The sequence below is a fragment of the Schistocerca americana genome, chromosome 4 (assembly GCF_021461395.2).
Source record: "Schistocerca americana isolate TAMUIC-IGC-003095 chromosome 4, iqSchAmer2.1, whole genome shotgun sequence".
In the NCBI taxonomy this organism is placed as follows: domain Eukaryota; kingdom Metazoa; phylum Arthropoda; class Insecta; order Orthoptera; family Acrididae; genus Schistocerca; species Schistocerca americana.
The window spans coordinates 27,612,003-27,756,181 of NC_060122.1; the positions used below are offsets into that span (position 1 = coordinate 27,612,003).

General features: G+C 44.1%; 1 protein-coding gene across 1 annotated transcript; it reads left to right on the plus strand.

Annotated features, from left to right (window-relative positions):
* Nucleotides 1–8,582: 8,582 nt before the first annotated feature.
* Nucleotides 8,583–116,417, plus strand: LOC124612555 (odorant receptor 43a-like). The gene is made up of 7 exons (XM_047140829.1): nt 8,583–8,702; nt 15,892–16,140; nt 24,608–25,251; nt 32,626–32,725; nt 62,871–62,972; nt 88,276–88,431; nt 116,361–116,417. Exons 1-7 carry the CDS (start codon nt 8,583–8,585, stop codon nt 116,415–116,417), a joined length of 1,428 nt encoding a protein of 475 aa, XP_046996785.1.
* Nucleotides 116,418–144,179: the final 27,762 nt, after the last annotated feature.

Genomic DNA, 144,179 nt, shown 5'->3' on the forward strand with positions numbered 1-144,179 from the left:
TGCGTATTGTAGTCTTTGGATGCTGTTGTTTACATTGAGCATTTGGTGGTTATTGCACGATTTGTGTTGTATTTCTATTGCGTAACTGGAACTTATCAAATACGCCTCGATTTAGTACAGAGTTTACAAGAGGAAGAAGCCTCCTCCGCGGTACACTAGTGGAACTGTGACAATTTCTCCGACCTTGGGAAATGACTCTGAAAATAGTGAGGTTATTCATGAAGTGAAATCTACTCCTGTCTCTAACACAAGCAAGAAGTTGCATGGATCAACTGAAAAATACTGCAGTTTATTGGAGAAGTGTAGTGAGGATAATGTGAACGAAATAATTAACATTTCATTGCTCTCAAAGTTGATTGAGAGTTCAGTACTGTGTAAGGAATGTTGCAAATTGAGTATGTCAGTAAATGTCAAGCGACACATAGGACTTGCAGCAGAAATCTGTCTCCATTGTACTAGTTGTCATTACAGTGTTTCATTTTGGAACTCAGAATATGTCGAAATAGGCCAAGATGAAACTGATAGTGAGAAAAGCAAGTACTATGGTGTAAATACTAGATGTGTTTATGCTCTAAGGACAGTCGGTAAGGGATACTCTGCTGGTCAAATGTTTTGTGGTGTAATGAATCTACCACCACCACCAACGAAATTCTCAAAATATAACTCGGTTGTTGGATCCTGTGTTGAAAATATTGCCCAAGAATCCATGAAAGAAGCAGTGGAGGAGGCTGTGGCGGTGAATGAAGAAATTTTAGATGTTCAGAATCCTCGGGACCTGACTGTCGCACTAGATGGTACGTGGCAGAAGCGCGGGCACACTTCACATAATGGGGTAATAACGGCAACAAGTGCTGATACTACAAAAGTTTTAGGTGTTGTAATTAAATCCAAGCACTTTAGGTGTCCTAGCAGAGTGAAGGATGAGCATGCACAAATCTGTCGAAGGAATTACAATGGGTCTAGTGGGGCCATGGAAGTTTCCGGTATGAAAGACATTTTCAGTCGCTCTCTTCTGTGGTAAAAGGTCAGTTATCTACAGTTCCTGGGTGATAGTGATTCGAAGTCTTTTGCTGCTGTGTCTGAGCTGAAACCTTGTGGAAATGATGTTACCATTACTAAATAGTGCATAGGTCACGTTCAGAAACGTATGGGAACAAGGCTGCGTCGACTGAAGACCACAATAAAGGCCAAGTACTTAGTGATGGAAAACCTTTCGGTGGAGCTAAAAGATTGACAGACGAGGTAATAAACAGATTGCAGAGAGACTATGGACTGGCAATAAGACAAAATACTCACAGTGTTGATGCAATGGAAAAGGCTGTAATGGCACTTTGCTACAACACCTTATCGACTGACGAGGAACCACTACATGGACAATGCCACACTATTCCTGGTGCAAGTGCAACAAATATCAGGGATCTGAACGTGTATACAAGCATCATCACAGTCTACCAGAAACTGTCATGAAGGCTATAAAACCAATTTTCAGAGATCTTTCTGCAACCGAACTTTTGAAGAAATGTCTCTATGGACGTACACAAAATCAAAATGAGAGTGTAAATAATGTAATTTGGACCAGAATCCCAAAAAATGTGTTTGTGGAAATTCATACTCTTCATTTTGGAGTATATGATGCCATTTCTACGCACTACAAAGGTAACATTGTAAAGTGCAATGTCCTGCAGAAGTTGGATGTGATGCCCGGAAAGTACAGGGCTATTACAAATAATTGAAGCGATTTCATAAATTCACTGTAGCTCCATTGATTGACATATGGTCACGACACACTACAGATACGTAGAAAAACTCATAAAGTTTTGTTCGGCTGAAGCCGCACTTCAGGTTTCTGCCGCCAGAGCGCTCGAGAGCGCAGTGAGACAAAATGGCGAAGGAGCCGAGAAAGCGTATGTCGTGCTTGAAATGCACTCACATCAGTCAGTCATAACAGTGCAACGACACTTCAGGACGAAGTTCAACAAAGATCCACCAACTGCTAACCCCATTCGGCGATGGTATGCGCAGTTTAAAGCTTCTGGATGCCTCTGTAAGGGGAAATCAACGGGTCAGCCTGCAGTGAGCGAAGAAACGGTTGAACGCGTGCAAGCAAGTTTCACGCGTAGCCGGCGGAAGTCGACGTATAAAGCAAGCAGGGAGCTATTTTCATCTTTCAACAGGATGGTGCTCCACCGCATTTCCATCATGATGTTCGGCATTTCTTAAACAGGAGATTGGAAAACCGATGGATCGGTCGTGGTGGATATCATGATCAGCAATTCATGTCATGGCCTCCACACTCTCCCGACTTAACCCCATACGATTTCTTTCTGTGGGGTTATGTGAAAGATTCAATGTTTAAACCTCCTCTACCAAGAAACATGCGAGAACTGCGAGCTCGCATCAACGATGCTTTCGAACTCATTGGTGGGGACATGCTGCGCCGAGTGTGGGAGGAACTTGATTATCGGTTTGATGTCTGCGAATAACTAAAGGGGCACATGTCGAACATTAGTGAATGCCTAAAAGAACTTTTTGAGTTTTTGTATGTGTGTGCAAAGCATTGTGAAAATATCTCAAATAATAAAGTTATTGTAGAGCTGTGAAATCGCTTCAATCATTTGTAATAACCCTGTACATGGTGAGTGCAATGATGTCGATAGACAATGAGAGGAAACAGAAGTGTGAGAGGCAATCCAGACAAAGAATGTAAGGTGTGAAAAGAAGGCTAGATGGGGAGATATCTAGTGACAGTGAAAACCCCTCTTATGGTGCTGGACTCCACTAACATGATAGTGAAACTTTGAAATTCGTTTTCCACAAGTTCACTTTTTTCTCATATAAGGAACATTTTCTGCTAAACTATTGCAGATAAAGACTTAAAATTTTCAAGGAATGTAAACAGTGCCAATATACACCTCGTATCATAGCCTTTTTGTGATACATAATTGATAACAGATTTTATTTCAAAGATACTATGCCAAAAAATGTGTCAAATATTTTCAGTAACAAAATAATTAATATCTTCCCAAGAAACACCAATAAATTAAAATCCACATGGTACATGGTATTAAATATATTATACTGTAAACGTTTCATCATTCTGGTGTTAATAGTTCATAAGAAAATGTTCCTTACATTTAACACTGGAGGTATAGGAGGTTCCGGGTCCCCTTCACAGTTGGCAAATGCTGGGTGGAGATCAGAGGAAACGATTTAAGGATGTAATCAAGGCTAACAGACCTCAGCCATCGACCTTCATGCTGGAGATCCCAAGCCCACTGCGGGACGCTTTTACGAGGGCAGTTCAATAAGTAATGCAACACATTTTTTTTTCTGAAACAGGGGTTGTTTTATTCAGCATTGAAATACACCAGGTTATTCCCCAATCTTTTAGCTACACAGCACTATTTTTCAACGTAATCTCCATTCAATGCTACGGCCTTACGGCACCATGAAATGAGGGCCTGTATGCCTGCACGGTACCATTCCACTGGTCGATGTCGGAGCCAACGTCTTACTGCATCAATAACTTCTTCATCATCCGCGTAGTGCCTCCCACGGATTGCGTCCTTCATTGGGCCAAACATATGGAAATCCGACGGTGCGAGATCGGGGCTGTAGGGTGCATGAGGAAGAACAGTCCACTGAAGTTTTGTGAGCTCCTCTCGGGTGCGAAGACTTGTATGAGGTCTTGCGTTGTCATGAAGAAGGAGAAGTTCGTTCAGATTTTTGTGACTACGAACACGCTGAAGTCGTTTCTTCAATTTCTGAAGAGTAGCACAATACACTTCAGAGTTGATCGTTTGACCATGGGGAAGGACATCGAACAGAATAACCCCTTCAGCGTCCCAGAAGACTGTAACCATGACTTTACCGGCTGAGGGTATGGCTTTAAACTTTTTCTTGGTAGGGGAGTGGGTGTGGCGCCACTCCATTGATTGCCGTTTTGTTTCAGGTTCGAAGAGATGAACCCATGTTTCATCTCCTGTAACAATCTTTGACAAGAAATTGTCACCCGCAGCCACATGACGAGCAAGCAATTCCGCACAGATGGTTCTCCTTTGCTCTTTATGGTGTTCGGTTAGACAACGAGGGACTCAGTGGGAACAAACCTTGGAATATCCCAACTGGTGAACAATTGTGACAGCACTACCAACAGAGATGTCAAGTTGAGCACTGAGTTGTTTGATGGTGATCCGTCGATCATCTCGAACGAGTGTGTTCGCACGCTCCGCCATTGCAGGAGTCACAGCTGTGCACGGCCGGCCCGCACGCGGGAGATCAGACAGTCTTGCTTGACCTTGCGGCGATGATGACACACGCTTTGCCCAACGACTCACCGTGCTTTTGTCCACTGCCAGATCACCGTAGACATTCTGCAAGCGCCTATGAATATCTGAGATGGCCTGGTTTTCCGCAAAAAGAAACTCGATCACTGCCCGTTGTTTGCAACGCACATCCGTTACAGACGCCATTTTAACAGCTCCGTACAGCTCTGCCACCTGTCGGAAGTCAATGAAACTATACGAGACGAAGCGGGAATGTTTGAAAATATTCCACAAGAAATTTCCGGTTTTTTCAACCAAAATTGGCCGAGAAAAAAAAAGTTGCATTACTTATTGAACTGCCCTCGTATATTGAAGAACACAACCGACATACAGCAACTGATAACAGGCGATATAGGGAAAGGGGACTGATGAGACGAAGTGGGTCACCACTGCAGCCAGCCATGCACGCCTCTCAGTCGCCTCCCGGCGCACACATCGTTGGAACACTTGCCTACTGGACTACGGTTGTTTGCTATGACTTTCTGTAAAAACTACAGGAATATTGTCAGATGCTTACAAGATTTCCAAGTGACTGGCTAAAAAATGGTTCAAATGGTTCTGAGCACTATGGGACTTAACATCTGTGGTCATCAGTCCCCTAGAACTTAGAACTACTTAAACCTAACTAACCTATGGACATCACACACATCCATGCCCGAGGCAGGATTCGAACCTGCGACCATAGCGGTCACGCGGTTCCAGACTGAAGCGCCTAGAACCGCACGGCCACACCGGCCGGCTTTCCAAGTGGCCCAAACACTGGCAACTTGCTTCGAATGTGTGGAAATGTAACATTCTAGACTTCAAAAAAAACACAGGAACACAATATCCTGTGGTGAGAATATACATGAGGCACAAATTGAAAAAGTCAACTGAAAAATTAACTGATTACGGCGATTTGTAGGAATATGAAACGCAATGTTCAAATAGGCGTTGTTGTACCCTTTGGTTCATTCATGAGATACCAGGAAACTGCAGTTAGTCTACAGAGGGGATAGGCTCTGTGATACATTTTGGTTCATTGACGGGATGCTGAGAAACTGACCTGGTTATAAAAGTTTGTAGGGAAATGGCTGTGGTACAATTTGGTTCATTGATGGAATGCTGGGAATCGGCAGTTACTTTACAAAGGGGATGTACACTACTAAGCAGCGAAAAGCACACGGTCGTTGTTGGAGGCTGCTACCTAACAACCGTGTAATTTTCGCTGTTTAATAGTGTACATCGCCTTTGTAAACAAACTGCCGATTCCCAGCATTCCATCAATGAACCAAACTGTACCACAGAGCCTATGTGAGCATTCCGTTCCATTTCCCTACAAAGTTTTATAACCACGTCAGTTTCCCAGCATCCCGTTAATGAACCAAAATGTTTCACAGAGGCTATCCCCTCTGTAGACTAACTGTACTTTCCTGGTATCTCATGAATGAACCAAACTTTTATATATATATATATATATATATATATATATATATATATATGTTAAAGTCAGAATCTATTTGTGTGTCTTGAGGCAACGTAATAAACCACGGCGCGTGAATTTATCGAACCATTATTCATCCCGTATTTGAGAATGGGAGTAATTAGCGACTTTCATCAAACTCTACACATGATTTCAAACTGTTCAGAAACTTTTTCTCGGTGATACAAAATAGTGAAAGGAAAAAAGTTTTCCGCTCACTACGTTTTCGATGTTTGTCCAGTGAAGCTTCAGCATCAGGCATAACGTTATAATTTGTTATTTCTTTACCACTATCTCTAATCACAAATCATTTTCCAAATAGAGAAACTTTGAGTGGTGGTTTTAATGTTTCAGGTGTTTTACATAATCTTCAGCCACTTGAGTAAAACACACAGAACGTAGACACAAGCGTGTGAAACTGTCAGACAACTCCTTCTTTGGGGTGTCGTTCAGGTGGCTGGAATGTCGGATGTGTCGCCTAAGCGTTGACCCCTCATATGAGTTTCTGCATTTCTTTCGTTTTGTGGTAGGTTCGTCTTGATAACATCAAATCTGATGAACAGTAACGATTTTTCCCAGAAAACGACTGTCCGCGTTTTGCGTTTCAGTCAAGTCGTTGTTTTCGTCCAGGAGACGAGATGCGCGGGATAAACTTTACACATGCTTCTCCCTTCTTCAAAGCAATCTGGGAAATGTCTCGAACACTCCATTCAGAGACGTTATTCCATCGACGGTGAAACAAGAGCGCTGACACGGTACAGTCGCTCGTCCACTGCGTAACACTGGCCGGCCACGGCTGAACGGCGAGCGCACGTGCGGTGTTCGCACTTGTTGGTTCCAGTTGCCACTGTGGTAGCTGCGGCGGCGTCGCTTCTACGCCACTAATAAAACCTGTCTTGCAATTTTTTGGACGGATAGTGCTTGAGCCTGCATGTGAAACATTTGGTTGTATGACATGCAGTTCAGAAAGACGATAGGAACCTTTTTTCTAACCAGACGTTTCATGCTGTTTTAGACGATTATTTAAAAAGTCGGGAAGGTGGTTTACTGATTTCTTACAAAATGTTAGGACTTGGAAGAGTAGTTGAACGGAATGGACAGTGTCTTGAAAGGAGGGTGTAAAATGAACGTCAACAAAAGCAAAACGAGGATAATGGAATGTAGTCGAATTAAGTCTGGTGATGCTGAGGTAATTAGATTAGGAAATGAGACTCTTAAAGTAGTAAAGGAGTTCTGCTATTTGGGGAGCAAATTAACTGATGATGTTCGAAGTAGAGAGGATATAAAATGTAGACTGACAATGGCAAGGAAAGCATTTCTGAAGAAGAGAAATTTGTTAACATCGAGTATAGATTTAAGTGTCAGGAAGTCGTTTCTGAAAGTATTTGTATGGAGTGTAGCCATGTATGGAAGTGAAACGTGAACGATAAATAGTTTGGACAAGAAGAGAATAGAAGATTTCGAAATGTGGTGCTACAGAAGAATGCTGAAGATTAGATGGGTAGATCACATAACTAATGACGAGGTATTGAATAGAATTGGGGAGAAGAGGAGTTTGTGGCACAACTTGACTAGAAGAAGGGATCGGTTGGTAGGACATGTTCTGAGACATCGAGGGAGCACCAATTTAGTACAGGAGGGCAGCGTGGAGGGTAAAAATCGTAGAGGGAGACCAAGAGATGAATACACTAAGCAGATTCAGAAGGATGTAGGCTGCTGTAGGTACTGGGAGATGAAGAATCTTGCACGGGATAGAGTAGCATGGAGAGCTGCATCAAACCAGTCTCAGGACTGAAGGTCACAACAACAACAACTACAAAATGTTCGTGCGGCTTTTCCTGGAGTGCTGGTCTGGTGTGTGGCACCCATACCGAGAACAACTGACAGGGTATGTCGAACGCATGCAAAGAAAAACTTCAGATACGATCCCGCGTTTGGTCGAGCTGTGTTAGAGTTTCGCCGTCACGTGAAGTGCTGGGCGTTAGAGGGCAGGCGCTGTCACTCGAAATCCTATCTACGAACTTTCAAGGACCAGCATTAAGTGAGTGATCCGAGAGTGCACTACAACCCCTTACGTAGCGTTCTGGTGGGGGTTGCGAAGGCAACACGGGACGAGTTACAGGGTTCCCCGAGGCGTTTAATCAGTCATCCTTTCTGCGTACCTTGCGAGAATTGATCGGAAGAAGCCACAATATCTTGTAATTGATACTATAGGAAGTACCCCCCATTATGCACTTCACAGTGGCCTGTGCACACCTTAGACGTAGATGTAAAAGGTCGCCAGTTGTCTTTGTGCCTAGTCTCTGCTCCGAAATTTTTCGTCCGGACTGTTTCGTCTGCTCTGTGGAAATTACAGTCGAGATTGCATTTCATATCGTCAGCCAAAGAAATGCTGTTTAAACAATTTGTATTTTCTGAGATGTCAAATACTACATTCCCTTGAATGAATTAAAGATCACACCAAGTGTCCGCCAACTAGAGGTCATTACTTATTCTTCCAGAATATAAGTCGTTTATGTAATGACTCACAGTTTCTGATTGTCTTCGATGCTCAATATTTAATTCTGTTGACATTCGACCGCCGTAACTTTTCTGTGTGACGGAGCTGACTAGCTTCCAAAACTATTTAATTAGCTCCGAGACATTTTTAGTGTCTCACAAATGTTTAAATATTCAGTTCACCGCTGGAGATGGCAGTGAATAATTGAAAACTGAAGTGGGAAGGAGGGGGGCAGGTCGAGCGCTCAGAGAAGAGCCTGAGTCGGCACTGTACGGAGGCCCAGTGACGTCACAGCATGGAGGCTCCCCTGGCCAGCGCTGGAGGGCGCCAACGGACAGCGGCCGGCGCCGAGCTCACCGGCACGCAGGTAGCTGTGATGAAACCTATGGAGGTGCGATGGCGTGAAGTTACATCGGTAAAGGAACGGCCACAATAACTCTGCTCAAACATATACTTCTGCCGATTGAACCGTAAAATTACCACTGGTTCACCAAAGGTTATTAATCACAATTAATACACAGTATGTAAAGTGGAAGTAGGTGCCAAGGAATAACTGGTGAAATTACACACAATTTTCAGTAACACTCTTTATTCAAATTTGATGCAAGACTTTGTGATATTTTAAAAGAAACAACAATCATTTAACGAATAAGTCACAATTTACGATAGGGAAGGACTTTTATATTATTAAATTATTATAAAAAATTTCACGCCAGTAAAAGGCAAGTACAGGCAAGCAATTTAACGTATACAACGCGGCGCTGTATAATATTTCAAGCTCAGCTAAATTACAGGTGAATTTCACTCCATTTATAAATGAATACAATTTGAATATATGACTTCACTTTTGGGCAGACAAATTTCCCGTTTGGTTACAACCTCACAGGCTCATTAAATGGTGCAGAATCTAACTTATCTGCAGCATATAAAGACAATCCTGTTTACAAAAGTTCTCAAAATAGAAAAACCAAAACGCATGAGTCATACACACGGGGAGAGGACACTCACAGTTAATAACATTAACATTTCCAAAATATATATAAAAAATTATAAATTTCTGCCAGTTAACTTACGGCAAACACACACGCTTACAAGTTAGGACTTGCGAACTTTTACAACATTCTCCTTTCAAGGCAACAATTCCTTCCCGTAATGAAATGGCAAACTTTTGCATGGCAAGAAAACACACTAATAACCTACTACCTGTATAAAACACATAAGCATGTTGAGTAACAGCCTTAAAAGGTATTTAATTGGAAAAAACACACAAACGTTTTTGCTGACTAGAAACAATATTAAAAAATCCACTACGGGGTACATTAACAAACTTGCTTGATATGAAACTTCCTGGCAGATTAAAACTGTGTGCCCGACCGAGACTCGAACTCGGGACCTTTGCCTTTCGCGGGCAAGTGCTCTACCAACTGAGCTACCGAAGCACGACTCACGCCCGGTACTCACAGCTTTACTTCTGCCAGTATCTCGTCTCCTACCTTCCAAACTTTACAGAAGCTCTCCTGCTTCTGTAAAGTTTGGAAGGTAGGAGACGAGATACTGGCAGAAGTAAAGCTGTGAGTACCGGGCGTGAGTCGTGCTTCGGTAGCTCAGATGGTAGAGCACTTGCCGGCGAAAGGCAAAGTTCCCGAGTTCGAGTCTCGGTCGGGCACACTGTTTTAATCTGCCAGGAAGTGTCATATCAGGGCACACTCCGCTGCAGAGTGAAAATCTCATTCTGGAAACTTGCTTGATTATAGCCAAATATACATAAACACAAATTTACGTAAGTTACAGCTTCCAGATGAGCAGGAATTCGTTATGCAATTGACTAGTTCTTACCACGAGGCAAAAGGAATTTTTCTTCTTTCTTAGAGTACCTTTTACACGTGAGTCTTGTAATACTAGTTATGGCAGGAGAGAATGCATCAGGTCTCAGTGCCTTGCATTTTAAACAATACAGCCATTGATGCCTTAGACTTTCACAGGCATGGCAGAGGCTAACAGTCGAATAATCCGTAGGTAAGCTGGGAGGGGAAAGAAGCAATCCGAACCACAGATTTACTCTGACTCCCCCCCCCCCCTTTCGTCCTCAAAACGGGACAAACGGACCACCCTTTCTAATATTAGCACCTTCCCGCGGGTGGGCAGACGAGAATGAATGGCGGGAACCCCCCAAAATATACAGCTGGTATAATTAACAAGAATAAGTAAATTGAATTCAATTAAACTTCATAAAAGTCTGTTAACAATCAATAACTTTTGGTGCGTTACGACTCCCAGGACTGAACCGACGGAGCATCTCCAAATGCTTTGCCGAGCCGTCCGCTGCCAGCCGTTTCAACCGACGCAGGATGGCGCGCCGATTTCCAGAACCTCCCCGCCGATCGACAGCATACGACCGAACTGCAAATTAGGCCCCTTGCAGACCCACGCTCGGGAAAACTCCTTTCGCATCGAGCAGTTAGCGCCCCATACCACGGAGCCGCTGCTCGCGTCGCTTACGCTGATGCCGCGGTCTGCGTGCTGTCCCTCTTGCGACAACGGCGCCACCGCCAGAAAATGGAGGGCGACTGCTTCACGCTACGCGCTGCGGCGCGCTTTTCAAAGCCAACTTTACTTACGGCTCAGCGATGTAAAGCGAAATTTGGGTGAACCTTTATTTAATGAGAAACTTGGACATATGACAGTATCCTACGTTCCGTTCCCTCAGGAAACTTTACATAGAAAAAAAGTGAGGAAGTTTATTTGTTCGTAGTATTTGGAGTGGCAACGAAACAATACAGAGATAAAACCCAGGAGGCAAAATTCTATCTACAACGACGAGGATGAACTGTATCATAAATTTCTTGATACAATTGTAGGTATGCGAAGAAGCAAATTTCTTACATCACTCGACTTGGCAGATTTTATTGGGAGCACAGTGTTTGCTGTGCTAGGCTGGTAGATAGGCAAGCACAGGTAGTCCTCGTTCAGCTACTCGGGAAATATGTTCCATCGTATCGTCAATGAAGTCTGTGGAATATTTAAATGATTTTTACCGTCTCGAGTAATGCTTTCCTTAGACGTTCGTAGCCACAGCCAAGTCTGTTTATAGAAGATCTGCCAGCAAGATTTGAAGTCAAAGACATATGATGTTCGCGCTTCCTTGAATAAAAATCTGTTAGTTTTGCTGTTGGCAACAGTGCGGTACCTGATTTATACCAGAGATTCGACTACGTAAGCGCCGCTCGGTGTTCCGACTGGCTGCCCGCTGCCTTCTGCCTGCGAGTCAGCACGAAGGGCGATCGGCACTGAGGTGTCAAACGTCACGGAAGACCCGCCAGTGTCGTGTCGGACCTCCTCCTAACCGGTGTAATGGAGCAGCTCGACGTGGCGTGGAACACACCCACACCGATGTGCAGCCAAAACCAGCGTGCGCAGTGCCTTGTCGACAACTTGGGTGCATGACTTTGTGGGATATGCGCCACACTCGAACGCTACCACCAGCTCTTACCAACTGTAATCTGGACTTACCTGACCAGGCCAGTGTTTTCCGGTCGTCTAGCGTCCAATCGATACGGTCGCGAGCCCAGGAGAGGCGCTGCGGCCGATGTCGAGCTGTTAGCAGAGGCAGCCACGTAGATCGTCTGCTGCCGTAGCCCGTTAACGCCGAATTTCGCCGCACTGTCGTAACGGATACGTTAGTCGTACGACCCACATTGATTTCCGTGGTACAGCACTGACAACTCCAAGCGAGCGCCGCTGCTTTCAGTCTTTGAATGAAAGTCGTTGCCATTCCGTTGTCCCTAGTGACATGTAATGTCTGACATGTAATGTCTGAAATGTCTCGGCACAGTCTTGACAATGTGGATCTCGGAATATTGAAATGAAATGTCCCATGCGTCTGGCTCCAACTACCACTCCGTGCTCAAAGTCCCGTCGTCCGACCGTAATCAAGTCGGAATCATCTTCACACGAATCACCTGAGTACAAGTGACAGCTGCACCAATGCACTGCCCCTTGGTACCTTGTGTACGCTATACTACCGCCATCTGCATGTGTGCGTATCCCTATGCCACGAGTTTTGTCACCTCATTGTATGGTAGCGGGACATGTGGTCAGCGTCCCGCCAACCCCTCCAGCCGTTGTCGCCAGTGGATGAATCCTGATGCCACCGCTGCTCAGTGACAAGGGGTGACCTCCCAAACTCAGGACAAGTTCAGGAGGTGCCAGCAACCGAGCGCGGGTGTTACCGCGCTGTACCCAACGACACTAACCAGTCAGCTGTTGTTACAAGACGGAAGTCGCTGCCGCAAGGAAGGGAAGAACGGTCACTGACGCGCAGTTCGTGTACAGCTCGCTCTTGGAAGTGCCACGCTAGATCTCGGTGTTTGTAGTTTTTTGTATTTATGGTACGTGCAGAACTCAAATAAGAGTCACACAAATCAAGTGATACAACTGTCAAAAATGCTTGAGAAACTCGACTTCGAAGTTTTCCTAACGTCTTTAATACCCCAAAGTAAGATTTTTTTTTTTTCAACAGGCAGCGCGGATGTGTATGAGAGTCATTGCCCAGTGTGGGCTGCTTGGATTCGATTTTTGGCAATAGTACATTTTTAACCAAAGGTGCGTGTTCTACAGTAATTCCATGAAGAGTAAAATATCTAAAAATGAAAAAAGAAATAGTCGATCTTCATTAACTGTCTTTCGCAAAAGTGCTGTGATTAAGAATTTGTATTCGAAATTAAGACTGGATATTTGTCTGTGACATGTAATTAGAAATGAGAATACGTGCATATTTCATAAACATCAGATTCATATATGTGTTAAATAGCATAGATTTGATGACTGTTATACACTCCTGGAAATTGAAATAAGAACACCGTGAATTCATTGTCCCAGGAAGGGGAAACTTTATTGACACATTCCTGGGGTCAGATACATCACATGATCACACTGACAGAACCACAGGCACATAGACACAGGCAACAGAGCATGCACAACGTCGGCACTAGTACAGTGTATATCCACCTTTCGCAGCAATGCAGGCTGCAATTCTCCCATGGAGGCGATCGTAGCGATGCTGGATGTAGTCCTGTGGAACGGCTTGCCATGCCATTTCCACCTGGCGCCTCAGTTGGACCAGCATTCGTGCTGGACGTGCAGACCGCGTGAGACGACGCTTCTTCCAGTCCCAAACATGCTCAATGGGGGACAGATCCGGAGATCTTGCTGGCCAGGGTAGTTGACTTACACCTTCTAGAGCACGTTGGGTGGCACGGGATACATGCGGACGTGCATTGTCCTGTTGGAACAGCAAGTTCGCTTGCCGGTCTAGGAATAGTAGAACGATGGGTTCGATGACGGTTTGGATGTACCGTGCACTATTCAGTGTCCCCTCGACGATCACCAGTGGTGTACGGCCAGTGTAGGAGATCGCTCCCCACACCATGATGCCGGGTGTTGGCCCTGTGTGCCTCGGTCGTATGCAGTCCTGATTGTGGCGCTCACCTGCACGGCGCCAAACACGCATACGACCATCATTGGCACCAAGGCAGAAGCGACTCTCATCGCTGAAGACGACACGTCTCCATTCGTCCCTCCATTCACGCCTGTCGCGACACCACTGGAGGCGGGCTGCACGATGTTGGGGCGTGAGCGGAAGACGGCCTAACGGTGTGCGGGACCGTAGCCCAGCTTCATGGAGACGGTTGCGAATGGTCCTCGCCGATACCCCAGGAGCAACAGTGTCCCTAATTTGCTGGGAAGTGGCGGTGCGGTCCCCTACGGCACTGCGTAGGATCCTACGGTCTTGGCGTGCATCCGTGCGTCGCTGCGGTCCGGTCCCAGGTCGACGGGCACGTGCACCTTCCGCCGACCACTGGCGACAACATCGATGTACTGTGGAGACCTCACGCCCCACGTGTTGAGCAATTCGGCGGTACGTCCACCCGGCCTCCCGCATGCCCACTATACGCCCTCGCTCAAAGTCCGTCAACTGCACATACGGTTCACGTCCACGCTGTCGCGGCATGCTACCAGTGTTAAAGACTGCGATGGAGCTCCGTATGCCACGGCAAACTGGCTGACACTGACGGCGGCGGTGCACAAATGCTGCGCAGCCAGCGCCATTCGACGGCCAACACCGCGGTTCCTGGTGTGTCCGCTGTGCCGTGCGTGTGATCATTGCTTGTACAGCCCTCTCGCAGTGTCCGGAGCAAGTATGGTGGGTCTGACACACCGGTGTCAATGTGTTCTTTTTTCCATTTCCAGGAGTGTATTTAAATGAGTTAGGTATTCGAACCGAACTAAAAGAAAACGAAAAAAGGACCAAAATAAGACTGGAACCGGTGGTCCAGCGATTAGGTCTCAAGCACAACCGACTGCTTTCCATCTGTATCCATTTTACGCTTTCGAAATTTGCGTCGGCCAGGAATCGAGCCAAATCTGCGCCACATGGTCGGTGAGCCTGTCGAGAAACTGATTGTGTGGTACTGAGAACGTTCGGGAAACTTCAAAATGATATTTTCCAGAATTTTGGAGAGGTACATCAGACTACTTTGAGCTGTTGATGTTGCAGCTCTAAAGGAAGTAGCGCAAATGTAAGAAGCAATCAAAAAGTATGCGTTTGAGGTCGTTCTGCTGCGTATATACGACGTAGCACGACTCCGATGCGGGGATATATAAACACCGACATGTAGGCAAGGAGTTAGTGTGGCATTCGTGTCTTTCCGACGTGCGTGCGGAAAATGTGGAAACGTCAACTAGAGCAACGTTATCATCAATTGTGTCCATATAGCTACAACGTGCTTTTATTCTGTTCTCGGATGTAGAAGCGGAAACGCCGGTAGACATCTAGCAGAGAATGAATGATGTGTATGGGGCAGCACGTCTGCTGGGAGCCACCGTTGTGGAATGGCACCGGTGGGTGCTGTTGCTTCATAGTAACGCACATCCCTGTACTGCAAAAGTAACGCAGAAGTCTCGCCAACTCAAGAGGCAGACACTCGGTAAGCCGCCCTGTATAGTCCTGATCTCTCCCCGGGCGATTATCACGCCTTCGGTCCCTGTCGGACTGCGATGTGCAGCAGGCAGTCGCCTACCACGACACCGTGTTTTACCAGAACGCTGTCTTCACCTGGTGCGTCGGTGACATTATTGCCTTAATATTCACGGCGATTTTGCGTGATTGGTATACCGATTGTCGATAACACGGTTTTCGAACGGAAAACTTATGATCTTCCATTGTACTAAAACGTACATAAATCTGGTTGCTGTGTTGTCTCCTTGTTAGTGAAAGACGCATTTATCGGTCTCTTTTTGGACTTTACATCATTTGCTTCCATTGAAAAGCGATAGCCTCTGTGAATTCACAATAACGCACGACAGACAGCTAAATCCTCTCGCCCGTTGCCTGCAGAGTGAGAAACAGACTCAAGGGAGGAAGCAGACAAGCGAAGCAACTGTCAGCTGTGTTGAGATTGGCACCCGCTGTAACGTTACCGTGCCTAGAGCGACGGAGGGCGGAGGTGCAGTCGCAGCCTCTGTGAGGGTAGCCTCTCCGACTACCTCACCCCTCGCTTGGAGGTTCAGTAGCGACGGCAGACTCATTTACTGCTCTCACACAGTACACGGTGACGCGCCAGCCCGACGTGAACGAGGGCAGGCAGGGTGGGCATCGAACGCACGCTCCTCTGTGGCTGTCAGGACCCCGGCGGCGTCTGCAAACAGTTCGGCAAGGCACAGCGCGGGGCGTCCCTGCAGTGTGTGTCGGTCAGCGCTGGAGTGCGCCTCCAGCCGGCCTCCAGGCGGCAGCGTCCAGCTGTGGAAACAGTGCCGTCCGGCCTCGAGCTCCGGACCCCAGCAACTGGCTGACGGCAAGTGGCACGGCAGTCGTCGAGTGAGTCTGGGGCTAGTTCGACCCCCGGCTCTATCGGCACCCATACCATAAGCTTTAACCATGGTGCTTCTCTGAACCCTTTTGCGGCAGCCTGATCTACAGCAGTGGCTGACTCCATCTCTTTTGTCAGCTGTGTGATGTGCAGACACCCTCCCCAGAGGTCGACGTGCCACAAGATTGAAATGGCATTCCAGCTGGTTTCCGAAGTGCAGGTCGTACTGATGTTCAGGTACTGGATGCAGCTGCTTGCTGCAGTTTGTTACGCTTATTTACCCATCAGGCAGTAACCTTAAGGGGCTGGCTGGTGGCCATTACAACATAGAAAGGGTATCATTCACATACTGAGATCTTTTCTGCGTAGCGATACAAAACATGTCCATTTATTCCGTATTTTATCAGCATGGACCCGACGTCTCTTCGTCCTAGTTCATTAGGTTAACCCGAAGGTGTATTATTCTCGCAATAATTCATCTAGTTGTTGTTGTCCAAAGACTGGTTTGATGCATACCTCCATGCTACTCTATCCTCTGAGAGCCTCTTAATCCCCGAAAAAGTACTGCAACCTAGATCTTTTTGAGTCTCCTTACTGCATTCATATATTGGTCTCCCTCTACGATTTTTATCCGCCACATTTCTCTCCAAAACTAAATTGGTGATTCCTTGATGTCACAGAATGTTCCGAATCAACTGATCTCTTCTTTTAGTCCAGTTGTGCACAAGTTTCTTTTCTCTCCAATTCTGTTCAGTACTCCCTTATCAGTCACTGGATTAACCCATCTAATCTTAAGCATTCTTCTGAAACACCACATTTCAAAAGATTCTCTTCGCTTCTTGTCTAAATTGTTAATAGTCCATGTTTTACTTCCATACATGACTACACTCCACACACATGCCTTGAGAGAATACCTCTGAACACTTAAATTTATATTCGATGTTCTAAAATTACTCTTCTTGAGAAACGCTTTTGTTGGCCAGTCTACTTTTTATAGCCTCTCTACTTCGACAGTCATCAGTCATTTTACTGCCCAAATAGCAAAACTCATGTGCTACTTTTAGTGTCTCGTTTCCTAATCTAATTCTCTTAGCATAGCTCGATTTAATTCGACTACATTTCGTTACCATTGTTTTGCTTTTGTTGAAGTTCGTCTTATATCATCAATTCAAGACACTGTCGATTTTGTTCAGCTGTTCTTTAGTCAAGTCATTCGCTGTTTCTCACAGAATTACAGTGTCTCGAAATTTTTCTTTGGTTTCATTTACTGCTTGCTCAATGTACAGATTCAATAACAACGGCCATAGCCTACAACCCTTCCTCATTCCCTTCTCAGGCACTGCTTCCTTATCATGCCTTTATAACTAGCGTCTACTTTCTGTGTAAGTAGTGAATACTGTTTCACTCCTCGTATTTTACCGATGCTATGTTCAGAATTTTAAACAGTGTATTCCAGTCAACACTGGCAAAAGCTTTCTCTAAATGTACGAATCCTATAAACGTAGGTTTGTCTTTCCTTAACCCTTCTTTTAAGATAAATTTTAGGATCATTATTGCTTCCTGTGTTCCAACATTTCTCCAGAACAGAAACCAACCTTCCCCGGGATCAAGTTCAACATTTTTTTTCCATTCTTCTGTAAAAATTACGTGTCAGTACCTTTACCCCCACGACTTATTAAACTGATAGTTCGGTAATATTCTCGCCTGTCTGCATTTCCTTCCTCCGGAATTGCAATTATTACATTATTCTTGCGGTCTTGGGTATTTCGAGTGTCTCAAAAATTTTGCACACCAGATGGAGTAGTTCTGTCATGGCTGGCATTGCCAAGGGTCTCAGTATTCTGACGGAATTTCTTCTACTCCAGGGACCTTGTTTCGAGTTAGGTCTTTCAGTGCTCTGTCAAATTATTTTTGCAGTATCATGTCTCCTGTCTCATTCTCATGTACGTCATCTTCCTTTCCATAATACTGCCTTGAAGTTCAATCTCTTGTACAGCCTCACTATACACCGTGATTCAGCTGCCCTTATCTATACGGGTTTTATCCAACATGCAAAATTTTCATGTTCTCTGTCTCGCTGCGTGCTAACTCTCGTTCCTACAGAAAAAATGAACAGGACCTTTTTGTAGGAAATTTAATGTAGTCAGATTTTGTACTGGAATACGTTTCCTCTATGGGCCTTAGTTTTAGAATTATTCAAGAAAGACGTACAAAGTGACCTTCGAACGCTTTATTCTCGAATAACTCGAAATCCGTGGTCTCCAGCGAAAACGTATCCCACTTTAAAATTTACCTTCATTAAATTTCCTACAAAAAGGACCTGTAAATTTTTTTGTAGGACTAACAGTTTATGCGTAGTGAGCGACAGAATACGAAAATCTTGCGCACGATTTTTGAAGGCGTTGTGCGTTCCATAAGACCCATAGGTAGAGGCTACAGTAATGACCCTTTATACTCCTTCCGCCTTTCAGCTTTCCCTTCTTTGTTTGGTACTGGATTTTCATCTGAGCTCTTTATATTCAATAGCTCATTTATCCCCAAAATTGTGACTATAGACCGACTGAAGCGCACACACTTTTTTGCGATGTACAAATGCTATACCGTACTCTGTTCATCGTAAGAATAAACCTGATGTAAACATTACGCCATGTATTCTCCCGCATTTTCTTGAATGTCATTGAATTTCGATTCACGTGGAGCGGAAGCCAAGCTTTGACCAGTAGACCAGTACAGTCAAGTACGATCATAAGGAAACGTTTTGTGCTGTGTTACAGGCACGTGGAGAGGGCGATAATGCGGGACAGCAGGTTTACTGTCGCATTAACTTGGACAGCACTGCCCAACCAGTGGTCCAACTAACCTGCAATGATGTGAGCAGTTGCATTTCAGACGTAAAAAGAGATGAGCAAAGAAACAAGGTTCGAATGCCATTTAATTTTTAAAGAAAATGGAATAATATTCGGAGAAACTGCAGCACTACCGCGCGCTGCTTTGGTAACCAGACGGAAAGCATGAAGTGCACTCGTTCTCACCTGACTTAGTATTCTATTTACAAACAAGACTGCTGAAAATTTCTAAGTATAACTTAGGGTAATTCTTCTCAGAGAGCTGTGTGTAATGCGAAATCATACTGCAGGGATTTCACCGTACTGTAGAATACTGAAGCCACTTAAGTTGTTAATTACAGGCAGTCGTACGGTAATCTCTTAGCTCATTCCTTATCCGAATCCGAGAACTACATTTCAGCTCTGAAACTGTCACCTGCTACATTGATAACGAACCTTTCAACAACAGAATCAACGAAGCCAACTGGACACCGCATTTTCTCTTCTTCTTTTATGAAGAGCCATTGTATTGTATATCCCGCCAGTGTTCGGCAGTGACATGAGAAAAAACTGCGTTCGTTAGTTCCAGTACGTCTGACAGCTTAACAGTGTAGTTACTTCTCGGCGCAAATCCCGCACCTTGGCTCCAGATCAGATCTGTTGGGTTCATATTGTAATGGTGCAGTAGCAAATGTAAAATTGCAACATTTGTATGATGTGCTCGATGCTGTGAAAATGTTTCTCACGTTTCTACGATACTTATCTACGTCTATGGTATAAAACGATGGACATAGTCCAAATAAAGAGGATTTGGTTTCCATTTTCGCCTTAAAAATTAAATTGTTATTATTTCATAATGTAAGTAACTTTTATGAACAGTCTTTCATAAAACGTCGATAATTAAGAATTTGTATTTGAAATGAAAACGGGAAATCGCGTGCAATATGTAATTAGAAACAAGATGTTGTGCATTATTGATGAAAATGATGATGAATTTTATAATTATGAGATGTAGGTATTTGAACCTCCCCTCATGACCCATGGACCTTGCCGTTGGTGGGGAGGCTTGCGTGCCTCAGCGATACAGATAGCCGTACCGTAGGTGCAACCACAACGGAGGGGTATCTGTTGAGAGGCCAGACAAACGTGTGGTTCCTGAAGAGGGGCGGCAGCCTTTTCAGTAGTTGCACGGGCAACAGTCTGGATGATTGACTGATCTGGCCTTGTAACACTAACCAAAACGGCCTTGCTGTGCTGGTACTGTGAACGGCTGAAATCCAGGGGAAACTACAGCCGTAATTTTTCCCGAGGGCATGCAGCTTTACTGTGTGGTTAAATGATGATGGCGTCCTCTTGGGTAAAATCTTCCGGAGCTAAAATAGTCCCCCATACGGGTCTCCGGGCGGGGACTACTCAAGAGGACGTCGTTATCAGGAGAAAGAAAACTGGCATTCTACGGATCGGAGCGTGGAATGTCAGATCCCTTAATCGGGCAGGTAGGTTAGAAAATTTAAAAAGGGAAATGGATAGGTTAAAGTTAGATATAGTGGGAATTAGTTAAGTTCAGTGGCAGGAGGAACAAGACTTCTGGTCGGGTGAATACAGGCTTATAAATACAAAATCAAATAGAGGTAATGCAGGATTAGGTTTAATAATGAATAAAAAAAATAGGAGTGCGGGTAAGCTACTACAAACAGCATAGTGAACGTATTATAGTGGCCAAGATAGACACGAAGCTCATGCCTACTACAGTAGTACAAGTTTATATGCCAACTAGCTCTGCTGATGAAGAAATTGAAGAAATGTATGATGAAATAAAAGAAATTATCCAGATAGCGAAGGGAGACGAAAATTTAATAGTCATGGGTGACTGGAATTTGGTAGTAGGAAAAGGGAAAGAAGGAAACGTAGTAGGTGAATATGGATTGGGGGTAAGAAATGAAAGAGGACGCCGCCTGGTAGAATTTTGCACAGAGCACAACTTAATCATAGCTGACACTTGGATCAAGAATCATAAAAGAAGGTTGTATACATGGAAGAAGCCTGGAGATACCGACAGGTTTCAGATAGATTATATAATGGTAAGACAGAGATTTAGGAACCAGGTTTTAAATTGTAAGACATTTCCAGGGGCAGACGTGGACTCTGACCACAATCTACTGGTTATGAACTGTAGATTAAAACTGAAGAAACTGCAAAAACGGGGGAATTTAAGGAGATGGGACCTGGATAAACTGACAGAACCAGAGGTTGTACAGAGTTTCAGGGAGAGCATAAGGGAATAATTGACAGGAATGGGGGAAAGAAATACAGTAGAAGAAGAATGGATAGCTCTGAGGGATGAAGTATTGAAGGCAGCAGAGGATCAAGTAGGTAAAAAGACGAGGGTAACAGAAGAAATATTGAATTTAATTGATGAAAGGAGAAAATATAAAAATGCAGTAAATGAAACAGGCAAAAAGGAATACAAAAGTCTCATAAATGAGATCGACAGGAAGTGCAAAATGACTAAGCAGGGATGGCTAGAGGACAAATGTAAGGATGTAGAGGCTTATCTCACTAGGGGTAAGATAGATACAGCCTACAGGAAAATTAAAGAGACCTTTGTTGAAAAGAGAGCCACTGGTATGAATATCAAGAGCTCAGATGGAAAACCAGTTCTAAGCAAAGAGGGGAAAGCAGAAAGGTGGAAGGAGTATATAGATGGTCTATACAAGGGCGATGTACTTGAGGACAATATTATGGAAATGGAAGAGGATGTAGATGAAGATGAAATGGGAGATACGATACTGCGTGAAGAGTTTGACAGAGCACTGAAAGACCTAAGTCGAAACAAGTCCCCGGGAGTAGACAACATTCCATTAGAACTACTGACGGCCTTGGGAGAGCCAGTCCTGACAAAACTCTACCATCTGTTAAGCAAGATGTACGAGACAGGCGAAATACCCTCAGACTTCAAGAAGAATATAATAATTCCAATCCCAAAGACAGAAGGTGTTGACAGATGCGAAAATTACCGAACTATCAGTTTAATAAGCCACAGCTACAAAATACTAACGCGAATTATTTACAGACGAATGGAAAAACAGGTAGAAGCCGACTTGGGGAAGATCAGTTTTGATTCCGTAGAAATGTTGGAACACGTGAGGCAATACTGACCTTACGACTAATCTTAGAAGAAAGATTAAGGAAAGGCAAACCCACGTTTCTAGCATTTGTAGACTTAGAGAAAGCTTTTGACAATGTTGACTGGAATTCTCTCTTTCAAATTCTAAAGGTGGCAGGGGTAAAATACAGGGAGCGAAAGGCTATTTACAATTTGTACAGAAACCAGATGGCAGTTATAAGAGTCGAGGGGCATGAAAGGGAAGCAGTGGTTGGGAGGGGAGTGAGACAGGGTTGTAGCCTGTCCCCGATGTTATTCAATCTGTATATTGAGCAAGCAGTAAAGGAAACAAAAGAAAAATTTGGAGTAGGTATTAAAATCCAGGGAGAAGAAATAAAGACTTTGAGGTTCGCCATTGACATTGTAATTCTGTCAGAGACAGCAAAGGACTTGGAAGAGCAGTTGAACGGAATGGACAGTGTCTTGAAAGGAGGGTATAAGATAAACATCAACAAAAGCAAAACGAGAATAATGTAATGTAGTCGAATTAAGTCGGGTGACGCTGAGGGAATTAGATTAGAAAATGAGACACTTAAAGTAGTAAAGGAGTTTTGCTATTTGGGGAGCAAAATAACTGATGATGGTCGAAGTAGAGAGGATATAAACTGTAGACTGGCAATGGCAAGGAAAGCGTATCTGAAGAAGAAAAATTTGTTAACATCGAGTATAGATTTAAGTGTCAGGAAGTCGTTTCTGAAAGTATTTGTATGGAGTGTAGCCATTTATGGAAGTGAAACATGGACAATAAATAGTGTCGACAAGAAGAGAATAGAAGCTTTCGAAATGTGGTGCTACAGAGGAATGTTGAAGATTAGGTGGGTAGATCACGTAACTAATGAGGAGGTATTGAATAGGATTGGGGAGAAGTTTGTGGCACAACTTGACTAGAAGAAGAGATCGGTTGGTAGGACATATTCTGAGACATCAAGGGATCAGAAATTTAGCATTGGAGGGCAGCGTGGAGGGTAAAAATCGTACAGGGAGACCAAGAGATGAATACACTAAGCAGATTCAGAAGGATGTAGGTTGCAGTAGGTACTGGGAGATGAAGGAGCTTGCACAGGATTGAGTAGCATGGAGAGCTGCATCAAACCAGTCGCAGTACTGAAAACCACAACAACAACAAGGTATTTGAAATTGAACGAGGAAAAAAAAAAATGTGGGGAGATTTGAAGCAACGGACTACACAGTCGACGGACGATGACGATTAGTGACTCAACTGTATGTAATACAGATGCTGGGAAAACATCAAAGACGATTATGTACGTTAGTTTATGCAAAACATTAAGAACAGACTATTTCTCGGCACTTTTCGACCATGTTCCACACGCGTGTTTCACTACGGAACAGGAAGCAACCTCGGCCACTTTCATAGTGCGCATTAACAGCGCGGCGATCACAGCACAACGCTACAGAATCTGTGACTGTACACGAGTTTTGAAATAAAAACTACGCAGTTAAAGCGTGAGTAAGAAAAACATTTGAACAGTTCTCGGGTATCCGACCGGGTAGTGTCGTAATTTCTCCACAATATTTCTACAGACGTACACGCTGCCATCTTCAGGTGGTTCCTGACGAATGCTGTGCTGTTCCCCTCGGCGCCCTATATGTACTAGCCGTTACCCCCTCCACCGTTCCTCTCCTGCTGTCTTTGGTGCGGCCGGCGCTGTGGCTACTGGAGGTGGTGGGGGAAGCGGCGTCTGGGTCTGAACTGGGGTCTGCAGTGTCCCTGCCGCTGTCTTTATTGATTAGATCGTCCTGTAGTCGGATTTGGATGGCCTCCTTAGTAACGCAGTGCCAGAAGTAGGAGGATTGACAGAGTATTTTTGTGGGCTATGAAAAAAAAAATACTCTGTCAATCCTCCTACTTCTGGCACTGCGTTACTAAGGAGGCCATCGAAATCCGACTACAGGACGATCTAATCAATAAAGACAGCGGCAGGGACACTGCAGACCCCAGTTCAGACCCAGACGCCGCTTCCCCCACCACCTCCAGTAGCCACAGCGCCGGCCGCACCAAAGACACCAGGAGAGGAACAGTGGAGGGAGTAACGGGTAGTATATATAGGGAGCCGAGAGGAACAGCACAGCATTCGTCAGGAACCACCTGAAGATGGCAGCGTGTACGTCTGCCGAAATATTGTGGGGAAATTACAACACTACCGGGTCGGATACCCGAGAACTGTTCAAATTGGAAATACGCCGGGAAAACTTCAGATCGCATAAGAAAAACGTTAATAACCGTCTTAAAGTTTCATTCAATGTAACCTAATAGTAACATATCTGAAACATAAGTAGGACCTTCTTTCCAGAGCGTAACAACACCAGTGTATGTGTGCTATGTCTTCTGACCAATCGTAGCGTTTGTGTTTGTTTGCATCAGGTTTATTCTTACGATGAACGGAGTATACCAGCACGCTACTACGTGGAGTACGTGGCGTGTTTATCCGTGTCTTTTTAGTCCCTTCGGTCACAGAAGCCACGGTCGGGGGCGGACGTGGAAGACGGCGGCGAGCGCGCGCTGGCGGGTCACGTGCGCTACCTGCGGGTGGCCGGGCTGTGGCCGCGCGGCCGGGGGCCCGCCTACGCGCTGTACGCGGCGCTCGTGCAGCTGAGCGCCGTCGCGTACGTCGCCGTCGGCGTCGCCAGCGTGCGCAGCGCCCGAGGCGACGTGGACGCCATATCGCACACGCTCATGCACACGCTCGAGGTGGTCTCCGGGCTGCTGAAGGCGGGGCTGTTCTTCCGCAAGAGGCGCTCGTTCTACCGGCTGGTGCGGGACCTGGAAGGGATGGCGTCGGCCGACTGGGACGTGGCGGAGCTGCGGTGGGCGCGGCGGCGCGCGCGCCGCATGACGGCGTGGCTGAGCGCCTACATCTACGCGCTGATCCTGCTGTGGCTGCCGGCGCCGCTGCTGGCGGCCGGCGACCAGAGGCTGCTGCCCGTGGTGCAGCTGCACGGCGTCGACTGGGCGCGCCGGCCCGCCGCCTACGGCGCGCTCTACGCGCTGCAGTGCGCCGTGCTGCTCACGCAGGTGCCCGTCGTCATCGGCCTCGACTGCTTCTTCGTGGCGGCCATGCTGCACGCCGGCGCTCTGCTGCAGCTGCTGGGCCGCCGCGTCTCCGGCCTGCGGCTCTGCGGCGGCGGCGGCGGCGACGACGGCGGTGACGAAGACCCGGCTGGTGACGAGCGGCTCAAGAGGCAGCGAGTGCTGTACGCAGAGCTGTGCGCCTGTATCAGGAGCCACCAGAAAATCACAAAGTAGGTCCTACAAAAATGTCTGTTCCCACTTTATGGAACAGAATGAGACTGGAAAGGGCAGAACAGCAAAAACATACACTACTGGCCATTAATATTGCTACACCACGAAGACAACGTGCCACAGGCGCGAAATTTAACCGACAGGAAGAAGATGCTGTGATATGTAAATCATTAGCTTTTCAGAGCATTCACACAAGCTTGGCGCCGGTGGCGACACCTACAACGTCCTAACATGAGGAAAGTTTCCAACCGATATCTCATACACAAACAGCAGTTCACCGGCGTTGCCGGCGAAACGTTGTTGTGATGCCTCGTGTAAGCAGGAGAAATGCGTACAATCACGTTTCCGACTTTGATAAAGGTCGGATTGTAGCCTTTCGTGATTGCGGTTTATCGTATCGCGACATTGCTGCTCGCATTGGTCGAGATCCAAAGACTGTTAGCAGAATACGGAATCGGTGGGTTCAGGAGGGTAATACGGAACGCCGTGCTGGATCCCAACGGCCTCGTATCACTAGCAGTCGAGATGACAGGCATCTTATCCGCATGGCTATAACGGATCGTGCAGCCTCGTCTCAATTCCTGGGTCAACAGATGGGGAGGTTTGCAAGACAACAACCATTTGCACGAACAGTTCGACGACGTTTGCAGCAGCATGGACTATCAGCTCGGAGACCATGGCTACGGTTACCCTTGACGCTGCATCATAGACACGAGTGCCTGCGATGGTGTACTCAACGACGAACCTGGGTGCACGAATGGCAAAACGTCATTTTTTCGGATGAATCCAGGTTCTGATTACAGCATCATGATGGTCCATCCGCGTTTGGCGACATCGAGGTGAACCCACGTTGCAAGCGTGTACTCGTCATTGCCATAATGGCGTATCACCCTGCGTGATAGTATGTGGTGCCATTGGTTACACGTCTCGGTCACCTCTGGTTAGCATTGACGGCACTTTGAACAGTGGACGTTACATTTCAGATGTGTTACGACCCGTGGCTCTACCCTTCATTCGATCCCTGCGAAACCCTACATTTCAGCAGGATAATGCACGACCGCGTTTTGCAGGTCCTGTACGGGCCTTTCTGGATACAGAAAATGTTCGACTGCTGCCCTGGCCACCACATTCTCCAGATCTCTCACCAATTGGAGACGTGCGGTCAATGGCGGCCGAACAACTGGCTCGTCACACTAAGCCACTCACTACTCTTGATTAACTGTGGTATCGTCTTGAAGCTACATGGGTAGCTGTACCTGTACACGGTACACGCCATCCAAGCTCTGTTTGACTCAATGCCCAGGCGTATGAAGGCCGTTATTACGGTCAGAGGTGGTTGCTCTGGGTACTGATTTCTCACGATCTATGCACTCAAATTGCGTGAAAATGTAATCACATGTCAGTTCTAGTATAATATATTTGTCCAATGATTACCCGTTTATCATCTTGGTGTAGCAATTTTAATGACCAGTAGTGTATCACAAAAACTCAGGCGACGGACGAGAAGGAACGGGCCAGAACAGAACGTCACTGTCAAGATTCCCCGCAAAGGAAATTGTGTCATTGACGTTGGAAGTGGAGATTGTCCCATCGTCTGCGAACCTCAGACCTTGACCTGTTCGTGCTGTAGAGGGCGATTTTGGTCTATTACGTCTTCGTAATCGTTACTTAATTACTTCCGTTGTTCTCACGACACGTCCCAAATGTTCCGTGACTATCTGAATAAATTTTCCATGATCGTTCTTCATACAAAGAAATTATTATATTTTCTAATATCTCGACAAAGGAAACGCACATACTCTGTGCAAATAACAATATAAATTCAGGTTACCTTCCATTACGAACGTGCGTGCACTCAGCGACCGTGATCTGATTTATAAATGATACAGCACAGCAATCATTCGTCCTTTTTTTTTCAGGTTTTATTTGGCCAATACAGGTTTCGGTTAGTGCGTAGCCATTATCAATGCACTATTTTCTAGTCTCAATGCATGTCACTTCCCTGTTGTTCGGGCGTCGGTCACAGTTCTTTTGAGCATTCAAAGAACTGTGACTGACGCCCAAGCAATAGGGAAGTGCCATGCCTTGAGACTAGAAAATAGTGCATTGATAATGGCTACGCACTAACCGAAATCTGGATTTACCAAATAAAACCTGCAAAAAACAACGACTGATTGCTGTGCTCTGTCATTCATAAAACAATATAAATTGATGAAACAATTTTCATGAAATAATCGTTTTAGAGATTATATCACACTGAAGAGGAAAATGCAGTTTTTTGAGGTCATCTTATGGCGAGAAAAACACTGTATATAAACTGACCTTCGCCTTCATAACGCAGTGGTCAGACGACAAATGCTGATGCAGGCGTCCAGCTTTCGAGTCCCGGTGCTACCAGGGGTGTGTGGGAGACCTGGACCGGGCCTCACTCAGCCTAGTGGTGCCGACGGAGGAGCTGCCTGAGTGACTGGTAGCTAGCAGTGCCCACCCCATGCCCCTCCACACAGCGTCTGATGATGAATTACTCTGATCAAGAATGACACGATGGTCGGCCGACTATCACGTGATCTTCAGGGCTTGATCATGAGGTTCCCTTTCCTTTTTCCTTTACATAAACTAAAGTTGCCTGGTAGCTTCTGTTTGTATGTGCAGGTTACTCTCAGAATCTCAGAAACTAGTGTAAGGATTTTGATCCAGTTTTGACAGATAGATTCATTCACGAGGGATATTCGTGAACATAATTTATTAATATTTCATTCAAAGTGGCTCAACTATGACGATGGAAGCCTGCGGCCCCTCCGAAAACTATGCCATTCCATCTAGCGGTACAATCGCCGCAAATTTAGACAGCGACGAAGCTTGAGCACAATCCGTCTGGTGTATGCCAGCAACCGAAATGTCGCGGTATCGAATCCAGTTCGGATCACAAAGTTCCATCACTGAATTTAAACTTAGGAATCACCTCTCAATGATGCAAAGATTCACCAGAAACGAAAAGTGTTTCAAATTCCACTTTAAGCTGTAGGTCGCCTCTTACCTGTCCTATAACTGGTCAAGGACTTGCAGATCGCTGAGGTGACGTCCAAAATTGAAGGACGCGCTAACACATTGAAATTGGAAATTTGTGGTAGGTTGTACGGGACCAAACTCTTCAGGTCATCGGTCCCTAAGCCTACACACTACTTAATCTAACATAAAATAACTTAGGCTAAGGACAACACACACACACCCATGCGCGAGGGAGGACTCGAACCTCCAACGGGGGGAGCCGCGCGGACCATGGCAAGGCGCCTCAGACCGCGCTGCAACACACTGAGATACATTAATTAATTATTTTCAGAAGCTATGCATATGTTCTCCGTCTATTCTTTTCTTAATTAATGTTTTCTTCGTACATATCAAGGGAAATTCGAAGAACTAGTGTAGCAATTTTGATGACATTTCCACTAATACATACGTGATGGACCCTTTGATGCAAAGCTCGTATTGTTGGAGGTTTGGGGATGGGATGGGCGCTGCAGGAGGCCAGCAAGTGGCGTATCTAGCTCAAATCGTCTTCATCATATGGAAGTTATGATATTCAGTGGCCTAACGACGTTCTCTGACTGTTAATCGCAACTGTACGCTGTGCCCCGTAAAGAAAACTACTCCCAATCCAGACAAGCCGTCTGGCCGTAGACACTTAGTACTTCCCTCGAGAAACTGGGGCTGCTTGCTCGTAATGCACAAGGTTAAAAGTCTCTAAATGTGATGTACTTGTACACACTGCTGTATTTTCTCTAGCAAATATACGTCGACGTTTTAAAATATTTGGATGACACTGCTCATATTGTTTCACTTCTCAGCAGTTTGCCATACAAAAATTTGTCAAGGATATTCGGCTTCAGTTTCGTTTCATTGCTGGTTTCTTGATTCTGGTATTATACGAGACCTGTTCGGAAAGTAAGGAACGATAGGTCGCAAAATGGAAACCACAGTGAAAAACTGTTTTATTTGCAACGGTTAGCTACACCTTCCAGCTACTTCTCTACACAGTCGCCGCTCAGACGTAGATATCAGTCGTAGCGTTATACCAACTTTTCAATTCCCTCGTTATACAAGACAGCCGCCACTGCTGTATTGCGGGTGATCAAACACTTCCCATCGAAAACTCTGCAGGAGGATCTTCATTGCCCCTGCAGAGTGCGGCCGAGAATTCTCGTGTACAACAAACCGCATGACGCTTATGTTATGTGGATTTCATAGCTTCTGGAGAAATCTTTCGCCAGGCCCTCCTACTTGCCGACAGACGCTAATTTCTAGCCATCTTTACGCTCTCACTGTGAGCCCAGAACTGAAAAGAGCGACATGATGCGATCGACGGGCGTACTAGACACAGGGCCCAACGCATATGTGCAAAGGTTTATCAGATTTTCACTGTAATTTCCATTTCACGACCGATCGCTCCTTACTTTCCGAATAACCCTCGTATTCCGTCATTTTGTATGATCGACTGTATTCCGTGACGCCACCTTACGGTACGAGGTAAGTGTAGTGATGTCATGTCAACGTTCGACTTAATTTGAAAGAATTATAATCTGCACTTTCATTTCAGGTGCATTACATTCTTTCCATTAAAGTCTCTTCTCTTTCTATCTGCGAATGAAACATCACACGCTTTATCAGTCACTCTCGTGATGAATAAGTCTTAATTAAAGACGTAAAAGACGCCAAACACCTAACGTAGTTACACAATGTTTCAAAAATAAACAGCGCCACAAATCGCAACAAACAGTAGCGTAGAAAATTCTATAGAGAAATCGTAGTCGTAGTTTGTGCTTCCGTAATATGTGAAGTCCACAGCAAATTCTGTTGTCACATTTTAACGAAAGAAATAGGGAAGAAAGTCAGCTAGAAAATGCGGGTCCTACGTGAAAGCAAACAGACAGAAATCTTCCATCCAGTGTCTTGTGGAGGAAATAGAACACCCATTACAAATATTAAATTCTGGATTTAAAGCTACGTTAACGCACAAGGATTCTGCTGCCAAATTTGCGTATGAGTCATATGTAAGAGCCTCCAATGGTACTGAAAATTCTCAAAGCAAAGAAGAAGTCACTCCTCGACGAACTTCCCGCTAGATTTTCACGAATACAGCATATCAGTGCACGGAGCACACCTGTTTTTTAGACGAATAAAATATGGTATACGGAGTAAAATTAAATACTGTTCCAAATTTCCAGTACTGGATCTTGTAGCAATCTCTGTTCCTGGAACATTTCACATTGTATACGAACTTTATTGTTCATCCTGTTCGGAATTAAGACGGAGCCAGTCGTACAGGTTCTGTCTCTTTCTCTAATTTCAAATTTATTGAACCATCACTTCGCAAACTTTCTTAATATTCACTGAGTATTATTTTCTTTTTTGATTAATTAAACCGCGTGTCTTTATCGCCCATTAAATATAACATTTAGTGATTAACGAATTAATTGATGTAACTACACTATTTTTGAGCCCGTCATCCCGTAAACTGATTCCGTGCAGTTCCCTATACTGGTCCATGCTGTACAAGCCTCTTTATTTCTGAATAACTGCTGCACCCTTGCTTACTGGATTTTCTTCTCTATAATTTTTACCCCCGCACTTCCTTCCATAAACAATTAACCATTCCTTGATGTCTCAGAAAGTGTACTGACAACTGACCCGTTCTTTGTCAGACTGTGCATACATTTCTCTTTTCCCCAGTTTGGTTCAGTACCTCCTCGTTATTTACTGGACCTACACATTCAATATTCAGCGTGCTTCTGTAGCACCGCTTTTTGAAAAGCTTCTTACCTCTTTTTGTCTGAACTGCTCATCGCCCATTTCTCATTTTCGAACAAGAGTACACTCCGGACAAGTACTCTCAGAAAATTCTTCCTCTTAGGTTTGTTTATAAACAAATCTTCTGCTACTAGTCACGATTTTTCTTTATTTTACTTTTCGCACGACGCGTTTCGGGAGATGATTCCCATTTTCAAGTGTGGTTTTTGTGTGTATTTAGCCATTTCTATTGATTTTGTCAATGTGTGAGAATGTGTTTCATTTCGTTGACTTTTACTGCAATCGTATATACGAAACATGTGATTTTTTAGTTGGGTATCGATTCTTTTGGTGTAGTGGCGAAAAGAATCGATACCCAACTAAAATTCGCGTGTTTCTTATATATCGCAGTAAAAGTCAACGAAATGAAGCAGACTCTCACACATTGACAACATCAGTAGAAATGGCTTAATACACACAAAAAACCCACTTGAAAATGGGAATCATCTCCCGAAACGCGTCGTGCGAAAGGTAAAATAATGAAAGATCGTGACTGGTAGCGGATGATTTATTTATAAACAAACCTATTGTTTTCACAGTCGCAGGCTTTCGGAAACCATTTATAAAGGATCAAATCAGATTTTTCCACATATTCAAACTTATATTCGATGTTCAGCAATTTCTTTTTGAGAAAAGATTTGCTGCTTTTGATAGTCTGAATTTTGTATCGTCTCTACTTTAGCCATCGTCAGCTACCCATCTGTCCAAATATCAGGGCTCGTCTACTACTTGTAATATCTCATTTGATAATTAATTCTGTAAGCATCGCATATTTAATTGAGCTACATTCTATTGCCCTTTTCACACGTTTGTTGATATTCATCAAATAACTTCTCTTCAAGACACAACCCAGTCCGTTAAGCTTATCTGATAAGTTGGAATGTAACAACTCTGTTAATGTAATAATTGTGTTAATCCTGGATTTTCCGTTGTTTGACTTAATTTAACAATTTGTATGCCATCTGTAACAAATGTAATATTATTTTCAAAGTTCTTTATTTATTTTTTCTCCCTGAATCATAGTTCCCTTTCCAGTTCTCTCCACACTTTTCCTTTACTATTTCCACAAAGTACATACTGAGTAACATCGGGCACAAGATACAGCAATGTCTCACCCCTGTTCTCAACCACTGCTTATTTTCGTGTTCTTGCTGTCCACTAAATATTATTTTCTTTCTTTAAGTAATTAAATCACTTGTCTTTGGCACCCAGTAACGCAGCATTTTGTGAACGATAAATTAATTTATGTAGCTTACTGTCGCCATAATTGATTTCCTTACCATTTCAGTCAATAGAAGGGAACTGGTGACCACCTCGGTTAAATATTTAACTGGTTTGTGAGAGGGCTGTGTGCTGTGTGTTGTTTGCGGCAGGTTCCTGCGCGACCTGGAGGCTGCGGTCAGCGCCATGCTGCTGGTCCAGCTGTCCGTCATTATGGTCGGGCTCTGCATGACTCTCTACCAGCAGACGCAGGTGAGCGAGGTCTGCCCAGTCACTCTTCGAAACAGCTTCACTACTTTTAGCCGACAAAGCCAATCGGAGGCTTGGCCGTAATAGGAACTATGAGGGCTCTCGAAGAAAGGGTGGTCATTATTTTTATACAGTAATAATTCCTCGCCCTAGGATTAGATCCTGTGATATTCTGTTAGTTTAATGTTTAACAATCAAACACTATTAGTTGTGTTAGAGTTCCTGATTCCAACCTGCGAGAGGGGCAATCTGAGAAGGAAAAAACGCCAAGATGGGAGGAGGGGAAAAAAGCACACTTGCAAAATATCGGCCCCAGCAATCGATCCAGCGGAAATTTGGGCCATAATTCTGATAGTACTCAATCGTGACCTTCTGAAAGTACAGCCTACAAACTTTTGCGTGCACCTGTTTCTTGTCACTCGCTCCTCTCTCTCGAGGATTTTTAGATTATGATGTCCTTTTATATAATGAATTACCCGTTCAGTACCCTCGTGTAGTGAATCTCCTCATTTTCTCCTTATGACGTCGGCGTGTATACCTGAACTACTGCTGTTGGCATTGATTTACTGTCGATTCTGCCTAATCCCTGAGCGCGAAATACTGCACAGTGGAGTGAGTTAGACGTGTGTGGGAAACGGAGTGAGTACGAGGTTTGTGAAATACTGTTTTGACATTGTTAAGATGTTTTGTTAATTCTGGCAAAGGCGCGGTTTCTCATCTGCTTCCAGATATATTTTTGCTTCGAACAATTTAATGTCGCGATTCACAAATTCAGTGTAAAAGAATGAAACGAATGCGTGTGCTACTAAAGAAGTAATGTAGCGCTTTCTGACTATTAACATCGCTGTCGATTTTGGGCAGATACGTTCCCGCGGCTCATCCCTCACCTTCAACGTCCTGGAAGCAGGAGGCTGCGATGCAGATTGGGGAGGATGACGGTTCAAACCCGTCTTCGGCCATCCCGATTTAGGTTCTCCGTGATTTCCCTAAATCGTTCCCGGTAAATGCCGGGATGGTTCCTTTGAAAGGGCACGGCCGGTTTCCTTCCCCGTCCTCCCGTAATCCGAGCTCGTGCTCCGCCCCTAATCAACTCGTCGTTGTTGAACACTGATCTGCCCCTCCGCAGGGTACTCGGCGCTCGGCTAGGCGGGGGGGGGGGGGGGGGGGGGGGGCGCGAGTGACGAACAGAGCATCCAGCGCGCACGCGCAGGTCTAGAAGCTGCTGGGCTTTCTGAAGGTTACAGCTGCGTGCTATCACAATCGTGGCCCAAGTTATCTCGAGGGATCGGTTGCTGGGTCTGATATCCTGCAAGTGCACCTTTCTGCTCTTTGCAACAAGAGGCCCCGTTCCAGACATGTCCAGTACCAGATACTGCGACGGTGGAGGTGATGCGCGACCGACAACATGCGGCTTTCAAATTCTGCTTTCGTCTCAATAAATCTTCAGCGGAGACCTATACCTTACCTTGTTACAGTAGGCCTACTTTGTTCCTTCCTGCAGCACAGCTCGAAGATGGTTTAAATCCTTTAAACAGAAGCGACAATGAATTTCAAATGAAGGCGCCCCAGTCCTCTTACAAAAGAGGACATCTACACCACTGCCCTCATTATCACAGGGGATCGAGGAATAACCTTACGAACAGTTTCTGAAATATTGGTGTGCCAGCCACCAGTTGGTGACATAAAATTTACAAAATGATTCAAATGGTTCTGAGCACTATGGGACTTAACATCTGAGGTCATGAGTCTCCTAGAACTTAGAACTACTTAAACCTAACTAACCTAAGGACATCACACACATCCATGCCCGAGGCAGGATTCGAACCTGCAACCGTAGCGGTCACGCGGTGCCAGACTGAACCGCCTAGAACCGCTCGGCCACACCAGCCAGCTTAAAATTTACATAGAATACGACACGTGTTTGTGGGCGTTGGATTTCAAGACTGCTCGTTCCCCAACAAAAGGCTATTCGCGTGCAGGTCTGCACGCAGTTGACGTTGATGTTAGACGCAGATCTGGAATTTCCTTCAGAAGTAATAGTTGCTGGCGAAATTACGCTAAGCCACGCGATTATTACAACCAGATAAATGTGCGGTGGCTGAGCATTGCCTTACAGAGGGACACAGGATGCTATACAATGAGACGCAAGTAGTTGCAAATGCTTCTCGGTACTGGAATTGTGTTTTAAAAGAATCTGTTGAAATCAGACTGGCAGATAATATCATTAATCGTGATAATGGGTACGCACTAAGTAAAACGTGGAGTCCTGTTACATCAGACATGAAGAAACAACGGCATCTGAATCGGCCGGCTATGAATAATCATTTGTAACGATATACCGTTTCCAACAGTATTCACAACCGGAGGCGCTGCAAGAATTTGATATACTAATACGGCGAGAGTGTCTACATAGTCACATGTTCGTATTCTTGCTTGATCGCAGTAACGGGAAGCACACCATTACACGTAAAACGCCCCACACCGTAGCACCACCACCTCCCTACTTCGCTGCGGGCACTACGCATGTTGGCAGGCAGCATTTTGCAGCCATCCGCCACACCCAAACCCTTCAGTCGAATTGCCACAGTGCATGGGGGCTTAATTATATAGAATGCAAATAATTTTTTATTTTTAGTAGCTGACTGTCCGGTTACGCAGTCTCGTAACCGGTTGGCCCTGACTAGTATTAGTACGCAATCTGACTGCATAGAATAACAACAAAGAATGAAAGGAAATTTCCGTTACCACAATTAATTAATTAAGTCCCCAGCAACTACAAAAGCTACGAAACAAAAACTACGGAACAACAAAGCACAAGTGTAACTGTTCTGTGTGTGGAAGTGTGATTCAACGTACACATCTGGCACGGTTCTTCCTCAATAAGACATTTTAAATACCATTTACAATGAATTAATTAAATAAAACTGAAATACTATAATTGCACATAGAAACCCGAATTACAGTCTAATACATGAACACAAGCCAGATGCTTTGTTGACTGAACCTGTGACCAAGAGGCATTGTTAGTTAGGAAATTTAAAAAAAAAGAATAAAATAATGTTTTTTACCTTCATATATATTGACTAAAAATACACTCTGATCATTACAACATCTCCATTCGAACAACATCTGCTGTCTAGCCCATCAAAACAACTGCACACGACATGGCCTCAACTAGTACAGCTATCGACATCCTCTCAGCAAAAGCACTAACCACCACAACTTCTGAACAAGCACTGCCAGTGAAGGCGGCGGAATAAAACTCTTTGGCGCGATCTCTGGCGCTGTGACTCAGTGTAGCCACCTTTCATATGCCCCTCCCCCACGGGCTAGAATTTGATGGTATTTTTGCCAGCATTGGTGGTGAAAATACCGCCAAATTCGTCCAAAAAAATACAGACAAAAATAAAAGATAATATTAATAAGTAAATATCACATCACTAAATAAATTTTGGCTTTGCACTGACCCTTCAATAACCTAATATAAAATTCAGTAGGGAATACAAATGCTTTCATACATGTGACTTTACATAATAGTTTACACAAGTATCATTCAATCAATGGCACCAGCAACGACGAATAGGTGTAGGTAAGAGTCTCATAACATTTTATAAACAGTAAATACACAAAAAATCAGTTTATACAAATATTCACATAAAGTCTTTTCAATAGTTCAATAAACAAGTAGCACTCCTCAGAGTAGTTGACAGTTCCAACAGTAGCACCCAGCAATGGTCAACAGTTGCAAATAGCAGTCTCATAACATTTCATCAGCAGTAATTAAACAGCTCCAACAGTGGCACCCAGCAATGTTGAACAGGTGCAGACAGCAACAAGTGTCATTATTTCAGTAGAAGCAGCTCCAACAGTGGCACCCAGCAATGTTGAACAGGTGCAGACACCAACAAGTGACATTATGTCAGTAGAAGCAGTTCCATCAGTGGCACCCAGCAATGTTGAACAGGTGCAGACACCAACAAGTGACATTATGTCAGTAGAAGCAGTTCCATCAGTGGCACCCAGCAATATTGAACAGGTGCAGACACCAACAAGTGACATTATGTCAGTAGAAGCAGCTCCATCAGTGACACCCATCAATGTTGAACAAGTGCAGGTAACAGTCCATAATATTCACTATCACTAATCAGACAGTTCATCAGAGTTCATTAGCAGAAATTAAACATTTTCAAGTGGCACCCATCAATGTTAAACAGGTGCAAGCACGAACAACAGTTTGAATGCACACACAATTGCTTTTACAAAATTATTATCAATGCTCTTACACTAAACATACAAATTGTAATAAACACACAAATGATATCAGATAATTGTCATATTAACTATTACAATACACAAATAACAGTAAACCTATAATATTTATGGGTGTCAGTGCAAGCCACAACAAATAAGTAAAATAATATTTAGGAGATAGGTCGGTACCAATTATTTGGGATTAGGAAAGGAAAACACACAAAAAACACACACTCATCTTTCATCCACATTAAGTACTACTGTGTAATTGAATAGTGTTAACTGTGTAAATGCAATTCTGTCAAAATTTGATGTTCAACATGTGTATCAAGTAGTAGTGGCACAGTGTATAACAGTCAATAATAGTTAGTCAACGTCATAGTCATCATGTCAAGAGCAATGTTTGCCAAGCCAAATCAAAATGTACGGTTGCTGAACAACTGTCAGTGTGCCAAGATATGCAAATGCTTCCTCTCTCCAAATAAAAAAAATATATACTGCTTAGTGATTTAACAAAGTGTGTGTGTAGACGATCTTCCTTCCACTTGAGTGTTCTAGTCTGCCATCTTCATCCTCCTTGTTCCATATAAACCAACAAAAAAATATGCTCCTCACTTACTTTACCTCTTATTCACCAAAACTCCAATAGTCATCAGCATCACATAAACTTAATACTTCAATAATACCTCTTACATCGATACATATAAACCTTATCATCAATATCATTTACCTTACCTCTTGTCCACCAAACTCCAACAATCATCAACTTCACACAATCTCAATACCTCAATAATGCCTCTTCAATACGTCGACACATATAAATCTTACCGCCAATATCATTTCACTTCCATAACAACTCTTTCCTCTAGTCAGTCTCCACGAACAAGTACAGGTAAAATCCTAGTGCAAACTTCAATTCATCATCCCATACAATCCGAAGACACAGTGTCCACACACAACCTTTGTGTAATCCATCTGACCCAAATCTTCTACTCATTGTGAATTATAAAATACATTTTGGTTACCTTGTCCATCATTAAATAAAAGAAATGCATACATGACCTCTAACAGCCTTTAGTTTGAATAACTCTCAGTAAGTAAGTACAAGTACAGAGTGTGAATGATCGTAATATTTCACAGTGTGTACACCACTTCAAGAATCATGGCAAAACAGAAGCAAACATGTGGAGTATTTCTTGTGCCAAGTGTCACTTGCTATTTCAATTGCTCACGAAGAACGCAGTGTAATAACTGTCAATGGTCTAAACCTAGTGTTGGTATGTCATGTCGTTAGCTTCCTTCCTATTAGCATAAATTTATACAGCTTCCATAAAACATCCAGCTCATGTGACTTCAATGAAGTTTCTTGTACCAACGTCGTTCGTAGAATTATAGCAGTTCATTTTCTTATCTTAAAAATATAAGGCACTGAGCGTAAGCAAAACATGCAATAGCGAGTAAATATACCAGTAGAGAACGGAATGTCAACAAGTGGAAGCAGCACAATCCCTATAACGAGGCTCTGCCAAGCGAACAATCTATAATTAATACCATAGTGTGACCTAAACTCCATGTTCGTACACCGTATATAAGCATTTCTATATACCAAATTAAAGAAATGTGTTAATATGCAATCCATACGCAAAGCAGCAAGTATATATCTTACATAATAAATAGGTCATTAGCTTCATATCAGCATAAGCAAATAAATATTCATATATAATCTTAATAAACATGAAGGCGCAAGCAGATAAATCACAAAGTATAACCTACATACATAACCATATGAGCACAACTAATGAGGTGACAATCATAATTTAAATAAATAGGCACAGCAGGCACATAATAAAAAAACTGTGTCATCAGTAAAAAAGCAGTGCAGCCAAGCGGTGCATAATATACCCAAGTAACAACCCTGTTCATTAATAAAACATTGTCAAAATCAGCAAATGTACGCAGGCACGTCGCTTCACAAGTAAATTCAGAGAACATAAAATTTAGCACAAAGTATAAATCACGTAATCGCGAGCAGCAAATTACGTATAAAGTACATACCTAAGTACAAATATGTTACCTGAAAAATAAACTCAATTAATAGTTACCTTTTTAGTTTATTAGTTTCTTCTTCGAAATTACATTCTTCCTGAAATTTTCTCCATAGCAAGTCCTCTTAACGTCGGACACACACAGAATTTACCTGAAGTTCTTAAATATTTTATACAACCGTATCCTGAAAAATACTGAACGTTAATAACATAATTCATCAAGTCACTATAGCTTTATACTGAATTGAATCAGAGAAAATAGACTGTGTATTTGTTTACGGCTGTCAGTGCATTCGCACTGAGCGCTCGATCAGCTGTAGGTACGCGTGACGTAGGAAGTAATTGTTTGCGGTCAACGACTGCCTTCTGCGGCGCGCAGACTTGACCGTTGCTTTGAGTATGTGCCGCCGCCGGAACACGGCGCGGTATCCTTGTACTCTCCGTGTGTTTGCCTGTAACTGTTAGTTTCTCAAAAGTATGTCATTGCACAAAAATTTTAACGTTCGATATATGATGTATTCCCTTAGAGCACCGAGATTTAAGAGTTTCTACTTCGACAGTGTTATCATGAATAATTTTGCGAACTCTATATGGACCGTTATAAAGCAGAAAAAATTTGCGACACAAGCCTTTTCCTTTGTGAGACAAACGATGAGACTTAATTAACACCTTTTGACCAACTGACAAGGTTTTTAAACGACCAGGACGTTTAGCTGATTTCTCTCTTCTAGCAGCCGCATATGCAATATTTTGCAGAGCCAGGTTCACAACTTCAGAATGCTGCAGTTTCCGTGTAGGTGGAAAAGGAACGATTTCAGAAATGCGATTTGTCGGTGCTTAATTTTTTAGTATCAATATAGGCGGTAAAGAAGTTGAATCATTTGGGAGTTCATTCAGAATGTTTTGAAAAATATGAAGGTACTGATCCCAAGTTCTGTGATTCTGATGACAATAAAGTCGACACAATTTATTGATTTCCTTCATCCATCTCTCTGAAGCGTTAGATTGAGGGTGAAAAAGTGAAATGAAAATTGGTTTAATCTTACGACGCCGTAGAGTACGAAGCCAAATTTTAGAGCGAAACTGTGATCCATTATCTGATATAACCTTATCAACATGTACCACTTCTTTAAGAAAATGTTTGATGAAAGCGTTAGATACTGAACGAGCTGTTGCTTTGCGTAAAGGTGTAAAACACACATATTTTGATGTCAATTCCACTGCTACCAAAATATACGCAAAACCATTAGTAGAACGAACCACTGGACCGAACAAATCGACTGCAGCCATCTCCTTTAATTTCGCTGGAATGATAGGAAACAACGGTGCTCTGTGAGAAATAGTTGGCGGCTTAGCCTTTTGACATAATTTGCATTTGGCAAGAACAGATCGAATACGTTTTTCCATATTACTGAAGTAGCAATTTTCTCGCAATTTATGAAAGCATTTTCTGGGACCAAAGTGTGCATAACTGAAATGTGTATACCAAATCAATTTATTAACCCACTCATCAGGAATACAAACTAAGCAAACAGAGTTGACGAAAGATTTTCGTTTAGAAAGAATATCATTGCGAACTAAATAATACTGTCTAATTGCTACGCTTTCCTTTCTCCTCCACTTCTCCTTAATGTCCTTCCAGATTGGATCCTTGTTTTGCTCCTTAGCGATTAAATAAAATTCCTGCAGATACAGCGCCCATCGAGACAATCTTCCATGAGTTAATTTTGTTGAGATAAGAAATTCCAGAGCTCGATGATCGGTGTACACCTTAGTATGTGTCCCATACAAAAATGTCCGAAATTTTGTGAAAGCCCAAACAACAGCCAAGGTTTCAAGTTCCGTAACCGAATAATTCTTTTCTGATTTAGAGAGAACACGACTTCCAAATTCAATATTTTTCTGTACTACAACGCCGTTTTCTTCTATCTCTTGAAATAAGTGTGCACCTAGGCCTTTGTATGATGAGTCCGTCGCCAAACAAAAATCTTTAGATAAATCCGGGTGTGAAAGAAGTGGAGCAGCAACTAAAGCATCACGAAGTTGTTCAAATTCTGACTGAGCTTCCTCATCCCAACACCAATTAGAATTCTTTCCGGATAGTTCGCATAAACGAGGTGTGGCCAAATTGTCCAATCTAAGAAAGCGTCTAAGAAAATTACGGACACTAAGGAAACTACGAACGTCACGTTTTGTAGTAGGAACAGCATAATTACGAATAGCGTCTAGTTTCTCTGGATCAGGAAGAATACCTTCTGTAGAAATAATATGACCAAGAAATTTCACCTGAGAACGACCAAATTCAGATTTTTCCAAGTTCACTGTAATGCCAACTCTTGCAAAAATACGTAATAATGAATCCAAAATTTTGTTATGCTCACTCCAAGAACGTTTAGCAATAAAAATATCGTCAACATATGAAGTAATATTGTCACGAAGATAAACAGGTAAAGTTTTATTTAAACTACGAATGAATGCTGCAGAAGATATACTAAGTCCAAACGGTAATTTCCGAAATCACATTTGGGTAAAATAGTCATATCTGGTTATTCTTTACCGACTCTCTAGATAGATTGATAGTGGAAGAGTTGTTTTGATAGATACAAAGAATAGTAAAAGAGTAGGCAGCGGTGCAGAAAACTAAAAGGGAAATAGCACCACTACAGCTCGGGGCCCTGTGCACGCTACGGCACATATTCACTTAGTGTAACGAATCCCTTGAGGACCTAAATAGCCGCACATAAATTTCAATTTGTGACTTAGAGGCCAATACGGTGGAAGTGCGTACATAAATTGATCTAACCATGAACATGGAAGTATGTCATTCTCATAATTGCGAAAGATCTTAAATTTCCGAACAGTTAAAGAGCGTTTATAGTCAAAGTTTTCGCCTCGTGGCGACAAAGACCTACCGCGTCTGTCCCAGTCCGAATGTCGATTATTGTCAAGTTCGAGCACCTGGCGCTCTCTTCTTGCATCTCGTAAATGAAACAAATTATCTTAAAAACCCGCTGCTATCTGTGATTCTAAATTTCTTCTAGTGTCTTTTCCTACGATTTCGCCTTCAATTTGTTTGACTTGCTTTCGTAATGCCTCAAATTCCCTTTTAACGCGTCCATTAAATTTTCCCTGATTTTCAACGTGTTTATTTATGTTCTGGTACTCTTCGGTTTCTGCAAATGGCAATGGAGCTGTATCATCTGAATCTCTGTCCCCATGTAAACTAAGATTTGTCAATTTATCTGAAATCTCCTCAACTCTTTCCGATAAGTCACCTATTTTTTCTTTCTGTTTATTTACGTCATCCGTAAGTGTCGCGACTCGGGTTTCAGTATTGACACAGTTAGTAGTTAACTGTTCATATTGTTGTGTTAGATTATTTATTCTGTCATTTGGTACGGATTCCTCGATTCTCTCAAATATTTCTTCCTTATCGTGTGCACGTTGTACATTTAACTCTGAAAATTTTTGTACTATCACGCGATCTCTTTCTTCCTGTTCTCTATCCTGTTCCTTTTGTCTAATTTCTATTGTAATTAATCTATTATTGTGAGAATTCAAAATCGGTTGTACTTCTTCTCTAATTTCTTTCTTTAATTCATCATTCATATTTTTGCAACATGTCCCTATTTGTGAGTCTAGCAGTGTTTCCATTGTTTCCATCTCTGTTTTAATTGTTCCTATTTGTGAGTCTAACCGTGTTGCCACTGTTTTTAATTCAGATCCTAACTGTGATCCCAGTGAGTCTAACCGTGTTTCCATTGTTTCCATCTCTGTTTTAATTGTTCCTATTTGTGAGTCTAACCGTGTTTCCATTGTTCCCATACCAGTTTTAATTGTTCCTATTTGTGATCCCAAATTTAATATTGCACTCATCAACTGCTCCATATTAATTGATTCGAAATCTTTTCGCCCCTAACATTTCCCGTAAAACTAACTTCCTTCGGCATAGCCGTAAAGCTATCTGTGTTCGATACTATTCCAGAATCTTCTGTCGTTAATCTCGTATTCTGAAAATTTTTTGATTGTGAAAAATTTTGAACTGGTTCCGGACTATTTTCCCTGCTTATTAAATTATTTTCTACTTCATTATTCATCATACTGTTCTCCTGTGTTGGCGAGTTCGCCATGTTAACATTTTCGTCATTCTCCCTATCCATCATTTTTGCCTTTTTCAGCGATCGCGTAATCATTTACAAAACATACAAAACTCGTCTCTATACGAAAATTACACACAATGACACTTTATCTCCAACAATACCATTCACACAAAATGCTTCCCGAGAAACACGATTAAAGAACAATTGAAATCTTCATAATTTGCACAAAATTGTGAAACCCGTATACAAGACATCAAAAATTAAATTCTGCAAAAATACCCTTAGAAGAAAGACAAGACAACTACAAATGTTCATTACCAAATCTACACAAGCAATATAGACTACAATTACTAAACTACAAATTACTTCAACAATACTACTGTCTGCTATTTTTGCTATCAAAAGAATTCCAAGGGACGATCCGAAGCAGCGGTCGTCACGTGCATGGGGGCTTAATTATATAGAATGCAAATAATTTTTTTATTTTTAGTAGCTGACTGTCCGGTTACGCAGTCTCGTAACCGGTTGGCCCTAACTTGTATGAGTACGCAATCTGACTGCATAGAATAACAACAAAGAATGAAAGGAAATTTCCGTTACCACAATTAACTAATTAAGTCCCCAGCAACTACAAAAGCTACGAAACAAAAACTACGGAACAACAAAGCACAAGTGTAACTGTTCTGTGTGTGGAAGTGTGATTCAACGTACACATCTGGCACGGTTCTTCCTCAATAAGACATTTTAAATACCATTTACACTGAATTAATTAAATAAAACTGAAATACTATAATTGCACATAGAAACCCGAATTACAGTCTAATACATGAACACAAGCCAGATGCTTTGTTGACTGAACCTGTGACCAAGAGGCATTGTTAGTTAGGAAATTTAAAAAAAAGAATAAAATAATGTTTTTTACCTTCATATATGTATTGACTAAAAATACACTCTGATCATTACAACATCTCCATTCGAACAACATCTGCTGTCTAGCCCATCAAAATAACTGCACACGACATGGCCTCAACTAGTACAGCTATCGACATCCTCTCAGCAAAAGCACTAACCACCACAACTTCTGAACAAGCACTGCCAGTGGAGGCGGCGGAATACAACTCTTTGGCACGATCTCTGGCGCTGTGACTCAGTGTAGCCACCTTTCAACAGGTTACAGCGTCACTCATCACTCCAAATCACTCGCTTACCGCCATCCGCTGTCCAGTGACATATTGCCCTTCACCATCTCGAGCATTACGTGACACTGATTGCACAAGTATGTGGCTTATGAGAGCTGCTCGATCACTGTGCTCCGTTCTTTTTAACTCCCTACGCACAGTTGTTCTGCTATCTCGACTGCTGGTGGCACTTTCAAACTCGAGAGTGATTCCTTCCGTCCACCGAATGCGGTTTTTTACAGCCTACTTTCCGCAACGCTCGATGATGAGATCTACACGTCTCGGTTTAGCTGTGGTTGTACTTTCGGGATAATACTTCACAATCACACCTCTGACATTCGATTTGGGCAGGCTTAGAAGTACTGAAATGCCCTTGGTGGGTTTGTTGCTCAGATGGCAGATCCAATTACGAGACCACTTTCGAAGTCACTGAGGTGTCTTCATCGACCCTTCCTGCTGTTAGCGACTCACAGCTGGAAACACAGCATTCCTCCCCTTTTCCTCCTCTGGTGACACGGAGCGGTCAGCTCCGCTCTGCAGAGCAGTGCGGCATAGACAGTGTAGCTGCAGCCGGGACCAGTGTGCACTGCTGCCTCGCACTGTGATCGCGTTAAATATCTTCGCAGGTAGGCGAAGTTTGTTGAGAACGAGGAGGAGAAAAGATTGGCAGCGCTGAGATAAAAGGCGATGGGATGTTCGAAGAAAGTGAGGTCGAGAAACTCAGGCGCGTGCGAGGAAGGGGGAGTGCCGGGCTGAATGAGGTTCGAGCGTCCGCCCCCGAGAGAAAGAAGGCGAGTAAACGAATGTTTCCATCACAATATAGATAAATGTGATATTCTGTTCCATTTTCTGCAAATATCTTCACGTACAGTTTTAGTATCTGCGGCCACCGCAGAATAAGTCGAAGGCGTTCTGTTAAGGCGGCCAGTGTAACTGGCAGGCCCTCAGAATTCCAAGTCCGGCCCTATGCGCCATCTGACAACACTGCAGGATGGCGATGTGCATGGAGAAACTGCTGTCACTCTTCGCAGGCCGATCGAAGGCTGTATCTGCTCGTCGTCTGGCGGTAAGCGTCACGCAGTGGGGACAGAAAGCTGAGAGGTCGACACCTCGTGAAAATTTTTTTTTTTTTAATTCGCATTTCGGATGTGTGCTAAAGTTCTGGCTGATAGTACATCAAACGTAAATCGCTTCTCTTTCTAGCACACCAGTAACAGCAAAAAATTCCGGGAACAGTTTCCTCAATCAGCTCGTGGCTGCGCCAAGATAGCAAGATCGCAGCTCACGGTCGAGAATTCCTCGGTGTCCAGCGGCTACTGGCCGTATGCCACCCGCCGCCTTAGCGCCAGGCGCGGCGCTGTGAGTGTGTTACGAACGGTCGTCTTCTTATTTGCAGTTCTAGGATTTATGTTGCAGTTACTCTTCCAGCTACATACTGCATTTTGCATGCTTGAAACTTACGAACGTCGCTCAAGAGTTGTAAAATAGAGTCGCAAGTAGAAAAAGATGTAACATTTCAGACATTCTATTCTCTATTGGTCGGTACCGTTGGGCCTACACAGCTCAGAACTTTTGTTTTACGTGGGATGAGTGCTTTTGAGGAAGCACGTCGGAAAAGGGTTTTCTTGTTTCAGGAAAGATCGTCCTCGCATGAATGTTTTTCCATATTCAGGAAGACTCGAAACGACTTATGTGGTGAACTTCGACCATTTAAACGTAGTGCGATTTTTGCATTCAATAGGCCAGGTTCAGAAGTCGAGAGTAGTAGTAGTGCATTCTCTAATCCAAAGCAACAAAAAGCCAAATGGATGACTTCAACGTCACCTCTTCGGTAATCGAAAATTCAAATGTCATATTGTTACTGGTGTTGTGTTCTCATACCTTTATGCTGTAATGAAATGAAATGGCGTGTGGCTAGAGGCCCCTGTCGGGTAGACCAGTCGCCAGGTGCAAGACCACCATTTCGGCGACTTGCGCATCGATGACGATAAAATGATGATGAAGACAACAGAACACGCGGTCCACCAGCTGACAAAATCTCCGACCCACCCGAGATTCGACCTCAGGACCCCTCACATGGCACTCTCCTATCAAGCTGACCACTTTCTTTTTGTCTTTTTTCTTTACAGTTCAGATTTTCTCTATAAGCCTGTGATGGTACTCACGGCGCTTTTTTCTCCTTTTTTTCTTTTCTTTTTTTTAAATCGAAGGAACCGCCGCAGGACTAGGACAACGGGATCGACACCCGATGCCTGGCCATCCATCCCGTCGCCATGCCCGCGCAATGTCTTCTAGGATCAAAGGTTCAGGGTGGGGATTTAGCGGATTTGTCTATGTTTATTTTTTTTTATCTCGTCTGTTGGTAGGGGTTCACCCCTATCCCGTCCGTACTGGATCAGTATGCTCCAGGATTCTTCTTCAGGTACAGTGTCTCGTACCCAGAAAGCCGCATTGAGCACGAGGGTCCTCGAATAATGCACCTAAATCATTAGTGAAGTGGGTCCTGTACATCGGGGGCGGCCCATAGCTACATGCGTCGTCATCAGTAGAGACCAAAAGTCGAGTGTGCCTTTGGGAGCATCGCGAAATATGTAGTAAAGGGCCAAGCCCTTGAGCTAGTTAACGGCGTTCAATCTGGTAGGTGGAAAGAATACGCCGTCAGGGCGCAATGTATCACCTGGGGAGGAAGTCACCGGCCATCGCCGCAAAAGTAATGCCAGCACGCGCTGTGTGAGTAGCCAGCACTCGCTGGTCGCGGCACAACTCAGGCGGTCTGCATCCGAGTCAACGACTGAGCCTGGCGGACACAAGGGCGATCTTAGGTTTAATTAGTTCTAAGTTCTAGGCGACTGATGACCTCAGAAGTTAAGTCGCATAGTGCTCAGAGCCATTTTTGAGTAGCGAACTTCCCGCTCACAACCACAATGAACGCACCGTCGTAGGTAGAAAAGGAGTGTGTACCGCTCGCCACACCGTGTTCCAGGCAACTTCAGGATGTCAGTGGGCGACCGTATTTACAGGTTGCTGCTGTTGATAGAGGCGATAATAGTCTTTCGCGCGAGGCATTCTTGTTACCAGAAGGGCTGATCGTAAGTAGCTGACGTCGATCAAGAACTCTCTAATGTGGGCGAGTATGGGTGTAATGTGTCCTGCAGAAACCGGTGGATGGGGGGGATGGTGCCACTTCAGCTATCAGGTTGCCCGTCAGATTGGCGTGGGCAGAGGTCCACGTGCGACGCATAGTATTGAGATGGAGCGATCGCGCACGGTTATATACATGAATTAAACCGATACCGCCAGCCCGCTGCGGCAGTGTCATGTTGGCGTATCGGAGTTTAAAAACAAGGTCGGCGCTCACGGCCATATGCTGCTTGAAATCTGTCTGCCATCGTGACCGTCAAGGGAAGGACATGTGGAAAGCAAGCTCAGTTTCGAGACAAGATAGGTGTTGACATAACATGTTCGTAGGAGCATGTCCATTCGACGCAATTTGTTGTCACTTATCAAATGGTTCAAATGGCTCTGAGCACTATGCGACTTAACTTCTGAGGTCATCAGTCGCCTACAACTTAGAACTAATTAAACCTAACTACGCTAAGGACATCACACACATCCATGCCCGAGGCAGGATTCGAACCTGTGACCGTAGCTGTCACTTATCAGAGCACGTGCCTGGTGTAGCAGCCAGTCGTACGTAGCTGCCGCCGTGCATTTCATCCTCTGATCTGGCCAGGCACACCACATCATCGGCGAATGCACCACGACGAAAGGTCGCACCCCGAATGAAAATGCCTGCTAATCGCCGTCGTAGGCCATACAAAGCTGGTTCAAGCGCTGCAACAAATAATATGTCCGACAAGGGGCATCCTTGTCGCACTGCGCACTGACATCCAACAACAATGTGACCAGACTGGTAACGGTTTACCATCAGACAGGAACGCGCTCCGTGGATCAGTCGAAGGACCACCCCTGCAGACTGTGAAGAGAGGCCCATGCATTACAAAACTGCGCATAGGAAGCTGTGGTCGACGCAAGCAATTACGTCGCGGTATGCTCCTAACGCAATATGAATGTCGCTGACACCACCTAAACATGTCTGATCGTGGTGGATGGCTTTCCCGACAGCGGTGTAGAGAAGCGCGGAGGATGCGGGCGAAGAGCTTGTAGTCGTTGTTGAGGAGTGTGAGTGGGCGAAAGTCCTGCCACCTACAACTACTGAGATCAAGTTGCCTTCTGTGAATTCCGTGGGGACAGTGAAATCAAGGTGCACCAGTTCTTGAAACATTTGGAGCCACTTGTCGCCCATAAGACCATAAAAAGTGCGGTAGAATTCCAGGGGTAAATCGTCCGGTCCTGGCGATTTGTTCGGTGCTCTACGTGCCAAGGCCGATGTCACCTCGTAGATGTGATGGGCAAAAGCAGAGTGTCGTCGGGTGCATCAGCTCTTCATAATCACGTACGTTTCGCGGATCTTCCATGTACAAGGTCCCATAGTGTCGGGCGGACGTGTGAGCTGTGTCCGTTTGCGTCACTGCGCGGCCGCCCGCCTCCGTGTTTATAGCCGTGATAAGCTGACGTTTGCGGTGGCGCCTCTCGCGCACAATGTGATAGACTGATGCCGTTTCGTTGGGGCTGCAGTCTTGCACTCTCACACCTTTTAGCTGCTCTGTCCTGACGGGTACTATAGGGGCTATGATGCGTTGTACGGACATCTGCCGTTCGGGAGACGGCGGTTGCATCGCCAGCTCACGTAACGCTGTGTAGTAAAACTCCGATGTCTTACTTTGCCAGCTCGAACTGTTACGCGCACAGGCCATGATGGTCTTTCGGAGTGCAGGTTTGTCACATCCCAGCCACCACAGCAACGTGGAAGCGTACGTTGACAGGCGCCTGAGACAATGGCGGCACGTGTAAGTAACTGCTAGTCGACACGCTTCCTCGCGAAGGAGGTTGACGTTTAGCGTCTATGGGCCTCTGCTGCGTATGGTAAGCTGTCGAGGTAAGATGATAGTGCAGATACACGCGAGATGACCCGTGAAGGCCGTCGGCCACCATGGTTCGCTGTGGGGAGTCTACGTGAGACGTACGAACATATCCGGTCCAGTCGACTGGCAGAGTTGCCCGTAAAGTGAGTATATCCGCGCTGGTTTCCATAATATAAGTGTCGTGGAGCGCGAGGTAACGTACCAGTGGGTGTAGAGCCGAGATGGGACGTAGTGCGGTATCTGGTCCTCGGGCAGCAGAACACTGTTAAAATCGCCGCCCGCTATGTAATGGAGCATATTTCCTTGCAAAAGCGGGACTACCTCCTCCGAGTAGAAGATATGCCTGTCACCGCGGTGCGAAGCACCAGAGAGAGCGTAGACGTTAACGAGGCGGACTGCGCCAAGTGTGAGAGCGATGCCTCGCACTTTCGGCAAGTGAGTCACGTCCGTCGCTTCCACGCCATCTCGCAGAAGGATAGCCGTTCCTCCTGCGTCATCACCAGATGGGAGGCTGTAGGTGGTGTAGCCATATAGGTCTAACCGCACCTCTGGACGGACCTCATGGAGAAGGTCAATGTCTAAGTCTTCTGCTCTGATCATGTCGTGTAACATGCGTTTCTTGACAGTGGAGTGGACACCATTGACACTGGCTGTTCCCACACGATAGGATTGAGACGTATCAAGTGGTGGGAGCGATGCACGGGTGCAACCCTATAATGACGTACGCCACACAGCCGTCCTGCCACATGACGTGCTTTACTGTGCCGTATGATCCCCTGACTGGCAAGACCCTCCGGGCTCAATGCCAGCCACGGACTCTGGAGGAGTGAGCTGTGCATCATCTGCTTCCATGTCATCCGACCTATCACCAAGAGGGCATTGGGAGGTCAGTGGAGGCTGCTCACTTTCACAAGAGCCCACATTCTGGGAGTCGACCCGTTATGCCTCGTTTTCAGGGCCATCAGGTGTAGGAGAGGCGCCTTCTGGTGAATGAGGCCGCTGGAATCCGTTGCAACTGTAGACGCTGCAACGGGTTCGATATCTTCCACCAATCTGAGATCACTGTCCCGTCCTTCAGCTGACAATCGTCTATACTTGTGCCGCTTGGGTGATTCGTGCTTGCGGGTCCGAGACTCGACATCCACTGGATGCCGAGGCTCTACACGGTCATTGGGAATCCCTGTATCCGATCCCGACAGTAACGGCGGCCGGGTTGCCCCGACGTCGCGATGGGCAGAGGCCGCAGGAACCTCTGCACCGTTTGGCTGCGGTGCCGTCGTCGTCGCCGTCGCTGCCGACTCTCCAACCGAACTCGCAGCGGCTACAAGTGGTATCAGGATTCGATCACCCCGTCACATGATGTCGTACCGCCTCCACATACGTTAGAGGCACAGAGGTCATCATGGATCGCTGGGGACGTTCATTGAGGGGCACCTGAACGAGGCGGCGCTGAATACTCTCAATTTGCACATCACCCTACCGGCCGCAGCACGAGCAGGTCCTCGGTTGGCCATCATATACAGGGTGTTACAAAAAGGTATTGCCAAACTTTCAGGAAACATTCCTCACACACAAATAAAGAAAAGATATTATGTGGACATGTGCCCGGAAACGCTTAATTTCCATGTTAGAGCTCATTTTAGTTTCGTCAGTATGTACTGTACTTCCTCGATTCACCGCCAGTTGGCCCAATTGAAGGAAGGTAATGTTGACTTCAGTGCTTGTGTTGACATGCGACTCATTGCTCTACAGTACTAGCATCAAGCACATGACTACGTAGCATCAACAGGTTAGTGTTCATCACGAACGTGGTTTTGCAGTCAGTTCAATGTTTACAAATGCGGAGTTGGCAGATGCCCATTTGATGTATGGATTAGCACGGGGCAATAGCCGTGGCGCGGTACGTTTGTATCGAGACAGATTTACAGAACGAAGGTGTCCCGACAGGAAGACGTTCGAAGTAATCGATCGGCGTCTTAGGGAGCACGGAACATTCCAGCCTATGACTCGCGACTGGGGAAGACCTAGAACGACGAGGACACCTGCAATGGACGAGGCAATTCTTCGTGCAGTTGACGATAACCCTAATGTCAGCGTCAGAGAAGTTGCTGCTGTACAAGGTAACGTTGACCACGTCACTGTATGGAGAGTGCTGCGGGAGAAACAGCTGTTTCCGTACCATGTACAGCGTGTGCGGGCACTATCAGCAACTGATTGGCCTCCACGGGTACATTTCTGCGAATGGTTCATCCAACAATGTGTCAATCCTCATTTCAGTGCAAATGTTCTCTTTACGGATGAGGCTTCATTCCAACGTGATCAAATTGTAAATTTTCACAATCAACATGTGTGGGCTGACGAGAATCCGCACGCAATTGTGCAATCACGTCATCAATACAGATTTTCTGTGAACGTTTGGGCAGGCATTGTTGGTGATGTCTCGATTGTTCTTCTACCTACGCTCAATGGAGCACGTTATCATGATTTCATACGGGATTCTCTACCTGTGCTGCTAGAACATGTGCCTTTACAAATACGACACAACATGTGGAGCTCCTGCACATTTCAGTCGAAGTGTTCGTACGCTTCTCAACAACAGATTCGGTGACTGATGCATTGGTAGAGGCGGACCAATTCCATGGCCTCCACGCTCTCCTGACCGCAACCCTCTTGACTTTCATTTATGGGGGCATTTGAAAGCTCTTGTCTACGCAACCCCGGTATCAAATGTAGAGACTCTTCGCGCTCGTATTGTGGACGGCTGTGATACAATACGCCATTCTCCAGGGCTGCATCAGCGCATCAGGGATTCCATGCGACGGAGGGTGGATGCGTGCATCCTCGCTAACGGAGGACATTTTGAACATTTCCTGTAACAAAGTGTTTGAAGTCAGGCTGGTACGTTCTGTTGCTGTGTGTTTCCATTCCATGATTAATGTGATTTGAAGAGAAGCAATAAAATGAGCTCTAACATCGAAAGTAAGCGTTTCCGGACACATGTCCACATAACATATTTTCTTTCTTTGTGTGTGAAGAATGTTTCCTGAAAGCTTGGCCGTGCCTTTTTGTAAAACCCTGTATAACAAATGCGCGGCAGTCGAAAACGAAAACATATGATGGAACGTGCTTCTTAAGTTCTAGGCACACTTGGCGTACTCCGTTAAGTACGGGGTACGTTTCAAATGTATTCCATGTCTCCTCTGTGTGGCTCAAAACTGTGCCATATGGCTGCAGCGCGTCAATAACAAGGCTGGCGGGAATTTCAAAAGGTAGTTCAAAATTGCGCACAGTGCGCACATCCAGACCAGGTCAACTGCTACCACGTCCACATAACCGTCAGCGTGGCAGAAGCGTAAGCCGTTTGTAGATCGTTGGAGGAGTCTGCCACAGGCCGCTTCGTCAACCAGTTTGAGGTACACTGTGTTGGATACAACAGGCAAATGGATGCGTGTCATTTCTCGCGGTTCTATGCACACAACGTCTCGAAGAAAGCGTTCTACTTCATGGGTCTCCGGTCTCGTGTACGATGCGTTGAACGTCAGTTTGACTATGGTTTGTCAATATGATAACGCCTTGGCGGGTCGATACCAGTACTTTCAGTTTAATACAACGACGCACGATCGCGCGCTAGCGGGTAAACAACAACAAGGTCTGCGGAGCGCTGCTCGGCGCGCCTATCCCGTCCGCACGGTGTCAGAAGCCGACTGCTGGCCACTCAGCTGTGGAGGCAGGCGCCCTAACGTTAACTTCTTAAAAAGGAATCACTAGTGGAGCCCTAACGAGAAACACGTATTCGACCAAAGGGAAGTTTGAACGTATTATCTTGCATCCGATGGTTCAAAAGGGTGTTGTGTATTCTGAACCCCTCCCAAGAGGAATGCCTATCGCGGCTCGTATTTGTTGCCAACAACTAATACACCTTTAGATCGCAGAGTAAAAAAAAAAAAAAAAAAAAAAAAAAAAAACCAACCTACAAAACCACTCTGCTAATTTAACAAATAAAACTATCAAGGAGTTTGTTTTAAAAATCATCCCTCACACACTTATTCATCTGTTCGTATATCCTAAATATTTACAAGTCTCGCTCCTTATCGAAGAACCAATCTGAAAATACCTTTCTGGACGAAAATGCACTCATACCTGGTTTGATGACATCTTTAACGCAGATCTTGTAGAATTCTACAGGCGCGAAATTGCTAAATTACTTGAGCACTGCCAGACAGTTTTAGATAATGTGAGAAAATAGTCCACTGATGATTATTTTCTCTCTGATACAAAATAATGCAAACGTTATTAGATTATGCACCATACTAGTACAAAATAAGTACTGTTCATCGGAAAAACCGCACACCGAAAGACTATTGTAATAGCATATACTTTGAAGCACTCTGTATTTATGTGCTGTCTCGAGTCCTTCTAAAGTACTATAGAAATGTGGCTGTTCACAAATAAAATAAATATGAGTTCCTTTGCATTTTAGATCTCGCTACTTGTAGCTGTCACAAACCTAATAAAAGTGCAGCCTTAACTGAGGCAGGAGGCATGAGCTTAAACGGCATTCGCTTTAGAAGCACCGATATTATAGCATTTTCTTCTTTTTTGTATCATTTTGTTCGTTACTGTTCGCTTATTTTTGTTAATGGCATACGTCCCATGACACTTGTTTAACATCACCGTTGATCCATTTACTCAGTTTTTTTATTACAAAGGGCAGCTAACCCTCTCACCGAACACGCTGAGCTACCGTGTCAGCAACATGAGAGCTGTCGAGGCGCTGCAGTACTATATCTTCCTTATTGCCATGGGTGTGTGCATGACATCTAAAACGCAACGTAAAAGACGAATTAGTTGCAGTTTCCACGTGAAATGTCTTTCCTGGACTCAAAACCATAAATTTATAACCTTATTCACAGAGCAATATGTACACTACTAGCCATTAAAATTGCTACACCATGAAGATGACGTGCTACAGACCCGAAATTTAACCGACAGGAATAAGATGCTGCGATATGCAAATGATTAGCTTTTCAGAGCATTCACCAAGGTTGGCGCCGGTGGCGACATCTACAACGTGCTGACACGAGGAAAGTTTCCAACCGATTTCTCGTACACAAACAGCAGTTGACCTGTGTTGCCTGGTGAAACGTTGATGTGATGCCTCGTGTAAGGAGGAGAAATGCGTACCATCACGTTTCCTATTTTGATAAAGGTCGGATTGTAGCCTATCGCGATTGCGGTTTATCGTATCGCGACATTGCTGCTCGCGTTGGTCGAGATCCAATGACAGTTAGCAGAATACGGAATCGGTGGGTTCAGGAGGGTAATACGGAACGCCGTGCTGGATCACAACGGCCTCGTATCACTAGCAGTCGAGATGACAGGTATCTTATTCGCATGTCTGTAACGGATCGTGCAGCCACGTCTCGATCCCTGAGTCAACAGATGGGGACGTTTGCAAGACAACAACCATCTGCACGAACAGTCCGACGACGTTTGCAGCAGCATGGACTATCAGCTCGGAGACCGTGACTGCGGTTACCCTTGACGCTGCATCACAGACAGGAGCGCCTGCGATGGTGTACTCAACGACGAACCTGGGTGCACGAAAGCCAAAACGTCATTTTCTCGGATGAATCCAGGCTCTGTTTACAGCATCACGATGGTTGCATCCGTGTTTGGCGACATCGCGCTGAACGCACATTGGAAGCGTGTATTCGTCATTGCCATACTGGCGTATCACCCGGCGTGATGGTATCGGATGCCATTGGTTACACGTCTCGGTCACCTCTTGTTCGCAATGACGGCACTTTGAACAATGGACATTTCAGATGTTTTACGATCCGTGGCTCTACCCTTCAAAAATGGCAGAAATGGCTCTGAGCACTATGCGACTTAACATCTGAGGTCATCAGTCCCCTAGAACTTAGAACTACCCAAACCTAACTAACTTAAGGACCTCACACACATCCATGCCCGAGGCAGGATTCGAACCTGCGGTCGCGCGGTTGCAGACTGAAGCGCCTAGAACCGCTCGGCCACACCGACCGGCCTCTACCCTTCATTCGATCCCTACCAAACTACATTTCAGCAGGATAATGCACGACCGCATGTTGCAGGTCCTGTACGGGCCTTTCTGGATAGAGAAAATGTCCGACTGATGCCCTGGCCAGCTTCTCCAGATCTCTCACCAATTGAAAACGTCTGGTCAATGATGGCCGAGCAACTGGCTCGTCACAATACGCCAGTCACTACTCTTGCTGAACTGTGATTTCGCTTTGAAGCTGCATGGACAGCTGTACCTGTACGCGCCATCCAAGCGCTATTTGATTCAATGTCCAGGCTTAGCAAGATCATTATTACGGCCAGAGGTGGTTGTTCTGGGTACTGATTTCTCAGGATGTAATCACACGTCAGTTCTAGTATAATATATTATTCCACTGAATACCCGTTTATCATCTGCATTTCTTCTTGGTGTAGCAATTTTAATGGCCAGTAGTGTAATTCACACAGGTTATTCAGTGAAGGCGATACAAATAGATTAAATTAACTTAGTAAGATAACTCTGTGCCATCCAGGAAATAAGTTGTCCTTCACAGAATTGTCAAACATATATTGTTATACTACAATAGTAATCGATGTGTTCCTTGAGTCGGAGGCTAAGTGACTACAGATTCTGTCTCAAAGACATGTCTGCCGAGTGGTGGAATACAAAATTATACGTCACTGACTTTAATTCGCGTTTTTTAGTTAGAGGGTAGTTACTAATGATACACAAATGCATCGACTGCAAACTAAACATCATACATCAAGAACTTTCACAATTATTTGTGTTATTCTCTCTAGGGAACAGAAAACTAACAAGCTCATCAATAGACGTGATTCAAATTTCTGGAGCATCTCCAGTGTTTATTTTGCCAACGTTATGAACAGAGAAGACGCATCTCTTTTATAATTACAGACACAAACACGTGTGAAGCGGAGTGTAGCGCTTATACTGTCAAATAACTAATGATCAGTATGTTTCAGAGCAGTGAAAGCAGGGTTGCACCGAGCTTATTGTTTAACTAACTGTAACATGTAAAACGTGTGTAGTGATTGCCATTTCAGTTCAGTGGCAGACGGTAACAGTGAATAAGGAATTATCTGAAGAATTAATGTAATTACCACAAGAATGAACCCCGCGCTTGTTTGGTGTTAATGAGACAGGTGTCACGTATATTAGATTCAGCAAATTGACGGGTATTACCTTTCAAACGTTACGAGTTTTTGGTTCCATTCTGTGCTTGTTTTTTAGGGAAACGTGACCAGATGTAGCAGAGCAGGTGTTCCTAATCGCAGCCAATGTACAGTGTATGCTTGCTCGCGGATCAGGATGAAGTAGGCAAAGCTTAATCAGAGTTGTTGCTCGTAATATACGCCGACGCCCCCACGCTACCCTTAAGTAGGTATTCAGCGCTAGCGACAAGATTTTAACAAAACAGACTGAAGGACAGAGACAGTACTTGTTTTCTCCAGTTCTTCCAGTTTGACCCGAATCAATTCCTCATACTCTGAAGAGCCAAAGAAACTGGTACACCTGCCTAATATCATGTAGGGCCCGCGAGCACACACAAGTGCCGCAACACGACGTGGCACGGACTCGGCTAATGTCTGAGGTAGTGTAATTCGTCAACTATAAAATAATAATAGGAACTAATTTTATATATTTTTTTTATTTTTTCCTTCGCCTTTTATTAAAATAGAAATAATTACTGTATATTGAGTACTATTTCGGTTTATTTGTAGAAAACGTAAAAACTGAAAATAAAGAAAACGTTTCTGCGTACTCGATCAAACCCGTTCTGTACTCTCTCCGCTGCACCAGCGCTGCCTGCAATCTACGTTAGTGAATGTTTCACGTCTCGCCCGACGCGCCCCAAAAATGCTTTTTTTCCATTCACTTTTCCCTGCGGAGCTCCCCAAACCCTGTGTGTACCATAAATACGGATGAAATCGGTGACGACGAACAGGCTTTTACAGACTTGGTCTCTTTATGAGTGGGCCTTGTGAGTCGCACGCACCTCTTTTACACGACCACAGACGGCGGTCGTGGAGCATCACTTGAACGCAGAAGAAATTAATTTCCAATTTTGCGTGCATATCAGCCTGCTACGTGGGAACTTCCAGATTTCTAGAGAAGAAAAAAAATTACTGTTTCAGCATTAGTGCAAGAAAAGCCATGATAATTCCATTGTATCGTTTCAAAAATCTGGTTTGATCTAGATATGTATCAGGCTGATCATCAAATTAATTCCGAATTATTTCACTTACATTCGGTTGTCCAGAAAAATAACGCGTATCAGCCGAACCTCTACATAGCAGCAATCTGTAAAATCAAGTGTTCTAAACGACGCAGCCGCTTCTCGAAAGAAGTTGACGTCGGTTTGCTCAGATACGCCACTGCCACTGCTAATAAACATTACGTAGAACAAAGGAAGTACTTATTAAGTACAAACTGCTATTAAAACGTGCAAGGGCAGCTAGAACCCAGTCTAAAAGGAAACGCAATTTTACATACTTGATATCTGAAATTATGCATTGCCTGTTATGTCGCCATTTAATGTCGTAGAGACACCTGCTACCCAGTCAGAAATATTTTTATGGGTAATAATTCAGAAGGCAATGAAAAGCTAAGCAAAGTTTCCACTTGTTGCAGAATTGGAAACAAAAATGCTGTTATGGTTTTAAGAACGGAAATGGGTGCTGAAATGTTACTGGAAAACAGAGAGTGAGGTTCACTGACCCTAGAGTAGAAATTGCAACAGCTCCACCTTCAAGGATAACAATTACATGAATGCCAGATATGTTTGAAGTAGATCGAACGGTGCACGATGTGTGGAACACGCAAAGTGGAAAAGAGAGGCCTTCGGCAGAAAATGGATGTTTTGATACAGCGAATCAGGCGTACACGCAATCGCGAAAAGCTTTTTGAAACTGGGATCATCAAAATCAGCGTTCACATTTCGACACTTCTCCATACTCTCAGCGAGGGGTATACCGACGTACGAACTGACTTTTGTAAGCGGTTAATCAACATGTGAAGACGACTGAAGTATCCAGCATCTAAGCTGAGTCTTGGGTCGGATGAAACGACTTTCGAACATAATGGAACAACATCAGTCGGCACAATCGCTTGGCTTCCGAAACTCTATGTGTAGCTGAATAAAGGCATGTTAACCTACCAGGAGTATACCACTGACGTTGTCTTTCGTCTGGAGGGTTAATCTGGTCGTACAACTGTGAAGGGACTGTCACAGGTGACTCGCATCCAGAAATCCTACACATGATAAACTCCTGATCTTACAGACATTTTTGAATATGAATATTACTATGTTATATAGGACCACTGGTGTCACGACATTTCTTAGTTGCACATTGCTTCGAGATACGTAGGAAGAAGGGGGAGTGCTGCCGAGTACCCAACGGGTTTGACTACTTTAGGCTTCTATCTTCGTCTTCTGTCTACGACACAGCGTGCGCTGGATTGTCTGAAAGGACGGACTATTAGAGCTTAACGTCTCCTCGACAGCTCAGTCATCAGAAACGGAGCACAGTTCGGATTGCGACATGATGGGAAAGGAAATCGGCCGTACCCTCCGTCACGGTATTTGCCTGCAGTGATTTGGGAAATCTTGAAAAATGTAAATCTGGATGGTCTGACGCTTATTCGAACCGCCATCCTCCCGAATGCGAGTCCAGTGTCACTGGACAGAGTAAACTGAGAGACCTTGCGGTGTTGGTTCAAATGGTTCAAATGGCTCTGAGCAGTATGGGACTCAACTTCTGAGGTCATTAGCCCCCTAGAACTTAGAACTAGTTAAACCTAACTAACCTAAGGACATCACAAACATCCATGCCCGAGGCAGGATTCGAACCTGCGACCGTAGCGGTCTTGCGGTTCCAGACTGCAGCGCCTTTAACCGCACGGCCACTTCGGCCGGCCTGCGGTGATGTTCCATTAGGAACAACACAGTTGCCACTTCACAAGTAGTTGTCGACGATCCACTACGGTGGTTCAAAAAATGGCTCTGAGCACTATGGGACTTAACATCTATGGTCATCAGTCCCCTAGAACTTAGGACTACTTAAACCTAACTAACCTAATGACATCACACAACAGCCAGTCATCACGAGGCAGAGAAAATCCCTGACCCCGCCGGGAATCGAACTCGGGAACCCGGGCGTGGGAAGCGAGAACGCTACCACACGACCACGAGCTGCGGACACTACGGTGGAGGATCGTAAATTTCAGGTACCGCATTACGTTACAAGAAAAACTTTTCATTTCCATTTACTTAAAGAGATTTATAGTTTCAAAGAGCGTATGTATTATTTTCGAACACCCTGTATTTCGAAACTTCCTGGCAAATTAAAACTGAGTGCCGGACCGAGACTCGAACTAGGGACTTGTGCCTTTCACGGGCAAGTGATGTAATCTGCCAGCAAGTTTCATATCAGCGCACACTCCGCTGCATTATGGAAACCCTGTATTTCCTTCACCAACATTCTGAATTTCTTTCAACAAGTCGTTAAATCTCGACTTTTCATGGAAACTATCTGCACGTATGATTGCTACATATGTTCTACTTTGACAACACAGATAGCTGCACCTGCGTACATAATCCGAAAGCCAGCCTATGGTGTAAGTCGGAAAGTATCTTTTACCACTACCAGCCGTTTCCTTTCCTATTCCACTCGCAAACGGAGCGACGGAAAAACGGGTGTCTATATGACTCCTTACGAGTCCTAACTTCGCTTATCTTGTCTTTGCGATCCTTACGTAAAAAGTGCGTCGGTGGCAACAGAATCGTTTCGCAGTCAGGAGCAAATGCCAGCTCTCTGAGTTTTCTGAACAGTCCCTTACGAAAAGACGTCTTTCTACCTTCAGTGATTTTCTCGTGCTGGTTGAACTTACCGGTAACGAGTCTAGCAACCCGCCTCTGAACTGCTTCGATGTCATCATATAATCCGACCTGATGGGTATCCCAAACACTCGAGCAGAGCGGTTCTAGGCGCTACAGTCTGGAACCGCGAGACCGCTACGTTCGCAGGTTAGAATCCTATGGATGTGTGTGATGTCCTTAGGTTAGTTAGGTTTAAGTAGTTCTAAGTTCTAGGGGACTGATGACCTCAGTAGTTAAGTCCCATAGTGCTCAGAGCCATTTGAACCATTTGAACCAAACACTCTAGCAGTACTCAAGAACGGGTCGTACTAGTACTGTGTACGCGGTCTGCTTTACATACGAGTTACACTTTCGCAAAATTCCCGCAAAAAACCAAAGTCGAATATTCGCCCTCCCCGCCACCATCCTTGGGCGTTCGATCCATTTCATATCGCTTTGCAATGTTAAACCAAGATATGTAATCGATATGGGCGAATCAAACAGAACACCACTACTGGCACGATTGTTTTTCCTACTCATCTGCATTAACTCACATTTTTCCACATTTACAGCAATGCTACCATTCATCACGTCAAATAGAAACTCTCTCCAACTCATCCTGTAATAAGACCTGTATTACTGTCTTATGTTTACATTGACACCATTTTGCACTACTTAACACCTTATAAATCGCTCATGTCCTCCTCAACTGTTATCGTTTTCACTTGTGTATGAGCACCGCGCAGGATCTAAAGCAGGCAATACGATGAATTACCCAGGGGATTCATCTCGGGAAATAACCGAAATTGACTTACGCAGCTGCAGCGTAATGAAATTGGGGAATGCCACGACTGGAAAAACTGGGGTGTAGACCTCTGAAAATAGTATTTGTGAAATAAATTGTAAAAAATTAAATAAACCACAAAAACGAAAATAACAAAGGAGATGAAATATTAACAATAGTAAGCGTTTCAAAAGATCATACAATAGACGTGCCAGTCACTCATCGACGATATTTTTCAGTGTAGTACAGTGTAACCAGCAAACTGTCGCAAATTGCTGCTCAGCCTATACGTCAGATTACTGATGTGTACACACACGAAGAGCGGTCGTGTCACGCTGTCGTGAAGCACTGCTGGCGGTACCGTTGTCCCTGATGAACACTCGCTGTCGAGGACAACATACTGCGTTCCATTGCTTAAGAAGTCCTCGGGCCGCTCAGATATCAACATGCTCCTACCTTCGTCACGAGTCAGCGCTAGGACACTGTGTGAAACGCTTGGAATGCCGAATATGCCTACTGTGCTTCATCCATAGTTCTCGGGACATCGTGTGAGAAAAGAGCAAGCTGAGTTTTGCAAGAGTGATTCTTTCCAAATCCGCGCTCATTTGTGGACAGAATCTTTTCTCTCTGAACGAAATTTATTATATCCGTATTACAATATTTTAAAGAGTTCTGTGGCAAATCTATGTTAAGAATGTTGGTCTATAATTTTGCGGGTCCATTCTTTCAACCTTCTTATAAAGAATCACCTGCACTTTTATCCAGTCCCTAGGGGCTTTGCGCATGGCGAGAGATTCGCGGTAAATACAATGAAAGCGAGCTAAGTAAAGGGCCAATATCACTGTCTGTCAAACGGGGTCGGGATTCCATCTGATCCTGGCGACTGATTTGTTTTCATCTCTTTCAGCTGACCCTCAACGAGAGGGATCCCTTTTGCTGCGTCTTCTGTACGGTCGTCTGAGCGGCGATCGAACGACGGTACGTTCCTACGATACTCCTGCGTGGACGATTCCTTAAACGCGAAACCTGGAACTTCATCTTTTCTTTCGTTGTTTTCTATTGCCGCACCAGAATGGGTTGTAGCCTTCGGCCCGCTTAGTGGCCAGAATTTCCTCGGGTTCTTTGCAAGATCTTTCGCTGAGGTGTACATAGAATGCGTGTGCAAGCTGACAGTTAATGTATTTCGGGAACAGCATCGTAAATAATTGCCAGTTACCTGCAGTGAATGCAGAATATAGATACAAAGCCCACGAAATACATCTATAGCACTAAATTTTCTGTTACCATTTGGAGGGACAAATCCACTGGACAATTTGTAAAATTCGTAGCTTACGTGGAGTAAGCAAATTTAAATTAGGCACTGCGATCTCGTGCTGACCTGACAATCTCTGCTTCAGCCGTCGTTACACTCCGCGACACAAGTTTTTGTGATCTGGAATGGGCAAATAATCCTTAATCACTTACAGCCCCATCAAAACATTCTCCCTGCCTAAGAAATGGCGGACTACAGTACGCACACGCCAGGAGCCTGGAGGCACGTTGCAGTTCGACACACTGAGACCAGAGTTCTGGTCCCAGGTAGTACACGGACTGCGGAGCGCAAGTCACACCTCAGAGAAGTTAGCACCCCGAGCGATCAGCGATACGTTTCCCACACAGATCGGCAATAAAGAGCCCCAAAAGTATCAGTCCGTGCGTTGCTGTAAAGATGTGCGGGACGGTGAGCGCAGAGTTGTTTCAACCGGTCCTTCATGCAGACCACTGCAGGCCAGTAACAGTAGCCAGTTATACTGCAGCTTCACTATGATGGTATGCCCTGGTGAACATGCTGACCATGCGACGCGCTGCTTTCTGGCTGATGTCCGAAGTGTTTGCCGTTGCAGATCAAGGACGCGCTGACGGCCCTGCAGTACGCGCTGATCCTGCCGTTCTACACGGCCCAGCTCTACTTCTACTGCTGGACGGCTGACTTCATCGCGCAGCAGGTAAGCCTACACTGCGTTAAGAGCATATTCTGAAACTTGTCTCTGTGGCTAGACGCCGCCAATGGCTCAGCAGTGTAATCGTCGTCAAAGGGGTGAGGTTATGAGTGCGCCAGTTGTCTGCACACAGTTTAAGCCTCACTCCGCATGCTCGTATTCAGTTTCCACCCCGATGGGCTCGTACGCCAGACCACTGCTCAGTGGTCCAACACGTGGGCTACAGCTGGGATGATAAGCTCCCAATGTTACAATGTACGAATAGGTGAAGGAATCCGAGGTCAAAAAAATTGTTCAAATATGTGTGAAATCTTATGGGACGTAACTGCTAAGGTCATCAGTCCCTAAGCTTACACACTACTTAACCTAAATTGTCCTAAGGACAAACACACACACCCATGTCCAAGGGAGGCTACGGTCGCAGGTTCGAATCCTGCCTCGGGCATGGATGTGTGTGATGTCCTTAGGTTAGTTAGGTTTAAGTAGTTGTAAGTTCTATGGGACTGATGACCACAGATGTTAAGTCTCATAGTGCTCAGAGCCATTTGAACCATTTGAACCCAAGGGAGGACTCGAACCTCCGCCTGGACCAGCCGCACAGTAATCCGAGGCAAGTAGCGAAAATTAATGAACTAAAACTCTTCAGTCCGGATTACGAGCTGATCCATTCTTTGTTTTGCGTATTGTAGCAAGTACTTATCTTCCTCGACCTATGCCGCGCGGTTTGAGGCGGCACGTCACGGATTGCGCGGCCTCTCCCGCCGGACATTTCAGTCCTCCCTCGGGCATGGTGTGTGTGTTGTTCTTAGCATAAGTTAGTTTAAGTTAGTTTAAGAAGCGTGTACGTCTAGGGACCGATGACCTCAGCAGTTTGGTCTCTTTGGATTCACACACACACACACACACACACACACACACACATAAAATTACAGTCACTTCGTACGACAAATACTAACTAAAAACTTCAGAAAATAGGTTACAGATTGTGAAATCCCGCTTTTGTGTTGGTATTGTTAAGTGAATCAGACCTGGTCATAATCCAGACAAAACCTTAAAAATCCAGTGGTGATGAACATGTGCATGAGAGAAAAGAGAGCCACAGATGTTAGCGTGCACTGATAGACTGCAGACTCGCACTCTAGCCGCTGACACGATTCCAATAAGCGGGTTTCCCTAACGCGCCGATGCTGCATTCGTGCTCACAGTGATAGTCGCTGGCATGTGAACTCTGCAGTGTCGAGGTGACTGGGTGTGGACGAGCGCAGCACTCGCGATGATCTGCCTAGTGCCTCTGCCGTCGGAAGCACAGCCAGTGCTGCACGTGATGAGCTCCTCACGAAGATGTGCACTCCACGGCGGCCAGCAATCCAGCGGTGTTCATAGCTTCTTCTGTACCTGTCTTCCCGTTACTTCCACCAAGAGTCACGATACCCAAGCCTATGTTAAACAAATCTGGTAAATCCATCTGACGTCGCAGAGCAATTGATCGATTGGTGCCTTCTGTTATACACTGAAGAGCCAAAGAAACTGGTACACCAGCCGGCCGCTGTGACCGAGCGGTTCTAGGGGCTTCAGCCCGGAACCGCGCTGCTGCTACGGTCGCAGGTTCGAATCCTGCCTCGGGCATGGCTGTGTGTGATGTCCTTAGGTTAGTTAGGTTTAAGTACTTTTAATCCTAGGGGACTGATGACCCCAGATGTTAAGTCCCACAGTGCTTAGAGCCATTTGAACCATTTTGAACTGGTAAACCTGCCTAATATCGTGTAGGGCCCCCGCGAGCACGCAGAAGTGCCGCAACACGACGTGGAATGGACTCGATTAATGTCTGAAGTAGTACTGGAGGGAACTGACACCATGAATCCTCCACGGCTGTCCATAAATCTGCAAGAGTACGAGAGCTGGAGATCTCTTCTGAACAGCGAGTGCAAGGCATCCCAGATATGCTCTATAATGTTCATGTCTGGGGAGTTCGCTAGCCTGCGGAAGTGTTTACACTCAGAGTGCTCCTGGAGACACTCTGTAGCCATTCAGACGTGTGGGCGTGTCGCATTGTGTAACGTATTACTCTTTACGACGTTTCTCATCGAGCGATCTACGTTCTCTCGCATTTCTAGCTGCTTCTCTCACAAAAATAATGATAAAAATTCAGTAATTCAGGGTCGCCACCAGCCCAAGCCCTTCCTAAACATTTAGAAAAAAAACGGAGATGGGAAATTATTAGTTTAATTACATCAATAATTTAATTATAAGTATGCAAATTTCTTTTAGCCAGATAAATAGCACTCCATGTCGTGCAGGAAGCAACTTGATTAATTCAGGATTGGAAATCGGACTAACTGGGTAGGATCAACACCACAGAATTTATCTTTCACGTAGATTATTTATTTTATCTGAGTATTTGGTTGCACATCCTAACTACACATAACTGGTGTCTGACTAGAAATATTTAAGTAGGAATTACACGAGAATGTAACAGAGCACAATTTAACTACAGCAAGAAGAAACACAGAAAACGGGGGTGGGAGACAATGATACTATCATCTCCTTTGCATTCATACCATAAAAATATCTCAGTGAGATTCGCATTACGATTCTACGCATGCACTATTCTGGACAGAGGTTTAACCAATGCACGAGGCTGTGCGATAATTATTCAACTTACTAACTGTGTCTGCTGGTTGCAAACGGCAGAGCACGTGGTGAATTCCGAATCAAACTGTTGTGCTGCTTTGCAGAAAGCGTAGGAAAGAACAGATATTCTTGCAGAAATTATAGCTCATTAAACAAGCAAACTGTTAAAATAAAGCCTATTGCGCTATCGTGGTGGACCAGAAGGGTCACTGATTACCAAACACGTGGCACAAAATCGACACACAAAGACAAAAGCAACTTCCACACTTTTAACACAAACACCGAAAAATTGCCTATTTAAAGCAATATAATTATGGCACATTCGGAAAAATAACTCGCTTCACACGCTTCAGTTAAGCTGAAGTTCTGAAGTATTTCAACAGTTAATGAAGTCCTGACTCAACCTGCTTCGTATCACCTGAAACCCCCCTTAAGAAATGGCTCTGAGCACTATGGGACTCAACTGCTGTGGTCATAAGTCCCCTGGAACTTAGAACTACTTAAACCTAACTAACCTAAGGACAGCACACAACACCCAGCCATCACGACGCAGAGAAAATCCCTGACCCCGCCGGGAATCGAACCCGGGAACCCGGGCGTGGGAAGCGAGAACGCTACCGCACGACCACGAGATGCGGGCCCCCCTTAAGAGCTACGACCCGTACTCACCAAGCGTTCACCGAAGAGTGCCCCTTTCTCTTTCGAGATTACCTAGCTCCCCGTGCAGCGGAAGCTACCGGAGGGGTAGCCCTCCGTCACCAACCTCACACACAAAAACAGCCTTCGACACAGCCTTAGACTAAGATGGATAAACCTCTCTGTTCAGGTATTGGAAACCTAAGTTGGTCATCCTGTGCTCTCCTTCGAACGAGAAACAACATCGTCCGCTCCCAGCAGACGATGGCCAACTCAGCGTTTCCCACAAAACAAAACCGAAACCCCACATTAAAACACACATATAATATTCAATAGGCCTTATTTCTCAATCTCTCTGGATGAGTTCATGAATTGAACTAAAATCAGGTAGTAAAGTGAATAAGTTGTACCGAATTCGACAAGCGTCTTATGAAACGAGTTCACAGAGACGTTTCAATTGTCCTGCTAAAATTGTCCAAGTCAGTTGGAATACACAATGGACATGAATGGATGCAGGTGTTCAGACAGGATACTTACGTACGCGTCACCTGTCAGAGTCGTATCTAGACGTATCAGGGATTACATACCACTACAACTGCACAGGCCCCGCACCATTACAGAGCCTCCACCAGCTTGAACAGTCCCTTTGCTGACATGCAGGGTCCATGGATTCATGAGGTTGTCTCCATACTCGTACACGTCCATCCGCTCGATACAATTTGAAATGAGACTCGTCCGATGAGGCAACATATCGGTGTCACGTTGAACGACGGTACTGTTCTTGCAGGATCTTTTTCCGGTCTCAGCGATGTCGAGGATTTGATGTTTTACTGGATTCCTGATATTCAGGGTACACTGGTGAAATTGTCGCACGGGAGAAATGCCCATTTTATTGTTACCTCGGAAATGCTGTGTCCCAATGCTCGTGCGGTGCCTATAACACCACGTTCAAACTCACTTAAATGTTGGTAACCTGTCACTGTAGTAGCAGTAACCGATCTAAAAACTGCGCCAGACACTACTAGTCTTATATAGGCTTTGTCGATCGTAGCGCTGTATTCTGCCTGTACATGTCTCTGTTTTTGATTACGTATGCGTATATCAGTTTCTTTGGCACTTCAGTGTATAAACTAGCCTCGCTAGGCCGTCTACCAGCAAGCTGAAGGGCTGGATGAGAGGCTAGTTCCTCACACTCCCAGCTTTTCCCAAATCCGGACTCTGTATTGGCCGTTTGCGGAAGAATTCCGACAGACGGCAGAGTGAATCACAGGAGCGACTTTGGCACACCGTGGATGCCTTGCGTCAGGTGTACTGTGGTTTTGCAGCCTGAAGCAAAAGCTCTTTCTCGATCCTGAGGTACTCACTCGTTGGTCGCTTTGTCCCAACCGTCCGCACCCGTACCGTTAGCTCGTCCTCAGTGCCGACACGAAGCTCGTGGCTCGCTTCCAAATTCAGAAGCAGTTATTTGGAGGTTGAATTAGGAAAGTTAAAATGAGTTTGACCAACCACTGTAGTGCAAATAAATCTTTCGTTTAATTGATCCCGTATCAGCGCCTACGTACTCTGTTCCTTTCTCATCTCATTACGAAACTGATTATTATGAAAAGTGACAGTCCAGGTGGCTCGCCGCTTTCCAGCTTGTCGTCCCACGCTAAGATCTCTCTCTTCACTGCGAGGGTGGTGCATTGTCAGGGGACAGCAGAGTGCCGTTCTGCGTTTCCTGCGGACCCGAGTTCTGCTGCAGTGTTGGTATCAGGTGCACCGCAGTGTGCGACTGAAAGAGGGCGTGCTCTGAAGCTGAAGTACGTGGGACGGCACGATTCTTGTCGGCAGAGTATCTAAACTGCAGCAGATTCACTGCCCGCGAAATTCTGGCCGTGGTGGAGCAAGTGGAACGTTGCGTGGAGCCATAGTCAATAGTGGCAACAGTCTGACTAACAAGACCTCACAGACGTCGATGATGCTGATCAGAGAGCGCAGACCTCGTATCGCGCTACTTCCATCTTTTCGGCAAGCTAAAGGACATCTATGGAGAAGGAGATCTTCCAACGCTGAGGATATCCGCAGAAATGTACTTGAATGGCGCTGTGACCGAGTAGCGAATTTCTGTCAACGAAGAACAGAACAACTGGTGTAGCACTCTGAGGGTTGTTCGCAGAATCTTGCTGACTATGTTGAAGAATTATGTCGTGCACATTTGTTACTGTAAGTGTACTGCAGCATTCAGTAAAAGTTGCTTGGCCTATGATAACGATATGTAACTTACTTTCTGAGACACTCACTTACTTGGTAGATGAGAAAGGCTAGGCTCAGGGAACACCTGGAATCTGCAAAACTGGTCATCTGTGGCAGGCACCTACATTATCATCGTCTCCTACTACATAAACGCCTTTTCTACATTGTTTTATGCATTACTGTTGTGAGGTTCTTGTCCTGTTATGCGCCTTTTAATAACCTGGTCGGTATGAATAAATTATCAAATATCAGATTCTCAGAGTATCCGACTCCAGAGGTAACATGATTTAGTCATTGACACACTGACGAATCAATCTGTTAGCAAAGGTATGTAATGTACGGTTTTAGACATAAAATACGGCGCCGGGCAATATAACGGGCCGCCTCTCAGAATTCCGAAGTCCGGCCATATGCACTGTCCGGCAACACTGCAGGAAGCGGCAGAGTGTGGCGGTAGTGCTGTCATTCTTCGCCAGCCACTATAGATCTGTATCTGCTCATGAACTAGGGATTGCCGGCACGGTAGCTCAGTTTGTACGGTGCAGGGCTGCCTCCTTGCTGTAATAAAAACCTCAGCGAAGCATTCAACGATGGACTTAAAACGGTGTAATGTAACGTCTGCACAGACCAATTGATGAGAACAGTAACTAATTAAAAAAGAGTGATAAAGGTCGCAAAATGTAGATCTAAAATTGAAGGTATGAGACCCGTCGAGACTACATTTCTGTAAACCGTATTTGGAGTGTCTGCTGAAGTTCTGTCTAATGGAAGGTCAAAATTAATTCGCTTCACTATCCGGCACGCCAGTAACAGCAAAAACTTCCAGGGACGATTCTGCCAGACATCTTGTGTTCGCATCGAGATGACGAGAGTCCGCGCTCGACGGTGCATCGCTCTCCCTGCAGCGGCCACCAGTCACCGACGGCCACTGGCCGTGAGCCACCCGCCGCCCAACATAACCACTGACCAACCAGGATAACTGGGCGCGGCGCTTTTTTATTTGCAGTTCTAGGATTTCTCTTGCAGTTACATATCGCATTTTGCACGCTTGAAACTTAAAACGTTGTTCAAGAGTTGTAAAATAGAGTCGTTTGTGGAAAAGTGTGTAACATTTCAGACATACTATTCACTATGGGTTTAATAGAGGCGAGAAGACAACAGAGACTGCTCGGAACCTTCCAGTTGTGTGTGGGGTGAGTACTTTAGGAAAACACTTCGGAAAATATTTTTCTTGTTTTAAGAAAGATCGTTCTGGCATAAATGATTTTCCACATTCAGTAAGTGTCGGTAACAGATACATGTGGTGAACTGCGACCGTGTGCGACATTTGTATCCAATAGGCGAGATTCAGAAGTCTGCAGTAGGAGTACTGGACGCTCGAACTCAAAGCATTAGGAGTCAAAGGGATGACTATTGATACACTTTTCCTTGGTCACCATCAGTTCGCTGACTGAAAATTCCTTGCAACGTTGTGACCAATGATGAGTTATAATGACTTTATTTTAACTTCTTAAGGCATTAATGACTGAGCCTTGACAAAATACGTACACTCGAGCAAAGGGCAGTGTGAACATAAAATTTTGCATCCGGTGACTCAAAAAATGTGTTGCACACTACGAACTCCTCCACAGACTGCGCCTGTCGCAGCTGGTATTCGCTGCCAGCAGCTAACATACGTTTTGGTCGCAATGTTTAAAAACAAGCTACAAAACCTCATCACGTGTTGCTACTATAAGATATTGCACTCTGCTGATTTCACAAACAAAACTATCCAGAAGTTTGTTTAAAAAGTCATCCCTCACACACGTATTCTTCTGACTTATACGTTCAAATATTTACCATCCTCGCTCCTTATCGGAAAACCATCAAGAAAATACCTTTCTGGAGGAAAAGCACTTCAAACTTGGTTTCATGACATCTTTAACTCAAATTCTGTAGGATTCTACAGGCATGGAATAGGTAAACTACCGAAGCATTGTCAGACTATGTTAGATAATGTGTGAGAATGGTCTATTGATGATTAATTTCTGTCTGAAGTAAAACAATGGAAAATGCTACCACGTTATGCACTGTGCTGATACAAATGAAATACTGCTTACTCCGATATATCGAAAGTCTGTTGTAGTAAAACATGACGTACCGGTAACACGAACAAGCCTATATTAGCACGTATTAGCAAAACGTTACACTGGACTTCGAAATGATCTGTCTTACTTCCTATCCCGTTTCACTCTCAATAGGCATAGCAACTTAGTAGTTTCCAACTAAAATAAATGAACTTTCCCTGTTGATTTTAGATCTGCCTGCCTGGAGCACTGTCGCAAAATTAATAGAAATATGGCATCAAGCGAGAATGGAGACGCGAGCCAAGATAGCATTCGTTTCACAGGCAATCACGTGATCTCTTTTTTTTATTTGCTGCTTTTTCTAGAAATAAAAGCCACTTACTATGTGTTGTAACAATAAAAACCTGCGACCAGCGCAACAACACTGGAAATTCAATAAACGTTCATGCAAATACACGCATCCCTCCAACGTACTACCTTTCAGATACAATGTGTACGAAATAAAATGACCAGCATTGAAAAAATACAAAAAAAAAAATTCGCAGGAGTCGATCCATCGATCCTGTGATTCGGAGCTTTTTTTTCATGCTTAGTTAAAAGTTACTGTAGTTGAATAAAATACACAACATACCGCATTGTGAAGGTGTAGATTGGATAAAACGTGTTGCTTCAACTGAAAATAAAAATGTTTGGCACGAACGCGACTCGATCATCGAAGTGTTCGCATATCCATTCCTCGTGGCATTGCCATGCCTCATATTTGTCCCTTCCTCACTTTCCTGATTATAAAGCAACCTACAAAATAAAATGGTCTATTTTCTCCACCATTTGGACATAGAAAAAATTCTGCATCGCTTGAGGCGTTGGCCCCTAACTACGCTTACCCCAGAAATGGAGGAAAGGAAAGCGGGAAGAGGACATCAAATGTACCGGGTGATCAAAAAGTCAGTATAAATTTGAAAACTGAATAAATCACCGAATAATGTAGATAGAGAGGTACAAATTAACACACATGCTTGGAATGACATGGGGTTTTATTAGACCCCAAAAAATACAAAAGTTCAAAAACTGTCCGACAGATGGCGCTTCATCTGATCAGAATAGTAATAATTAGCATAACAAAGTAATACAAAGCAAAGATGATGCTCTTTACAGGAAATGCTCAATATGTCCACCATCATTCCTCAACAACAGCTGTAGTCAAGGAATAATGTTGTGAACAGTACTGTAAAGCATGTCCGGAGTTATGGTGAGGCATTGGCGTCGGATGTTGTCTTTCAGCATCCCTAGAGATGTCGGTCGATCACGATACACTCGCGACTTCAGGTAACCCAAAAGCGAATAATCGCACGGACTGAGGTCTGCTGGGGATCTGGGAGGCCAAGCATGACGAAAGTGGCGGCTGAGCACACGATCATTACCAAACGACGCGCGCAAGAGGTCTTTCACGCGTCTAGCAATATGTGGTGGAGCGCCATCCTGCATAAACATCGTACATTCCAGCAGGTGTTTATCAGCCAGGCTGGGGATGATGCGATTCTGTAACATATCGGCGTACCTCTCACCCGTCACGGTAGCAGTCACTGACGATTTTCTGTCCAGCGCCATCTGTCGGACATTTTGTGAACTTTTTTTGTTCTAATAAAACCCTATGTCATTCCAAGTATGTGTGTCAATTTTTACCTCTCTATCACATTATTCCTTGGTTTATTAACATTTCAAATTTATACTGACTTTTTGATCACCTGGTATATACCAGAGAAGAAGATCTTTTTTTACTCCAACCTGCGGATTGAAGCCATCCGTAGCCGTGGGGAAATCCATGCACTTGTCCTCGAAATGAAGGGGAATACCGTTGTGGATGATAGGACCAAAAATGGTGTATCAGATGAACTGCTTATTGCAGGGACATTCCAGCTACGTGGCAGGTCGTTGAAAGCACTCCAAAGGAAGACGGAAGAGTATTGCCTGTATTTCGGATAACGATCAATAGCGCATTTTTGTTGCTTCGCATAAGTTCAGAAATCGAGAATACTCTCTCTCCTCGCCGGTGGAAAAAAATATCGAACTGCAAGGCCACGGAAAAAAATTCACAGAGTGAGTCTCCATCTGCGGGTACTACACGTCAACCGGGAACAAAATCATGCGCATCGTTTTTCGATCACGCGTGGCACATATGAGGAGGGCCAGAATTTGCTGGAGCAAGCGCGAGACTTTTGCTGACGAAGCGATGACAGCCCGTGTCCATCATACTGCACGCGACGCAAAGCAGGGAGGCGGCGAGGTGAACTCTGCGCAGAAGAGAACGATTTGGTTGTTTCCCTCTGACGGTGACCCACCACGTGGAGCGCGCAGCAGTGTCAAGAAAATGGCCACTCACCGCCCGCCATAAACTGCGCGACCTGCAGTGCGAGTAGTTCAGTTCTATCACACTGGGAGCACAGGCCATTTGCATCTCAGTGTAGACCGCTTTCGTCGACAACAAGCGCACAGTTGGCAGACGAGCAGACACGTAGCTGTGCTCCAGAAGAAAAGAGTCCAATACGACAGAAGGGCGCTGGGAAGTGCGACAACGTCGCCGGAGAGGCCAGAGCGGCCGGAGTACGTGTGTCGAGCAGTGAGCTGGTAAGGCACGTCGACGTCGGGCAACGCCGCCTAATTGTCGACTGTGAGCGAAATCTGTTGGGAACATGGTGAAGACCCACCCCCTCTCCACCTGGGGAATGGTGAGGGACTCACAGCGGACTGTGAAGATCATCCCCTGGCTAGCAAAGGAACTCACTGCAGCTAACACGTGGCAAGCCAGGGACCGTGGAGCTGACAGAGTTCGCACCACATAAGGGATCCGCGATGCTATCTCGATGTTGACATAGACAGTACGTTGCAGGTGCTCAGCGGAACAGACGCAATGTTCGACGAGTCCAAAGCTGACCCACTGCAGGAGCTGTCTGCAGCCCAGGACCGCAGAGCGCGGCAGGTCAGTGAAATCTATGCCAATCATCGAGTCAGCGCTCCCATCCAGGAGGCCCGTATCAGTACACACAGCTCGCGATTTACGTACGTTAAGAGAACTGCCCGACGCCTCACCGCCAACCACAGGTCGCCATCCACGCAAGCACTGCCTGGGTATCTTTGGCACTTCGAAAGAACCAAATTGTCCACATGTTCGGTGCAGCAAAATCGATGTTCACGTAGCGATACCCCGGTCCGCCGTTGTCATAGGCCACGTAACACTGGCTCTAGGGTGAATGCGTACCGCAGCATTGACAGGCGCTATCCTTGTCGCACCGAGCGCCCGATCAGAATTGGTTGTGTAAGACCCTCATTATACGGACCACCTAGGCAATAGTTTCTGGATATCCCATATGACGGAGGACAGCCGTACGAAAAGAATGACGGACTTGATCAAACGCCTGATTCAGGCGAAAGGTCGCCATTTCCACGAGAAAATGCTGAGTTCGAGCGAGGGTGATCACAACCCCGTTGTGGAAGAGCAGAGCATCGTCTGTATGTTACATGCCCCGCCTAGCCACGTTTGATCGTGCGATACATGACGGGCAGTCCTCTTAAGCCGCACTCTCAAAAGACGTGTAAACACCGTCTTATCGCCATTTAGCATCTACACCTGTATCTATACCTACATACATGCTCTGCAAATCACACTCAAGTGCCTGCAAGGGGTTCATCGAACCACCTTCACAGTAACTCTCTATTATTCCAGTCTCGAACAACGCCCGAAAAAAAACGAAAACCTATATCTTTCCGTGTGAGCTCTGCTTTCCCTTATTTTGATCATCGTTTCTCCCTATGTAAGTCGGCGTCAACAAAATATTTTTCGCACTCGCAAGAGAAATTTTCTGATTGAAATATCGTGGAAAGATCCCGCCGCAACGAGAAACCCCTTTGTCTTAATGATGTCCATCTCAAATACCGTATTATGTCAGTGACACTCTCTCCACTATTTCTCGATAGTGCAAAATGTGCTGCTCTTCTTTGAACTTTCTTGATGTAGTCCGTTAATCCTGTATAATAAGGAGCCCACAGCGTGCAGCAATACCCCAAAAGATGACGGACAAGCATGGTGTAGGCATTTTCTAAGTATTCTGCCAATGAAACGCATTCTTTGCTTCGCCTTCTGCACATTTTCTGTCTGCTCTTTGCAATACCAGGTTTTTCGTAATTATGATTCCTAGGTATGTAGTTGAACTTGCGGCCTTTAGATTTAATTGATTCATCGTGTAACCGAAATTTAATGGATTCTTTTTAGCTCTGATATCCATGATCTCACACTTTTCATTATTTAGCGTCAATTGCCAATTTTCTTTTCTAAATCGTTCTCCAATTTGTTTTGATCTTCTCATGACTTTGGCAGACGATAAACCGCAGCTTCATCTGCAAACAACATTAGAGTAACTCATAAACCGTCTATACTCAGTAGATAAGGAACAGCAGAGGACCTCTAACACTACCTTAGGGAACGCCAGAAATCACTTCTGTGTTACTCGATTACTACGAACTACGGCCTCTCTGACAGGAAATCACGAATTCAGTAACATAACAGAGGCGGTATACCTTAAGCACACAATTTGATTGCAAGCCCCTTGTAAGGTACTGTAGGGAAGCAGCATACTCACGCTTTATAAAATTCACATCAGTCTTTCCATTGTGTGCCAGCCAGTCCGCTGTAACTAGCTCTGACGTCATAAATGTTGTGCAATACTTAAAAAATCAAGTAAATAACCTGAAACGTTTCTAGCATGTCAGGAGTAATACTAAATCAATATGTGTTGAATATCAGTTCAATAACTTTAACCATTTTCGAAATTTGGACGTTTTTCTGTAAAAATCATTGGCGCAACAGAAAAGAGCTAGAAACTTAAAAATTTATATTTAGATTCTTTGTGCATAATAATTTGGTAGAAACAGTATTCTGTATCTCACAAATTAAAATTTTAGTTGAAATTCATGATTTTCTGGGTTTTGTATTAAAAATAAAGGAAGCAAGATAGATTAAGTAGGCGAATAAATAAAGCTAGGATGTTTAAATTTAAGTAGAAGGGAGATCCGCTATAATTATAAAGATGTGAGAAGTTTCAACAGAACAACTATAAAACTATAGCTATAGCGTATCTCCAAAGAGCAAGTTCAGAGCTCGTCTACTGCCTGTAGTGTAATTAAATTAATTCTCTCGCCCAAAATATTTGACTTAGCCACGTCAGACTTTTATTATGATTACTTACCTGTGTGCTGATTGCACATTTAAATTGAGAGCTTCATCGGCCATCAGCAAAGGAAGCAATGATTTATTCGATAACTTAAAGTGGTGCATTACTAGCCCAGCGGCTAGTCAGGAGAGCAGATTTGATCAGGCGTTCCCTTAGCCGTCCGCACCGCGGCTTTATATGTAAGAACGCTGCGCGAGAGAGGAAGGCCCCAGTTCTCTCCAGACGCTGATTAGCGCACCACCTGTGCCGGGAGTCGCGTCGCGTCGGTATCATTGCTATAAACAGCCTCAGACGCCGTAATAAGTTTCTCGGGATACACGTAACCATAAATCGTTTTCGAGTGAAGTGTTAATTCTGGGATGACTTTAATGATCTATCTTCAGTTTGCGTATGTCGTATTTTCATGTATCGCCGCGGGACAGACATTCTACCATTATTTAGCGTGGCGTTTGATGAACATTATCATCAAATTATGGCGAGCATTCACTTAAACATTTAGTTTGAACAGTTATAGTTGCATCAGCGCATTAGACTCTGAACTGCTCTGGTAGTTGGATTGTGTGGGTTCTTTTTGGTCTGTGACTTTCAGAATATAGTGAACTTTTTAGAGAGAATGGTTTTTGATTATGAATCCCAGGCAATCTCCTAATTCCTCAGAGCTATAAGCTGTAGCTATAAATGTATTTCTCAGATGAAGTGGGCACTAGGAATTCTAATTGCAGGCTTCACATTTTGCTAATCACTTTTGCTTGATGCGAATTCTAGAATATTTACTTTCTCTTCTTTGGTGAATGAATTTCGGAGGACTGTGTTTAGTAACTCTGCTGTAGCAGCACTTACATCAACAGTATTTCCATTCGTATCCCACCGGAAGGCACTGATTGTGTCTTGCTGCGAGCATACTTTACATACGACCAGAATCTCTTTGGATTTTCTGCCATATTTCGAGACAAAGCTTCGTTCTTCTTTTGGACAGGTATACTTTTTGTTTATTTCTGCAAAATTTGAGCCTTAACGTTATTCAGTCTCGCTACGACAAGCCTGTGACCACTAATCCCTGTATCCGTTTTGATGATCGTTATTAGCTTAGGATTATTTGCGGCTAAGATGTCAAGTGTGTTTTCATAACCGTTTACTATTCGAGTGGACTCATGAACTAACTGCTCGAAATAATTTTTGGAGAGTGCATTTAGCACAATTTGGGATGATGTATGATGTGTTCTTCCGGATTTAAACCTGTATTTCCGCCAACATATCGAGAGTAGATTGAAATCTCCACCAGCGATATTTGTACGAGTTGGGTAAGTGTATGAAATTAAACTCATATATGTGAAGATGGTATCTGTTCTTTCGGACATGTCCGAATGAGCATGGTATCTGAATGAAGCTATAGTGCCCCTGCCCATCATACTCATTACTCGCGGCTTTACCGCCGATTCCCGTAAGAGTTCGGGCACTGTTTGTGCACCTGCACAGAAGAAGATGTCAAATGGCCCGTGAGCCTTAACTACACTCCTGGAAATTGAAATAAGAACACCGTGAATTCATTGTCCCAGGAAGGGGAAACTTTATTGACACATTCCTGGGGTCAGATACATCACATGATCACACTGACAGAACCACAGGCACATAGACACAGGCAACAGAGCATGCACAATGTCGGCACTAGTACAGTGTATATCCACCTTTCGCAGCAATGCAGGCTGCTATTCTCCCATGGAGACGATCGTAGAGATGCTGGATGTAGTCCTGTGGAACGGCTTGCCATGCCATTTCCACCTGGCGCCTCAGTTGGACCAGCGTTCGTGCTGGACGTGCAGACCGCGTGAGACGACGCTTCATCCAGTCCCAAACATGCTCAATGGGGGACAGATCCGGAGATCTTGCTGGCCAGGGTAGTTGACTTACACCTTCTAGAGCACGTTGGGTGGCACGGGATACATGCGGACGTGCATTGTCCTGTTGGAACAGCAAGTTCCCTTGCCGGTCTAGGAATGGTAGAACGATGGGTTCGATGACGGTTTGGATGTACCGTGCACTATTCAGTGTCCCCTCGACGATCACCAGTGGTGTACGGCCAGTGTAGGAGATCGCTCCCCACACCATGATGCCGGGTGTTGGCTCTGTGTGCCTCAGTCGTATGCTGTCCTGATTGTGGCGCTCACCTGCACGGCGCCAAACACGCATACGACCATCATTGGCACCAAGGCAGAAGCGACTCTCATCGCTGAAGACGACACGTCTCCATTCGTCCCTCCATTCACGCCTGTCGCGACACCACTGGAGGCGGGCTGCACGATGTTGGGGCGTGAGCGGAAGACGGCCTAACGGTGTGCGGGACCGTAGCCCAGCTTCATGGAGACGGTTGCGAATGGTCCTCGCCGATACCCCAGGAGCAACAGTGTCCCTAATTTGCTGGGAAGTGGCGGTGCGGTCCCCTACGGCACTGCGTAGGATCCTACGGTCTTGGCGTGCATCCGTGCGTCGCTGCGGTCCGGTCCCAGGTCGACGGGCACGTGCACCTTCCGCCGACCACTGGCGACAACATCGATGTACTGTGGAGACCTCACGCCCCACGTGTTGAGCAATTCGGCGGTACGTCCACCCGGCCTCCCGCATGCCCACTATACGCCCTCGCTCAAAGTCCGTCAACTGCACATACGGTTCTCGTCCACGCTGTCGCGGCATGCTACCAGTGTTAAAGACTGCGATGGAGCTCCGTATGCCACGGCAAACTGGCTGACACTGACGGCGGCGGTGCACAAATGCTGCGCAGCTAGCGCCATTCGACGGCCAACACCGCGGTTCCTGGTGTGTCCGCTGTGCCGCGCGTGTGATCATTGCTTGTACAGCCCTCTCGCAGTGTCCGGAGCAAGTATGGTGGGTCTGACACACCGGTGTCAATGTGTTCTTTTTTCCATTTCCAGGAGTGTATATATATATGAAGATGGTATCTGTGCTTTCGGACATGTCCGAATGAGGTTGATATCCGAATGAAGATGGTATCTGTTCTTTCGGATATGTCCAGCGTCATCATTGCCTGTCTTCTAGAAGTTGGTACATTGAAGAAGATTCACAAGTGCGAGCTCACACCACCATTCCTTCAAGGTGGCCGTGTATGAGGCCTGTGAGCTGTGCTGTGTCGTGGTTCACTATTGGGCATCGGTAGTGCTGGACGCCCTGTATTCAGTGAGGGGGACGACCGATCTCTGTGCGACAATACAGCGCCAATTCATTTCTCATTTGTCGTCTAATGAGATATATTCCTCAATTTCCTGGAAGTGCAAGAACTGTCAAAAGGAGACTTGATAATGGGCTTATATTTCGAAGCATGCTGTAAAGCAAGGCCTGAATGTGCATCAGAAGATCAACCACATGGCTTTTGCGGAAGGGGATATATTGACTTTGACGGGAGCAGATTCATATTTTCTGCCGTTATCAATGTTCCATTTCAGGTGAGATATCAATAGATTGATTGTATATAGTATAGTAAATGTAATCACTTTGTTTGTCTCTTAATTTGTGGTTTAGCTCCATTTCTTTGTTTCCAATCCCTCTGGCGTTCATGTAGCAATTTCCATCCTATCTATGGTACCCAATCATTTATCCTTGACTTGCCTATGTTTTCTCCACAAAATTTTGATATTAGGAATGAACTACATATTTATAACGTTAATGAAAAGGCTGAACGAAATGAAACGTTACGGAAACATGACCTGCGGAAATCTACGTCTGGACACGGTGTACCGGCCAAGAGGAAGCAGGGACGTAGAAAGGCCCAGAATGGAGCGGCAGTGAAAAGTGAAGACAGAACAGGTGCTGAGCGAGAAGCCCAGAAAAGAAGAAGAAGACCGCAAATGCAGATGTTTTGGATAATATTTGATTGTAGTGCAGGACACTCTTATAAAGTCTGTTTCCCTCGTTTTATGGTTCCACCTGCTTTACCTTGCATTTGTCACATCAATGAATTTGTGAGCAGTTTTCTTAACAGGCAAACGGTTTTGATATTACTGGGTGTACCGGCCGTGGCAAGAGTGCTTCAACGCGAAGTATCTCGTGGAAAGTGAGAGACGTGGATGCATTCCTGTTGGCTCTGGCTCTGAGCACTGTGGGACTTAACATCTGTGGTCATCAGTCCCCTAGAACTTAGAACTACTTAAACCTAACTAACCTAAGGACATCACACACATCCATGCCCGAGGCAGGATTCGAACCTGCGACCGTAGCAGTCGCGCGGTTCCGGACTGAGCGCCTAGAACCGCTAGACCACCGCGGCCGGCCATTCCTGTTGGCGTCTGGGGTCACACCTCCTGTGGAAAACTGAGGGCATCCTCAACGGAGAGACCTATTTAATGCTCCAGAATACATAATGAAGCCACGCGTGGATCTACTGTATCTTCATCAGATATGAACAGCAAATAGCATAACAGGTTTTTGATAGTTTTCAAATATTCATCCGTTCATTTCCTAAAGGTTACACCCAGCCAAAGCAAGCAGCGATCCTACTCTGTCGTTTCGTATTCTCCTGATGTCCCCAGTATTGTTGCTGCGTTTTGTTGTGGCAGTAATGTCCTGAAAGAAGTTTTTTCTGTCGCCCTCATAGCTTCCAGTAACATACGTGCCCCTAAATACGTCTTTGAGGAGGATGTTGTGTCTAAAGCGGTATCAAAGAGTTACATCTACCTTTTTTTTATTTTGTGCATTTGCATTCTTAGTTCCTTGTAGTTCATCCAGATATTTTATTGTTTTCATTTAGATTGCTCAGTTGCCTCTGCATGTAAATTTCTGTTGTTTCCAGCCGTTTCCCTATTTGATTCCTCAGGCTTCATAGAATTGTAAGTGGCGTACGGGAGATTTTGCATTGGAGCTATGTATTTACTCTGACGTGTCGAATCGTTGGAATATATTAACCGTATATGCTTGCTTTGTTATTACTCTTCTTTTCACTTGTGTTAAGCATCTATTATAGTTATAGGACTGCTTGTTTAACTTTAGTGCCAAGTGTTTTCACATCTATGTTGTTCTCTTTAGTCTTTCTACTACATTCGCAACTCCTACTACGTCTTATTGCTCAATTGTTTTATATAGTTGCTGTTTGTTACTCCATTGAGGGACTTTTTTGCACCGCACTGTTGCAATGCAGAGGCTAACATTATCTGGTCTTTTATACAGAGTGTAAATTTTACGTTGACAAACCAGAATAACTCGAAAAATAACCTTCACACGAAAAAATGTGTAGAATCCAAAGTTGATTAATTTCGAGGGAGACAGCTGCTGGTGCTAAAATTAGCCCGCCTCCCTAGCCCCTTGGGGGTAGGGCGGGAGCCAACTTTAAAATCTGAAATGGGAACCCCCATTTTTTTATTGCAGAATCAGATTCTACATAAAAAACTACGTACATTTTGTCTCAAACATTTGTTTTGATACTTGGTAGTTGGCGCTGTAATTCAAGAAAATCCATGTTCTCATTTTTGTGTGGAAAATGGTGACAGATAAGTAAAAAATACTTATTTAATTCGTAAATTTTGATTCGCTAGAACTAAAACTCTCCCTCTCTCCCCATAGGGTTGGGTTTGAGAGAGAGGTATTAGAGTTTTACAGATGTTCACCCAAATATAATTTTTTTTTTTTTTTGCAGATTCGGATAAGTTTTTTTCTTTCGTGGTCATGAGGCCACACAACTTTTAATTACCAAACAACTCATCTGACTAGCTAACTAACTAACCAAACATCCTACTTACTAAAAGCTGTATCGCTTTACGGCCAAATGTTCTTTTAACCTAGGAAACAGGTGATAGTCACTGGCGCCAAGCCTCAGTACTTATTTTCTTTAAATGGAACACAGATTTGATCGTGAATTTGTACAAAGAACAATCGTGTATACGAATGTACACCAAACGTCCTCGTCTGATAGAGGTGTTGGCAAGAACCTAGTAGAAACGACACTGCGTGGAATCTAGTGTATTTCTCTGCGTATGAGGAAGGAGAGAAAAGAACAGGTGGAAAGTGTAATATCGATAAACAAGTGGGTAATCGGACGCGGTACCGCGATATCACCTAAGGAGGCAAACCGCTGAGAAACCTCAGTTCGAATTTTGGGCCGCTGAAAAATCATCCGAAACCCTACGGGCCGCAGATGCGTGTATTACCGGCAGTACGGCGAAAGGCTGCTGCCACTCGTAGTCGGCTACGCTGCGTAGAAATGGGCTGCGCCTCGAACACCGATCGGAGCACGAGCGCGGAAGACCTCTTAAGTGTTTGTCCAGGTGGCCGGACAAGTGAAACTGTGAATGAAATTAATCAGTAGCAAGGGTGGCACATCACACAGCCAACTCCTGCGGCAGCCAGCAACCAACGGCACCTCAAATACTTCTCCGCTCAGCGTCCAGAGAGCGACCACTTCGCTGTAGCAGAACTCAGCCGATCGAGACCGATTAATAAGGCTTTCGCCAAGTATGGTCTCACAACAGATTCGTCTAAACTACCACCACCAGTCTCCGTCAGCCGAGGCGCCGATACCACTCCTTCCCACAAACTCCCGATGGTGACTGCAGACGCGTGCTGACATACCAGCGTGGCAGTCCGTCACAGCCTCCTCTTGGAGTTTGTGCGGGAAGCTCTTCGGTGACGGGCGCCAGCAGAGGAAGGTAGTCGCGCTGTCGGCTGTCCTGTGGACCTCGGAGACCGTTTCTCTTTAAACGCCGTGGCGCTGAGCTGGCACGTTCTTCCCCGAAAGCTGCCCCCAGCCACCGTAGAAATAGCGAACGTCCGCCGCCCTGGCACCTGAGACCCGACAGCAAAGGAGAAAGCCGCCGTCTACGGGACGGGACTCCGTCCACAATTTGCAGTGACTGGATGTTCCCCCCACCTTCTGCACTCTCTGGCCTAAAGTTCCCACTCGTCTCCAACGTGAAATGAACAGAATTCGAATACGCATTCACTATACTCCGCATCATGTACAGGTCAGTACATAGCACTCGATTACCTACTCTACACGACAGCGTAATACGGTAGTGAAAAGACATAAATTTGCATGTGTGCAAATTCAGATTTAAAAATGGACGATTGGCTGGTTTTCTAGCTCTTAATAAGTGTATGAAGTGGTCGCAGGGCCTGCCGTCTTGCAAATTTAAATTACAAATACGAAAAAAGACACGTCGACGGGACCTTCCAACGATAGCGAGAAGATCGTTATTCAGTACTTACTTCCTTGTGTGCAACACGTCCGTCGTGTCGACGTATTAGCTTTTTAAAGACTCTAGCAACATCATGTTACTCAGTCTTCAGTAACATGCAGCCATGTTGCTCCGACATCTTATGTCATCTGCCGAAAACCCCATTCCGTCCTTTGTGTCACCTGCAGCCAGTTAAATAGCTCCAAAATCATATAGAAGGCGCCTGTGTAACGAACATGAGCATCCCCACCAAATCTCAACAGTTGCCTACAAATCTGGAAAAACTACCCAGAATTGCACATGTGTGTATAGATAGTTACAACCTCTTGTATGCTTTCCTGTTGGGATAATTGCTTGTTGATCACTCGGGGTCACTAAAAGACGCTTCTGACTGCTTCCTAGCCGGCCGCCGTGACCGAGCGTTTCTAGGCGCTTCAATCTGGAACCGCGCGACCGCTACGGTCGCAGGTTCGAATCCTGCCTCGGGCATGGGTGTGTGTGACGTCCTTAGGTTAGTTAGGTTTAAGTAGTTCTAAGCTCTAGGGGACTGATGACCATAGATGTTAAGTCCCATAGCGTTCAGAGCCTTTTGAACAATTTTGACTGCTTCCTGCAGACGGGGCGGCTCGCTTGTAATCGAGCAGCGCCCTTGCACGTTTGTTTGAAAGTAACGTTGCCGACACGAAGAATGCACAGCAGTGCGCGCAGCGAACAGAGAGCAGTCTGTGGTAGCCAGCTGGTGTGGGACCACAGTGAGCCACGGACGGTTCTCAGGTTTATGTTAATGGCACACAGTAGCGCGAAGAAATGTGATGTGATGTGAACTGTGTTTATGTTTAAAAGTGATTTAATAATAATTAATAGTGTTCAGAGTTTATGCATTGTAATAACTTAGAAGTTGGGGAAACATAGTTTTATCATAATGACTGTTTGTTGGTCAAGAAAGCTGAGCATCAGTGTTGGCAGGAATGCAATATCATCACGTTAGTCGTAAGGAGCGCCATATCGTGCGTCAAGCAGAGAAGAGTGCATACGGGTCGTACATTCACACGCTGTCTCCACGTAGCTGTTTCTACATTCGGGCCTTTGAGACAATTGTTCTCGGCAGCAGAAGGTACGCCTCCTGCTCTCACTAAAAGCACTTCTCTGGAGGGCAGGTTTCACAAGTTTCCTCCCGACAGCTGCCGGAAGGCACGTGCTTTCAGTGGAAAAGTCGGTAGCCCTAAAGACAGCGCGGTACTCTCTGAACAGAAACCAGTTTCGACTGTCATGAGGTTTCTCATGTAAAACATCAACCAGCGACTAGTGTGGTTCAAAAATCTTTATTTACATCGAACCATTGCCAGTTTAGGATTTATTACAAATCCATCATCAGATGGCTCTTACAGATTTTCTTACTTTTATGTAGGTGCCTCGTTTCGTTCTGTTACTGGTGTTGTGCGGGAGGCGAAAAGAAAGTTTTTCATTCAAAATTCAGTAAACTCACCAAAGACTTGATTTTTTCTTTCTTTCTTTTTGATCAAGTCAGAAACAATCAAGGAATGAATTAAAGTTAATAAAACGTGAAATGTGGTCAAAATTTAAGTGGTGTGCAGTACGTGAATGCCGCTTAATTCGCGGGAAACTGCTTGAACGTACACCATTCTATGTTTTATGGCAGCAAATGTGCGTGACATTTACAAAATGTGGCCCTGTTTTATGCAAGTAGCGAGAGTTTTAAGAAAGTTGAGGGAGTAAAAATGTTAATTTCAGGTGCTGCGTAGAGATTACGGGTATAGTAAATTATGTCTTTGCAATAACGATGGAATTCACAAAGTGTACATCGCCGACGTTCAAGAAATGTTCAAAACAAATCAACAACTTACACCATGAACACCGAATGAAAAATCGCGCGCCGCAGTGATCGCAAAGCTTGGCACCCTCAGGGTCGAAGGCGAACTCCTTAGGAGTTGCAAAGCATGCAGGGCGTTCAGCTAGGCGTCCACTCTTAAAGAATTCATATACAAGGTGTTTCACAATTCATGTTACATACTTCTAGGGCCTTTAGAGGGTACTTAGTGGATCAAGTTTTACATAGGAATCCATATCCGGAACGTCATCCGACGACGCTACAGAGCGCCAAAGACGTTAAAATGGCTCTGAGCACTATGAGACTTAACATCCGAGGTCATCAGTCCACTAGAACTTAGAACTACTTAAACATAACTAAGCTAAGGACATCACACACATTCATGCCCGAGGCAGGATTCGAACCTGCGGCCGTAGCGGTCGCGCGGTTCCAGACTGTAGCGCCTAGAACCGCTCGGCCACATCGGCCGGCCAAAGTTAAAGACGCCAGCGATCTCGTACATACAGGGTGATTCCGTGATGATAGCACAAACTTTCTAGGATGATAGAGAAGGATAAATGCATCAATTTGAGGTATGAGTCCCTGTAGCGGAAACGAACGAGTCGAAAGTTATAAGCGAAAGCCGTTCTGATACCTATGACAGTGGAAACGTGTACCGGTACTGTCGTTGGTAAGACTGCAGGGTAGGCAAGTTTCAGAGGTCTAGTATTGACCAAAACAAGGAAAAAATGTCCAATAAACATGAGCTCTAGCCGGCCGTGGTGGCCGAGCGGTTCTAGGCGCTACAGTCTGGAACCGTGCGACCGCTACGGTCGCAGGTTCGAATCCTGCCTCGGGCATGGATGTGTGTTATGTCCTTAGTTTGGTTAGGTTTAAGCAGTTATAAGTTCTAGGGGACTGATGACCTTAGAAGTTAAGTCCCATAGTGCTCGAAGCCATTTGAACCATGAACTCTAAAATGCATATCTGAGGAGGTATGAGAACTTGTTCATCTTCGCTATTGTGAAACATCTCTACTGAACGCATTTTAGAGCCCATCTTTACTAGACATTTTTCCTTGTTTTGGTCTAGATTACCAGTTCTGAAAATTGCCTACCCTACAATCTTAGAAACAACAATACCGGTACATGTATTGCACTTTCAGAAGTATCAGAACTGTTTTCGCTTATAACTATCGACTCGTACGTTTCCGGTACAGTGATTCATACCTCAAATTGATACATTCATCCTTTTCCATCATCCCAGATAGCTTGTAATATCATCCCGGAATTATACTGTATTTACATACATTTACAGGCGCTGGCGTCTGTAACATTGACGCTCTGTGACGTCGTTGGGTGACATTTGCAGACATGGCTTCCTAAGCAAAACCTGGTCTAGCACGTCCCCTCTAGAACTGCAGAAGTGTGTAACACGAATTGTGAAACATCCTGTACAATCGATTAGTGTAATGGGCTGATGAAAACTGATGGAATGTGACGGCATGCAACCAAATGCGAAACAGTCTGTCGTGTAGCTGATCGTGAAATTGACTATCCTTTAAGGTGCAGCTGCAGACAGTGCGATAATTTGCTTTGTAGGGACGGAAAAAAACCGAACATCCAGGGGGTGAATTTGTCCACTGGTTCCAGTTGATATGAACTGCAGTGTTACACACTTTTCACGAAGGATTTTTTGCTCTAAAGGAGTATGACGCAGACCAGGAATCAAGCAAAAGCAAGTTACTTTGACCGGCTATTGGCCAAAAGCAGTGCTCATACCTAGTTGTGGTTTTCTTACGCCCATTATCCCAGTCTTGTTTGCTATGACGTAAACATTCCCTACTGCCCCTGCAAGATCACGCAAACGAGAAACAATCGTAGGAGGCAGAGCACCTTCAGATACCCGCAGCACAATAAATAATCCTCCAGGCAATTTACCATCGAAATTAACAGTCGGCATAATAGTATATGATTCCGTTAAGGCACTGATGTTAGTTGATCTTGATACAACTCTCTTGCTACCTCTAATTTTCACGGTTTCTGTCATATGCATTTCCTCTTCAAATCCTGATTGGTAAGAGTTGAAAACAAATTCCTTACTGAACGATGGGATAATTTTGTTAATCTCATCAACAAATTTCCGGGCCGATTCCGCAGTTTTCATTGTCAAATTGACACTCTGTTTGAAGTTTCCTTAACATGTTTCAATTTTGTACCACTGAAGTTATGCAACCATTCACTGATTCCCTTGGAATCAATGTCATCTATGTCATGCGTAGTTTGATGTTCATAACTTAGTATATCCATATGATGTATATCCTGTAAATTGTGTCGAGCATTGTTCAAACACCAGTTTTTGTAACAAGTACGCTTTGTCCTCCCTTGGATATCCTTAGTTCCTCTTATGCACTACACGTTCCTATTGCTACGGACTTATTCGAAATCTGTTCATAATTAGTTTTTTTAATTTTTTATTCTCTTATTATTATTATTTTTGCTATGTTGTGGATGATTAGTTCAAAATGGCTCTGAGCACTATGGGACTTAACATCTGAGGTCATCAGTCCCCTAGAACTTAGAACTATTTAAACGTAATTAACCTATGGACATCACACACATGAATGCCCGAGGCAGGATTCGAACCTGCGACCGTAGCGGTCGCGCGGTTCCAGACTGAACCGCTCGACCACACCGGCCGGCTGGATGATTAGTAATTAGGTACAGTATTCGCTCCTAGGACAACGACTGTGTTTCCCTACGTTTCACTGGCGACGGGATTCGCGGCTCCCTGTCCGGCAACGATGATGAACTGCATGGCTCGACACCTGATTCAATATCACTCTCACTTGTTAAGCACGTATAGTCATCACTGTACTCCTGATGTACATAGACCGCACAGTCGTATACGGCGCCCCACGATCAACTGACTGATCTTGGAGAATCGTTAATATATCTTCTGTCACTTCTTTTTCACTCTGAAAATTTCCCGGGGTTCCTTTTGACGAAATGTCAACATCGGCAACTACAAAGTAGTGTTTGCTTTGTTTATCGCCGCAATTGCTCTGCTTTGTATCAACCCCATTAGCAGTGTACCACTGTTGTGAGTTACTCGTCGACTGAGCAGTTCAGCCACGTTCCGCAGCCTCGTGCTGTACTCATCACTGGATACCTCCAGCCCCGCCCTCTGTTGCATTTGATAAGGGGTAGGCCAGAAAGAAATGCCAGTGTCGAGATTTGTGGCGAAGAAAATATTGTTGTTGACGTTGGAAGGCCGGCCTGAGTGACCGAGCGGTTCGAGGCGCTTCAGTCTGGAACCGCGCGACCGCTACGGTCGCAGGTTCGAATCCTGCCTCGGGCATGGCATAGTGCTCAAAGCCATTTGAATTTTGTTGCCATTAGCAGGCACTATTGCTGTTTCAAGGCAGACAATATGTAGGACGTCGAAGGCTGTGTACGAAACAGAATTTGTGCGAGCTCACACTCGAGGGACTCCTCGTCCGCCGTGTTGCAGGGCGAGGCGCTGTCCGTGGCGGCGTACAGCAGCCGCTGGGTGGGCGCCGGCGCAGCCTTCCAGAGGGCGCTGTCGGTGGTCATGGCGCGCGCGCACCGGCCGCTGCTCGTCACGGCCGGCCGCCTCTACCCCGTCAACACGGCGGCCTTCGTCGCGGTCAGTCGAGGCGCCCGCCTGCTGACAACCCCGTCGCTCTGCTTGATGCTTTCCTCACCTAACAGCAGTTACAAAAGCTCTCGGGGGTTCATCGGATTGCTTCAAAGCGTACTGGCGAGCAATTCGACATACACTGAGGTGATAAGTCACGGGGTACCACCTAATATCGTGTCGGACCTCCTTTTGCCTGGCTTACTGCAGCTTCTCGATGTGGCACGGACTGAACAAGTCCCCTGCAGAAATACTGAACCGCGTTGCCTTTATAGCCAGCTATAATTGCGAAACTGTTGCCAGTGCAGGATTTTGTGCACAAATTGACCTCTCGATTATATCCCATAAATGCTCGATGGGGTCCATATCGGGCGATCTGGGTGGCCAAATCACTCACTGGAATTGCTCAGAATGTTCTTCAAACCAGTCGCGTCAGTTGTTGCCCGCTAACGTGACGCACTGTCATCCATAAAAATTCCGCCGTTGTTTGGGAACATGAATTCCATGAATGGCTGCCAAACATAAGCATTTCACACGCTGCGACATAGTCACGCATACAAACAGTGATCCAATACTGTCAGATGTTTTTATTACAGTCTCTGATCACAATATCAATTCTTTACACGATGACCGGTTTCAGTCTGTGATGACCATCAAATGTGTGTGAAATCTTATGGGACTTAACTGCTAAGGTCATCAGTCCCTAAGCGTACACACTACTTAACCTAAATTATCCTAAGGACAAACACACACACCCATGCCCAAGTGAGGACCCGAACCTCCACCGGGACCAGCTGCACAGTCCATGACTGCAGCGCCTAAGACCGCCCGGCTAACCCCGCGCGGCCGTAATGACCATCCTCTGATCTTTTTTACACCATGCCATTATGGTCTTATCACTTTAGGACATGGTGTAAAAAAGATCTGAGGGTGGTCATTACTGACTGAAACCAGTCAACGTCTAAGAAATTGATATTCTGATCAGAGACTGGAATAAAAAACATTTGATAACCATTTCCAGTCAATGAGCAGTAGAATTCGACCAGAGCACCCAGTCCACTCCACGTAAACACAACTCACACCGGTATGCAGCCGCCACCAGCTCGCACATCACGTTGTTGTCAACTTGGGTCCGTGGCTTCCCGGCATCGATGCCAGACTCGAACCCTACCATCAGCTCTAACCAGCTGAAAATTCGTCCGACCAGGCCACCATTTTACAGTCACAGTCCAACTGATATGTCACCACCCCAGGAGAGGCGCTGCAGGCGGCGTCGTGCTCTCAGCAAAGGCACCCACGTCGCTCGTCTGCTGCCACAGCCCGCTAACGCCAAATTTCGACACACTGTCCTATCCAGTACGTTCGTCCTACGTACCACTTTGATTTCTGTGGTTATTTCATGCAGTGTTGCTTGTGTGTTAGCATGGACAACTCTACACAAACACCGCTGAACTCGGTCCTTAAGTGAAGGCCGTTGGACACTGGTTTGTCAGTGGTAAAAGGTAATGCCTGAAATTTGGTATTCTCGGCACACTCTTGACAGTGTGGATCTCGGAATATTGAATTCCCTCACCATTTCCGAAATGGAATGTTCCATGCGTCTGGCTCCAACTTCCATTCCGCTTTCAGAGTTTGTTAACTCTCGCCGTGCGGCCATAATCACGCTGGAAATCTTTTCACAGGAATCACCAGAGTACAAGCGACAGCTCCGCCAATGTACTGCCATTTTATACCTCGTGTACGCGGCGCTACCGCCATCTGCATGTGTGTGTATCGCTATCTCATGACTTTCCCACGTCACTGTACTTATCTAGTTGTATGTAGTTGCGCTTTCCACCCTCATAATGAGGTTGACACATCGTGGTAAACAGACAAGGTTGTGCAGCAATCAGCTCATATTTTGACTCCAATATGGAAAGTGTGTGGCTCAAATCCCCACCCAGAAATTCTAGTTTTCATCTGCTACAGTTCCCCTGTATTGATGAAAACGTATGCTGGAATCATTCCTTTCCGAGCTTGCGTTGTGGTCAGTCTCCTTTATTAATTCTTACTCTGTGTGTGTGTGTCTGTGTGTGTGTGTGTGTGTGTGTGTGAGTGTGTGAGTGTGTGAGTGTTGAAACGTATTTCACATATAAACAATCTGTGTAATCTGTGTCTCTGATAGCTAGACTCCCTACACAATACACGGGTACTACGGACGCACTAAAAAATTAAAATAAAATAAAAAATAAAAAAATTGACAGACAATATTTTAGACAAAAGCAAATACTTATACTTGCTTAAATACCGATACTTATAATGGTGTATATGAGGAGAAGGTTTTTGCGGACTAGTACACTCCTGGAAATGGAAAAAAGAACACATTGACACCGGTGTGTCAGACCCACCATACTTGCTCCGGACACTGCGAGAGGGCTGTACAAGCAATGATCACACGCGCGGCGCAGCGGACACACCAGGAACCGCGGTGTTGGCCGTCGAATGGCGCTAGCTGCGCAGCATTTGTGCACCGCCGCCGTCAGTGTCAGCCAGTTTGCCGTGGCATACGGAGCTCCATCGCAGTCTTTAACACTGGTAGCATGCCGCGACAGCGTGGACGTGAACCGTATGTGCAGTTGACGGACTTTGAGCGAGGGCGTATAGTGGGCATGCGGGAGGCCGGGTGGACGTACCGCCGAATTGCTCAACACGTGGGGCGTGAGGTCTCCACAGTACATCGATGTTGTCGCCAGTGGTCGGCGGAAGGTGCACGTGCCCGTCGACCTGGGACCGGACCGCAGCGACGCACGGATGCACGCCAAGACCGTAGGATCCTACGCAGTGCCGTAGGGGACCGCACCGCCACTTCCCAGCAAATTAGGGACACTGTTGCTCCTGGGGTATCGGCGAGGACCATTCGCAACCGTCTCCATGAAGCTGGGCTACGGTCCCGCACACCGTTAGGCCGTCTTCCGCTCACGCCCCAACATCGTGCAGCCCGCCTCCAGTGGTATCGCGACAGGCGTGAATGGAGGGACGAATGGAGACGTGTCGTCTTCAGCGATGAGAGCCGCTTCTGCCTTGGTGCCAATGATGGTCGTATGCGTGTTTGGCGCCGTGCAGGTGAGCGCCACAATCAGGACTGCATACGACCGAGGCACACAGGGCCAACACCCGGCATCATGGTGTGGGGAGCGATCTCCTACACTGGCCGTACACCACTGGTGATCGTCGAGGGGACACTGAATAGTGCACGGTACATCCAAACCGTCATCGAACCCATCGTTCTACCATTCCTAGACCGGCAAGGGAACTTGCTGTTCCAACAGGACAATGCACGTCCGCATGTATCCCCTGCCACCCAACGTGCTCTAGAAGGTGTAAGTCAACTACCCTGGCCAGCAAGATCTCCGGATCTGTCCCCCTTTGAGCATGTTTGGGACTGGATGAAGCGTCGTCTCACGCGGTCTGCACGTCCAGCACGAACGCTGGTCCAACTGAGGCGCCAGGTGGAAATGGCATGGCAAGCCGTTCCACAGGACTACATCCAGCATCTCTACGATCGTCTCCATGGGAGAATAGCAGCCTGCATTGCTGCGAAAGGTGGATATACACTGTACTAGTGCCGACATTGTGCATGCTCTGTTGCCTGTGTCTATGTGCCTGTGGTTCTGTCAGTGTGATCATGTGATGTATCTGACCCCAGGAATGTGTCAATAAAGTTTCCCCTTCCTGGGACAATGAATTCACGGTGTTCTTATTTCAATTTCCAGGAGTTTTTTTTTTTTTTTTTTTTTTTTTTTTTTGTTTGTGGTTTTAGGGCGCAAAACTTCTATGGTCATTAGCGCCGAAATTTCCAGGAGTGTATAATACTAGTAACATACCTTACATGTGTAGGGTATGTTACTAGTATTGCCAAAAGGTCCAACCACTTGCTGTCCAATACACAACTAAATCTAAACGAGCAGTCTTGAATCCAATTACCGTAGTAATTTACTTTAGTAGTGTGGTGTGCGTACTGTAAGACCTTCGGTACACACACCATCTGATTATTTGACTTGTCGCTCTAACAAAGTAGACGAGTGTCAGCAATATGTCTCATGGTCTTATCGTGGCGTGTTTATCTTCTGCCGTTAGGTCAGACGATAGAAATGCCACTTGCATGCTTAAAGTAGCAGATTGACGGTGACCAACTTTAAACAGAACTTGATTAATGTTCACACACATTTATTAAAATAATAAATAACATAGACATTACCTAACTTGATTCTGGATGCTGTTTACAACTGACAATCTGAAGTTCTTTTGGTCTTCATATGTTAATCTTATTCTCACATATGTCTGATACTTGACAAAGTCTCATACATTTATCTTCATGGCTATGTACAGGAATATGGTAATTTTATTAGGCGCAGACTAAAACTTGACTACAGACTGGTACAGACAAATGCAGACTAATGGAGACTGATGCAGACTGACTAATCGGAGGTCTGTACACTGGTTGTAATACCTCGATCATTGAGGTATCACTGCGCGAGTGTGATCTGCGAGGAGAAAAGGTTCTACATTAGCAGCAATCTCATTGGCTGCGTTATATATTAATACCCGGATCAGCGGAAGTGGAATTTGGTCCGTCTCTAAGACAGCGCCATCTCGTAGTGCGGAGACGGACGAGCGCTGCGCCTGCACTGTTGTGCTTAGCTGGGCACGCTGTAGTGCAAAAGTTGTGTATACGCTGACTACGCAGGACTATGTACACAACATGTAGCCTTTAAAAGAAAATCATCTTCGAGCTGTCGATATCTATCATGAATCGGGTTAAGAAAGCTCTGAAATGACAGGTTTGGTCCAAAAAAACCACTTAAGACTGTCATATTGCATCTAAGAATTTCGTTGCTTGTTGCAGCGGGTGATCAAACTTCGCAAATGAAATGTAATTCATTTGAGCCGATGACATTTCAAGGTTTGTGTAGAAACATTAACTTTTTACTTAAAAATAGTCTGAGTCCTGGCTATGTGTGATGCACAGAACCGTAATTACCACTAGTTTTTAGTAATGTCACTGATTTTGGTGATTTAATTATTTTAGTTGGAACAAATTAAATATCAAACTTATAATTATTTGTGCAATTACGCGGGCTACTACACAATAAAGTAAGCAACTTTTCCTGCTCTCTGCTGTCAGTATTTAATTACGAAACTATAACCTGGACTGCAGTTATTTATTCAACTCGAGAGAGCTACGACAGAAATAGCTATCAAAATTGTTGTTTCTACGTTTCTTTTACGTATTTTATTCCCGTCTCGTTATAGTAGAACGGCCTGATGAAGGGGTTAATAGCTTTCAGCCAAACGTCCCCACAGACCAGGAATGGAAGAGGGGTTTCGGAGGGGCTGGGGGAGGGGGGGGGGGTGGAATCCCCGACAGGAAACTACTTGCAGTCCCGGCACTCGCCTCGTGCACACTTATTTCAATTTATTTCGTGGACGGTGTTGTCCATTATTTCCGACAAAATTAAAATTTTGTGTTGGTAAGTCTATAGTACACTAAACGACACAAAACGAGAAGTACGCAGAAGATTCGAGAAAAGGAAATGAAATGAAACCGCAACCGTTGAAAGGGATGTGGTGTTATTTCAGTGACCACAAAATCTAGTGGCGTTAACAACGAACTTGGTGGTACGAGTCTACATACAGTACGACTTTGTGCCCCTTCTGATGTACATGCATGGACTGATTCTTTACTGGAGGCAACCTGGCCCAAAACTGTTGCAACTGATCCTTGATATCCTGCGAACACCGCTAATGCACCCTCTTGGCTATTAAGCCCTCGCAGAGAATTGCAACTCTTCATCATTTCCAAAATCGCAAATGGTGCGTACGTGTACCACGGTACATTTGCATACGATCATTCACATTTTCCGCGAGGCAGTGAACACGTATCAATAAGTCCAGCGGCATATGTAGCCCGTTCATCTTCCTCTAACATCCAAAGCACTCTTGTCGATGGATTCTCCAGAAGTACAGCCAGTCCTAAAGTGCCGTAAAATATTCCTCAGCTGAGTAAAGCTGCCACAAAACTAGCTCCACTAGGTATGTGTCACACACGGAAGTCAAGTAATTACATTAGGTTTAGCTGTTACTGCTAAGCGAAAAGAAAAACACCTTACATAAAATATCTTTTTTTGTTGTAACTTTGAGTACATCACGTTTTGCTGTCAAGTCCAAATAATAATAGTCTTTAGTAGTCCTTTATCACCTCAGCACATTCTATCTTTCTAGCAGGTAAATTACGAATTGAACTGACGGCCTGCTGCTGTAAATACCGCACTCTTCATCAGTTAATAAACAGTTTGTAATAACAGACGTTGTTAAATCGTTTTTAATGCTCACTCAAATACTGTGCACTTCATCACTTTGAAAACTCTTTAAAGTTCACGGTTACGACTGCGCAGTTCTCCCCACGGGATTTACTACCCTTCGAAAGAAACTCTCATTCTTCACTGACAAATTCGAATTTTCTGTAGACATCATCCACGACTGATCATAAACTTTCACATATTGATTTAGTTCTTCAGAAAAAACCATTTCACAATTTTCACTCGTATAACTTGAGTTCCGAGCTGCATGACCTGACACACGAGAGCTCACCACGAACCCCTGTAGACCCACGTGTGAAATACTCTTCCGGTGAAAGCTCTGTCCTCTGATCAGCCGAATAACACTGTAACCAGTCAGACTCCTATTTCAACTCAGTAACTTCCCTCTTTCCATCGACCCCATTTCCGAAATTTAAATGAAAATAAAAACTCATACATTCTCAAAAGCAAATAAAATCAGATTTACCTTGTCTTTATTCGCCTGAAAGCCCGAAATAAATATTATGTTATTAGAGTACCAAAAACTGGTTTATTTTAGTATTAACATATTTCCCCATGTACGTGACTCACGTGACGGTTCCCACGCTCGCTTGCACGATTGATACTTCGCATTCACACCGAGTTCGCCCACTCATTCATTCAGACGACAAAGCAAATAAATAAAGATGTTGTCATCCTACAGGCATAATAATTGTAGCTGTTTGAAACTACAACTATTACGCAAATTTTATGTTTCTAATCAAAATGCTGTTTATTCAGTTACTGAATGCCAGTCACTCGGTTTAAATTCTTCACTAACGTTTACCAAAAATGTATTTCTTTTTTTGGTTGTGGTTTTATGGCGCAAAACTGCTACGGTCACAAGCGCCCATTCTGTGGCTTAGGGAAGGGTAAAAAACAGAATGTGAAACCAGCAGCAATGGGAGCGACACTCAAGAAGGAGGGAAACTAAAAACGGAAGGAAATCTTAGAAAACTACTATTGAAGGGAGGGAGGGTTATATTTCCCAAGGAGGAGCTTCAAATGACCAATGTCGTCTCACGGACACAGATAAACTCAAGGAAGCGATCGGCTGAGCGCGTGTCATCTGCTAAAATGGAAGATGTATCAGGCGACAGCTGTAGACGGGCGCGTAACGGAGTAAAATAGGGGCACTCAAGTAAAAGGTGTCTCACCGTCCAAAGTTGAGAGCAGTGGGGACAGAGTGGGGGAGGATCGCCACTTAAAAGATGTCGATGTCTAAAAAGACAGTGCCCTATCCGGAGTCTAGTTAAAATTACCTCCTCTCGACGACGAGGTCGGGAGGAAGACGTCCAAGCACAGGGAAGAGGTTTGACGTCCCGTAATTTATTATCGGGAAGTGTCGACCAATATGCGTGCCATAAAAGAACAACACGACGACATAAAACACTCTGTAGATCGGCTAAGGGAACCGTGCGAACAGCAGGCTGAAGAAGAGAGACTGCAGCCTTGGCCGCTAGATCGGCTGCCTCGTTTCCGCGGATACCAACGTGTCCTGGGATCCAGAGGAACGCCACAGAGACTCCCCCCAAGTGGAGCAAGTGGAGGCAGTCGTAAATCCGGTGGACCAGAGGGTGGACGGGATAAAGAGGTTGGAGGTTGAGAAGACAGCTGAGCGAATCCGAGCATATAATATACTGTATCCGCTCATGGCGACGGATGTATTGGACAGCCTGGAGAACAGCATAAAGCTCGCAGTAAAAATCGAATACTGGTCGGGAAGCCGAAATCTATTAGGGGTGTCGCCAACAATATAGGCACTCCCAACACCAAAGGTGTCAGCGTAAATAAATATGGCATCCTGCATGATTGAGAGGAGTGAGGACAAAGCGGGGGAGGATCACCAATTAAAAGATGTGTCATGAAGTTATCATGGAAAGTCATACCTTTTACGTTATTTTGTTTGTTTCAAAAGTTATTTTGTGATGTGAAACAGAAATTCATGCCTTCGTCAACTACAAGCATTACTGAAGCTCTGTACAAAGTTTCATTAACAAATAGGTTGCTAAAAATCTGTTTAATAATTCATAGATATATACGTAACATTTGATCTGCAGATGTCGCCCACTTCCGGGCTGAAAACTCTTACCGTGTTCTGCCACGATGAAGACCGAAGAACCTGTGTGGTGTCAGTAGACGCAATAAAACTGAATTAAATACTACTCCCTGCACGCTAGTCGCTGACGTATTGAACTATGATTTGTTTTCAAAGAATATTCTTAAGAATCTATTTTATTTACTAGCGATTCATAAAGAACATTAACACATTTAATCACACTATGTAAACATGGAAGTAGTTGCCAGGGAGTAACTAATGAAAACATAAGCAAATTCCTTTTAACAAATGGGAATTTTATTCATATTAATAGTGCCTAAAAGCATTTCTTAAAGGAAACAGATTTAAAATTATAATCAAAAAGTACCCTCTAAATATCAACGTTACAATTTATTCAGAGGCAGAAAGAAACAAGTTTTGACTGTATGAGCTTTTGGGCAGAGAACCTTGCTGCTCCCTTTTGACACGGCCGTAGTTACGACCGCTCACAACAGCCTCTGAAAGACTAGACTGGTGCAAATATGCAACACACAAGATAACTTTAAACTAAGAGTTTTAACAAATTACATAAGCACACAAACTCTGCACCCCCTAGGAGGGATGGAACAGGTACAAAACACTGACAATTAAAATATTAACCTTGCCACCAAAGATGAAACTTGATTTTAACTCCTAAGAAAAGTCTTACGGTGAAAGGGTTGCAACTTTATATACTAAAATGATCATTTAAATAAAAGCCCATGAAATGCAATCTTATATGAAATTCTACAAAGTTGGTCAAACAATAGTTAAGATGCTGTACAGTACGCAGATACCGCCTCTCAAGATCATAGGCAATAATATCAAAGTTTACAAAGATCAGAACATATTTGAGGTATTAGGCCGTTACACTGCAAGCAATAAATTCTTTAACACACCAAATCCGACAAACATGACAGAGGCACCTACTAACGTACGGTAGATTGATAGGGAGATTACCGAACAACCTGAACCGCAGGTTGCTCTAACCCACCCCAACTCCACAAGGGAAAAACGGACCACCCAATTTATAAACGACATCCTTCCCGCGGGTGGGCAAACGGAGAAGAATGGTGAGGCGTCCACAAAGCAAAACGGCTGGTGACCTCACCAAGAAAACAAGTAGAATTTAACAAGAGTAAATCAAACAAGATATCACCAATCACTTAACTTCTAATAAACTGCGATTTCTCGAGAAGAGGTGGCGCAGCACCCCCAAATCGCTCTCCCGAACCGTCCGCTGCCAGCGGCTTCAACGGACGCAGGAAGGCGCGCCGATCTCCCGTCTCACGGCGTCGCAGCTCGCACCGGCCAGACTGATGTCGTGGGTTGACTCCTGCTGCTCTCGTGTCGACCGCCAAGTCACTACCCCTCGCTATACGGCGCGGCCCACTGGACTCACGAGGCGACGTCCCGGCCGTTGTCAGTTTTGGTGACCGGCGCTGCTACTCCTGAGCCAAGTAGCCCCTCAGTTGGCCTCACAAGGGCTGCGTGCGACCCGCTTGCCAACAGCACTCAGCAGACAAAGACGGTGACCCGTGCAAGTGTTAGCCAAGCCCGACAGCGCTTAACTTCGGTGATCTCGCGGGAATCGGTGTTACCACTGAGGCAAGGCCGTTGGCAGTCAAATCATAACTGATCTTTGACCCCTTAATCATGGAGATGAACATAATATGGCTACGAGCGTAATTAGACACTCACATACCAATAAAGGGACACAAACCAAGAATTCCAGTATCAACAGAAAAAAAAATCAGGGCTTTAGTACTGAACACACACCAAAATCTCAACAAGGAGATAAGAAGATTCGGCTGCCAACCGTAGTTCAATTTAAAAGCAACGTCCAACGGCGTACCGGTAGCAGGGCCCGCGACGCGGATCGGAAAATCAACAAGATTTAAATGGATGAACATGATTGGCAAACAAACTGCGATTATATTATTAGGCAGTACCTTAAATAGCAAGAAATTGGCACAAATCCTTTTCTCGCAGAATTACCAAGTTAACTAGCAAGCATCAAATCCACTCACAGCAATAAATGTGGTAACTTAAACCAAAGCCCACAAAGCTATCGTATAAAGAAGGTAAAAACGCAGTATGTCTTAATTACAGAAAATCGCAAGTTTACGCCGATATAACAAGCAGCTCGTACAATCTTGAACTCGCAGTCAATGTACGCTCAACCGGTGCTTGAGCAAGCAGAAAGAATGAGCCGGTATTTTAGAGTTCTAATAGCCGTGAAGGCGACTAAGGTTGACAAGCAGACGGCGATTCACTGGGACAGACAACAGAAAGGAACATTTTATGAATCTCACGGTGTTCCCAAATTCACTCAACAGAAGTAAGTCCATAGTTGTAGCACGGCACGCTTCCCTCACCTTAAAGGTGCGTCCGTACTGCTCGTGCTCGCCAGACCTGTGCTCGCCATACTCGTCTCTCAAACTTGTCTGGTGCTGCTCCTGTCTTCGTCCACAGTTGTTTGCCAGGCTTTGGCTCGCGAGGATCCGCACCGTACTCCCGGTCGTGGCCAGTGCCAATTTCCTGATTTAAAAATGGATGAAGTGGTTATAGCAAGTGCCAGCTTCCTTGTGATGCACCTTTTAGCTGAAGAAGAAGATAGAAGAAGACGCTACAGAGGCCCAATAAAACGCAGTTGGGGATGACCACAGCTTTCAAAAGCCGAAGAGGATGTAGTGGGAGTGATTTGATGGATGAGTTGGATGTTGAAAACATACATTTTTCTTCTGGCGGACCTTCCTGTAAGCGGCTAATAAGCTGATCGTTTTTTTTAGTTCGGCCACATCCACGTGGAGTTCTGTCGCGATGGAATCCCACGCTACGTTTTATTAAATGGTTCAAATGGATCTGACCACTATGGGACTTAACATCTTAGGTCATCAGTCCCCTAGAACTTAGAACTACTTAAACCTAACTAACCTAAGGACATCACACACATCCATGCCCGAGGCAGGATTCGAACCTGTGACCGTAGCAGTCGCGCGGCTCCGGACTGAGCGCCTAAAACCGCGAGACCACCGCGGCCGGCTTGGGGGAAGGAGACCAGACAGCGAGGTCATCGGTCTCATCGGATTAGGGAAGGATGGGGAAGGAAGTCGGCCGTGCCCTTTCAGAGGAACCATCCCGCCGGCATTTGCCTGAAGTGATTTAGGGAAATCACGGAAAACCTAAATCAGGATGACCGGACGCGGGATTGAACCGTCGTCCTCCCGAATGCGAGTCCAGTGTCTAACCACTTCCATAAAGTATCTAGCAGTATGCGTACGCTGCGATTTAAAGCGCAACGACCATATAAAACTAATCGCAGGTGCCTGACGATTCGTGTGAAGAGTGCTCAGGAAATGTAGTCTGCCAACAAAGGAGATAGGCTACAAAACTCTTTGTCGACCAGTACTCGAATATCAATCGTCAATATGAGATCAGTTCCAGAAAGGATAGCAGAAATAGTGAAGATCCAGCAACACTTTTCGTTACGGGCTCATTTAGTAAGCACCAAAGCGTCGCGGAGATTATCAACCGACTCCAGTGGCAGACTTGCAAGAGAGACGTCCTGCACCTAGCTGTTGCTCACTGTTAAAGTTCCGAGAGCGCGCGTTTGTAGAAGAAGTTGACGTTAGACAGTGCCGAGTTAACAGGGAGCGTTAGTGGCAACCTTTCTTCTCGCGAACCATTCGCGACAGGAACAGCAAAGCAGGTGAGTGACCGTGGTACACAGAGTACCCTCCGCCACACACCGCGAGCTGACTTCCGGAGTATAGGTGCAGATGCAGACGCGGATGTAGAATCCTGCTGGTGGATGTGATTTTTACTGCCAGTATTGGGCCAGTGAAAGAAGGTGAGACGGTGACATAAAGTTCCTAGCTGCAGTGTCCTGAGTCACATTCCAGATCTGCCCGCAGAGTCCCCTGCGACAGTGTTGACGGTGGTCCGTCCCTCCGATGGGGCCGTTAAGCTCTGCGGCGCCCTCTGTGCTGTTCGAGAGGAGCGGACCGCGTGCCGGCACCGTGCCGAACCCTCTTCCTTCTTTCATCACCACCATCATCACAAACCTAAACACAACGCTACAATGTACACGCATCCATACACTACATCTACATATCTACATCTACATACATACTCCGCAATCCACCATACGGTGCGTGGCGGAGGGTACCTCGTACCACAACTAGCATCTTCTCTCCCTGTTCCACTCCCAAACAGAACGAGGGAAAAATGACTCCCTATATGCCTCTGTACGAGCCCTAATCTCTCTTATCTTATCTTTGTGGTCTTTCCGCGAAATGTAAGTTGTCGGCAGTAAAACTGTACAGCAGTCAGCGTTAAATGCTGGCTCTCTAAATTTCATCAGTAGCGATTCACGAAAAGAACGCCTCCTTTCCTCCAGAGACTCCCACCCGAGTTCCTGAAGTATTCCCGTAACACTCGCGTGATGATCAAACCTACCAGTAACAAATCTAGCAGCCTGCCTCTGAATTTCTTCTATGTCCTTCCTCAATCCGACCTGATAGGGATCCCAAACGCTCGAGCAGCACTCGAGAATAGGTCGTATTAGTGTTCTATAAGCGGTCTCCTTTACAGATGAACCACATCTTCCCAAAATTCTACCAATGAACCGAAGACGACTATCCGCCTTCCCCACAACTGCCATTACATGCTTGCCCGACTTCATATCGCTCTGCAATGTTACGCCCAAATGTTTAATCGACGTGACTGTGTCAAGCGCTACACTACTAATGGAGTATTCAAATATTACGGGATTCTTTTTCCTATTCATCAGCATTAATTTACGTTTATCTACATTTAGACTCAGCTGCCATTCTTTACACCAATCACAAATCATGTCCAAGTCATCTTGTATCCTCCTACAGTCACTCAACGAAGACACCTTCCCGTACACCACAGCATCATCAGCAAACAGCCGCACATTGCTATCCACCCTACCCAAAACATCATTTATGTAGATAGAAAACAACAGCGGACCTACCACACTTCCCTCGTGCACTCCAAATGATACCCTCACCTCCGATGAACACTCACCATCGAGGACAACGTACTGGGTTCTATTACTTAAGAAGTCTTCGAGCGACTCACATACTTGGGAACCAATCCCATATGCTCGTACCTTAGTTAAGAGTCTGCAGTGGGGCACCGAGTCAAACGCTTTCCGGAAGTCAAGGAATATGGCATCCGTCTGATACCCTTCATCCATGGTTCGCAAGATATCATGTGAAAAAAGCGCGAGTTGCGTTTCGCACGAGCGATGCTTTCTAAAACCGTGCTGCAACAAACCGATGGTAAGGATATTGGTCTGTAATTTTGAGGATCCGTCCTTCTACCCTTCTTATATACAGGCGTCACCTGCGCTTTTTTCCAGTCTCTCGGGACGTTGGGCAAGAGATTCGCGATAAATGCAAGCTAAGTAAGGAGCCAATACAGTAGATTACTCTCTGTAAAACCGAATTGGAATCCCATCAGGACCTGGCGATTTATTTATTTTCAACCCATTCAGCTGCTTCACAACCCCCGGCATGTCTATGTCCTCCATACGGGAATCTGTACGAGACTCAAACGGCGGTACGTTTATACGATCCTCCTGCGTGAAAGATTTCTCAAATGCTAAATTTAAAATTTCAGCTTTCGTTTTGCTGTCTTCCGTTGCCAGGCCAGACTGATCAGTGAGTGACTGGATGGGAGCCTTCGACCTGCTTACCGATTTTACGTAAGACCAGAATTTCCTTGGGTTTTCAGCAAGATCTTTTGCTAAGGTATGACGGTGGTAGTGGTTGTATGCTTCGCGCATCGCTCTTTTTACAGCAGCACGAATCTCTACTAACTTTTGCCTGTCCTCATTCTCCCGATCTTTCTTGTACCGCGAGTGCAACTGTCTTTGCTTCCTGCGCATTCTCCGAATTGCGCTGTTAAACCACGGTGGGTCTTTTTCGTCCGTAACCCACTTTTTCGGTACATACTTGTCCAATGCGTGATTACAATGTGTTAAAAATTTGCCCATAATTCTTCCACGTCCATCGTACCGGAAGTAAATGAAGTCGATTCACCTACACTCTGCAAATATGCATACAATACATCTCTCACATATCCTCCAGGAAAGAGTTCTGAATTTACTTGAGGTATCTTTGGCATTTCTGATACGCGTCTCTCGGTAGTTTGCACAACAACCCCAGCAGCAGACAAAACAACTTCCACCTACTAATAAACAAGAAAAACAAGACAGGTATTCTATGTGTCAGAGCATGGAATGTTACCTCCTTTAATCGAGAAGGTAGGTAACAGAATTTAAAAAGGGAAATGTTTTAGTTGAAGTTACATACAGAAAGAGTTAGTGTAGTGCAATGGCAGGAAGAACGGGAAAATATAATAAGGGTAATGCAGGAGTAGGTTTAATAACGAATTTACGGAAGCGAGCAAGTTACTACGAGTAGCATAGTTAACGCGTTCTCGTAGCCGAGATAGAGACGAAATTAACACCGTGGGCAGTAGTAGTATGCCAACCATCTCCGCAGGCGATAGAGATACTGAAAGAATCTATGATAAAGGAAGTTATTCTGATAGCTGAGGGAGATGAAAATTTAATTGTGATGGAAGACTGGAATTTGATGGTAGGAAAAAGAAAAGAAAGAAAAATATGAGGACAAATGGACGAGGGAAAGTAACGACAGAGGAAACTCAAAGCCAAATTTAATAAGCGCCAACGTCTGGTTTGAGAGATATAAAAGAAGATTGTGTATTCGAAGGTACCTGGAGGCAGTGGAAGGTTTCTGACTCATTATATAATAGTAAGACATTTCGAAACCAGATTTTAAACTGTAAGACATTTGCAGGTGCAGATGTCGACTCTTACCATAATTAATTGGTTACGAACTGTAGATTAAAACTGATGACATTTCAGCAGCATAGAAATTAAAGATTTGTGACCTAGATAAACTGGAAGAACCAGATGTTCTTGATAATTTCAGAGGAAGTATTACCCTTCGATTGTCCGGAACAGAGCAAAGAAGAACTGTGGAAGACGAATGGTTTGCATTGAGAGGTGAAATTCGAATAATAAAGGTAGCAGATGGTCAAATAGGTAAAAAGAAAAGGCGTATTATAAATCCTTGGACATTCTAGCAGAAACTAATTTATCCCATAAAAGGAGAAAAGTATAAAAATGTAGGGGGAAGCAGGCGAAAAGGAATACAGATGTCTAAAAAATTATATTGACAGAAAGTACAAAGCCCCTAACTCGGAATAGCTAGAGGACAATTCCAGCACGTACAGTCATACACAAATAGGGGAAATATAGATGCCGCCTATAGGAAAGTTAAGCACACATTTGAAGAAAAGAGAAGCAGCTGTATGAATATGAAGAGCTCAGATGGCAAAGAAAGGAAAGCTGAAAGATGGAAGGAATATGTCAACACCTATACAAGAGAAATGCACTTGAAGACAGTATCTTAGAAAGGAAAGAGTAAGTAAATGAAGATACGGGGAGATATGATAAGACGATAAGAATTTGACAGGGCTCTGTATGGCCTGAGTCGAAACAAGGCCTGGGTCGAAACAAGGCCTCTGGGGTGATTGACACTCTTCATAATTACTGAGATTTTTACAAGAGCCAACGCCTTGATACATAAAGAATAATGCCATAATTCTAGGGCGGATGCTGACGTGTATGAATTTTACCAAATATTACCAAACCATCAGTCCAATAAGTTATGGTTGCAAAATACTGACACGAATTATTTACAGAAGAATGGAAAAGCTAATAGCCGATTTTGGGGAAAGATGACTTTGGGTTCCAGAGAAATGATGCAAGACGCGAGGCAAAAATGGCCGTACAAATTACCTTAGAATATAAGTTTACGCCCCCCCCCCCCCCCCATGAACCATGGACCTTGCCGTTGGTGGGGAGGCTTGTGTGCCTCAGCGATACAGATGGCCGTACCGTAGATGCAACCACAACGGAGGGGTATCTGTTGAGGGCCAGACAAACGTGTGGTTCCTGGAGAGGGGCAGCAGCCTTTTCAGTAGTTGCACGGGCAACAGTCTGGATGATTGACTAATCTGGCCTTGTAACACTAACCAAAACGGCCTTGCTGTGCTGGTACTGCGAACGGTTGAAAGCAAGGGGAAACTACAGCCGTAATTTTTCCCGAGGGCAAGCAGCTTTACTGTATGGTTAATGATAATGGCGTCCTCTTGGGTAAAATATTCCGGAGGTAAAATAGTCCCCCATTCGGATCTCTGGGCGGGGACTACTCAAGAGGATGTCGTTATCACGAGAAAGAAAACTGGCGTTCTACTGATCGGAGCGTGGAATGTCAGATCCCTTAATCGGGCAGGTAGGTTAGAAAATTTAAAAAAGGAGATGGATAGGTTAAAGTTAGATATAGTGGGAATTAGTGAAGTTCGGTGGCAGGAGGAACAAGACTTTTGGTCAGGCGAATACAGGGTTATAAATACAAAGTCAAATAGGGGTAATGCAGGAGCAGGTTTAATAAAGAATAAAAAAATAGGAATACGGGTAAGCTACTACAAACAGCATAGTGAAGGCATTATTGTGGCCAAGATAGACACGAAGCTCATGTCTACTACAGTAGTACAAGTTTATATACCAACTAGCTCTGCTGATGAAGAAATTGAAGAAATGTATGATGAAATAAAAGAAATTATCCAGATAGCGAAGGGAGACGAAAATTTAATAGTCATGGGTGACTGGAATTTGGTAGTAGGAAAAGGGAAAGAAGGAAACGTAGTAGGTGAATATGGATTGGGGGTAAGAAATGAAAGAGGACGCCGCCTGGTAGAATTTTGCACAGAGCACAACTTAATCATAGCTGACACTTGGATCAAGAATCATAAAAGAAGGTTGTATACATGGAAGAAGCCTGGAGATACCGACAGGTTTCAGATAGATTATATAATGGTAAGACAGAGATTTAGGAACCAGGTTTTAAATTGTAAGACATTTCCAGGGGCAGACGTGGACTCTGACCACAATCTACTGGTTATGAACTGTAGATTGAAACTGAAGAAACTGCAAAAACGGGGGAATTTAAGGAGATGGGACCTGGATAAACTGACTAAACCAGAGGTTGTACAGACTTTCAGGGAGAGCATAAGGGAACAATTGACAGGAATGGGGGAAAGAAATACAGTAGAAGAAGAATGGGTAGCTTTGAGGGATGAAGCAGCGAAGGCAGCAGAGGATCAAGTAGGTAAAAAGACGAGGGCTAGTAGAAATCCTTGGGTAACAGAAGAAATATTGAATTTAATTGATGAAAGGAGAAAATATGAAAATGCAGTAAATGAAGCAGGCAAAAAGGAAAACAAACGTCTCAAAAATGAGACCGACAGGAAGTGCAAAATGGCTAAGTAGGGATGGTTAGAGGACAAATGTAAGAATGTAGAGGCTTATCTCACTAGGGGTTAGACAGATACTGCCTACAGGAAAATCAAAGAGACCTTTGGAGAAAAGAGAACCACTTGTATGAATATCAAGAGCTCAGATGGAAACCCACTTATAAGCAAAGAAGGGAAAGCAGAAAGGTGGAAGGAGTATATAGAGGGCCTATACAAGGGCAATGTACTTGAGGACAATATTATGGAAAAGGAAGAGGATGTAGATGAAGATGAAATGGGAAATTCGGTATTGTGTGAAGAGTTTGACAGAGCACTGAAAGAGTTGACAACATTCCATGAGAACTACTGACGGCCTTGGGAGAGCCAGTCCTGACAAAACTCTACCATCTGGTGAGCAAGATGTATGAGACAGGCGAAATACCCTCAGACTTCAAGAAGAATATAATAATTCCAATCCCAAAGAAAGCAGGTGTTGACAGATGTGAAAATTACCGAACTATCAGTTTAAGAAGTCACGGCTGCAAAATACTAACGCGAATGGAAAAACTAGTAGAAGAAGACCTCAGGGAAGATCAGTTTGGAATCCGTAGAAATATTGGAACACGTGAGGCAATACTGACCCAACGACTTATCTTAGAAGCTAGATTAAGGAAAGGCAAATCTATGTTTCTTGCATTTGTAGACTTAGAGAAAGCTTTTGACAATGTTGACTGGAATACTCTCTTTCAGATTCTGAAATTGGCAGGGGTAAAGTACAGGGAGAGAAAGGCTATTTACAATTTGTATAGAAACCAAATGGCAGTTATAAGAGTTGAGGGGCATGAAAGGGAAGCAGTGGGTGGGAAGGGAGTGGGACAGGGTGGTCGCCTCTCCCTGATGTTATTCAATCTGTATATTGAGCAAGCAGTGAAGAAAACAAAAGAAAAATTCGGAGTAGGATATAAAATCCATGGAGAAGAAATAAAAACTTTGAGGTTCGCCGATGACATTGTAATTCTGTCAGAGACAGCAAAGTACTTGGAAGAGCAGTTGAACGGAATGGATAGTGTCTTGAAAGGAGGTTATAAGATGAACATCAACAAAAGCAAAACGAGGATAATGGAATGTAGTCGAATTAAGTCGGGTGATGCTGATGGTATTAGATTAGGAAATGAGACTCTTAAAGTAGTAAAGGAGTTTTGCTATTTGGGGAGCAAAATAACTGATGATGGTCGAAGTAGAGAGGATATAAAATGTAGACTGGCAATGGCAAGGAAAGCGTTTCTGAAGAAGAGAAATTTGTTAACATCGAGTATAGACTTAAATGTCCGGATGTCGTTTCTGAAAGTTTTTGTATGGAGTGTAGCCATGTATGGAAGTGAAGCATGGACGATAAATAGTTTAGACAAGAAGAGAATAGAAGCTTTCGAAATGTGGTGTGACAGAAGAATGCTGAAGATTAGATGGGTAGATCACATAACTAATGAGGAGGTATTGAATAGGATTGGGGAGAAGAGAAGTTGGTGGCACAACTTGAGTAGAAAAAGGGATCGATTGGTAGGACATGTTCTTAGGCATCAAGGGATCACCAATTTAGTACTGGAGGGCAGCGTTGAGGGTAAAAATCGTAAAGGGAGACCAAGAGATGAACACACCAAGCAGATTCAGAAGGATGTAGGTTGCAAGAGGTACTGGGAGAGGAAGAAGCTCCCACAGGATAGAGTAGCATGGACAGGTGCATCAAACCAGTCTCAGGACTGAAGACCACAACAACAACAACATAAGTTTACTGCATTTTTAAATTAAAAGAAAGCTTAAGATAGTGTTGACTGGAATACACTCTTTTAAATTCTGAAGGTGGCAAGGGAAAAAGTACAGGGAACAAAATGTTACATACAATCTGTACAGAAACCAGACTGCAGTTTTGAGAATCTAGGGGCATCAACGAGAGACAGTAGTTGAGATCGGAAAGGGACAGGGCTGTACCCTAAACCTGTTGTTATTCATTCTGAACATTGAGCAAGCAGCAAGAAAATCGAATTTGGAGAGGGAATTTATGTTCATGAAGAACAAGTAAAAATTTTGAGGTTTGGCGGAAGTAAAGCTGTGAGGATGGGGCGTGAGTCGTGCTTGGGTAGCTCGGTTGGTAGAGCACTTGCCCGCGAAAGGCAAAGGTCGGAGTTCGAGTCTGTGTCCGCACACAGTTTTAATCTGCCAGGAAGTTTCATATCAGCGCACAGTCCGTTGCAGAGTGAAAATCTCATTCTGGAATTTTGAGGTTTGTTACGACACTGTAGATCTGTCAGAGACGGCAACATGCTTGGATGGGCAGCTGAATGTAATGGATAGTGTCTTGAAAGGAGAATGTATGATAAACATCAACATTAGTAAGGAAATGATAACAGAATGTGGTTGAATTAAAAGATGCGGTGCTGAGGGAATTAGAATTGGAAATGAGGCATTAAGGGAACAGACGAATTTTGGTATTTGGGCAGCAAAGTAACTTACGTTGGCCGAAATAGAGAGGATGTAAAATTCAGACTGCCCGTACATGAAAAACATTTCCAGAAAAGAGGATTTTGTTAACATTTAATATATATTTCAGAGTTAACAATTCTTTCTTGAAGACATTTGTCTAGAGTATAGTGATACGTGACACATGACAGACAGTTCAGACACGAAGAGAGAAATCCGTCGGTCAAAAAAATTTAGACACTGGGTTGAAAGCCACTTATGTCAGATGGCACTATGGGACTTAACATCTGAGGTCCTCAGTCCCCTAGACTTACAACTACTTAAACCTAACCAACCTAAGGACATCACACACATCCATGATGCCCGAGGCAGGATTCGAACCTGCGACCGTAGCAGCAGCGCAGTTCCAGACTAAAGCGCCTAGAACCGCTGCGCTGCGCCCTCCCCCCCCCCCTTTTTTTTTTTTTTTTTTTTTTTTTTTTTCACCAAACGCAACGAACAATGCCGAACAAAATGAGAAAGAAAAGAACCGCTCGGCCACAGCGGCCGGCCTACTTATGTCGTCAAAGCATTAATCCTTCATGTGAATTTTATACATTATCGTTTTGTGGTAGGTTTATGCTGATAACGTTAGGTTTCGTCACCTGTGCTAATTCTGTTGCAGAAAAGAACTGTTCGCGTTTTGTATATAAATCGAGGGGCGGCAGGCGCCCATGCGTTTGTGATTGTGGTCGGGAGTCAAGGCGTGCGGAACAAACGTCTCAGAAACTTCTCTTCTTGAAAACATTCTGGAGAACTGAAATTTATTCCTGAAATTCAACTTCACCGCAAAACGTTAGATGTGCTGTCCAAAGCGACATACGAAAATTTGTGCAACACCGGGACTCGAACCCGGATTTCCAGGTTATCACGATAAGCAGGAGATACGGGTTTGAGTGCCGGTCCAGCACACATTTTCATATGTCGCTTTAGGTAGTGCAGTTAAATTGAATTCCCGCTGAATTACAGTTAAACTGAATTCCAGTATTTGAAACTCATCATCAAATATTAATATGTTCTTGAGAATGTGATGAACATTTTATTTAGAGATGTTGCGACACAACGATGATGAGACCCTACAGCCACATGTCCACCACCGACTGCTGGCAGCCGAGTGGTCGGTTGCACGTCTATTGTTTACAGTTATTAGTTCAAGCTGGCATTGCAATTACTGGGTTGACATTTCTTATACGCCAGAAAAAAAATCAGCCTCGGAACTTTTTGGATAGGCAGTTTAGAAGCTTTCGAAATGTGAATCTACAGAAGAGTGCAGAATATTAAATGGGCAGATCGAGGTACTAACAGTGAACAGTATTCGGGAGAAAAGAAACTAGTGGCACAACCTGATTAGAAGAAGGGATCGGCTGATAAGACATAATATGGGGCATCAAGGACTCGTCACTTTGGTAAGGAAGGGACGTGTGGTGCTTAAAACTTGTAGGTTCGCAGAGCGAGAGCGAGGTAGGATCCCGGCAAGCAACTTCAAATGGCTGTAAGTTGTAGTGGCTATGCACCGGTGAAGAGCGTTGCACGGGACTGACTAGCGTGGCGAGCTGCATTTAACCAGTCTTCGAACTGAGGACCGCAACAACGACAGAAACGTGAACAGTAGGGCGTGGCATACCACTGCCAAGAACAGCAAACACATTAGGGCCACAGCACAGCTGGTGCAATGTTTTTCTTAGCAGCAAATGATACCTTTAAGTTCATCTCAGTAATTACATTATAGTTCTTGCAGCTCAACTGAAATTACAAGTTCTCTTTAAGAACTGACACTGAAATTCCCAAAACAGTGGATTGCGTTATAATAGTAAAAAGCCTAGGATAAAATGCAATGATTTTCTGCAGCTACTCGGAACTCACTTTCTGGAATTATTCTTTCCTCGAGACTATAGTCACTAACAGACTCGCCCAACCAATTCGAAAATGGCTGAAATTTGCGAGAAATGCAAACTATATACACCGCTGCTGAAGAAGAAACTGAAACAGGAGATGACAGTTATAATGTACACAGGACACGTGAGTCGACTTGATAAGGCTATCTGTCCAAACAACTCATTAACGAGCAGAAGAATATAGAAATAACTCACTGCTCGAGTAATGTATCTACACTGCAATCAAGGGGAAATTTACAGTGGTCAAAATAAATACTGCATAGTGCTTGAATTTTGAACGCTGTGATCCAGAAATACGTATGTTACCAATAAACTAAATTGTTGTAATGTAATTCTAGCTGAAACAGTCTATTTTTCTAGCGTGAAGGACAATATTCGCAGTATATGGCAACAGTGTCCCTTGTAAGTAGTTTAGCGCATGTGCTGTTTGTCATTGCGATGATTACGTCACTTCAGGATGGTTCGGACAACAATGAAGCTCGATCAGACGCTCCGTATAGTCACACTAACGGAACAGGGAATGAGAGGCGTGGTCGCCACAGCGAATGTGCCTGTGAATCAAGGCGATATCTCCAAAATCTCCAACAAGCGACGGTATCAGTTGAGGATCGCCATAGAAGACCAACAACGGGTGTGCAGAATCGGTATCTGCATACAACAACACGCAGAAACCCTCAACACAATGCTACACGTCTACGGAGTGCAGGAGTCAACACACATGATACGAAATAGGCTCCACGAGCAGGGACTACGTGCTACAAGATCTCTAAATCCGGCTCGGAGCACGAAACCACTGTTTGTAGACTAGGCGGCAGTGGGACTAAACCGTATCGGTCTCCACCCTGACAATACTGACATTCGTGTCTGGAGGTAACGAGGAAAACTTTTACTCGCTAAGTGTATCGCAGACCCTTATCAGAGCTGTTCAGTCATGTTTTGGGGTGGAATCTTGTATGGCCGCAGAACACCCCATGTGCCAATACATGGGACGCTGATTGGCGCGATGTATCGGGAAGGCATGTTTACACGGATAGTGGTTCCAGTTGGTTGAAGATATTCGAGCGGGATTCATGCTCATGGACGGCAATGCTCGCCCACACCTTCACAATCTTGTGGTGCATAGAATCAGTCGGATGGAATGGTCTGCAATTTTCTCCAGATCTCAGCTGCATTAAGAATGCACGTGTTGTGCTAAAACGAGTGGTTTGTAATCGTCCTGTGCCACCAGAGACCTTCCAAGGACATATCAGAGGCCGCTGTGGAGGAATGGGATAGTAAAGCACAGGATTACCTGTACAGTGTGGTAGGGAGTATTCCTAATCGCGTTCAAAAGTGTCTCCAATTACGAAGAGGTCAGTTGCTTCATAAACAATGTGATATGCAAGATGACAGTGAGCAGAAATTGTAGTGTTTGCAGTTGAGTCTTTTTTAAAATCCCGCTTTTTATTTGTGTTTATAAAGTGGAAACATGTTTATCTTCTTTATTTTCGATTTGTTACGATTGTACCTGACAGAAGAAAATCAGTTTTGCTTCCTATTATGTCCAGTACTGACAACAAAACAGTATGCAACATTGGTTTTGACCATTGTATTTTAGCCGCGTGGGATTAGCCGAGCGGTCTGAGGCGCTCCAGTGATGGACTGTGCGGCTGGTCCCGGCGGAGGTTCGAGTCCTCCCTCAGGCATGGGTGTGTGTGTTTGTCCTTAGGGTAATGTAGGTTAAGTAGTGTGTAAGCTTGGGGACTGATGACCTTAGCAGTTAAGTCCCATAAGATTTCACACAGATTTGAACATTTCACCATTGTATTTTCCTAACAAGGTATTACTACTAAAAATTAAAGATACATAACTGAACACAACAGCCTATTTACAGGGTGACAATTATTGTACTATATGAAATAAAATCATAATTTCTGAACGGTTTACGTTAGGACGTTCAAACTCCACGGTTGGCCGCGGGGAGCGATGTAAATCAGTGCGCGCATGCGCACGTGGTTTCTTGTTGTCGGCCACTTTCATTTGGATGAGTTCGTCAATAAGCAAAATTGGCTCTTTTCGGTGACTGAGAATCCGCATTTCCCTCAACGGGTGACTGTGTGGCGTGCAATGTCTAGTCCCGGAATAATCGTTGCGATATTCCTCGATTGCACGGTAGCTACCGAACTGTAGTAACATTTTTGGAAGATCATCTCATCCCCATTATCCAAACTGTTGTGACGGCGACCGGAACGGTCGCGGGGTTGAAGTGACGGAAAGCGCGGCGGGACCCATGGAGCGGCCGGCGAACAACACAACGGGAGAGGACGGACACGACAAACGAAGGACAGAACGAAAAACAACAAGTTCGAAACAACGGAGTCACAAGAAAATCTAACAACCACGTCCACTCGTACACAGAACAAGAAAGTAAATATGCTGTCTAAGCCGAGGCGATGTGTCCAGAGACGTACGCAAGATTAGACGCGCTGGCTGAGCTTTTCTTTTTTTTTCCTTTATCGTAATTTTAACACCTGTACAACACGCAGGCTGGCAGCAGCATTCTACGCTGCTCTTTAGTCGTAGAGTAGACAATGAAAAAAATTGAAGGAATACACATAACTGACAAAATGGCGGGTAATAAAACAGTAGACACATAAATACAAAAACATGGAGCCGTTCACACTCGACGATAATCCACACTACAAACTGTTGACACGACGCACAAACACTGATGATTTCGATGGCACATGTGAACGATGGAGCGTGACGGTGAACACTGAACACAAAACACGACGGCACACAAAAAACGGATGGCGATGATCTCCGGCGCGCGAATGTCCACTCGTTTTTGGTGGGCTATATTAAAAACAAAGTGTACAACGATAACCCCAAAACCACTGCTGAGCTGAAAACAGCCATTCAGGAGGTCATCGACAGCGTCATGTTCCGACACTTCAGCGGGTCATGCAGAATTTCGCCGTTCGTCTGCGCCACATCATCGCCTGTGATGGCAGGCATATCGAACATCTCATAACCTAAACTCGAAAATCTGTAGTGACGTTCACACGTTGAATAAAGTGTGTGCACGCCGCAGTTTGTTACTAATTTTCTTTTTCTCGTATAGTTCAATGATTGTTACCCTGTACTACAGGATATGTTATTTATGTCTATTGCAAGCAACTGAAAGTTCTCACAAAAACACATCTTCAGTCTCTTAGATATACACAGAAATTTGGAGGAACGGTAGTCTGCACGAGGATATTACTGCCAAACTTTGTGGCAAGCACAAATGACGTATGCTGCCCACGATTTAGTATGGATAGCGTTTTGCGCGAGAATCATAATCATTTCAAAATACACACTGTATGCTACGGCACACGGGTTTCGCCAGACTAGGGCGCAAAAGACGGTCTCCGTAGCGTCGTTTTACCGCTTTGCCGCGTGATGGGTACCGAACACTAGCACAGCCCACCCTCCACTTAAAGCAGTTTTCTTCCAGAACCTGGATCGTCGCATAATGCCTAATCGACTATTTCACTTAGAATGCTAGTTCACGACTTAAATAATTTTTTCCTGTAAATTGTTTATTAAAGTTACAGGAGAAGTGCCACATTTGGTAAAATGAGTGGTTTTTTTTTTTTTTTTTTTTTTTTTTTTTTTTTTTTTTTTTTTTTTTTTTTTGCTGACCTGAAGTAACTGTTTATTTCAAACATAGTAACAGTCTGTGCAGGAAAGTGATTTCTTTCAGACATTGAACATTGATTTACTGCAGCACATAATTTCGTTTTATGGCCCTGTATATCAAATCTTTTCTTGATAATTGTACAGGGTGTAAAAATGTTACCTAAAAAAAATTTTGGGTATTTAGAGGACCCCAGCTTGGGGTCAATGAAAGTTTTGACGCTAGTGATGTTCAGAGACACTGTTCGGACAGCCGTGTGATGAACATTGTTTCAGAGATGTTGCTGGAAATGTCGTCTGTTTACGTGACTGTACAACTGCCATCTGTGTGCTGATGATTGTGCAACACGCTCGAAACATCCAGGTGTTTCACGGATATTGGCCGGGGCTTCAGCCGCTCTGCTGGAGAGTGTCTGTGTCTCATGCACCAAACGCTTCATCAACCCGCCCCCCCCCCCCTCTCCCCCTCAAACAAAAGGAAACCTCGAGGGGTAATGTTCGGAGAACGCGGTAGCCAAGGTACTGGCCCACCCCTCCCAGCACAATAGTTTTTTAGGAAGATACTGTCTAATTGTTCTCTGATATCAGCGGCAAAGTGTGGTGAGGCCCCTTCGAGCTGCAACCGTAACCGGTGTCTGACTGCTAATGGGACACAGAACGACGTTTCCGATACTTCTTCACAGAGAAAGATACGGTCATTTCCTCCACCGAGCATGCCAGACAGAACATATGGCCCAATCAGAACAATAGCACGTTGTGTTAGACGATCATCAGCACTTCAAGCACCAGTTGTGCATTAACGCAAATGGACAACATTTCCAACAACATCTCTGAAACAATGCTTGTCATACAGCTGACTGAACAGCGCTTCTGAGCATCAATAACGTCACAAGCTTTATGGACTCCTATCGAGGAAATATTTTTGTCATACAAGATAGTGTTTGAAGTTAAAATCTTCTGGGTTATTAGGCCGCGTCATGTTTCTTCTAAAATGTTCGACGTTTCAACCCCTTTGCTGGGATCTTCCTCAGAATCTTTCGGTGTCCACTACTGCCAGAACACTGTCAGAGACGAGTGTCTGGTCCACTTATAAAGAGGGAATTTTCTGGCGTTCGTGCTGTTCGTTGACAATCTAGCCACTGATGACGACCAACCAATAGCGGTAGCAGGCATTTCAACCAATAACCCTTCTCCCGCATAAGTGTGGAACAGTGCCTTTCCATCCAATGACGATGACCGCCAATGGTATCCACAGGAGATAAGCTACCAACGCCATTTCTTCTGTATTAGCCTATGACTATGGCCCACCAATGGTAGCCATATGAATTTTAACTAATACTATCACTTCTCCAGCACGAACGTCAGAAAATTCCCCCTTTACAAGTGGACGCGACACTCTTCTCTGACAGTGTTCTAGTAGTAGTGGACACCAAAAGATCCTGAGGAAGATCCCAGCAGAGGGGTCGAAACGTCGAACATTTTAGAAGAAACATGACGTGGCCTAGTAACCAAGAAAATTTTAACTTCAGTGACAACGGCCACGAAAGTCTGCAGACTTACATAAAGATAGTGTTTCTTTTTTCACCAACTGCGACATGGTCGTGTATACGAACAGTGATCCAATACTGCAAATGTTTTTTATTTCAGTCTTCGATCACAATATGAAATCTTTAGACGTTGACCGATTTCAGTCCGTAATAACCATCCTCTGATCTTTTTTACACCATGTCCTAAAGTGATTAGGCCATAATGGCATATGTTATGACGATGCCATTATGGCCTAATCACTTTAGGACATGGTGTAAAAAAGATGTGAGGATGGTCATTACGGACTGAAACCGATCATCGTCTAAAGATTTCATATTGTGATCGAAGACTGAAATAAAAAACATTTGAGTGTTTCTTTTTACCTCCTCTGAACACACAAAAATTTTGTACGCATTGTTTTTTTTTTTTTTTACTCCCTGTATAAACTGATGTTGCTAAGTATCAGTGTGACGAAAACATGGAAACTGACCCAGAGCAATAGAGTTGAGCCGTGTGGTGGTGTTGCAGCTGATGAAGGCCTCCTACTCGTACTACACGCTGCTGAGGCAGCTGGACAGCCACTGACGCGGGACTCGCTTTCACGGCAAGGCGAGCCGAGCAGCGGGGAAGAAGACCGGGCAGCCGGGGCAGTGCGCGAGGCGTAGCCGGCGAGCACAGCTCAACCCGACCGCCTCGAACCAGAGACCACTGCAAGAGGGGAAGCTCGGCGAAACGCATACGACGGCACTGTGGCTTCTGTCCGCTGCTCTGACATCTAAAAGAAAATGAATTTTTAGAATGAAAATTACGCTCTAACACTGCAAACTTTAACAAAATGTCTTTCATTTACACCTACAGAATTCCAACTCATTAATAAAAACGGCCTCGCCATTTATTCAGCGGATCTGTCGGTCTTGAATACATTTTCAGAAAATTTGAAACACGCTAAATTTCTTCTGTTCAAACAGTCCACAGATGACTCATCGGCGTTCAGCTGACTGTGCGCTAAACCGTGAATGACCAAATTATCAAGAAGACAGTCAACTGTTACCTTCCGCACTTCTGTTCTCAGATGTTATTACCTTGTTCCGTGCTCTGGGCACAGCCACTTCCCAATTGTCTCCACTCAAAACATCACGTTTCATAATATAGTAGTTCATAGTTGTTCAGTAACTTTGTTTAGACAAATAGCAACTTTTGTACATTAGTTAAAGTTCTGTCAAAGTTACAGTTTACTTTTAACTGCTCTTATCCCGCAGATATAAGTATTATTACTGACATAATTCTTCCTCTATAAAACGCTAACTTACTTCAGTGATCAATGCCATTCAATTCATTTAGTCTGCTTTCAGCTTTCGTAGTATCAGTCTGGACATTGCTCAATAACGTTTCCAAAAACATTCAGCTATTGGTTTTATGCATAACGATTTGCAGAATGGTGTATGTGGTACAAAATTGTGAAATATGGTATAGTTTGAAGAACCAGCCTCAATTCCTTAGTGAAGCTGTCTTACCGAATTGGTCACAAAACGAAGTGGCGTTTTTTCTTAAAATTGGGCTGTAGTAGAGCCACAATCTGAACCTATCTTTTATCATGAGTATTGAAATTTTGCAAGTTTCACACATCGCTGAACAGGGGAACAGCTATTTTAGAGCAAATAGAATACATTTACTGAAGTTAGTAAAACCGCGGCCAAGAAAAGTATTGTCTACTTTATCGAGAAAATATTGAGTTTGGTAACCTACAATTAATACATACACATGCAAACATTTTTAATACTTCATAATTTGACTAAGGCTGCAGTGTGAAAGCAGTGTTATGACCATCCTAATTGGTTAAAATTGGATACTTTGCACTCAGTTAGTGAGAATTATGCTAACGCTGCACACTGTACTGTTTATTATCAAGTACAAGTCAAACAACAATAGGAAGACTGCATTCATGCCCGCACAGGCGCTTTTTAAAATTATTTTTTATGCAAAACTAATTGAATTACAATAAATGTTAAAGGTGTTGTGTTAATACTCTCTTGCAGATCATTCACTTTGTTTGTCTCCAATTCCGTATCTTAGTTCATGGATAAAAACGTTTTGTGGATTAAATTTAGATAAAGGCACATGTAATAAGAACAAGGCAGCAAAGGTCGCCCACCCATTGCTAGCAGTTTTCCCACGTTCTCTACATCCAGCAAGGCTCACGACAAAAACCTATAGTTTTTACAATGTTTAAATCACAAGAAGAAGCAGTTTCCAAAACACCAACGTTTTAGTCTCTTGGCTCTGTCTGTAGTGGCGCTACGTCAAGACTGAGAAAATGGCACCAGGAACAGCATAGCTAGCACACACGTGTTTTGTGCGGCCGCTTACAGTTTGTATAAATAGATCAAAGAAAGGGAGGACGCTTACATTCTTTCACTTGTTTTCATTCTTCAATATGTGCGGATGTGGTAAGTACTTCGAGAAGCAAAAATTTCGCTGTCACATTCACCACAAGCAATATAGACGGTAATGGAACACTGGAGAAAAAAATATGGTTCAAATGGCTCTGAGCACTATGGGACTCAACTGCTGTGGTCATAAGTCCCCTAGAATTTAGAACTACTTAAACCTAACTAACCTAAGGACATCACACACATCCATGCCCGAGGCAGGATTTGAACCTGCGACCGTAGCGGTCGTGCGGTTCCTCGACTGTAGCGCCTTTAACCGCTCGGCCACTCCGGCCGGCGAACACTGGAGAAATTGGCAATATTTCATTTCTGAGCTACTGTACATAATTTCAAATAAAAATTCAATGAACTATGGGTTTCAAAGAAATTTATTTCATTCGGTGGACTTCGCCTTGATATAACCCTCCGGTCTTCGAGCGCGTGCCATAAACGTATAGGTTGTGCCTAGTGTGCAAGGCTTAGAAATGAATCTGCTGTCGACAAAAATCGAAGAGTAGGAGCAAATTCAGCTACTTTCCTGACGTTTTATGTTCATAAAAAAAGAAATGGTGTGACTATTTCCGCCAGAATTACAAAATGGAGAATGACATCCTAGATCAGTTTCGGAAACCAACACCATCATCTGTATTCGGCTCTCATGCCGTTTATGTTTACCATTTCCGCTACATTATGTTTTTGTTCACCAAGAACGACTACACCCTTCTGTAATGTGCTTAACCACTAGAGTATTAGTAGTACAGCAGCACGTATCGATACATCGTTCTCTCCTAAATAAAAAGCTTTACAGACGATACGAATGCTCTGTAAGAAATAGCGTTACAAAGTATGCAGGTACTGTGCCGGAAGTGTTTGCCACCAGTGTCGAGAGAGACCTTAACAAAACGTCTACTTGAAAATATGTCTGAGGCACAAACTTCTTTCCAGTGACAGTGGATGCGGTTTGGAATGTAGTATATGCGATTCCAACGTTGTTTATTTGTAAGTACCTCATTTTTGACGAACGCGCATTACCCACGAAATCGATTACGGCCATTTTGCACTGCACATCGACGGAATGAACCGGAAGCCGACATCGTCGTCAAATGCAGGTCTGTTCAGATGAAACGTCAGCACATCATCACTGTACCTGGTCCAGCCCCAACCCTGAAAGTATCTTCCACGACTTAAAATGTCCGGAGATAGTATCAGAATTAAGGATCTAGCAATGTTTAAGTTTGTTAATGGCGAAAGTGGAAATTATAATGAATGTTCTTGACAAAATTTGTGTAGTAAATTACTAAGAAGGTCAGCAGTAGGAAAAATTCAAAACATATTTGCTACGGAAACTATTCATACACAAACACATCAGAGAATATTAATGAAGCAACACAAAGTACCTTTCTACCTTATCGATAGAGGTTTTTCTTTCTAAATACCAAAAAATGTAAAAAAAAACCTCATTTTATCCTTCAATGCACTAACTTCCATAGTTAAAAACTATTTAATAAAAATGGTTTCACCCATTTGTATTCTTATTTATGCCCCATGTAGGCTTCCTCATGTCCAGGTACTCTAAAACACAAATCATTGTTCATTTTCATACATCTGTCCTCTTTTGTGGAGGAACACTCACAGGAGAAATATATCCAACTAGTCGAGGAACCTTTGCAGTAAAATAGATACTAAGAACGTAACATGGGATGAAACTCACTACAAGTTAATATCACTCAAATCTGGCTCAGAAGTGACATCAAAATGACGTGTCACTTGGTGCGACCAAGAAAGTCAATAGTAGTCCACAAACTTCAACTTTCAGGACGCCATGTTGGTCATATTTCGCTGATTGCGTATTATAACTTCTATGCTGTAGCAATACCAGTAAACCTTAATTCTTTAAAGCATCAATCTCGCATGTATAAAACAGCTGAATCCTTTAATGTGTTTGGCGTTAGGCACGTAAGCGACAAAAAACTTGAAGTCATACTTAAAAGTTGGTGAAAGTCGCTTAGTGGTCTCATCATGAGACAGTGGATGAATATAGTCTGAGTAATTTGCGCTACATTTTAAGCAAAAGCAAGTTTTTGATGGATCTCAATGTTTATGAAGTCATACCTCTTGTGCTACAGTGAAGTAATGGCAGGTACATTCAGTGGTGTAAGCAATTTTTCTGCTAATTTTTCTGCAAATAGAGTTGGTAGTAAAGAAGTAATAAATTAAAATGTCATGCCTAATGTTGAAATTTTCACTGTTCGCCATTTTAAGCAGAATGTAATTTCTTGTGCGTCTAAAGATCTACGACGTCATCTACCTTCGTGACATGCGCGCCGCGGCCTGTCTTTCTCGCCGACCTCGCCTGAATGTGTCGTACAATGATGTAACGTAGCACGTACATTCGTGGTGGATACCGTCTATAAACTGTTGCGAATAGTCTGTAATAAAGCAGTTATAAGATTTGGTGTGTAGGGCATTCACAACTGCGAGGCATGATAATTATTTTAGAGAGATTTACAACTAAAGCAGATTGCTTTCTGGGGGTGAAGCTATGTTGCACGAAAAGCGAAAATGGAGTAACCGCTTAAGTTTTTTCCTTTTATCATGTTATTGAAGATGTTGGCGAGAACATCTACATTTATTCTCCGCAAGCCACCCAACGGTGTGTGGCGGAGGTTACGTGACACTGTCATTACCTTCCTTTCCTGTTCCAGTCACGTATGGTTCGCGGGAAGAACAACTGCCGGAAAGCCTCCGTGCGCGCTCGAATCTCTCTAATTTTGCATTCGTGATCTCCTCGGGAGGTATAAGTAGGAGAAACCAATATATTCGATACCTCATCCAGAAACGCACCCTCCCGAAACCTGGACAGCAAGCTTCACCGCGATGCAGAGCGCCTCTCTTGCAGAGTCTGCCACTTGAGTTTGCTAAACATCTCCGTAAAGCTATCACGCTTACCAAATGACCCTGTGACGAAACGCGCCGCTCTTCTTTGGATCTTCTCTATCTCCTCCGTCAACCTGACCTGGTACGGATCCCACACTGATGAGCAATACACAAGTATAGGTCGAACGAGCGTTTTGTAAGCCACCTCCTTTGTTGATGGACTACATTTTCTAAGGACTCTACCAATGAATCTCAACCTGGCACCTGCCTCTCCAACAATTAATTTTATATGATCATTCCAGATCAAATCGTTCCGTACATGTTTCGTAAAGGTTTGAAATTGTGTGTAGAGTTTGTTGTAAGTCGCCAAGTGCTGTCATTCTCAAAAACAGAATTGCTCACCGTGAGTTGCTTGTCTTCTTATGTTAAACTTACAATATAAAATCACAACTCTTAATGAGTAGATTATTACAACATTTTAAAATTTATATTCGGTGAATAATTACGAGAAATACTGGTAGTCACATATCTGTTGCCTCTGAAACATGTAAGACAACAGCCAACCTGCAAGTGGTACCTGATTCTGAGTTCAGGAGTAGCCGCGTTTTAGTAATACGCAGTACAGATTTCAGGGTGGGACAAAGATTGGCAAAAGATTTAAATGTACTGTGTACTCATCAAATTTCGTATACCTGGAGGTAGCAGTTTGTATTAAATGGAGTGAGTGCGTAGACCGAGTCGCAGTCAAGGCAGGATGGTGGGAAGGTGTTCCCAGTCCACAGTGGAGACTGGTCCAGCATGGATCAGGTGTGTGGGACCCGTCCTAAACAGGACAAGCGGGGCACGCTGAATGGCCACACAGGAGGGCGGCGCGACTGGTCACACGTCTGTTTGACTGGTGGCAGAGCGTCACGGAAACGTCCGGAAACCTGAAACTGCAGGCACTACCCATACGTTACATGTCGCTCCCGTGAGGACCGTTAAGACATGTGTTATGGTGCTAAGTACCTTCCGCCATGCACTTCACAATGGTTTGCGGGGTATGTATATCGATACAGACATAGAAGTGACGGAGACCATTTGATGCTAAACAGTAAGTCGCGTGTGCCCGTGGTGTGACGTCACAGTTGTGTGTAATGGCGTGAGGCATGTAGCGATCAGTAGAGTACATAGTGGTTCTGTGAGAAACATTTTCTGCGTACGCGTTTTAGATGCTGGCTAGACGGTGACGAGTTCCCGGCACGGGACCCATGTAAACATTTGCAACTAGTAAGGAATATTACGAAATTTATTTAACAAAAATCGTTCAAATGGCTCTGAGCACTATGGGACTTAATTTCTGAGGTCATCAGTCCCCTAGAACTTAGAACTACTCAAACCTAACTAACCTAAGGACATCACACACATCCATGCCCGAGGCAGGATTCGAACCTGCGACCGTAGCGGTCGCGCGGTTCCAGACTGTAGCGCCTAGAACCGCACGGCCACTCCGGCCGGCTTTATTTAACACAACTGAAGCGAAGGGAGTAGTTAACTCAGCGAAGCGTGCCACATTTCTAAAATTTTTCGTAGTTTTCCACTTGGCTTAACTAACTATAACAGTCACAACACTGTTATTAGATCAAAACTTAGCGAAACATGTCTCTTGTACTGAACGAGTGCTCATAGCTTTTACAGCCCATGATTACTGGACTTTTTTCTCGTTTTGGTCCAGACTATCTCCTCCCAAAATCTGGAAAGCAAAGAGCTTGCAGTGGAAGAGATGTGTTTCATAATAACTAAGATCAACAAGTGGCCATGTCCCTTAACGTATACGCTTTAAAGCCCTTGTTTAACAGACTTTTCTTTCTCGTTTTGGTGCACCGAACCTGTCCCTAAAGTTTGTAGGTGTTTTTTGAGACTCCCTTAAAATATGCTGTTAAACAATAAAAGCGCTTTATATTTTGTGTCATCAGAGGACCCTCAGGGTTCAGATTCCGCAACAATCATTTCAACCTGAACGCCAGCTATTGTCTTGGCGTTGAGAGACTACACAGGAATTCGTCGAATTACGTGCGTCTCGATGTGGGGGAACAGCGCCGCAGAAACCGACGCCTTCTATGACAGCGCATTGGCGGTGAGTTTGTCCGAAAAAAGCCGCTAGAGATTCATCTACATCTGCGTACATACTCTGCAAGCCACCATATGGTGCATGGCGGAGGGTACCCTGTACCACTACTAGTCAGTTCCTTTTCTGTTCCACTCGCAAACAGAGCGAGGGGAAAACTGCTTTCTATATGCCTCTATTGAGTCATAATCTCTCTAATTTCATCTTCGTGGTCCTTAAGTGTAATGTACATTGGCGTCAGTGGAATTGTTCTGCAATCAGCCTCAAATGTCGGTTCTCTAAATTTTCTCAATAGTTCTCCTCGAAAAGAATGTCACCTTCCCTCCAGTGATTCACATTTGACTTACTGAAGCGTCTTCGTAATACTCGCGTGTTGTCCGACCCTGCTGGTAACGAATCTAGCAGCCCGCCTCTGGCTTGCTGCGCTGTTTCCCTTTAATTCGACCTGGTGCGAATCCCAGACAATCGAGCAGTACTCAAGATCGGTCGTACAAGTGTCCTACATGCGGTCTCCTTTACAGATTTTCCCTAAAAATTCTCCCAGTAAACCGAAGTCGAACGTTCGCCTTTCCAATTACAATCCTTACATCCTCGTTCCACCTCATATTGCTTTGCGACGTTACGCTCAGATGTTTAATCGATGTGACAATGTCGAGCAAGACACTACTGATTCTGTATTCGAACGCTGTGGGTTTCTTTTTCCTACTCATCTGCATTAACTTACTTTTTTTTTACATTTAGAGCTAGCAGCCATTCTTCACACCAACTAGAAATTTTATCTAAGTCATCTTGTATCCTCCTCCTTCAGTCACTCAACGACGACACCTTCCCATACAGCCCAGCACCATCAGCAAACAGCCGCCGACTGCCGCTTAACCTGTCCACCAGATCATTTATTTATGTGGAAAATAACAGTGGTCCTGCTACACTTCCCTAGGGCAATCCTGATGATACCCTTGTCTCTGATGAACACTGGCCGTCGAGGACGACATACTGGATAGTAAGTTCTCGAGCAACTCACATATCTTTAAACCTATTCCGTATGATCGTATATTTTTCGACAGTCGGCAGTGTGGCACCGTGTCAAGTGCTTTGGGGGACTCTAGGAATATATATATATATATATATATATATATATATATATATATATATATATATATAATCCACCCGTCGCCCTTCATCCGTGGTTCGCAGGATTTCATGCGAGAAAAGGGCAAGCTGAGCTTCCCACGAGCTCCTTCTTGCCGAAATACTCTCCTAACCTTTTTGTTTGATTATTTTAGTAACAAATGTTGCTCTGATTAGACATAGTGGTCACTAATCCCCGTCTCTATACTGACGCCGTCAACTAGGTTAGGCCTCTTGTAGCTGAGAGGTCTAAAATATTTCCGTTGCTGTGGGTTGTCGAACTAGCTGTCAAAGACAGATTTCGGAAAGCGTGTTCAAAAGAACTTCGCAAGACAGTCTGTCTGTACCCTCTGCAATGAATCCGCAGACGTCTACCTAACCTTGATTTGTTATTCAAACTTAACGCGGCAAGAATACGGATAGCGTCTGACAAGAATGTCGCCCCGAGCAACTCCTTCCCAGTAGTAAAGGTGTTTCCGGCCCAGAGCATGTTTCGCAGGATCTATAAATTCCACGTCATTTTACATAACAGTAAGCTGAAAAGAGATGTGGTTACGGTGATGAATTGATGAGGCTTTATCGTTTATGTAGTTAAATCGGAGAGCGTACATTTCTTGCTATTGTTACTGGGTTAAGGGAGAGAAAACTATACATTTTCAGTCTATTCCCGAAGAATTGGGAGTTATCAAGACATTTAACCGAGTTGGTCAAGTTGCTTCATCGCGTCGATATTAACGGCGACCTCATTTAACAACATATCTGGTTTAGAAACGGAACTTAAGCCGTTATCAAAAGATTACTACCGTTACTTGCTAGAGACGCGCTCTTAGTTCCCAAATAAATTACTTCACATCGCAAGAGTCGAATACCAACAGAAACATAAATGAGGAGGGGTTAATATAATTATATAATGTTTTTTTGTTTTCATTCTGGTCGTAATATGTAGGTAAGGTACAAATGTAGCATTACCCCCCACCCCAATAAACCATGGACCTTTCCGTTGGTGGGGCGGCTTGCGTACCTCAACGATACAGATAGCCGTACCGTAGGTGCAACCACAACGGAGGGGTATCTGTTGAGAGGCCAGACAAACGTGTGGTTCCTGAAGAGGGGCTGCAGCCTTTTCAGTAGTTGCAGGGGCAACAGTCTGGATGATTGACTGATCTGGCCTTGTAACACTAACCAAAACGGCTTTGCTGTGCTGGTACTGCGAACGGCTGAAAGCAAGGGGAAACTACAGCCGTAATTTTTCCCGAGAGCATGCACCTCTACTGTATGGTTAAATGATGAAGGCGTCCTCTTCGGTAAAATATTCCTGGGGTAAAATAGTCCCCCATTCGGATCTCCGAGCGGGAACCACTCAAGAGGACGTCGTTATCAGGAGAAAGAAAACTGGCGTTCTACGAATCGGATCGTCGAATGTCAGATCCCTTAATCGAGCAGGTAGGTTAGAAAACTTAAAAAGGAAAATGCATTGGTTACATTTAGATATAGTGGGAATTAGTGAAGTTCGGTGGCAGGGGGAACAAGACTTTTGGTCAGATGAATACAGGGTTATAAATACAAAATCAAATAGGGGTAATGCAGGAATAGGTTTAATAATGAATAAAAAATAGGAATGCCGGTAAGCTACTACAAACAGCATACTGAACGCATTATTGTGGCCAAGATAGACACGAAGCCCACGCCTACCACAGTAGTACAAGTTTATATGTCAACTAGCTCCGCAGATGACGAAGAGATTGATGAAATGTATGATGAGATTAAAGAATTTATTCAGATAATGTAGGGAGACGAAAATTTAAAAGTCATGGGTGACTGGAATTCGACAGTAGGAAAAAGAAGAAAACGTAGTAGGTGAATATGGAATGGGGGTAAGGAATGAAACAGGAAGTCGTCTGGTAGCATTTTGCACAGAGAATAACTTAATCATAGCTAACACTTGGTTCAAGAATCATGAAAGAAGGTTGTAAACATGGAAGAGGCCTAGAGATACTGGAAGGTTTCAGATATATTATACAGGGTGGTCCATTGATAGTGACCAGGCCAAATACTCACGAAATAAGCATCAAACGAAAAAATTACAAAGAACGAAACTCGTCTGGCTTGAAGGGCAAAACCAGATGGCGCTATGGTTGGTCCACTAGATGGCGCTGCCATAGGTCAAACGAATATCAACTGCGTTTTTTAAAATAGGAACCCCATTTTTATTAAATACTCGTGTAGTACGTAAAGAATATGAATGTTTTGGCTGAACCACATTTTTCGCTTTGTGGTAGATGACGATGTTGGTTATAAACTGTAGACTAAAACCGAAGAAACTGCAAAAACGTGGGAATTTAAGGAGACGGGACCTGGATAAACTTAAAGAGCCAGAGAGTGTAGAGAGTTTCAGGGAGAGCATTGAAGAACGATTGACTAGATCGGGGGAAAGAAATACAGTAGAAGAAGAATGGATAGCTTTGAGAGATGAAATAGTGAAGGTATCAAAGGATCAATTAGGTAGAAAGACGAGGGCTAGTAGTAATCCTTGAGTAACAGAACATGTGTTGAATTGAATTGACGAAAGGAGAAAATATATAAATGGAGTAAATGAACAGGCGAAAAGGAATAAAAATGTCTCAAAAATGAGATCGACAGGAAGTGCAAAATGGCTAAGCTGGGATGGCTAGAGGACAAATGTAAGGCATATATCACTAGGGGTAAGATAGATACTGCCTACAGGAAAATTAAAGAAACCTTTGGAGAAAAGAGAACTACTTGTATGAATATTAAGAGCTCAGATGGAAACCCACTTCTAAGCAAAGAAGGGAAATCAGAAATGTGGAAGCAATATATACAGGGTCCATACAAGGGCGATGTACTTGAAGACAATATTATGGAACTGGGAAAGGATGTAGATGAGGATGAAATGGGAGAAATGATACTGCGTGAAGAGTTTGACAGAGCACAAGGCCCCAGGAGTAGACAACATTCCGTTAGAACTACTGATAGCCTTGGGAGAGCCAGCCCTGACAAAACTCTGGTGAGCAAGTTGTATGAGGCAGGCGAAATACCCCCATACTTCAAAAAGAATACAATAATTCTAATCCCAAAGAAAGCAGGCGTTGACAGATGTGAAAATTACCCAACTATCAGTTGGCGGCAAAATACTAACATGAATTCTTTACAGACGAATGGAAAAACTGATAGAAGCCGACCTCAGGGAAGATCAGTTTGGATTCCGTAGAAATGTTGGAACACGTGAGGCAATAGTGACCCTACGACTTATCTTAGAAGAAAGATTAAGGAAAGGCAAACCTATGTTTCTAGCATTTGTAGACTTAGAGACAGCTTTTGACAATGTTCACTGGAATACTCTCAAATTCTGAAGGTGGCAGGGGTAAAATATAGGGAGAGAAAGGCTATTTACAATTTGTACAGAAACCAGATAGCAGTTATGAGAGTCGTGGGGCATGAAAGGGAAGCAGTGGTTGGGAAGGGAGTGAGACAGGATTGTAGCCTATCCCTGATGTTATTCAATCTGTATATTGAGCAAACAGTAAAGGAAACACAAGAAAAATTCGGAGTAGGAATTAAAATCCATGGAGAAGAAATAAAAAATTTGAGGTTCGCCGATGACATTGTAATTCTGTCAGAGACACAAAGGACTTGGAAGAGCAGTTGAACGGAATGGACAGTGTCTTGAAAGGAGGATATAAGATGAACATCAACAAAAGCAAAACAAGGATAATGGAATGCAGTTGAATTAAATCGGATGATGTTGAGGGAATTAGATTAGTAAATGAGACACTTAAAGTAGCAAAGGAGTTTTGCTATTTGGGGAGCAAAATAACTGATGATGGTCGAAGTAGAGAGGATATAAAATGTAGACTGGCAATGGCAAGGAAAGCGTTTCTGAAGAAGAGAAATTTGTTAACATCGAGTGTAGATTTAAGTGTCACGAAGCCTTTTCTGAAAGTATTTGTATGGAGTGTAGCCATGTATGGAAGTGAAACGTGGACGATAAATAGTTTAGACAAGAAGAAAATAGAAGCTTTCGAAATGTGGTGCTACGGAAGAATGCTGAAGATTAGATGGATAGATCACATAATGAGGAGATATTGAATAGAATTGGAGGGAAGAGAAATTTGTGGCACAACTTGACTAGAATAAGGGATCGGTTGGTAGGGCATATTCTGAGGCATCAAGGGATCACCAGTTTAGAATTGGAGGGCTGCGTGGAGGGTAAAATTCGTAGAGGAAGACCAAGAGATGAATACACTAAGCAGATTCAGAAGTATGTAGGTTGCAGTAGGTACTGGGAGATGGAGAAGCTTGCACAGGATAGAGTAGCATGGACAGGTGCATCAAACCAGTCTCTGGACTGAAGACCAGAACAATAACAACAAGATAGTGTACGCCGACAAACTAAGAAACATAATTTTGGGGAAGAAATGAAATAATTTCAACATTACTATCTTCTGACCATAATTAAATGTAGTTTCATGTACAGGGTGAATCAAAATGAACATACTGGTTCTAAGGCATTTATTACGTTCAACTTACAATTGTAAATAATACGCCAAATGAAAGAGCGACTCAAACAGTTCTGTTTGTATACCTGTGCACAATGGGAAGATTATGGAATTACAAAAATAAAAATGTAAATGTCGTTTACTAGGGGGTAGACCGTTCGTCGCGTGCAAGTCTTTCGATTTGACGCCACTTCGGTGACTTTCACGTCGATGGAGATGAAATGATGATGATTAGGACAACACAAAACCGAGTCCCTGAGCGGAGAGAATCTCCGACCCAACCGGGAATCGAACCCGGGCCCTTAGAATTGACATTCTGTCGCGCTGACCACTTTTTTTTTTGTTCTGATATTGTTCGATATTGTTCGTTGCATTTGTTCGGTGCGGATGTCCCATGACAGCCGATCAAGTTCAGTGTTGAGCCGTTGACTCAGTATTTATTGCAGAGGGCAGCTAACCCTCTGACCGAACACGCTGAGCTACAGTGCCGGCATGAGTTACAGCTATGGCCCGTGCCTCAATGGGAAGAAGCTGAACAACACATTTTTATTTGGGAGTAAGATGGTGCGCCGCCTCACTGGCATAACTCAGCACGCGACTGGTTAAACGAAGTTGCATGCGACCGGTGGGTTGAGAGCAAGGGGCTGGTTGACACAGCACTTTATGCATGACCTCCACGATCACACACGATCTACGCGATGACGTGTTTATGCCTCCGATACCAGCTGATCTATCCGACTTCAGAAGCAGTGTTACCCCAACAGTTACTCTTGACACGTTGATCAAGATTTCGGAACAACTCGCCTATCGACTCCATGTGTGACCGGTGTTCTCACTGAATAATTGTAAGAAAAACTGTTTGCGTTTCTGTTTCGTTTGTTGTATTATTTATAATTGCAAGGTGAATGTAATATGTGCTAGAAAGCCTTAAAACCTGTGTATTAATTTTGAAACACCCTCTATCACAAATATTGCATAAACTGAAAGGTGTAAAATATTCTCTACCGATCGTTAAGTGGATAAGCTTAAAGATTGTAATGGTAGCTCGGAGTTTCGATATTTACTCGTATAACAAACAATCGAAAGCGCACTGTTCGTCGTTTATGGGAACGATCTGACTACGAGACACGCTTACCCACACACACCAAGTTTATTAGTGATAAACTTAAGTTTCCAACACGATGTCTACTTCTATACCTACATACACACCCCAAAAACCGCCATACGGTGCATGTACCACTGCGAGGCATTCCCTTTCCTGGCCCACATGCAAATGGAGCGACGGAAGAACACTGTCTACATGCCTCGGTACGAGCCTTGATTTATCTCATCTTGTCTTCGCAACCTTCACGCAAGCGTACCTCGGTGTGAGTAGAAGCGTCCCGTAGACACTCGCCAATGCTGGTTCTCTGAGCGTTCTCAACAGTGTTTCACGGAAATAACATCTCCTCCCTGTGGATACCCGTTTGAGTTCACATTTTCGCAGTCCCCGTGTTGATCGAACCTACCGGTGATAGATCTACCAGCAGCCTTCTCAGTTTTATCCGTGTCTCCCTGTAATCCGATCTGGTGAGGACCCTAAACACACTAGCAGTGCTCAAGAACGGGTCGCGCTAATGTTCTGTACGCGGTCTCGTTTATAGATGAGCCACACTTTCCTAAAATTCTGCCATTAAACCAAAGCTCACCATTCGCCTTCCTTACAACCAACGTTAAGAGTGCAATCCATTTCGTACTACTTTGCAACGTTACTCCTAGACAGGTCTGTTTACTCGACGATACAGTGATTTTGGCTTGCCAGATGTGCTTGTCGTTTACTATACCATGGTTATGAAAGAATAGGCAGATATACGAGTCGCACCGATTCCTGGTACAGATTTGGAAAATGGACAGCACTCTTGATAATACAAGATAAAATAATAACTTCCAGAATTTGTAAAACCTCACAGCACAATTTCGTAAAGGAATATGCCACAGTAAGAAAACAGGTCGAGAATCGTCTTCTAGATATGTAAGTAAATCAATGAAAACTAAATGTAAACCGCCAAGTTCCAAATGATCTATTAAATGCAGGGCCGTCTTTACCAGGCTGTACATGTGGTTCGAGGTACCACGGCTCAGGTACCTAGGCATCGCAAGGCGGAAGCCTTATACCGTGTGTAATCCGCCAGTTTCGAATATTACTGAACAGACATTAATTACACTTGTAAAAATACAGGCACCGATATTTTTTACAAATACGCCTCATGGAGCTTGAGGCACAGTTGCGACATGCGACGGGCAAGTATAAGTGACACAGGAGAAGAAGACGGCGGAGTGAATGGAATAACCCGACTGCCGTTGCAGATAGTGGAGACGTGCGACAGGAAATGTTAACGTAATACACACACGGCGTTGCCAACCAATGCCTAGATTACCCATGCAATAATGTTGGTATAACTTCTAGCCCGATGCCGTTGGAAACAATCTAAAAGCAAGTAGTTCTGCTTGCCAGTCGAAGACGTATTCATTGGGCGTAAATTGTATCGAACATACAGTTGATGCGACGTTGAAACTGACTTTTCGTTGGCACTTCGCAATCCAGGCTTTCTGCCGTTGAATGTCATTCGGGAAAGAATGATAGATTACATCCGTACTTTTAGCCATTCTACTGTGCGACAGATTTCCTGTTACATCAGCCAGGCATTTTAACACGATACTTCATACCGCAAAAACGCGGGAAACTAAACCAGACAATAATAACAACACTAATTAAAAAAAAGAAAACTTGAGGAAAAAGAAAGAATTAATAAGCAGTCTGCTATAGCTCACAGTCTTTCTCTGTCTGATAAGTACATTTTAGTTAAGTTAAAAACAAACTGTTCGCTATGTACACTATGTGGTCAAAAGTATCCGGACACCTGGCTGAAAATGACTTACAAATTCGTGGCGCCCTCCATCGGTAATGCTGCAATTTAGTATGGTGTTGGCCCACCCTTAGCCTTGATGACAGCTTCCACTCTCGCAGGCATACGTCAGATCAGGTGCTGGGAGGTTTCTTGGGGAATGGCAGCCCATTCTTCACGGAGTGCTGCACTGAGGAGAGGTATCGATGTCGGTCGGTGAGTCCTGCCACGAATTCGGCGTTCCAAAACACCCCAAAGGTGTTCTATAGGATTCAGGTCAGGACTCTGTGCAGGCCAGTCCGTTACAGGGATGTTATTGTCGTGTACTCTGTGCCACAGGCCGTGCATTATGAACAGGTGGTCGACCGTGTTGAAAGATGCAATCGCCATCCCCGAAATACTCTTCAACAGTGGGAAGCAAGAAGACGCTTAAAACATCAATGTAGCCCTGTGCTGTGACACTGCCACGCAAAACAACAAGGGGTGCAAGCCCCTCCATGAAAAACACGACCACACCGTAACACCACGGCCTCCGAATTCTACTGCTGGCAATACACACGCTGGCGGATGACGTTCAGCGGGCATTCGCCATACACGCACCCTGCCATCGGATCGTCACATCGCGTACTGTGATTCGTCACTCCACACAACGCTTTTCCACTGTTCAATCGTCCAATGTATACGCTCGTTACACCAAGAGAGGCGCCGTTTGGCACTTACCGGCGTGATGTGTGGCTTATGAGCAGCCGCTCGACCATGAAATCCAAGTGTTCTCACCTTCCGCCTAGCTATTATAGTACTTGCAGTGGATCCGGACGCAGTTTGGAATTCCTGTGTGATGGTTTGGATAGATGTCTGCCTATTACACTTTACGACCCTCTTCAACAGTCGGCTGTCTCTGTCAGTCAACGGACGAGGTCGGCCTGTACGCTTTTCTGATGTACACGTCCCTTTACATTTCCACTTCACTATCACATCGAAAACAGTGGACCTAGGGATGTTGAGGAGAGTGGAAATCTCGCGTAGAGACAATCACCGGACCACGTTCGATGTCCGTGGGTTCCGCGGAGCGCCCCATTCTACTCTCCCACGATGTCTAATGACTACTGAAGTCGCTGATATGGAGTACCTGGCAGTAGGTGGCAGCACAATGCACCAAGTATGAAAACCGTATGTTTTTAGGGGTGTCTGGATACTTTTGATCACATGGTGTATGTTGGATTTGGATAGATTTGTTTTTCATAGGCTACCTATGATGGTTGGATAGGTAGAAAAAAGGTTTAGGTAATTTTGCAAAAATGAAATGGCTGTGAGCACTATGCGACTTAACTTTTGAGGTCATCAGTCCCCTAGAACTTAGAACTACTTAAACGTAACTAACCTAAGGACATCACACACATCCATGCCCGAAGCAGGATTCGAACCTGCGACCGTAGCGGTCGCGCAGCTCCAGACTGTAGCGCCTAGAACCGCTCGGACACTCCAGCCGGCAGGTAATTTTGCAGTTCGGGGAGATAAATATGGCGCATATGCGCCTTACTGTTATTGCGATTAGCGCCTCCGTCTGCGCCTGTTTGATATTAATAAGTAATAAAGTAACAATAACACTTTTTACTGTAAGACAAGCACAGACAGGGGAGCTAACCATAATATTAAAAGCAGCACATGCGCCGACACCATGTTTATTTCCTCAAATAAATTACCAAATTAGTTAATTAACCAGTTAATTATTTCATATAATATTACGCCTTGGTAATTTGGTAGTATGCTTGGCAAACGCTACATCTCTATCGCGTGACTATCGTGCTGCGAGGTATCGATTGTCACGCAGCACGCGTTAAGTTTTCCATTCTCTTGGGCGATATCATGCTTTTTCCATAAAAAAAATCTTATTCTAATCAGACATACGTTGTAATAACGCTTTTTAATGCGCAGGGTGTTAATTCTGATATGTAAACAGACGCTTACGAGCACGTGCGATTTTTTTTCCATTCAATAAAGATTGATTCCGAGGCTCAGGGAACACATTTAAAATCAGAAAGTGCTTTCTTGACACAGTGGTATTCGCGTAAGCAACATAACATCACTTTTTGAAGCAATTGCTACCTGCACACAACAGTAAAGAAGAAGATATCGTGAAGGACATAGTCTGCTAATGTTGTGGAGTACATAATAGGGCAGCACCGGCTTCAAGACGAAGCACGGCGGAGGTCCGTGTCACCGTTATCCATATATGAACATGAGCTGTGGAAAAAGCCATCTCTCACATATAAAACGTTGGCGCTGCATGCGAATGTAAATAAAACCACGCAAGTCTGTGCGTGATAATATATTATGCTTCTGCAGTAACACGGCTTGGTACTTAACTGAGAATTAAACAGATTTATAATTTTCACAAGTGTTTACTTTCATATCGAAACTATCCTCACAAACATAAACATTTTATACGTTGGCTACATCATTTGGATCTCTACGAACGAACTGCAAACATATTTTACGTATATTCCCATTCTTAGCCATTTTAAAAACAAATTTATGAAATTTTTATATATGTACTTCTACAGTGTGGAACCAGACACAAAGTGTAACTCACTTTTTATGGCGCAGATTCCAGAACAGGGCACTATAGTGTATAGGCGTTGCGAGTACAATAAAGATAAAGGCTCATAAAAAATGACGCCACAGGCATCGCGTGACTCGAGGGAAACATTTTTGCAGGCTTTCAAATTATTTTAGTTTCATTTCGATTTTTTTGTAAATACGTACAATTACGAGGGAAAAAACTTATTATTGACATAAAATAACGCAATTAACTGTTAAAATAATTTCCTGAAAATATCCAAGTACAAAATACCCCATTATATTTCTGTATTGTCTCGGTTTTTAACAGTGGAAACCTTTGAGGTACGACATTTGGCTACCTGCCTAAATTGTTGACTTATGGTATGTTGCATTTCAGGGACATCTTTGTCAATCAGAAGAGGCACCTGCTTCAAAAGAGACACTTACTTCAAGAGAAAGGAATACTCTCGCTAATAGTACCTCGCCTGCTCCATATGAATCAATCATGACTCTGAATTTCCATTGGATGGACGATTTTCTGAAAATACCGCGAATGATCCTGCTCGCTGACCACAAATACGAGGGTTGGAACTTAAACAGTCGCAACTATTTGTTCACAACCGATACAAAAGAGTTACATGTTTGCACCTGTTGCTGTCCTTCAAAGTAGTCACCAGCGTTGTGTAGAACCAGTTGCCAGCGATGTGGAAGGTGTAGTATACCGTTAGCAGAGCCTGTTCTGTTGATGGTGCGAATGGAGCGGTCTACCGCCTGCCGAATCTCTGGAACAGTTCCGAAGCGAATACCACGAAGTGGTTCCTTCATCTTCGGAATCAAGTCGGAATTAAGTCCGGGGAGTGTGGTGGATGGTACAGTACTTCCCAGTCCCATCGACCAAACAGAGCAACCAGAGCTTGCGCTGTATGCGCCTTCGTATTGTCGTGCAAAATGATGGGTGGGTTGCGCAGAAATGTCGCCGCTTCTTTCGCAAAGCTAATCGCAGGTGATGCTTCAAGAACGGACAGTAATATTGTACACTGACGGTCTGCCGTGGAGGAACGTAAAGCGTTAAGGTAACACCATCACAGTCGTACACCAGAATCACCGTAACTCCGTCAGAGCCCCAGTATGGTGAAAGTTATGGTGATTCTCGTGTACAAATGTGATGGTGCTATCCTAACGCTTTACGTTCCTCCACAGCAGACCGTCAACGCGCAGTATTACTGTTCGTTTTTGTAGCATCACCTGCGACCAGCTTCGCGAAAGAGGCGGCGACCCTTTCTGCGCAACTCACCCATCACTTTGCACGACAATGCCCGGACGCATACAGCGCAAGCTGTGGCTGCTCTGTTCGGTCGGGACTCGGAAGTACTGTACCATCCACCATACTCCGCGGATTTAAGTCTTTGTTACTTTGATTTGATTCCGAAGATTAAGAAACCACTTCGTGGCATTCGCTTCGGGACTGTTCCAGCGATTCGACAGGCAGTAGACCGCTCCATTCGCGCCATCAACAGAACAGGCTCTGCTAACGGTATACTACACCTTCCACATCGCTGGCAATTGGTTCTACACAACGCTGGTGACTACTTTGAAGGACAGTAACAGGTGCAAACATGTAACTCTTTTGTATCGGTTGTGAATAAATAGTTGCCACTGTTTAAGTTCCAGCCCTCGTAATACCCGATAAAATAAGACTATCTTTAACAGAAAATTGACCATTTCACATTAAAATATGGACATATCCTATTGATAGCAACATTAGGTCGTTTAACGACACGTATTATAGTGATAATTTACAAAATAACGAAATTATTCGTCGTGTTTGGCTAGTTTATTCAACATTTACAGATTCACTAGTTTGTATTCACTGTAAGCTTTTTGACGTAAATCTCACTGGGTTTAATGGTCAGATTGGTTTCAAATGACTGGATGCATTTACCGAGACATTTAGAAAGGCATGGAAATAGTTAGGGTCACATATTTTCTTTAAAAAATATTAAGATCTAAAAAATGAGTTCCTAAATGGTCAAACAATAGATTCTGTACATCAAGCTCAAATGGACCTCGAGAAAAAGAGGTGAACGGCAGTTTTGGACAGGATAAACAATATTATACAGTTTTTAGCTCGTCAAATTTAGCTTTTAGAGGATATACTGAAGAATTCTTCGAATCACGTAACGAAAAATTTTTAAAGCTAGTGGAATGTATTTCTAACTTTGATAACATACCATCAGAACAAATTTCAGGAAATCAAAGTGCTCAGCATGGCATGCCCCATTATCTTGGCTATAATAGTAAAAAAAAAAACTAATTAATTTAATTTCTGAACAATTAAAACTCTATAGTTGTTCTTTTAAAACAATCTAAATTCTATTCTGTGATTCTGGATTGCACAACTGAAATGTCACATAGAGAACAGCTTACTGTTGTTATAAGGTTCATTTATTTTCATCCATCAAGAGAACATTTTTAGGTTTTTTTACCTGAAAATGATACCACTGGACGAAGGTCGGCAACTTATTTTCCAGATTTCTTAAAATCATGCAATATTGAACTAGAAGATTTACGAGGCCAACGATATGATAATGGGGCAAGCATGAGAGGAAGAACTATAGGTCTCAAAAAAATTAATAAATAAATCAATCAATAAAATTTGACATGAATCCTTGTGCTTTTTACGTTTCGAGTGTGGCACATACACTCAGGTAGGTAGAAAATGATGCCTGCTAGAAGTGCGCTGGAAATCTCAAACATTTTTTCTGTTGTTCAGGAAATATGTTTTTTTCTTTTTTTTTGCATTACCTTCTAAAGCCTCTTTTAAATACCCAATGGTGCCTGATACAGTAAGAACTCTTCAGTTTAAAATGGATAAAATTGATGATGCATTGTACCCTACTTTTATCAGTGACAAGTATGACAGTGACACGAGAAACATGGCGAGTCATTAATATCAAAACTAACAACTTACAGGTTCAAATGTTCAATTGTGGTATGGTACAACATTTTATCAAAAATTAATACTGTAAGCGAAACTTTGCAAAGGTCAGACGTTTTTCTTTCAGAGGCGGTCAAAATTATCGATCTGGTAAAAAAAAAGTAGGTGTCTGCGCATACATTGCATTTGAACAATTCCTAGTTGATTTAAAATTAATTGCTGAGGAATTAGAATGTCAATCTGAACTCACCCTAACTGCTCGTCCAAGTCCTCGAAGACGACACTTTGCTTACAGAGCTACAGATGAGTCCATATTAGACCCAAAAAATAAATTTAAAGTAAATTTTAATTTTTTTACTTTACAAAGCGATCTTACTGTTAATTGAAAGATTCGATCGGTTAACACAACAAAACAACAGGTTTTTATTTTTGTAAAATATTGAAGGCTGCAGAGAAGTGGAGGGTAACCGAAGAAAAACACAATGTCTCAACCTAGAACAAAAGTTAACACACGAAAGTAGATCAGACACTGATGGGGAAGATCTGTTTAATGATTTAGAATTACTTCTTTTATTTTTTTGCAATGAAAAGCACAACACTGCTCGATGTGTTAAATCATATTTATTCCAATAATCTAACGTCTGTTTTTCCAAATGTTTCAATACATTTACGCATGGGATACCGCAATCACTGGTTATACAACGTTACTTGTAATCCGTCTTGATTGCAAGAATGTTTCAGCTCTGCAATTTCGGTTACAGGTGTAATCCGTCCACACACACAGTAACCTTCACATTCTAATGTGACGCAGCATGTGACGGTTGCTGTGTGTGGACGGATTACTCCTGTAACCGAAATTGTAGATCTGAAGATAGTTCTAGAGGAACCGAAACTGGTCATCTGAATAAACATTTTTTTTCAATCAAGACGGATTATAAGTAACATTTACGCATATATTTAACACTTTCTGTGACAGTAGCAGAAGGAAAAAAGGTCATTTCCAAAATTGAAAATAATAAAAAACTATTTACGATCAACCATGACCCAACATAAATGACAAATTTAGGCATTGTAAGTATCGAATCGAGAGTAGATTTCAAAGCAGATGATGTCATTAAAAAGTGTGCCAACTTAAAAGGCAGAAAAACTGAACTCGATGTCTGAAAATGTAGCTGCCTTTATTTTAGAGTAAGAACTAAATAAATAATGGAACATAAAAATGAAATTTTGTTGGTCTTTTTCCTTTGTTGGCAAAGGGTGGGGGGCAGAGGCTGAATTTTCGCACCCTAGCGCCCATTATCGTTAAGACAGCCCTGGTTAAATTACGCCTTTAGTATGTTTTTAAAGAGTATTGAGGCTAAATCGAAACAAAAAGCATGCCCTTGATGTTATTTAACTTCATAAAACAATGAATCTTTTTGAGAAGTAGTTGTATTTTGCAAGTGAGAAGAATAACTCTTTCAGTTACTGGATACCAACCGTACAAACCAGACAAATATTTTAAAACAAGGCTTACCTGATAGCGTTTTCAAAGATACTATACACAATATACACCATTTAATAACTGAAATGTTAATAGTTTTGCTGTAATTTCTAACTCCTATGTTTTTATTGGTAGAATTGTGGTTGATATTTTATTAGATGTATCGTACTGCAGAGATAATTTTGATATGCTTAGACGTACTCTATCCTTTTTTGTTGAATAAGTACAGATAATAGGCGTACTTAAAAATGTCCGCCCTTGTCGGTCTTAAATTCTCCCCAGTGTCGAGAGTCACTTATTCCAGAGCAGGCTAGCTGCTGCCACCCCTCCGTGGCCATTGGGTTAAAACCCCTTTGGCTGCGCGCGGAAACTGCCCTTTATCGCTGAGCGCTCAGCGCTGCCAGGGAAGGAGTCATCAGATCGTCAGACCACGTATGTAATAGTAACGAAAGTCGAGAATCAAAGAAACGTACCAGAAACATTCTAGATAAAACTGGTTCTGTTGTGAAATGTCTATTGAACGATAGTAATGGCGCATTTCATCACTATGCACCACAGGTTTCTCACGCTTACAGTAAATTAAATGTAAAGTGCGTTTCACCATTCAATTCATCTTTAAAAATTTACCCTGACTAGTAATACATCCTATACACTGTATTTCATAGGTACTGCACATACTGTAGGCCAGGGACACCGTACTCAGATCACCCGAAAAACGCTAATATTAGCGCAAAACAAGATTTTTCATGAAATTTTCATAATTCAATGGAAGTCAGATTTCTGAGCAAACTATTTCCAGTAGCTACGTTACATTTAAAATAGGAGAGTTAAATTTTTATGTATAATTCAAATAAATGAGAATATTCCCCACCATACGAAATGCATGAAACAAAATGCCGGAAGAAACACAAGAGATGTCGGAAGGACAACATATATGCAAAGGAAAAAATAAACTCGCGAAAATTTATAATTTTACGTTCACATTCAACATCCTGGCCTGTCCGCAGCTTCCAGATGCTGTACGTGTCCAATAAAGGTGTAAGCTAATGGACAGAACTGTTCCCCGCCATAATGAGTCGCAAGTCAAACAAAAACATCGAATCTCAATTTTATAAAAACTTCAGGAGACACTGAATAGGCGCAAAATAGTTTATTAAAAACAGATGGCAAGCTCCCAAATCGAATGCCTCACCTTAAAAATTGCATTTATACAAAACATTTAAACACAGTGCTACAAAGCGCGCACTGCATCTGTTACCAAGATGTGTACATGCACTTGAAGGGGAAAAAAAACAAAAACATGACGTGTTACAACGAAATTATCTTGAGGTACATATACAGGCAAACATATGTTAACAGTTTCAGAAAAGATAGGTAATTTATTCAAGAGAAGAGCTTCACAAACTGGGCAACTCGTTCGTCGACCTCTATCCCTTACACAAACAGTTATTCGGCTTAGCATTGATTACAAGAGTTTTTGGATGACATCGTCAGGGATATCCTGCCAAATTACGTCCAACTAGCGTGCTGGCTCGTCAAAACCCCGAGCTGGTTAGAGATTCCTGCTGATACTGCTACGAACGTTCTCAATTGGGGTGAGATCAGACGGCGTTGCTGACAACGAAGCTAGGGTTTGGCAAGCGCAAAGGCAATGTAGTCAGACTGGTATCCCACCGCTGCCTGGGACGGCTCCACAAACGACCTCGCTGGTTCTAGGGACTCAGTTCTAGGCGAGTCTCATCGCCGAAGGCAGTTCTACTCCAGTCAATGAGATTCCAGGCTGAAGACGTGTCTGGTGACTCACCAGACAGAGCTTGGATACCAAACTGACTGTTGCCTACTTTATGGCCTGACAACCAGGAGTTATGGTCCGGTTTCCCATTTCTTTTCATAGCAGGACCCCTCTGGCTGTCATTCGCGACACCCTTACGGCACAGCGGTACGTCGACAACATTCTGCAGCCCGTATTGTTGCCTTTCATGGTGAGCCATCCTGGGCTTACATTTCAGCAGGATGATGACCGCCCACACACGACGAGAGTTTTTACTCGTGCTTTCCAAACCCTACCTTGTCCACTAAGGTCGCCGGATCTCTCCTCAATTGAGAACGTTTGGACCATCATTGGCAGGACCTTCCAACCAGCTCGAGACTTTGACGATCTAACGTGTCAGTTGGGCAGAATTTGGCACGAATTCCCTCGACAGGAAATCCAACAACTCTATCAATCGATGGCAAGTCGAATAACTACTTGCGTAAGGACAAGAGATGGACCGACGAGTTACTGACTTGCCCAGTTTGTGAAGTTCCTTCTCTTGACTAAATAATCCAATTTGTTTGAAATTATAATCATTTATTTGTCTGTACACGTAAATCACATCTATCGATTTCTTTTTTCTTTTTTTCTGAGAGCATATATCCTTTTCCGACCGAGGTGCTAGCAGTACCTCGACAGAGATTTATCGCGAGTCCCTTCAGTTGACTGATACATCTTAAAGCAATCCTGAAGGAGAATACGCTAGATGATAGGTTTGATGCTAAATGCCACGGATGCGAGACTGCGAGCTTATCGTGACCTTGGGAAAATATTTAATCAGCATGTCAGAAACTACTAAAATTACACATTACGTTATCCTGAATTGAATAAATTTTCAGTTTGCAGATTAAACCGGTTTTTTCAAAATTTGGTACGTCGTTTGAATTATCGAGATGTGAAATGATTTCCCATGAAATTACGACTGTGCGTCACCCCAGCCCATAAACAAACGGAAAATGAAATGGTCAGTAAGTGCCTAGTTCGCAAACACAGAAGCAATCTTCACCGGCAAGACAAAAGTGCTTTCGTAGTAGGCACTCAAATTCATTCAATATTTGCCTCAGGCTGTTGCTACATAACGCCTCGACTATTGTTACAGGTTTTGCTGGTGGTAGGGACTAATGCACTGGAAAGTGCACTTCCCCATCGCAAGAGAACGCTGCGCGATTAGACGTTTCTGCCTGAGACGGAAATCTAGTTAAGGGCAGGGGGCTAACTGACAGTCTCAAGATTCTGTCACTTTCGTATCTTCAGATAAATACTAGACATGACCACACCGAACATAAAATTTAGTCACCTCCATGCGATTTTACGCCAATACCGTGTAAGACCGCATTTGTCCTAAAACAGAGGTTCAATATACGAAGGAAGACAATCTACACGTCTCTCCCGTATGACATGTCCAGTTTAAGCAGATAATCGATAATTATAACCCACGTAACTACCAAATTGCGGGAATGTTGACTGCAACAATTCACGCACTGTTCAGTATAGTCCCAAATATTTTCTGTAGAGTTAAGAAGTTAAGATGGAGAGTTTGAGTTAGCCAGTAGTGGTGCGACAGAATGCCTCGGCTTTCGTAAAACCATCTGCGTACGGGTTCAGCCCTGGGAACACGGCTGTTATCATCTGAAAATACACAAGTCTTCACAGAGATCTCGGCACGAAAATAAAGAAGAGAGGCCAAAACACGGACACCGTGAGTGCTGAAACAAGCGTCCCGGTTCAGTTCGTTATAATCTGAATGGGGCATAAGACTAGCTGGAAATATGCTCCCACAACATGACAGGACAGTCTCTGGCTTAACTAAATGCTCCGCACACTGCGTGTTAAACGACTTACTGGTTCGTCACTGCACTCGACGCCTGATATCATTTGGAAAGACGCAAACCCGTGAGCTGTGGCCCCTCAGTCCGCACTAAACGCTTCCTTTCAGCTGCCGCCTAGCCGCTGTGTTATTTGGCCCACCAAAAATGTGCAGCCATATCTGCCACCGTGAAATGGACTCTGGCGAGGCATGGATCTACAGATGTGCATTCTACGCTATTTTCTTTGCAGTATTGGGTTGGGAATTTGTTGAGATTGGCCCGAATTAATGGCAGCAACTTCCATCTGCTTGACTTCGATTGTCGTTTCATTTCGCAACAATGGTCTTTGCCTCCCGTGAGTTAGCTTCTTTTACGGTCACTGCTCCTAAGCCGTGTTACACACGGTTCGCATAGACACACCAACAATTCGGGCAACTTTATTCACGATGCTCATCGAAACACGATATGTCCTTTTGTCGTGTTTATTTTAACGACCATTTTTATCTGGGCGGAAAGGCGCATTTACTAGTCTCACGTCGAATCTGTCCTGAAAGTTGCGTGTTTTGTTTCCTCGGTCATTAACAGCTATGGATTTGTAAAAAAAAACGGCACACATTGAGTGACTTGTTACGTACTCTGTAAAAACGAACGTCGGTGCTTAATTACATCCATTTTTCCATGACAGTGGAAAATTCAACACCGTAATTATAATCATCTACTTCACCACACTAAACATTTTCCAAACACTGTCAGCGAGTATTTGGAACATAAACACTCCGATTTTGTCCGGCCTCTCACCACCTTCTTGTTAATAAGCTGGCTAAGATTTCTGAATGTTTCCTTCACTCATTTTGTCCACTCTTCTTTTGTCCTTCCGCTTGGTCTGTTCTCTTCCATCTTCATCTTCAGATCTACCTTAGTATCCTTGTCTCATCCAGTCTCTTCTCCTGTCCATACCATTTCAATATTTTTTGCTCAGTCTTCTCTCATTTTATTTCTCTAATACTATCATTCTCGATATACCGACTTAACTTCTGAAGAATTTGATCTCACGTTCTCGCACTTTACTTTCTTCCCTTCCTTTCACGTCACAGTCTTCTGTAGCGAACAATGAAACTAGTGTATGATACGTTTGCTACACCACCTTATTACTTTTCTGAGGGGAACTTCTTTGTTCCATATCGTGCATCTCACACTTTCTATTTCGTCCACTTATGTCTTTGTCATTATTTTGAGTTTCTTGTATTGCACTCCTCTGGTTCTTGAATCTTTCCACCATTTTCAGCTGCTTCCAACCCAGCTTATTATTTCACTACAAGTTTATTACGTCTACTGGTTGTGGCCACCATTTCACACTTATTTGCCTTAAATATTAGGCCATACTGTTCATAACTTCTTCCCAAACTACTGTTTTGATATTTTTCGTCAATCTTCCCTTATATCATCAAATCGTCAGCACTCACGATTCCTGTCCTTCTGTAGCCTATCTCCCTTACCACTTTCGTCATTATCTCAATCACCGGTATGAACTGTAACGGAGACGGTGGGTGCACTTCCTTGCCCCTACCTGTTTTTCTGAGTCGCACTTTTCCCCCTCACACATCCCTAACACTCTCCTCCTTGGAAGGGAACCTTACGTACATGACCTTTTCGATTACCGGTAAGCACGTTCATAGTTAGAGTATGTGAAGCTTATTGCCAGGACATTAATGTTTTAAAACTGTACGATGCAACTGTAAATGAACAAATACATTCAAAATTAGATTTCCGAGCGCTACTAAGTAAAATTATTTGTAACTG

Coding starts and splice junctions, on each gene's coding strand:
- LOC124612555 (XM_047140829.1), top strand. CDS start 8,583: ATGGAGGCTCCCCTGGCCAGCGCTGGAGGGCGCCAACGGACAGCGGCC. Junction 8,703..15,891: donor GATGGCGTGAAGTTACATCG/GTAAAGGAACGG, acceptor GCTCTCACACAG/TACACGGTGACGCGCCAGCC. Junction 16,141..24,607: donor ACCCCAGCAACTGGCTGACG/GCAAGTGGCACG, acceptor GTGTCTTTTTAG/TCCCTTCGGTCACAGAAGCC.